The sequence below is a fragment of the Prosopis cineraria genome, unplaced genomic scaffold (genome assembly GCF_029017545.1).
Source record: "Prosopis cineraria cultivar Desert tree isolate PC_DT_omini unplaced genomic scaffold, ASM2901754v1 PC3, whole genome shotgun sequence".
Lineage (NCBI taxonomy): Eukaryota > Viridiplantae > Streptophyta > Magnoliopsida > Fabales > Fabaceae > Prosopis > Prosopis cineraria.
The window spans coordinates 11,369,068-11,513,246 of NW_026555334.1; the positions used below are offsets into that span (position 1 = coordinate 11,369,068).

The 144,179-nt window shown below is 32.1% G+C and overlaps 11 protein-coding genes, 1 non-coding gene and 1 pseudogene across 15 annotated transcripts in view; 7 read left to right on the forward strand and 6 right to left on the reverse strand.

Annotated features, from left to right (window-relative positions):
• LOC129306518 (syntaxin-124-like) overlaps window positions 1-225 on the forward strand; it is a 1,940-nt gene extending 1,715 nt beyond the window's left edge. The window contains exon 2 of the mRNA XM_054947156.1: window positions 1-225. This exon is cut by the window's left edge and continues 745 nt beyond it. The gene's annotated coding sequence lies outside the window, so the exon portion shown is untranslated.
• A 665-nt stretch (window positions 226-890) lies between these two features.
• LOC129306519 (vacuolar protein sorting-associated protein 28 homolog 2) lies at window positions 891-2,711 on the reverse strand. 2 transcript variants are annotated; one of them, XM_054947157.1, is made up of 2 exons: window positions 2,571-2,711; window positions 891-1,916 (listed from the first exon to the last, which is right to left on the reverse strand). In XM_054947157.1, exon 2 carries the CDS (start codon window positions 1,801-1,803, stop codon window positions 1,174-1,176), a length of 630 nt encoding a protein of 209 aa, XP_054803132.1. In that variant the 5' UTR covers window positions 1,804-1,916; window positions 2,571-2,711; the 3' UTR covers window positions 891-1,173. The 2 variants fall into 2 exon arrangements, with proteins under 2 accessions (XP_054803132.1, XP_054803133.1); XM_054947158.1 differs by lacking the exon at window positions 2,571-2,711 and adding an exon at window positions 2,123-2,554.
• A 12,364-nt stretch (window positions 2,712-15,075) lies between these two features.
• Window positions 15,076-16,878, reverse strand: LOC129307107 (uncharacterized). Its single transcript, XM_054947975.1, has 2 exons — window positions 16,195-16,878; window positions 15,076-15,867 (listed from the first exon to the last, which is right to left on the reverse strand). Exons 1-2 carry the CDS (start codon window positions 16,745-16,747, stop codon window positions 15,497-15,499), a joined length of 924 nt encoding a protein of 307 aa, XP_054803950.1. The 5' UTR covers window positions 16,748-16,878; the 3' UTR covers window positions 15,076-15,496.
• Window positions 16,879-37,313: 20,435 nt separating this feature from the next.
• On the forward strand, window positions 37,314-38,649 carry LOC129306598 (glycosyltransferase family protein 64 C3). Its single transcript, XM_054947273.1, has one exon. It carries the CDS (start codon window positions 37,479-37,481, stop codon window positions 38,496-38,498), a length of 1,020 nt encoding a protein of 339 aa, XP_054803248.1. The 5' UTR covers window positions 37,314-37,478; the 3' UTR covers window positions 38,499-38,649.
• Window positions 38,650-39,983: 1,334 nt separating this feature from the next.
• LOC129305286 (uncharacterized) lies at window positions 39,984-43,472 on the reverse strand. The gene is made up of 5 exons (XM_054945309.1): window positions 43,169-43,472; window positions 42,205-42,502; window positions 41,984-42,106; window positions 41,362-41,652; window positions 39,984-40,569 (listed from the first exon to the last, which is right to left on the reverse strand). Exons 2-5 carry the CDS (start codon window positions 42,466-42,468, stop codon window positions 40,363-40,365), a joined length of 885 nt encoding a protein of 294 aa, XP_054801284.1. The 5' UTR covers window positions 42,469-42,502; window positions 43,169-43,472; the 3' UTR covers window positions 39,984-40,362.
• A 971-nt stretch (window positions 43,473-44,443) lies between these two features.
• LOC129305395 (disease resistance protein At4g27190-like) lies at window positions 44,444-47,380 on the forward strand. Its single transcript, XM_054945431.1, has one exon. The coding sequence runs from the start codon at window positions 44,444-44,446 to the stop codon at window positions 47,378-47,380; it is 2,937 nt and encodes a 978-aa protein (XP_054801406.1).
• A 287-nt stretch (window positions 47,381-47,667) lies between these two features.
• Window positions 47,668-51,323, reverse strand: LOC129305285 (uncharacterized). Its single transcript, XM_054945308.1, has 6 exons — window positions 50,867-51,323; window positions 49,874-50,053; window positions 49,128-49,209; window positions 48,864-48,971; window positions 48,586-48,744; window positions 47,668-48,176 (listed from the first exon to the last, which is right to left on the reverse strand). The coding sequence occupies exons 1-6, from the start codon at window positions 51,116-51,118 to the stop codon at window positions 47,980-47,982; spliced, it is 978 nt and encodes a 325-aa protein (XP_054801283.1). The 5' UTR covers window positions 51,119-51,323; the 3' UTR covers window positions 47,668-47,979.
• Window positions 51,324-52,810: 1,487 nt separating this feature from the next.
• LOC129304973 (uncharacterized) lies at window positions 52,811-56,416 on the reverse strand. The gene is made up of 6 exons (XM_054944843.1): window positions 55,902-56,416; window positions 55,242-55,421; window positions 54,802-54,883; window positions 54,603-54,710; window positions 54,320-54,478; window positions 52,811-53,460 (listed from the first exon to the last, which is right to left on the reverse strand). Exons 1-6 carry the CDS (start codon window positions 56,151-56,153, stop codon window positions 53,264-53,266), a joined length of 978 nt encoding a protein of 325 aa, XP_054800818.1. The 5' UTR covers window positions 56,154-56,416; the 3' UTR covers window positions 52,811-53,263.
• Window positions 56,417-73,652: 17,236 nt separating this feature from the next.
• On the forward strand, window positions 73,653-89,008 carry LOC129304447 (endonuclease 4-like; annotated as a pseudogene).
• Window positions 89,009-103,402: 14,394 nt separating this feature from the next.
• On the forward strand, window positions 103,403-107,363 carry LOC129307138 (endonuclease 4-like). Of its 2 annotated transcripts, none has more exons than XM_054948019.1 (9): window positions 103,403-103,761; window positions 103,981-104,155; window positions 104,249-104,338; window positions 104,452-104,507; window positions 105,029-105,112; window positions 105,355-105,447; window positions 106,035-106,102; window positions 106,529-106,602; window positions 107,045-107,363. In XM_054948019.1, exons 1-9 carry the CDS (start codon window positions 103,648-103,650, stop codon window positions 107,191-107,193), a joined length of 903 nt encoding a protein of 300 aa, XP_054803994.1. In that variant the 5' UTR covers window positions 103,403-103,647; the 3' UTR covers window positions 107,194-107,363. The 2 variants fall into 2 exon arrangements, with proteins under 2 accessions (XP_054803994.1, XP_054803993.1); XM_054948018.1 differs by having other exon boundaries at window positions 103,405-103,761; window positions 104,249-104,359.
• Window positions 107,364-109,780: 2,417 nt separating this feature from the next.
• Window positions 109,781-113,814, forward strand: LOC129306647 (endonuclease 1-like). The gene is made up of 9 exons (XM_054947336.1): window positions 109,781-110,232; window positions 111,956-112,136; window positions 112,217-112,324; window positions 112,408-112,463; window positions 112,556-112,639; window positions 112,860-112,955; window positions 113,071-113,135; window positions 113,241-113,314; window positions 113,455-113,814. The coding sequence occupies exons 1-9, from the start codon at window positions 110,116-110,118 to the stop codon at window positions 113,577-113,579; spliced, it is 906 nt and encodes a 301-aa protein (XP_054803311.1). The 5' UTR covers window positions 109,781-110,115; the 3' UTR covers window positions 113,580-113,814.
• On the reverse strand, window positions 110,527-110,627 carry LOC129307532 (U6 spliceosomal RNA). The gene has a single exon (XR_008592424.1). It is a non-coding gene; the product is annotated as a U6 spliceosomal RNA (small nuclear RNA).
• A 3,396-nt stretch (window positions 113,815-117,210) lies between the features above and the next one.
• On the forward strand, window positions 117,211-120,460 carry LOC129305061 (endonuclease 1-like). 2 transcript variants are annotated; one of them, XM_054944975.1, is made up of 9 exons: window positions 117,211-117,535; window positions 118,482-118,662; window positions 118,742-118,849; window positions 118,943-118,998; window positions 119,103-119,186; window positions 119,327-119,422; window positions 119,812-119,876; window positions 119,967-120,058; window positions 120,169-120,460. In XM_054944975.1, the coding sequence occupies exons 1-9, from the start codon at window positions 117,419-117,421 to the stop codon at window positions 120,291-120,293; spliced, it is 924 nt and encodes a 307-aa protein (XP_054800950.1). In that variant the 5' UTR covers window positions 117,211-117,418; the 3' UTR covers window positions 120,294-120,460. The 2 variants fall into 2 exon arrangements, with proteins under 2 accessions (XP_054800950.1, XP_054800949.1); XM_054944974.1 differs by adding an exon at window positions 117,635-117,714 and having other exon boundaries at window positions 117,219-117,535; window positions 119,967-120,460.
• Window positions 120,461-144,179: the final 23,719 nt, after the last annotated feature.

Here is a 144,179-nt window from a genome sequence, read left to right on the forward strand (position 1 = left end):
ATAGAAGAGAGCTAGTCTGCAATTTAGATTCCCATTCAATTGCAATAGCAAGGGAACCGCAAGGAACAAGAAATTGGCAATCTTGTAACAATAGCTTCACATGTTCTTGAGATATAACCACATTTGAACCAGCTTTCTTTCTTTTCATTTCCTCTGTTTTCATCTGCTGTTCTTACCCTTTTCACCTATACAGTGATTATGTTATAAATATTTGATATTCAACAATATCATCAGGCTTTTGCTCTTTTTCACACGTTAGTGCAGTGATGTCAGGTTTTCAACATTAGACTGTAGTCTAACATCACCATCTCAACACTAAATCTGCTAAAGCCACGTACAATAAACATCAGTTCGACTGTAATTCCTCTTCCCACAACATATCCTTTCACTCATGCTTCGATCATAGCTGCTAGCTAGAATACTAAGCCATTGAGAACATTAAAGAGACCGCAAACTCAGATATCAACCATTGATCATCATCTAGAAGTTGGGTGTTCATTGCAGGTTATTGCTAATAAATAATCACGGCCTTCATTAGTAACTTAGTTCAGCGAGGTAGGGAAAGAGGAAGGGTACATTATCCAGGATTCTCTGCACGTCAATTAAGATAATGTCATAATAAAAATAAATGTAATTCGAGGAACAACCAAAAGATTTTCTAACACCCGAATCGATTACTTTCTTTTAGGCAAGTTTAGTGCATCTTGACAAAACGATCAGACTAATCATTACAATGATCAAAAAGTTCTGATGATTTGCACGGGTCTTGTGCGCATAGAGATATCCATGATCTCAATCATTTGGGCATGTGAGGGTGTTAAAGTTAAAACCCTTCTAGAATATATATATATATATATATATATATCAAATAAATGAATGAAACAAACAGCTGTTCTCCAACCCTTCGCAAAAGTACTTGGAAACTCAAACCAAACGGTACAAGGACGAAGGAGAAGTTTAGAGCTCGTTCATACTATGAGAGCAAGCATTAATGATCAGCATAGTGCCACATAATGGCAATATTCAGCCTTTAGAATGTATAAGCTATCACCAAATAGCCGATTGCTCTCCAATAAACAAAAACAAGAATAGTAATAAACCCAAAAAAAAAAATTATAAGCCCACCAGAACAAAAGGAAATTTCAACATTATTTACAAGCATCCCCCACTCAATCATGTACCAGCATTGGGTAGAGCTGCCATAAAGGAATTGTAAGAAGACTCAAGATCAAAGTGAAGCTGCCGAGCTTGCTGCTCTGTCAACTCATCTGCTGCTCCCATCTTAGCTAACCTTGCAATCCATTCTTTCATCTTGGTCTTCCCTTCAAAGTCCGATGGCAAAATGCTCAACTTATTCAGTGAACCGTAAAGGTCTGAGAGTAAAGGATGGACCTGATCCACAGCCACCATGTTAAGCTTCAAGGAATCCATGGCTGTTATAAAATTTTGCACACACTCTGCAACAATGGCAGCAGAGGTAGACGCAGAGGAAGCAGCAGCCGCCCGGTACTCAACGGTTGCAGGGACTCCGGATACCACAAGGCGGTTGATAGCCGCCGGGCAATCCATCTTGTATGTGTCGGCAAATCTCTCAATGTTTGGCACGGTATCCTTGAGGGTAGATGCCAAAGTTTTGAAATGGGCTATTAGCTTCTGGCATTCTACTTCATATTCCTGAGATGAGATTACATCTCGAACATAGGCCTTCTCAAGCTTCTCAGTCGCCTTGATAATGGCATAGAGCTCCGCAAAGTTCTCGTACATTTCTCTCTCGCGCTTGTCGCTCCAAAGCTTGACCTCCATTCTCTTTTACAGTGCAAAGAGGAAGAGATCGGTATAGGTGATACAGGGCTTTTGTGATAGTGGAGAATTGGAGAAGAGGACGGGACACGCGCAAAGAGGAGGGTCCTTCTTTACTGCAGAAAAATCACAAATTGAGACAAAATATAGTGAGAAATCTGCTTCCAAGATTACAAGCACAGATGGCATCTAAGATCAATACATCTCAAAAATGAAAAAGAATGTCGTAGCAATAGATTTAAACAGAGCTGCCGCTCCAAAATCACAACCGTAAATAAATAAAACAAGAACACAACGCCAGAAAAACTCAGAATATTATGACCTTCATCCACAGTTTCAGGATCAACTCGAAATGGTGAAAATAATAAACCAGACACAACCTTCAGCTTCCATGGGCACCTATAGTTATTGAAATAGAAAGCAAAGAAGAAAAAGTCAAAAGCATGCTATAAATTTCTGGGTCTGTTCCATTTTCCCCGAAAATTCTCCACAACCTAAACGAACAAGGGGGTCAATGAATAACATTCAGGAACCAACATGAGACATCCAGATTCAATCACCAAAATCAGAAGAAACCCATTGAAATCCAAAAAGTTTTGAATTCCAAATCTCTATTACTAATCGAAACAAACATTTGCAGAGATTGGGGTAACCGCACTCAAGCATCGGAATCGTAAATAAAGATATTTACAAAGAGGAATAGAAATAGAGTCGGAACAGAGAGAGAGAGAGAGAGAGAGAGAGAGAGAGAGAGAGAACGAGGGGCTTACAGGAACCGAAACGCGTTAAAGAGAACAGTGAGCTCCGTGGTTGTAAAGAAGAGAATTGCAAACGTGACAACCCGCGGTACAGTCTCAGAGAGAGAGAGAGATGGGTTGCGTGTGGGCTCGCACATATTATTATTGCTGCTTACGGCATCGGCGTGTAGCAGTTGGAAAGGAGCACTCTTCCTTTTGAGACAATGTCATTCAGGACCCAGCATGAGCAATAAACTAATAATGAGACTCAAAGAACGAAAATTCATGAAATGCCACAGAAAGACCTAGGGCAGCGTCTTTGGACCTAATGCTCGCATGCATTTAATGGTAATACTCTCTCGAAGCTGAACATGAAGGTTTAAATTTAATCACGCTGACTTGTGAGCAGTGGCCGAACTAAGATCTTGATTCAATAGGGGCAATGGTGAAGTTAAGATTTTTAGTAAGAAAAATTTTTTTATCTCTTTTAAATATATTATTTTTTTTATTTTTTAATTTCACTTTGCAAGTACAAAAAACTAATAAAAAAATTCATTAAATTTACTATTGAGTCTTGAATTTTTATTTTTTATTGCTTTTTTTATTAGTTTCTAACTAGTATTTGGGATAAGGATGATATAGTTCTGGTTTAATCAAATTAAATTTTTTTCCTATTTTTGAAGGTTTAATAAATAATATTGATATTTAGATATAATAAAATTACATATTAATATTCATTAGGCTTTGAGTTAAAAAATTAAATTTTAGATCTAGACTATAAAAATAATATTGAAATGGGTTTAAAGTTTAAAATATTAAAATAAGAGAGTGCAAAATATATATAAAAAAAAAGGAGAGTACAAACTACAAAATATTAAAACTAACACTCCATGCATCTTATTTTTCTCAAGTTGAGGGGTGCATATGCCTCTCTCATTTACAATTAGCTCTGCTCATGTTTGTGATTCTAATCACCTTTTGAAATCTCTGATTTATCATATATAAAATGGCATTTGTCATTTAGAGAAGATTGATATATCATCTTGACAAATCAAAACTCGATTGGTTGTGCAGACATTCTAGCTAGAAAAGAATATTTTGATGCGCAATACCTTTTGTTAGTTAAGGAAGCTCCCTCCTTTTGTAATGATATCCTTATTAGGAAAATGAACTCGAGCTCTAATATTTAAATAATTGTAGCGGATTAATTAAGCTTAGGCTTGCCCTTGTATTAAAAAAAAAACAAAAGTAATACTTCCTATTAGCCTAACATAGATCTATAGAAGAAAGGGGTGGCCTGCTAAGAATTTAAAATAAAAATAACATAAAACTGTGTGTGTAAAAGAAAAAAAAAATTCCATCACTATGTCCACGGATCTGGTTTTCATAAGTTGTCGTTCCTTTCGTGTCATTATTTATCTTTTTTTGTCCTGAAATGACATTTTCCATTTCGAAGCCACGACGCTGCATCAAGCTTCATGCTTTCTTATCTTCGGGCTTCCTCGCCTTAGCCTAGTTCTTGTCTATTTAGTGGGCCTGTTGTTCAACACTGATCTTCATCAAATTAGGTCCGAGAAAATTGGCTTTGGACCTAAAGCTTGAGGCCCGAACCAACTGGACTGAGGCTGAGTTATATGGATCAACATGTTATGAATTCTGATCAGTGAAAAATTGGATCCGTCAGCCTCTAACAATTTGAGTTTGACACCAATAGGATTGGGTTTAAAAAGAGAGGCTAATCTTTCATGATGAGCAATATTTGATTTCTCGTTGAAAAATAGACCCACGTTTAGTGTCAAATAGCACCTCAAATTTGATTGTCTCTAGTGGTGGATCTAGGCCCTGAAGCTAGGGGGTGCAAGATAATTTAATTAAAAAATAACATTTTTTAAAATAATAATTTAATAATTAAAAATAATAGTTACAGTAATTATTATAACATAAATAGATTGATTATCAACTTTTTAAAAAATTATATTAAAAATGTTGGTGGATAAATATGCTCTTCATATTTTATGTAAATCATTAAATTATTTTATATCTAATAAGCTTTTGAGCCTACATATTTTTTATTTAGTCCAGAAGATGCAAAAATATTAAGAATAAAGAATGCAAAGTTGCAAAATCTACATACCTATTCTCCACAAATTGAACATCATATTTGAATAATAAAACTAGGTGTATTAGAGATTTGGAGTCTCAAAGATAACTATAAGATCCTTGAGCTCTCTCACCTCATCTCACCGAATATGAATATGTAAAGAGATTGGTGTAAAAGGTGTTTTTGATTAATGAAAAATATAAGACAAAGTTACAATTATTACAACTTGTGAATTAGAAATAAATCTAAATCTAAATATGGAATATAAGGTAAAACAATTCAGAAAAGATGAATCTGAGAAGGTTTTTTGGTATAAGTTATTGTTGAATCTGATATTGATGATGATGCATTGTTGTTAGTTTGAGCCCATTTTATAATAGTTTGTCTGAGACCATTATGTCTGAAGAACTTGGAGCCCATTCACAAATATCCATTATCACTTAGCACAGCTTCGTGAGATTTGTGACACATTAGATAACGCTCTCGTGTCCACCCAATAGTTCCCATAAATAGTTGCTCTAAGTCTTAAGGGTCATGTTGAGTATGTGTGTGGCACGACTCTTTTTGAGAATGGATCGAGCCTTATTTTTAATTGGACTTGTCTTTTTAATTTTTCTTCCTCTTTATGATTTTGGGTTGACATTTCATTTTAGACCCAAATAATACCTACTTATAATATTTTTCAAAGTAAGGGGGTGCATTTGTCCCTCTCAATACAATATGGCTCCGCCATTAATTGACTCCGACAAGATGATACCCATGGATAGAAAAGATTTCCTTTGACAAATGTAAATGAAAATTGCATGAGAAATTTTTGTTCCCAACTCAAGCATAATTACTTTAAAAAATTTTACAAAAAAATATTTCATCCATTGAATAAATGTTCAATATTATATATATATGTTACAATCGCAACAATGTATAAATTCTTTTTTTATTACTTATGAGTATCCTATGAGGTTGCTCTTATTAATTCATAATTAATTTCAAAATTGAGGTAATTAGGGACTAACCTAAATGGATTATTAAGTTTGTAAAATTTTCATAAATGGAATTCTAAATTTTTAAAACTTAAAATCCTATAAAATTATTTCTTAATCTAAAAGAAAAATATGTATATAGGAGCATGGAAATCATATTAGGAAGATAACAGATCAATTTAAGATTAAAAGAGCCAAAACAACATTTATAGTACAATACCCTGTGGCATAATGCAAATATGCTGTGGTATAAGGCATAGCAAGCACACTTTAGCAAAATTTAGAAATATGTCATAGCATAGCATTGTACGCTACAATGTAAAATGCAGAACCCATGACATGACAATATGTTGTCATGGCAAATTTTTTGGCCAAACTTCTAATGCACCCTAAATCTTCATCTGATGTCCAGTTAAGGTGATTTAGGTGTTCACAAAAAACTCTTTTAAAAATTTAACTAATGACACTGGTTTCACTTTTAAATTATAACCTAATCACAAATTGGACTTCCAAATGCAAACCAAGACATTTTCACCCTATAACCATAACATGGGTGTCCAAAATTCACATCAAATGCTAAAAGCAAAACTCAACACCTATACCATACTCAATAAGCTTTGGACAATCAATGTAACATACCACAATAATTAGATATTGCATATTTCAAAAATTTAACTCTCAATCCCAAACTCATTAAAAGTAAAGAGAGAGGTATTTTAACATTAAAACTCACAATCTTCAATTACAATCATCTTAATCTCAAAAGTCATACTTGCACTAACATTTTAGATCCTGTCCAAACTTCTCAAATCACAACACACCATTTTAAGGTCTAAAATATAACAAATCAACATAAACAATTAAATAGTACAAAAAATATCAAAATATGCATTTTGTTAATTAATATTATAAAATTGGTTACACATATATAAACCAAAATAAAGAGGCCTATGTTAGAAAATGAGGTTCTTAACGTTAAATCTAATAGCTAAAGTTAAATCTAATAAATTTATTGGCTATCTGTAACTACTCCCAAACCTAATTATACTTAAATTTACATAATTACTTTTCATTAGTCTAATTAATCAAGAGGATAATTTTTTAGATGTTATATATCCTCTTATTAGAGGCAATCCCATTCGAGGTATAATTGGATACTAAATATGAATAAATTTTTAATAAAGATTCAAATCTTAATTCATTACGCATAAGGAACTAGATTTTTTTGACAAAAGATCAAACTATTATTTTATAATAAAAAGATAACATTAGAAGGCTCAAGCTAAACCTATAGAGATAGATTTACAGTGGGCCAGGATAAACAAACACAAGACTAAAAATAAACACACGGGAATAATAGGAAACTTAACAAATATCTATTATATTAAAAACAAACAAACAAACATACATACATCCAGAAAAGCCATAGGTTTAGATGAATATAACACACACACACACACATCATATATTATAATTACAATGTATATGTACAAGTGTATATAGGAGATTTATCTCTTGACTTTATAAAATATATTTTTAATCCTCTAACATCATCATTCTCATTATCAGAAAATGTCAACACTAATTTTAAATATTAATAAAATATTCTCAAATGTTAAAATATTAGGCTTAAATTTAAATTATAAAAATAATTGAATTAAAATATCATCATTTAAATTTTTTTTTCCAACATATGAAATTGTAATATTAACATTTTTGGTAAAAAAAATTATTAGTTTAAAATTAGAGACTACAAAAATAATTTATAAAATGAAGAGACCAAATTAAATTTTTTGTAAAATTAAAGAATGAATATAACAATTTTTCTAATACTATAATATACTTTTTAATATTTGATCAAAAAAATAATTGATGTAGAAGGGGAAAGGAGAAGGGAGAAGAGAATATATAAAAGAGAGAAAGGAATTAGTGGAGAGCATAGAAAGAAAAGAAAAACTCAAAAGAGAGACAAGATAACAGTTATTTTTATTCAATCAAATGCGTGTCTACAAAATAAATAAGTTAAGCCGCTATTTATATACCTCAACCTTAAACCTAAAATTAAATGCAAGAAATTCTTAAAATCCTAAAATTAAATGAAAAGATAATAATAATTTAAATATTATGATAATTAAAATAAAATATTTTTAATTAATAAAATATCCTAATAAAACATCTTCAATCTTTCAATTTTCTTAAATCTTCAATATTTTTAATTACTTCTTTTTTAACCTTCCCATCATTTCTCCCTGGCTTGAAGAACTCTTTTTCGGAGAGAAAAATTGTAGATGTGCTCTAGAAGTACAATGGGATCAAGAGACTCCAGGTCGTTGCTATATTTGGGAACCCCTTCCAATGAATCAAATGCTAATAAATGGCATCAAGTGAACAACAAACAATCTGAGCATGTAGAATCACAAAGTGTAAGTCTATAAATCCTTTCCAACAAATGAAATAATATTAGAATGGACCATGTGGGTCAAGAACAAGCTGTTCTTTTAGAGCTACAATAACCCTATCATTATGTGGTGTAGCAGACCAATAAGGTAAAACAGGAGCAAGATCAAATTGCATACCATCATCAATTGTTTCAAAAGGAATAACCATCATAGGTGGAATTTATATATGCAATTGCTTTGTCGTATTATTAACTTCTACTTGTTTCTCAGCATCATCTATCTTTAGAGTGGGTATAAAATCTTCAATACAGTTTGAAACCTCCCTCATGTTTAGATCGTCACATACCTTGATCTCAAAATCATTAATGTTATTATTTTATAGTGCTATTTGTAATGTTCGTCTTGACATTACTAGGACAATACTCATACATGCCATTGTGATAACTAGGATTAGATAAAATCTCAATCGAAAGTTATCATAACCCAAGGGTTTAAAAGATAATTAGTTTAAAATAATGAAATTCTAAAAAATCCTTTTTGAATATTGTTGTTTAAGCTCAAACCATAGTTAAAAATCAATTAATAACAAATACAGAAGCAGGAAAATCAAATCACATCAAATTAGGTTAAAACAAGCCACTTTTCAAAAATTCTAGCCCGTCCGTCACGCGCAAGCTGTGCTCACTATGACGGATGGCACAGAGGGATGAGTCTCTCAAAGGTGACTTGTGCCGTGGCATACACCTACTGTCATGATAATAGGTTGCTGTCATGACAGCCCTCTGAATTTTTAGGGCATGCCGTTTCGCCATCTAATGTCCAATTTAGGCTATTCAAATGTCCATATGAGGCTTTTGAACCCTCTAGCTAATGGCTTAGGTTTCACACTCAAATAATCATTTGTTTAAAAGATGAATATCCGAATACAAAATGGTTTGTTTATATCTCAAAACATGCACAAGGGTGTTCAACTTACAATACCTAATGCCATTAGCCCCAAAAACATATTGACCACCTTAAATGGACCACACACAATATGACAGTTCATTCATATCACACAAATAAGCAATCTCACTCAAAATGAGCATCAAATCTCCATTTCACAATAACATAAACGGATGGATAAATTCTAACACATATGTCAATTGGTTATTTTGATACATAAATCTCTTCAAATTCTTCACTTGTAATTGTAACTTGGCCAATCATGCACATTTAATCAACAATATCAATCTTGAACCAAGATACGCACACTTATCACAAATTCATACAAGTGATATCCCAAAATAATGTCATATTCCTAAGTCGGTATTATATAATGACAATATTCATTACAAACCCAAAAGAGAAAGGGAAAGAGCTATACTACAATGTTCTCCACTCTTCAATTGCCTCTTTCTTTCCCTTGCCCCTACCAGAGCCCTCACCTGTAAAATATAACTATGGGGTGAGATAAACATCTCAATAATCAATATAGTTCATTAAATGCTTATTATCACAAATAACCATGATAAACTATCAAAACTATGGTAACATCAAGTATATTAGATTTATGAGATAAATGCATCTTTTCACAATAATTCCACACAATTACACACTAGCACAATCATCTAACCACTGAACCTTTAATGCTCCCTGACATAAAACCATAAGTTCTCCTGGATCAACCACTTGTTGACCTGAACACACTTTTGATGGTAGAAATATCTGGCCAAAGGTGATCTAACCCACTTACAGACTATAATTTTTTCCTCTTCACACACTTGTGATAGAGACATTATTGACTCCTGTAACACCCTCAAATTTACAAACCGATTTTTCGCAAATTATTAATTCAACAAATCTTTTTTTTTACTTTCTTTTTTTTTCATTGAACCCTTATCATACCCTTATCATGGTAGAAAAATTTCTACCATGGTACATCCAAGACAATATACCACAAGTCTTAAAATATCTCAAAAAAGCAATTAGAACCATGAGGGACAAACAGGATCCTCATGGCATGATATTTAAATCAGGTCATGAATCAAGAGGGACAAACATAATCCTCTTGGTCAAATAAATACTTTTAATAAAAAGGATTAAAGTTTACATGCTTCACAAAGAAGATATGTCCTAAGTTGGCACAAGATACATTGTATAATCCAAAATAAGAGGCAACATAAAAGATGGTGTCTCATACACCATAATTACATTTCTGGTGCTTTCTCGGCCGGACTCGCTCCTGTAAAAATATTAACCACGGGGAATGAGACTTAAAAGTCCCAGTAACCAAAAATTAATATGTAATGATGCATGCGGATGTAACTAATCATGCGATTGCTAAGTAGGCACACAAAACATTTAACTGAACAATATTTTCAAACAAATCGAACAAGTATTTAATTGCATGACTGCACCTTATATTCTCCTTTCACCATGCTCGGACGCCAAATCACCCGGCCAAAGGTGAGTTGGACCAAGCGACACGCCACTCATTGGGTCTAATGAGGGCTTACCACGTGGTAATAATTAACCGAACAGAAATTCCCATTAACACCATACATTAAATACCCTGACAAGTCATGCATCATTCAAATATCCAAACAGAAATATATCCGAACAATAATATCTCATCATGATAAACAAAAATAAATTTTTTAACCCACTTGGCAATAATTTCAAACAAGTATATACAGTATTTATTTTCAATAATTCATAATTTTTTCAAACAATAAAACAACACATAATCATTCACAAACACACCCATCACAACACATTAATAATGGTTACCTTGTGTTTTGAATAACAAGTTCCCCTTCACAACTCCTTTTTCACCACTATCTTTGTCAATATAATCTACATAATTATTTCACAATACTATATATTAATTTTACATTAAAATAAATAACTCTAATTTAAATAGTTAGAAAGTCTTAGATCTATAATTCATATTAACACTAATTTAAGATTTATGCCTCATTTAACTTCCTAAATTCTTTTCTAAAATTCTCGTACCCTAATAAACTATTTTTTTAATCCTCAAATCACTTCTAATATCACAATTTCATCCTTCTATATTCTAAAAATTCGTCCAAAATAAATTAAATTTTAAAATTATCCTGAAACCTCAAATTACCTTTCTATAACCTAAAAAATACCTATTCATACTTAAATAAATATCTAATAATCAGAGGTTCATCCCTACATCTCAGATTCCACATAAATTCAACCATATAGATCTAGATTTTAACTCAAAAATTCTTAAACATGAGTTTCAACCTCAAGAAAATATTCTATAATATTTATTATATCCCTAAGAGTTTTAACCTATATTTTTACTCCATCATATCATCAGATTAACTATCCTATAGAAAAATCTTAATCAGAATATTTACTCTATCCTACAAAATAATCATATCACTAGAAAGCTAATATTATTTAGAAAATAACTCTAAAATTAATTTTGTAATTAAATAAATTTTTAAATGCTAATCTAAGCAGGAAAGTTAGAACATACCTGAAGAAAAAAAAATAATCCCCCATTGCGAGCAAACACCGAGCAACGTGAGAGGAAGAGAGAAAAATAATATAAAAATAGAATTGTGGTCCCAAAATTATATTAAAAAAAACTATAAGTTTGAATTTAATTATTCAAACCTTTGGGCCAAAAGTTGCAATTTCCTCTAAATTGCATCTTAGCCTCTCATGCTTCCTAATGCACACACCCCCTCCTTTTTATACATGAAGGCACCTCTTCTCTTCCCTCATCTAACCAATGTGAGACTTAGAAACAACAACCTTCTCCCCCCCTTTTTTTGTTCCTTCTACATTCTCTTTTTTTTTAACACACACATAAAAAAATTATTTATGTATTATATCTTAACTAAATATTGCTTATGTGGTTTTAAATTTAAATTTTTAAATTTATAATTAAATACCTAACCATAATATTATTTCTAAATAACCTCAAATAATATAAATTCCTATTATTATCATTTTTTCCTCAAAACCTAAATTCCATAATTTCTTTATTATATAAAAATCAGGATGTTGCAACTCCTAACCGCATCCTAACAGGTATTAAGGAGTTGCTAAACCACCTGAATATCCTATAATGCCAGTCCGACTATATAAATTTTTCACTTACATATCCCCACATATCTCAGGTGAACTCTCACCCTCTATGATCATGCTTTTTCACACTTATCACTGCTTATTCACATTTCCATCACATTTACTTTCATATCATGTGTGTGTGTTTTGTGCATCCATTGGAATCAATGACTTTTCAAATTTCATTTCACAAACCAATGTTCATGTTAAAATTATTTTTCAATATCAAATCATACATAAAATTCTTAAACAATAATTTTATCAATTTGTATTTACTTTTACACAGTTATAATAGTTAATAAACACAATAAATTATATAGTTACTTCAACCCTTTGTCACACAAAAGGGTTACCGTGACTCAACGTTAGCTCCACATGTTTTGTACCCATGATATAGCTCGAGCAACGCTCAATCTATGCAATCAAGTGACAATTATCAATTATCACTCCGGTAACCTCAAATTCACTAGGTTCTAAGTGCCTATAACACCTAAATTCCTTACCTAACAACATCAACCATTTTTAAACACTCTAATCATCTTATTAAACATTCTAACACACCAAAATCACTAGCCAATTTCTCACATTGTCTCAACACTTTCAGATTATGCTTAGGGTTCGTTCAAACCCTCAATAAAAATTTTCAATCACCATAAAACTCATAAACTTAGGGTTAGAAGTTTGATTTAATTCTTCAAGACCTTAAATAAACCATTAGGTTTGGTTTAAACATAAGAGAACCAAAATAAAAACCCCCATTGCCCTAAATATCTAGATTTTCCCATAATAAAGGAGAGGGAAAAGAAAGGAAGGCTTATCCAATATATATAAAGCTCAAAAGGTCTTTAAAATCATGTTGGAAGCAAGCTCTAGCAGCTATGAGTCTCTCTTCATCATTGCTCTCGAGTTCCTTCTTTCTCTCTTCTATGTTTTAACTTTAATTTACGATTTGATAAGTGCAGATTTTGCACATGCACCACGGTGCATTGAAACACTCGCCACGGCACATGGCACAAAAAGCCACACTAAAATTTAAACTCCCTTCCATGCAATGGCCCGCTTGAACATTGCCCTAGCCTTCTTCTAAGATTGTCCAAGAATTCAAAAATTATATTAGTTTTCTAGAAACCTCGTTAATCAATAATTTATTTAAATTAACCAAATTATCCTTAAAAATACTAATAATTACTAATTAAAAAATTTAACATGTTACACTATTGATATAGGCAAAAGGTCTTTGTTGGGCGTATCATCCCCTTTAAAAGTCAAAATATCAAGGTTTTGTTTGGTTTTAACATACTATCAATAGGATTAGAAGTTTCTTCCTTGTTATATGAATTCTCTTTCTCAACTGGATGGCAATGCTCTTCTTTTAATGTTGATCGAAGGGAGCTTTAGAGTTCATCAATTTTATCTCTCACAAGTTCAAGACATGAATATATGAAATTCAAGTTTGATTGGTGAACTAAATCATACTTATTTTGACATTGATGATGATTGACATAATCACAATGGCATAAATCAACATACTTATATTGAGAATGACAATTATACTGATAATAATCAATATAATCATATTGATCATCAATATAATCATATCAATGATTAATAAGGCTATAACATCACAATTGAAGGTGATTTTTTTTTGTGATTGTAGACAATGGAAGGTGAGATTTTTTTTTTCAATTAGGAGGCTCTAATCCTATTTGAAAAAAGGTTCCTAAATTGCCCTTATCTAAAAGGTGAAGACTCTATTTAATAAGTCTAACTCTCTGAGAACTCAAAAGTCTCTCAAGATCAAATATGCTAAATAAGTAACAACTTAAGTGAAGTCTTCAAAGTGACCTTCGGGGGCTTAGAAACCCTCAGAGAAAATGATAGAAACTTGGACTAGCTTAAGGTAAATTTTGACTTGGGCATAGAGTAGTTGGATGTGGCCTAAGATTATAAGAAAGATGATTAAAAGCTATCAATTTTTTTGGGTTAAATCAAAGGAAAAAAAATCCAATGCGTGAAGGAATGCAAGGAAAATATGAAATCAAAACAAGAAAGGAAGAAAACAAAAAATGAAAAATAAAATAATATAAAAAAGAAGGAAATATGATAGAATAACTTGAAGTGAAGGAAAGTGAAAACAAACAATAATAATAGGAAAAATGAATTAGGAAAAGAGACAAGTAGCAAGGGACCCAAAATTTAGGATCGAAGAACGTATCGAGTAACTTAAGGAGCTTTAACTTAATACTATGATATACTTTTTAATATTTGATCAATAAAATAATTGATGCAAAATGGGGAAGGAGAAGGGGAAAGAGAATATAGAAAAGAGAGAAAGGGATCAGTAGAGAAAATAGAGATAAGAGAAAAACTCAAAAGAGAGATAAAATAATAATAATTCTTATTCAATCAAATATCCATTTATAAAACAAATGAGTTAAGGCGCTATTTATAAGTTTCAATTTTAATCTTGGAATTAAGTGTAAGAAAGTCTTGAAATCCTAAAATTAAATGAAAAGATAATAATAATTTAAATATTATGACAATTAAAATAAAATATTCTTGATTTATAAAATATCTTAATAAAATATATTCGATCTTTCAATCTTCTTAAATTTTTAATATCTTTAATTACTTCTTTTTTTCTTCTTCCCATCAATCATATACTTTATAATAAAATATTTTTTGGCCTGATTTTAATAAAATATTTTAAAATAAAAACATTATACACATATCAGCTTGTCATATGATTAGGTAATGACAATGTAAACAAAATTGTTAACAAAAGACTGCATGAGAACCTACATGGGTTTCTTAATTCACAATTGTTTTTTCCCTACAGGTATCCTTCTAATTCATATAAATTGCATTGCAGATTAGATATTTTTCGCCCTTTAGCCTACATATAATCAGTGTACTTAGTGGAATAATTAACAAGACTTCTTGCTCAATCATCACAGGACAGATATATACAAAAACTAAGAATTTCTTGATCGATGATTGGACGTTGCATCAAGTCAACTGACCAAACTTCCAAATAAGTGTAAAAGATAACAAAAATTAAAAAAAGAAAAGAAATGAAAGACATCATATCTACAAAACTGCATGCTTATCCATTACAACTTACAAGATGTCCAATTTAAACATTTAAACATCGATGCACTGTCGTCCAGTCCAGTACGATTTTTTCTTTTTACAAAAACTTTAATAAAATATATCCAACTTCATTTTTGTTTCATGAAAAATCAAGAGACTTATAACGTTAGTATTTATCTATCATCTAATCTTCAAAACCTGGCCCAAAAACTTGCATGCATTTTTTTTTTTTGAGGAAAAAATAAGATATGTTTTAGTTGTTGCTATAAATATCTTCCAACTATATAATTGTTAATGGCTGCCACGGTTAATCGTCTCCATGAATTGATTCCAAGACTCTTGCCTTTGCAACCTCATTTCTTCATTAAACTTCTGTATGAATGCCTCCACGCGCCGGTTCAGCTCGTCCTGAGTCAGCGACAGTTCTTTCCTCAGCTTCATCGTTGACGACGACGTAGCTGGCTGATTTGTGCGGTCCTTGAAGTTCTCCGAGCCCTTCACAGCCGTCGCCTCCCGTGGGCCCACGCTTCCCCGATGTTCCCACGTGTCACTCTTCTTCATGTGCCTGCTTAACGGCATGGCCCTACCTTCCGTTATCGCCTTCCACGTGTTCTCCAGCGTCTCGTGCCGTTTTGGCTTCGCCACCCTCAACGACCTTCCACCTATCATGATAAACGAAAAAAAATTAATTAAATGAAATTATTTTTAAAAAAATTTGCAAAACGAGTTTATTCGTTGCCCTTTAGGGAACAGTGACACAAGACGCGATTGTTGAATTTTGTTTTGGAACTCAAAAATTGACTCAAATTCGCAAAATGACAACATTACAATCGTCGTTTCCTTACTGTACAGCGTTCGATCGTGCTGCCGACGCTTCATTTTTTTCAGAAAGTTTTGGAGGTGCCAAGAGGATTTTAGTCTAATGGTTGAAGTCAACTTCTAAAAATATATTGAATTATTAGAGAGAGAATCTAGAGAGAGATTGATACCGTCAGGACTGGTTTTCGGTGGTTTCCGGTGGCCAAATCTAGCGGAAACGAGAGGCTTCTCTGGCGATAAAAGATGATCTAACCGAATCTCCGGCGAGTCCACCCTATTCAGCGGTGTCCTCGTGGACTCCATTCCGTCGTCGACTCCTTTCTCGTCTCCTTCATCGACTACTTCTGAACCGTTCACCATGACGGCCTTCACTTCCATAACTTGTGGCTCCTCTCTCGGCTCATACACGACCGGCGGTTCTGAAATCGTCACCAACGGTAGAGACTTCACCTCGTAATTAGCAGGAACAACGGGAGCATTGGGAGGAGGAGAGGGCTCATCGGCATCGGCGGTGGTGTGATGGAATCTGGAGGAGGCGACGATACAAATGATGATGCCGTTGACGATGATGTAAAGGTAGGGAGGCTTGAAGCACAAAAGGCAGAAGCTCCACATGACAGGCACGTGCTGTAAAATGATTGGAACAGAGACTGCAAGTCCCAAAGCGGTGAAGAGAACGCCAGTGGAGATGACAAGTACTTTAAAAGACAGAATCCAGGCCATTTGTTTCCGGTGACTGAAACAGAAAATCCAGTGTTTAGGGGCAGCTTAATTCAGAGATGAAGTGCGTCGCACAAGAGTGAAGGTGATGGTGTATACAGTACATATCATAAGGTTGGAGCGTGGTGGAGGAAAAGGTGCAAGTTCGAATATTTATAGACGGCGCGCGCGTGATGCGATTCATGGTGAGATCTCAACCGTCGGATACGGAATCTGAGAAGGAAAATTTTGGAAGAATGAAGTGGGACCCACTCCCCTCCGAACTTCTTTCCGAGGGCATTCATGGTGGCCGACCAATATTGTGCAATTTTTTTTTTTTTTTTTGGAACAGCAAATAGTAGTGAACGTTAAACGCTCGGTATGGATGGAAGTGAGGAAGTGATGATGTGGAATTACTAAAGCAGGACATGGTGGAGCCAGCCCTGAAAAATTGGAAATCAAGCTTTCACAAAGTGGTGGATCCCTTGGCATGCCGGTAAGGATTTTTTTTTTTTTTTTTTGTTTTTGGGGTGAAAAACAAGAATGGTAATTAAGAAAAAAGTTCAAATACAGTAAAAAAGAAATGATCATGTCTTTTTCCTTGAATTTCTTTTACAAAAACTCTTTCAATCTTATTTATAAATTATTTTTACTAATTTCATCTATATTAATACAATAAAATTTAATAAAATTACAAACATTACCATCAAAAACTAAATGAACTATATAATATTATTTTTTTTGTTTATCTTTCTTTTACTTCTTAAAAATAGTTTAGATATTTCATTTGAAATAAAACATCACTATGAATCTAATGACTTATAAAATAAATCATTTTATAAAATAAATTATTTTATTCTTCTAGAATGTGACTAATATAGTGGATCGAAGGGAGTACCATTTAAACATGCAATGATGAAGTTTTAATCGGCAATTAAGTATTTAGTGTGAACAGTTTTTTCAAGATAAGAAAAAAGGTGGAAAATAATTAAGGTAATAATAACCCTTTGGTTGGGAATAAAAGAAATCATTGATTTGATAAATTTCTAGCATTAATTGTGAATGGGATAATAGATTGGAAGAATGTCAATTAGACCTTAAAAGATTGAATTAATGATAATAAAGTTTTTGACAAAATTATCTAAAAATAAATTAAAAATATTAATTTAGAAAAATATAAATTTAAGAATTTCAATTATATATAAGGAATTTAAATTTCAAATGTAACTCTTGAACTATAATTATGATTCCTGTTTGTATATGCCTAAATCAACATTTGCAATTTTTTTTATTGTCAAGATCTCATCGTTATTATATTATAATTCAATTTTTTAGTATTTAACCACCAATCTTCCTGCTAGATTTAGATGATAAAGGCAAAAAAAAAAACAAAGAAGGAATATTGCCAAATTAGGCATAACATGAAAAGCGATGAATCAATATTGTTCTTGGAATTCAACTCGGCTTGAATTTAAAGATCCAAAAAAAAAAAAACAGAGAAAATCCGATGTAATGGAAATTGCGTGATGGTTGATTCTGATGCAGATGCAACAACGGTCGCATGGGTGGCGGAGAGAGAGAGGGAGTGGGGGTGAAACGCGGGAACTTGAGACGGGGATGATGATCAACAACGGAACACGTGGCTATCAGGGATCGGGTCAAACCCTTAACGGATAAACCGACCACCCGGAGGCCGTTTGAAACTTGGTGGGCAAGTCAAGTGTACTTGCCTTCCACACACTGCTAATTCTCTATTTTTAATGCTACCATTCACTTTTAGGGTCCTTGCCAAACTTCACTTTACTTCCCCATGCTTCAGGCTTACTATTTTGTATCAATAAAATCTTCATAATTATTCCTAATTATGATCATAATATATATATATATATATATATATGCATGCACGTACGCACATATACTTGCTAAACAAAATTGTGACACAGTAGTGAATTATGTTAACCTGTGAGATAGGTTGAAGATATGCTCTAGACTCTCTCTGTCTATGTATAATTAATCACACGCACAATAAAATTTTAGAATATATATGAAACAAGCTGACAACCATGGTTCAAATGTTAAGTCAAGCGAGGAACATATAACAATTGATCGTATAAAAGCTTAACTTCCAGTAGTGTTTTTTTTTTTTTAATTCATTTGATGTGGTGGTGTTTTGTGGTTCAATTTCAGTACTATTTGGATTGATTTGTGTTGATTTTATAGTATTCAATTAAGTATATTTTTAAATGTTGCAAGTTAGTTAGAACGTAATATATATCCATGTTGCTAATATATGTGCGCAATAAAAAATATATTAAAAGTGTATGCATGGTACTTGTGTCATAATAATATTATAATTAACGTTAACAAATTATAATAATAAATCATGAAAATAGAACTATTTTCCATATAAAAATTCCGTATTTTTGTATATTTTAAAAAATTATTTCCACGCCATATTCAAATGTAATAATTTCTACCCTGAAGTATTCTGCTTATTAATTTTATCATTTTTACGAGGCCAAGAAAGCCTAGACTTTCCAGAGAGGCGGGGACCATAATTAAATTCCCTATAAAAGAAGTCAGATAACAAGACCATTGACTCATTAATGATGCATATCCCGTCCACGTGGGCGTATAATATTGTGGTATCTGCATCTGCATGGGTTCTGTATGTATGTGTGTGCATGCACATGCATGCATGTAACCATATTATATGTATGCCAGTGCGTGAGATATTTAATACTTTTTTCTTTATATACTGCTCTTATTCGATAATGTTGCTTTATTGTGATCAAAAAATGAGTTTAATAAAGATAAAGTTTGAAAATGTTAATTTTTAGTTTTAATTTAAAATGATGGGGCTTAGGAGGGAGTATCACCGTGACATCACATAATATCCATATCCTAAAGAATCTCAAATCATGTGTCACAGTTGAAATATCATGGTAGCATAACCACCACATCTCAAGTGTCAATATAATTTTTCTTATGATTTAACATTATAAAATATTTTTAATTATAAGTTAATTTTTTTAATATTCATATCCTCTACATGTTTATTCTTAATTAATAGAGTGTTTTAATTAAAAATCTTAATAATTACAATTAATTATTTTCTTAAAAAAAATTTTAAGTATATTTGAAAGACAAAACTATCTTATATTGTTTAACATGATATTTTGAAAAAAAAATATTTTCTCCATTAAAAAATGTAAGACATTTTTTGAGGATTTGAATGTTTAAAAATGTAAGATATTTTTAATCTTTTGAGATATAATAATTTCTTTTTTTAAAAAAAATACCCTATTGATAATGACTTTATATTTATTGTGAAATGTTTAATAGGGGTAAATATGAAAAGATATAGTTAGTTAAAAAAATAGATAATTACTTTATTAGAGGGTAATATTCGATTTAAAAAAGCCTTATATTTTTGAACGGAAGGAATATCTTATAATAATAAAAATAGTCAACAAGTCAGTAACACATATACTCCCTCTATTAAAAAATATAAGACATTTTTAAGGAGTTAAATTTAAAAAATATAAGACATTTTTAATCTTTTGATATAGAATTATTGTCTTTTTTAAAGTATTTATATTAATGAATGACTTTATATTTATTGTATGATGTTTAATACGGATAAATATAAAAAGATAGGGTTAGTTTAAAAGTAGATAATTACTTTATTGGGGAGGGAGATTCAATAAAAAATGTCTTATATTTTTAAATAGAAAAAGTACTCCCTCCGTCTCAAATTATAAGATACTTTTAGATAAAATCTTACATATTAATAAATCTCATTCAATACACTTAACAATCTTATCTTTTTTATATAAAAATATAAACTTTTTAAAATGCCTATAATTTAATATATTAAAAAAAGAATTGACAGAAATTAATTATAAAGAGAGAAAGAGTAAATTTAAAATTAATGTATTTAATAAAATTTTAATATACTCACAGTATTTTATATTTTGAGATGAATTTTTTTTAAAGTATTTTATAATTTGAGATGGAGGTAGTGTTTATTTTTATTTAGTTTTTTTTGGAGGGAGGGGGGGAGAGACCTAGTGTCGTTCTCAAAGTTTACGAAATAAGCGGAGATGCTACATTAACATCACACAAAGTTTAAGAAATAAATTAAATTATTCATTAGTTGCGAGAAGTGTATAGTTATCAAATCCCTTTTCACACAAGAAAAAATCGTTATCAAATATTTTATTATATGATATTTTTTGATCAATCTTTATTATATGATATTTACATCGACAAATTGAAATTTGACTTCAAACTTAAATAAGTTTTAAGTTAGTATACAATGATCTGATTAACACCCAAATAAATGTAATCCAATCTTTATATCTGTTTGCAGAATATTGATATAATTGACACAAAGATTTAAGTTTAATGTTGTATAAAATTTTTAGAGTTGAGTCATAATGTTCCATTAACTTTAAAATTTGGCCTTCATTTATTTTAATTTATAAATTTATGTAAATAATATTTAATTTAATATGCCATGTTATACTGACGAAATATGAAACGTAATTCTGGTAAAAAAAAATGTGAAACGTGTACCGGAGCATGTTTGTCGGGGAAATAGCATATTTATTATTAATGATGAAAAATTATTTATATAAATTTAAAAGCTCAAAAAGATGCATGTTCATTTGGCAGGGAAAAAAAAAAGCAGGGTCAATGTTTTGAAGATTCAACAAATTATTCATCTCAGGCCAAAAAACAAAAAAAATAAAACCATGACCATAAGTAAATTTTAAAAAAGAATTATATATAAAATTTAGCCAAAACAGAAATCATGAATTAGGTTAACTAATGGTTGCAGTTAAGTTCGCATATTCTACGTTATCCTTCCACTCGTTGTTGACTAATCCGTGGACTCTTAAGGCCACTTGCAAAGCAAACAAAAGTCCAAAACTGACCCTAATCGCACTTCTTTTTCTTGAATATTATAATTCTCATTCCCCAACTAATCCCAATAAATGTTCCACCGCCAAGTAATATTTTCCCATGACACTGTTCCAGTATTCATTGCAGTGACATTTTTAAAAAATATTATATTAAAAAATACAAAACATTTAAAACCTTTTAAAATATAATTAATAAAATTTTTAAAAGTACTCTTGGCTAGAAAGGGAGGGAAGGGAAGGGGCTCCCCTCCCCTCCCCTCCTTTGGTTAGGAGGAGTGGAGGAGAAATTTTTAAAATTTTTTCTCCTCTTCCCTCCAAAGTCTTCACTTCAAATTGGGGGAGAGCTCCCCTCCCCTCCCCCTTGAACCAAACACACTTTTAATGTTATAAATATTAAAAGTTATGTGGATGTTCATTTTTCTCACCTTTTCATCTTATCTCAAACCCTCACTATTTGATGAAGTATTAATTGCTCTTTATTTTTCATTATCACTTGTGCGATGTAAGATTATGCTTATAAATAGGATATGTTATTTGCATTGTAAAAAATGAAAAAGATTATAAGAGGGGTTATCTTTATTTTTATTACCTCTATTCTTTGTCCTCCTCATCTTCTCATTTTCATTCTCTATATATTTTTATTTATAATACATTATTAGCCTGAGTTTCGAATGAATTTGTATAAGGCATAGACTTCAAAGGTTTCTTATTGATCATTGAAGGTTCTTATTTATCATATGAAGGTACGATATTTTGATTCTATTATTAAGTTCTATTATTGTATATTTCATGCCGTTATATTTAAATATTCAAGATTTATTCATCTATATTCATCTATAGTATGATTGTGATTATCAATTTAATAATTACTTATGATTTTGATGGAAATGTATTGAATATATGATGATCGACAAAGCCATATTATATTTATCTCAGGATTAAATGCCAAAGCCATATAGATTTTGACTTTGGAGAAGATCATTATGAGATTTATTGATAATTTATCTATTTGATAGCTATAAATAATATAGCCTTGAAAGCTAATGGTTTAAATATTTCATACTATTAGAGGCTTTGATAGATTCAAAAAATATTTTTCTTGTGATCTTGATAACTAATATTTAATAAAATTGATATAATATTAACGAATGTGAAAGATAAGCTAATTTAGCTTGCTTATGGGCAATAACCATATATGTTGTATACAAAGTGACTATTGAAAATCAATAATTATTAATCATATATATTGGAATTGGAAAAGATGGATTGTCATGGTTGTTAAGATAATGATACTTTTATTTAATCATTGAAATAAAACTTGTGACTAAATATTATAGTATATTGTTACAAATACCATAGTCCTGAAGACTAAAGGTCCATATCAATTTTTAATAGTGGTTTTATTGTAAAAGGCCATTTTATAGTTTTAATAGATGGCATGATAAGAAAAAATTCATGACATTTTAATGATATGAGCATAGTTAAAAGTATTATAGCTTTAAAGGTTAATTATTCAAACATCAAAAAATATGAAAGCATGGACAAATCTTTGTGAGAGATAAGGATTATGAAACATGGCATTATAAAAATTAAAAGGCTGACAATATTTTGTCTGGACTATTAAAACGATATTGCCTTGCCATAATTGTTGAAAAATAATATATTTATGGGCATTGAAATAAAATTATGAGGGAATGTTACAACATGGTTAGAAGCCACATAGACAAATATGCATAAGCAATTCATTAAAAGTAAATATCCAAATTGATAGTGATGCCAAAAAGGCAATGAAATACTAATAAATGTAGAAAGTAATTATAAAATTATCAAGGTCACATATTGTGATATAAGAAACTGCATGGACAAGTTTTTGTTAGGAAAAGGAAAGATAATGACAAGCCTAGAATATTATATGTGTTTAAACTTAAAAGGATAAATGATGTTCAAGCTTAGAAGACTATGTCTGAAAACCTATATGGTATCCAATTGTTATTAGTGTTTAAATTTATTGCTATTAATTTCTCAAGTAATTATTATAAATATTTGATATGATTTAATCTTGATGTAATATTAAAGAAAATATCAAGAATCATTGCAATATGTGAACTTGTATTTATACTTCCACTTTACTATATTGAACATGGCATAATCTGTAAATTAATTTGTATTCAAATATACCAATTTTTGAATAAATTAGTTCTTGTAAAAATAAAATGTATGTCTCTCATTATGTGGTTGGAAAATGATAAGTAATGAAAGATATGGCTATAGATATTAGAAATTGATTTGCTAAGGACTTGGATACAATAGCTCAATCCAATTAAAACACATAGTTTTGTGTGAGTTGAGAAGCACTTGGGTTTTTTAATGAAAGACAGGCTATTGGTATGCTATTTATAAGTTATTGTCTACAAAATGCAATGATAGAAAAATATGTTTATCTAACTCCCATTTGAGGGGAAGATTGTAAGGACACAAGTGAGATAATATGTGAGTAAGCACCACTCATATACTTGATCTCAAAGTTCAATAGGTTCTAGATGCATATTGATATTATAAACCAATTATATGTCATGGAAAATGAAAAGTTTACATTAAATTTTTTTTATAGTAAACTAGAAGTTTATTAATCCACTATAGATTGTTATCATAACTTGTTTAATCATTCCAATACATATATAATGAAAATGATTATTGAGGATGTGTATTGACATCATTGAAGAATTAGAAGATTCTTTGTGAATAAAAAATATGTTATATAATTTAAGATTATTTAAGATTTTATATGTGCTACTTATTCTCAAAGAAAATATGAGGTGTTCATTAGTTATGATTGGGAATGGATCTATTCTTGCTTGGAAATATAACAAATTCAAATATATGAGCCTAATCAGATAGCATGTGAATAGTGAAAATATTCAATAAATTTGATATATGTGCCTATAAGATATTTTTACAACCTGAAGTTTGACAAGATTATGTCATAAATCATCATGTAAAAGCATACAATTTTTAGACTATGTGATACAAACAATTTTAGTTGGGAATGCTAATGAATTTATACTTCATACTTTGAAAAAGTCTATTTAAAAAATGATCTGGCAAAATCATTCATCAAAGCCTCATCTACAAAAAGCTAGATCAATGCTTATGAGAATAAAATTTTCATTTAATTTTACAAATTACAGCATAATATGCATTAAGCTAATAAGGTAGTGTAAATTCTCCTTTTTGAAATTGGCTTTTGGGCAGGAGCCAATTATATGCCATCTTAGAATTTTTGACTATGCAATGCTTATTATTATTGTTTCACCATGTTTCACATAGATGGTTATTTATGAAAAGTTGGGATAAATGTTAGATAAGAACCTCTTCCCCCTTGCTTGTTTTTAAATGAAACAAAGAAATCCTTCTAAAGGAAACAAATGAATTTAGGAGATTTATGCTGCACGATTTGCTAGTTGTTATCATTTGACAAAGTCTTCCCAAACATGAAGGGAAGAAAATGAGTAGCTGAAAAAGAAAATATATGGAATGTATTATCATTCTATTTTATTTAGATCCTCACATATAAAAATATGAACCAAGAGTTCATCAAATGTTACATTTCTAAAATATCACAAAAGCATCAACCAGATACTATTATTAACTTGTATGAGAATTACTAAATTTCTCATTCCAGCTAAAAATGCTTCAATTAGAATAAATAAAAATGAGATATGCTCGAAGGATGAGAGATTAACCGATTTGTAATACAAAATCTTGGTAAAGGAGCATGTAATTAAGATGATCATATTAAGAAGGCATATACTCTAAAAGAGGGTCAAGACATAACTGATTCTAAAAATTTCAGAAGAAGTTTAAGTACCTAAAAGTAATAAAAAGAGATCTCAATAAGTTATATCACACTTAAAAAATGAAATTGAAAAGAAAAAATTATTGACAATAATTTTGATGATAATATCACGTGATTAAATGAGGATCTTGTATACAAATTTGTCATCAAAAGTAGACAAATAATGATTGGCTAAAGAGAAAAGGGCAAAGTAAGAGACACAATATGAATAGAATTATATTAATTTTCAACATGCGAAAATCATGGACATATAGTCCAAATACTTGAAATGTAAATGTTATTATGGGATAAATGAACATTTATGTAAAAATAAAGATTTTCACAAAATTTTAATATAATAATGATCAAGTATATTTATCTTGTGGTGGATTTTTGTATATATTATTAGTTTGGCAGTATATGAAATTAAAATATGATGTGTCTATTGAATATTATTACAGCATTTTACATGATAATCTTTAAAGGAGTTAAAATGCTAGAAGCATAAAAAATTCCCAAGACAATTATTCAAAAAAAAAAAAACACACACACACACACATTTATGTTCTTAAGCTTATATGAATTTAAAATTCAAGTAAGTGTGTGTGTGTCCTAGCAAACATGTTTTTTAAAAAAATGATAGGCTTTGATCAAAAGAACTTGAGAATAAAATTTTGATATTTACTTTACATTCAACTTGTTGATTTAGTACTTAATACCAAGGGTTATAAGATCATTATGCTATGTTTATCTTATCTACGAGACTATACATTGGTCTTGATGTCTTGAAGTACCATACATTTATTAATATTTATATATCTGGCTAATATTATATATGATACAATTTTGTTTTCAAATTTAAAGTTCCTGTAAACTAATAGATATTGAAAAAGAAATATGATAATATGATAAAAGCATTATATCCTGAAAATATATTTTTAAGATATGACAATGCATCTAGTATGGTTTGACCAGCAGTAAGATCTAATTGAAAAGAAATTACAAAAGTTGCATTTGAGAAATTAATATATATCTTAAAATACAATAATTTAAAAGTGATATTGTCATAAGGGGGGAAAAATATGTCCTGTACTCTTTTTTCTTTAAACAAGATTTTGTCCCATTGAATTTTCCTGTTAAAGTTTTTAATGAGGTAATATTAGATAACATATAAATGAATGATGTACTTTTTTTTTCTGCTAAATTTTTGTCCCATAGGATTTTTATTTTAGGTGAAGTTTTTAATGAGGCACATTCTTATATAATAGATATCTAAGGAGGAATGCTATGAATATTAAAAGTCATGTGGATGACCATCTCTCTCGCCCTTTCATTTTCTCTCATGAAACCCCTACCATTCAATAAATATTGATTACTCTTTATTTTCTATTATCACTTGTGCAAACTTTGATGTAATATAGTGCCCATAAATAAGGCATGTTATATGTATTGTAAAGAATGTAAAAAAATACAAAAGAGATTATCCTCATTTCTACTGCCTCTATTCTTTCTCTTCCTCCTCCTCATCTTTTTCATTCTCTCTATATTTTATTTATAACAAATGAGAGGTAATTAGCAGTTTTTTAATTGGAATAATATTAAATGAGAATAAAAATAAAAATAGTATGTAATTTAAAAATAATTAATTAATTCATTGTGAGTGTAATTCAAAAAAAAAATATTTTATAAGATAGAACAAATAAAATTATTTATTTATTTTCAAGCTAAATCATGTAGCTTTGGGTTATAGATAGATAATTTTTCTAAACTTTACCAAACTTTAATAGTAAATTTAGGGCTAAAAACTTAATAATAAATTCTAATCAATATCGTGATACTTGATTTCAGGAAGCTCCAGAAGCTACCAAATAAATTAACCCTGTATAAAATGTTATTGGCTCACTTCTGTTTCTTATCACAAAGGAAATTATCATATATTTCATTTTTTTTATAAGCAAAACTAGAAAGCACAAGAAGCATTACATTTTTTTTTAAATTATCTCTCATAAAATCAAATTTTATTTCCATGAAACTATAGCTCGATTTCTTTATAGTTCAAAGATTGATTACAAAGATATTTTAGTTCTAATTCTGTTAATCTCAAATATAATTATTGTATTAAAAATCAATAAAAATTAGATCAATTAGTAAGGAATTGACTTATAAGGTTGTGAGATCAAATACTTCTTTGATGTAAGGACCTTGTTATTGAACGATCAATGACTCAATAAGTGCTTTTTAAATCTAAAAGCTAGTGTCTCAGGACTTAACTTGCATAAATTTTTATTTTACAAAAAAATATAATTATTGTATTTAGCCAGTTTTTTAAACTTTGATTAAAATTTGCTTGCACTTAAACATGGAGGGAGTATTTTAATTCAGTACTGTGGAAATTAATACTTCATGTTAATGTTAATAATTGATATTAATAATTTAATCTAAAGATGCGTGTATATGTGTGTATGTGGGTGTTCGGCGACCGTGTTACCGTTCCATACGTTACCAACCTCACGTTAATTATTAATCCCTATCTCAATTTAAAAAATATGGGTCCCACCTTTTACCAGATTTCCTACAGGACTAGGGTTCTCTGACCTCTAATCCGGTTCTTTGTTCCTTGCCTTCAAGTTTCTCTAATCTGAACGGCTGGAGCCGCATTGACAAGATGAACCCTAGGTGGGATCGAGCGCGTGCTTCAGTCACGCTTGTATGCAATTTAACAATTTCTTAAAAATAGTTTCTTGACTCCTGGTCCTTATATACAGGATATAGCCATTTGCCCGCCTTTTAATTCCATTTGTGAATTATGAATTATAATTTTTTTATGAAATATGTAAATAAAATACTAGGTCATTTCTTTTCATATTAAATTAAAAATAATTTTATATTACAAAAATTATTTTCATTATTTTCCCTTACTATTCAATTCTACCAAGTACTGCCTTAATTCGGACAATTCAATGCTCCCAACTGTGAGTTGTTTGCCTTTGTCCCCAGAAAAAAACTGAGTTGTTTGCCGACACTCATACATGGGCTGTAACTTTACGCTCGGACATACACGTAGATATGAATAAATATTAATCTAGTTGATAAAAATTTAACTAATAAGATTATAAAATTAAATCCCACTTTTAATATGAAGACCTTATTGATAAATGATTTATAAATACTTTTTAAATATTTTTTTAAATTTAAAGACATGTTTTGGCTCTAATGAATTTTGGGATTCAATTCACCTAAATTTTCTCTTATAAAATATCACACACATGTATGTGCATATAATATATATATATATATATATATATATAAGAATGGTAATGAGGTAGAGTGGAAGAAACTCGATTTCCTCTAAACAATATTTAAGAATTTGTATCTTCGTAGATTAAAAAAAATGTTGTGAGAGTTAGAGATTTGATCGATAATACTTGAATATATTCATATTATCATATTTAAAAAACTTGTATAAAAATTCTAAATTTTACTAATGTATGTGTATATATTTCGGACAACATAGTAACAAGCAACTTATTCTGCTAATATAATATCTATGGTACCGAGTTTAATAGAGGACTATAGAGAAAATTGATAGCCAAGAAATTAATGCAAGGTGTGGGAAGTTTCCTTGAGCTTGCTCGCTGATGAATATTTATTTTTATTGGAGACTACTAAGATGGTGACATCATCAATCACATCCTTGACATTACTTTTTGTAAGGATATGGATTTGGATATAACGTGTGGGAGGAAAGTGGGAGTGAGAAAAGATTAGTCAATTTTAAAGAGATTAAGAAAGCTAAAGTTCATTTCCTTTTCCGTTTTCTTAATGAACCGACCATTTTATCTCTTTACCTCGACCTCCCAGGAAGACCTCAACCCTGTCTGTTTTCACCATATTATATATATATATATATATAGACATACTTATAACAAAATATTTTCTTTATTTTTTGGAGCAGATTAAAGCACTGCGTGGTGGATATTCCTTGCCCAGAAGCTACTTAAATTACGGTTTGATGTGCCCAAAAACCAACTATTTGGATTTGGATTAGGATTAGTTTGTCTTAATCACTGTTCATTGCATGTCAATTTCTTGCGTATCACCCAGAAACCTCAAAAGCTAAAAGCGTCTTTTTTCCTTGAATTTTTTTTATTATATCTAAAGATCTTTGACCATGATACCACCAAACCCAACTATTTACAAATAGTAATCTATATGTGTGTGTGTGTATATATATATATCAGATTCTTTGAACTTTACATGAAACTCACCCAATTCACGTCAAATAATCTTTATTATTATTTTGTTTTTGAGGATAGGCACCGCTGCCTCTAGGCTCTTGCTCTTTGCTACCTTGCTGAAATTTAGGAGCTTCCTTGGTTATTTTTTTAGTGCATGAAGGTATTTTTTTTATTAGAAATAGTCCTATTTAAAATAAGGTTGGGTATTAAATGTGAGCATTTTTGGAGATGATCCAAACTTTAGTTTATCATGTCATGAAAATTAATCTATTCTATTAAACCTAATTTCGTTGATTTCTTTTTTGTAGAAAAACAAAATATCTGAATAATAATAATTTTATTTAATAAGCCACTATGGGCTGATCAGTACAAAACCGAATTGTGGGACCTGTTTCTTATATCTTCGCAATCTGGACTAAACCACGCCTTTTACAGACAAGCCCTCACAAGAGACCAGGAAAACGAAATCAAAGAAAACAAAGGAAACACAGCCCAATATCCAAACGTATATCTATATCTAGCTTTCAACACTGCCCCTTCAAGTTGAACTCAGAAGATATTGAAGGTGTCCAACGTGGATAACAGGCGTTCATGAGGCTTTCTACCAAGTGCCTTGGTTAAGATATTTTCTTGTTGGTCCCCTGACATAACATGCTTTAAACTGATCAAATCATTTTGAAGCTTTTTCCTTATAAAATGACAATCAATCTCAATATATTTTGTTCTTTTATGGTAAACTGCATTTGAAGTAATTTTGGATTGCAACTTTGCTATTATAGTGAATATAAATAGGAGTTAAACAAAAAATATGTAAATCCTCTAGTAAACTAGTAAGCCAAATATCTCAGACACAAGATTTTCCAAGGCTTTGTGCTCTGCTTCAATAGAGGACCTTGAGATTGTATTTTGTTTCTTTGATTTTCAAGAAATTATGGCTCCATCTAGCTTAACTAAATACCCTGTAATAAATCTGCAAGATTCTAAGCATGAGGCCCAGTCTGAGTCACAGAACCCTTCTAGCTTCATGCATGTTTCCTGAAGAAGGAAAGAAAAGACCCCTTCCAGGATCCCTTTTTAGATATTTATTGTGTTTAAGGCTATCTTGAGGAGTGAGACTACTCATAAATTGGCTTAACAACTGAAACTATGTAACTGATATCAAGCACAAGTTGCAGTTAAATATAACAATTTCCTATTAGATGCCTATATCTAGTAGAGTCTTTTATCAATTCATCTTTCTTCCCCTCTTTAGGTTTACTGTGAAGCTTTTAAACTTGGATTGGAACACTCCTTGGTTTTGAGGCCCCTAAATTAGTAGTAGTTATCAAATCTAAAGCGTATTCTCGTTGGTTAAGTGTTAATCCTTTTGTGGACTTAGCAACCTCAATGCCAAGAAAAACTTTTAATAAACTCAAATCCTTCATTTTAAAACTTGCATGCAAAAAATATTTAGTTTTATTTACTCCTATTATACTATTTTTAGCTATAACCAAATCATCCACGTATGCTAGAACAATAATAAATTATCTTTATCATGTTTGGTAAATAAGAAATAATCCTATTTTCTTTGAATAAAATCCAGCAATTAATGCTTCACACAATTTTAAATTCCATTGCCTAGCTATGTGTTTTTAAACCATATAGGGATTTAGTTAATTTGCACACCCTTTTTATCCCCTTGCTTACTAAATCCTAAAGGAATTCTCATATTTACTTCTTCATCTAAATCTCCTTGCAAGAAAGTGTTATCAATATCTATTTGAAATATATCCTAATTATTATGTGCAGCAATAGCTAAAACAGATCGCACAGTAGTCATCTTTACAATAGGGGAAAAAGTTTTTAAGCAATCTATGCCCTCTATTTGATTGAATTCTTTAACAACTAATCTGGCTTTTAGTTTATTTAGAGTCCCATTAGCATTAAACTTTTTTTTAAAAATCCATTACAGCCTATAGCTTTCTTACTTGGAGGTAAATCCACTATTTTCCATGTTTTATTTCTTTCTAAAGCAATAATTTCATCATGCATTGCTTTAATCCATCATTTATCTTTTACTACCTTGTCAAAGGTGTCGGGTTTACTTATGTCATCTGTGGATGTGATAAAGTTCTTATATGATTTAGAAATGCTAGCATAGTTAATACTGTGCTGCATGGGATACAAGATCTTTTTATTAGCTTTGCCGTCTACTTTATTTAAAGATCCAAGTTAGGACAATCATGATCTCTAAACCAATTGGGAGGGTTTCTTTGCCTAGCAGGTATAGTATTATCTAAATAAGTGTTTTTGTCACTACCTAATTCAAAGTCATTGTTTAACTTGCTATTGTTATCATGTGCTTCAGATATAGGCTCATTAGCAGTATGTGAGGGAGGATCAGAAGTAGCAACAAATTTAGGATTATCATTGAAAATAAATGGATCTTGAGAACATACATGAGCTTGGTCATTGACAATAGAGAGCAGATCTGAAAGAGGAAATTCATTTTCAAGAAAAACAACATTCCTATGTATAGATATATTGTTATGCTTAAAATCATAGAGGATGTATCCCTTTTGGATATTTGGATATCCTAAAAAAACACATTCCACAAACCTAGCTTTAAATTCATCTAGTTTCCTTGAAACCTTAGCATATGCTAAACACCCAAACACCTTGAGGTTGGACAAATCAAGTTGCTTCTTGTATAATATTTCATATGAGAATCTATAGTTCAAAATTTTAGATGGAATCCTATTAATCAAATGAATTATGCCTTAACAGCTTTGCCCTAGAATTTAATTGGCAAATTAGCTTGAAAAATTAAGCCACCAAAAACCTCCAGGATATGCCTATTTTTCTTTTTACAACCTCATTTTGTTGTGGGTTATTACTATGGATGTGCTTAACCTTAAACCAAATTGATTTGTTATGAAGCAAAAAAATTATTTTAGATGGTAAAAAGTTTCATGTTTATTACGCAGCAAGTAAATCCAAGTAATTCAAGAAAAATCATCAACTATAGTAAGAAAGAATTTACAACCTTAATGAGTGGGATCCTTATATGGACCCCAAACATCAACATAAAGTAAATCAAAATAGGAAATAGTTCTTATATGATTAGAAGGAAAGGATAAACATATCTGTTTTGCTTTAAAACAAATATTACAACTAGAAGAGTTAACAAAAGACAATTTGTTTTGTAGAGGAATTACATGTTTAAGAATAAAATCAGATAGGTATCCTAATCTTAAATGCCAAATATGGTCATTAGAAACAAGATTACTAGCATGAACATTAGATGATGAAGTAAGGCTTTCATCTATCAAGTATAGAGCATATTCTAATTTATCAATCATTTTGGTTCTGCCACTGAAGAGGTCCTGCAATATAGAAGCATCAGGAAAAAAAATGCTACAGAACATTGATGATCTTTTGTTAGATGTGAAATGGATATTAAGTCATAACATGTTCCGGGAGCATATAAAACGTTATTCGAGACAATGTTATCAAAAAGTTTCATACTACCAGCATAAGTAACACTTTTACCTTTTCACCATTGGAAATTTTTATTTTAAGCGGGGTGCCACAATATTCCTGATACTTAATCCTAAAGGATGCTTAAACACAGCCCAATAGACAATCGGCCAGCCCAATATCCAAACCTATATATATATATATATCTCCCTCTCTCTCTATATATATATTTGTCATTTTTTAGCCTCTCTCTTTGAATAAAATAACAGAGATAAGCCGTACGTAACTTTTATAAATAAGCTAAACCCACCCAAGAGTAAGGTTCTCATCAATATCATGATCAATACACATAGGGATGTTTATAAGTTCGGTTTGGTTTGGTTTTGGATAAAAACCAGACCGAACCGAACCAATCGGTTTGAGCATTAGTGAAATTTGATCGGTTTCAACTGAAATCAGTTTGGTTTGGTTAAAGTTTGAATCAAGCTTTAATAAATTTATTTTTTTCTTTTTTCCTGTCTTTATAATAGTTGGACTTTTTTTATTTTGAATTGATTTATACATTATTAGCTCTTTTATTGTATGGAAGGTTCTTACTTATCTTGTGCTTTATTTCAACCACAATCATAATATATTTATGGAAATTAGAAAGTTTTTGAACTTTGATTAATTACATATTATATGCATACATGTTCATCTTTTTCTTTTTCTTTTTTGCTTGGCCTCAAATGTATCAAAGATAAAAAAAATATGTTTACATCATATTAATTTTATTCATCTCTTCATTTCATTGACCTTGAATGTACTATATCTTCATAATCTCATCAATCTTCTTCTATCGTCCAATATATATATATATATATATATAAAATGTAAATTAATTTTATGATTGCAAGCAACAAAAATTAAAATAATGATGATCAACTAATCATCTTCATAATTATATTAAATACATTATTTGAATCTTTATAGAGAAAATTCATCATCTAATAGCAAGTAGCAAACATACAAATATCTAAAGGCTAAATATCTAAAATTTCAAATATCACACTATTTAATATTAATACTTACACCAATAGTTCCATAAATATATATATTCAAAACACAATATCCAATATCCATCTCTCAATATCATAATATCCGCTTAAATTATATCAATTACCTATTATCTAAAAAAAGAACTTATATATTTAATTAGATACATATTATATAAATAAATATTACTTTTAATCAAACTTGGTTCAAGTTTGGTTCGGTTTTCATATCCCAAAACTGAAACCAAACCGAACCAATTGGTTTATGTGTCATAAAAACCAAAGCAGACTTGATTAATGATCGGTTTTGATCGGTTCATTTTAGTTCGGATCAGTTTGGTTTGGTCCGTTCGGTTTGGATTAGTTTTCAACACCCCTAAATACACATAAACAAATATAGAAAGTGACATTACTCTCCATCTATAATATTTGTCATTGTTAACAAACTTACTGTTTATAAAAAAAATTAGTTGAAATTTTATTTTCTAAAAATGTACACATTGAATTTTCTTATTAATACGTGCATATTCTTTAAATATAGAGCAATAAAAATTAAGAAAAGCAAGGGTATAAATGGGGACAAATATATAAAATTTATCCAATATTTTATATTTTGGATCAATAAGTGCGTCTGAAAAATAAGTTATATTGTGGTCCAGAGTAATTATTTATTCATTTTATGAGAAAAACTGGCATTATTTATTATTCATGACAAAATCACTTATCCCAAATTCAATACAATAGACGACTTACATTTGGTTATAATATAAACACACCATCGATAGGTCATTTCTCAAGCAATATATAAACACAACATCATAAGTTGTTTCTCAGAGCTTTTCATCATCAGGCCAAAAGGATAATTTGCATTATTTGCGAACCCAGATCTAGCCCTGAGTATATTGGTTAAGAGTCTCTCATGAAAGACCTACCACATTGAAAAATTCAACTTTTTCTGGAAGTGGCCGTTAAGCAGTCTTAATGCTGAATCTGCCGTCACAACACAAGCTTGCCTCCACTAGAATTTGTAATTCCCATAACCATTAAGAGGTTGGATCTGAAGTAGAGAGTTAATGACCCATTGAGGTAAGATATGTTGCCGAGATTGAAAGTTCCATTCACCATTCGGCAATATGTGTCTATCCACCACTTCAGATGGGCTAATTTTGTAGTTAATTGTAGGGTAAAGGTAAATTTTTATTTTTAAACTATTCTCCACCTTGCTATTAAATACTCACAAACGTCCACTATTATTTAATGTTAGGGTAAAAAGTGTTATGTTTTAATTACATTAAAAGAAAAAATGTCATATCAAATAGTTTAAGGTGCTAAACATTGCGTAGAGAATACTTTAAGGCTAAAAATGTACATTTATTCCTAATTCTATCCTCATAGTGCGACAGATGGAGTTCCAAGGCCAAAACTTGGTATTTCTACCACTTGCGAGTTTTTTCCCCACACCCTTAGAGAATTTTTCCCGACGGTGGTAATAGTTTGCCATGTCATAGATGAACATCGTTTCTTACTGACAATTGGCCACTCTTCTACACCACAGCCATGCTTCTGCCTTAAACATTTTACCCAAAGCGCCTCCTTCTTAGTTACAATACCCCCAAAATGATTTTGTTGATGAAGTCTTTTATTCCCAAACCATCCACATTCTTTGGTTTCTTCACCGTTTCCCAGAAGATTTAGTGCATCTTTTTTGTAGACTCATCCTGATTTGAGTCATGAACACCTACTTATCTAAATGCTAACTTTCTTTCCCTATGTAAAAGAAATGAGTGTAATCTTTTATGCATAATATGTACTATCTTAAATTCACAAACTCACGCTGCGCAAACCATGAAAATATTTTATTTATTTTTATACGAGAGAAGGCTAAGCCCAAAATTAAAATGGAGGGGAGGGGATTGAGATCCCAAACACTCTCTGTCCACAAGGTCCCTTAACTGCATCCAATAAAGAAGACTGGAGTCCCTCCTTAGCCAACACAACAGCTACACAATTTAGCTCCCTTGGTACCTGTACGATCGGCACCTCCCATTTGAAATTAATCATCGAAAGAATCTGCGGATGGAGTAAACTTCCATTGCTATCCATTGTATCAGTGTTTAAACCATGAAAATATTTTAATCTAAAGCATTTCTTTGATACCACATGGTAAATAGCGAACAGCTCCTAAAAGATGAAAAACTGACATAGTAAAAATACAGAAAGAACGTTAATCTTGTAACCTAATAGCATATGCAAGCTCACACGAATTCGCGGGTTTAATCTCGCTTTTAACTTTATACCATTAATGTCTGCTTTTCATTAATTAAAAAAAAAAAAATACAGAGAGAACACATTCACTTTTCATCACTAGCTATTCTCAGAGCTATGCTATTTTTGTTGGATCGCACCGTATCATTCGTTTCTCTATAGTAGTTTCTGATTAGAAGTCGATTCTACTTCCCCACTGTACTGTGAAACATGATATGCATACTGCTAAAAATAGAAAAGACAACCGTCTCTAACCAGAAATGAATTGAAAGGTAAGAATGCGAGACACCGATATTGCTGAATTGAGAGCTGAAATACATACAGTGAACTTAAAGCCCTCTCATCTCCTATGATTAAAGCAGTGACACATCAACATAAAAAATGAAAAGACAACCATGCCAACAATTACAGATTCTCATCTGAAAGAGACCCAACTGCACAATGCATATAGTTGGTTTGCTTTGCTTATACATTACTCAGTAGAGTTTCTACCTCCACTATGAATAAAGAAACATACACGTGGGAATTGGGAAATGCAGTTAGTGTGCACTGATCCACATGAAAAATTGTATTTATAGCTGAGAAAGCAAAAGACAGTCATTATAAATTCTACTAATTACAGACTTACAGTATTATACAATACCTAAATAGTTAAATCTGTAGTCCTAGACTACAGATAAGACTACAGATTTATCATTCCCACAGGCCACTGCACATATTATATCCAAAATCCGCTGCACATTAATTATATTAACATTTCTACTCTTCCTCATCACCTTATTATTTTATAATTAATGAAAACTTTAACCTCAATTTTCTGTAGAATAACGCGGCTGCCATTTCCATTTCCAATATGACATAGCACTTCGATCATGCGTTGATACCAAACTTGCTATTCCATTAACTGATCATGCGTCGAAGGTGGGCTAAGATAATTGCATACCTTCATAAATTTGCAGACCCTCCATCTTGACCCCCCTATATATCTCCGGCATGATGAATTCGCGGGCAATATCCGTGATTGTGGTCGTCTTCTTATTTGATCTCGCTCCGCTGCTTGTGCATTCGGGTCGGACAAACCCAACGGACTTGTGTGACCCCAGAACGAAGCGGGATCCACGGACCCTGCGGTCCGATCAGATCACGGTCCTAATCAACGGCTACTCCGAGTCCCGCATTCCTCTTCTCCAATCAATTTCAGCCACATACTCTGCATCGCCGCTGGTATCCTCCGTGCTAGTCCTCTGGGGAAACCCCTCAACCCCAGACCACATTCTAACCCACCTGGCCAACAATCTCTCAATCTCCTCCCTCGGATCAGCTTCAATCTCCCTAATCCACCAGCCATCTAGCTCCCTCAACGCTCGATTCCTCCCTCGATCTTCCATCGGGACCCACGCCGTCCTAATCTGCGACGACGACGTATTGGTGGATCACAAGTCATTCGAGTTTGCCTTCCGCGTCTGGGCATCCAACCCCAACCGTCTCGTCGGACTGTTCGCCAGATCACACGATCTGGATCTGTCGAGGAAAGAGTGGATCTACACAGTACACCCGGACAAGTACTCGATCATACTGACAAAGTTCATGATACTGAGAACCGAGTATCTGTACAGTTACAGCTGCGAAGGTGGGGCTCCAATGGCGGAGATGAGGAGGACGGTTGATGAGATGCGTAACTGTGAGGATATCTTGATGAACTTCGTGGTGGCCGATCGGACGAATGTGGGGCCCATATTGGTGGGGGCAGAGAGGATTAGAGATTATGGGGATGCAAGGAATGATGAAGGTGTTGGAGAGAAGAAGGAGAAGGAGAAGGAGAAGGGAGTGAAAGATGTGGGATTGAGTAGCAGAAGAGGTGAACATAGAAAGAGAAGAGGAAGGTGTATCGGAGAGTTTCACAGGGTACTGGGGAAAATGCCTTTGCGGTTTAGTTTTGGCAAGTTAGTTAATTCAGTTAGTGAACAAGGATTGTGCCAAAAGGGGGGAAAATTGGTGCATTGTGATCAATAATTTTTTTTACCCTTTAATAATGTTATTCAAAACTAGTTTACAAGCAATTGTGCTTTCATTGTATTTATTGAATCAGTAAAATCATTTATATCAGTATAATATTTTTACATTGTAGAAACTAGAATGAACCGTACTTGTACAGTTTTGTGCATCAGTTGTCTTTTGCCTTCTCTGTGAGCCCCATATTATTTTCAAAACATAATTTATATATGAAATTGTTTATCAATAATAAAAGATTCAACATCTATGGTGTGGTTAGATAAAAATTAAACGATATAACTTTTATCCCTACATTAAAGGTAAAAAATATATCAAGTTATATATCAAGTCATGCTCCGAAAAACTTTAAATTATTCTGTCATGTAAAGTAAGAAGTTTTTTGTTTGGGTCCGGATATAGAATTATAATTGATTGAAGTTTTGTAATTACTATTTTATCTTTTTATTAATCTTCATGCCGGTGGTTGTACATTGGGGTTTTTGGTCAAGTTGAACATGAATAAGATGGACTTAAAATGTAAAGACAATCAAACTAACGTGCTCACGAAAAAAATGAAGTAACAACAACAATATCCATTGTTGGAAAGAATTAGACCAAACAAACTGGTCTAGGGGTCAAACTGATGGTGTTTGGCAATTTATGGTGCCTCCGAGGGTGAAAGAACATCCTGTATGGAGGTTTTGTGCCAGTTCTTTAGCGGTAAACAAGAGAGTCTTCATGAGGGGATGTGCTTCTATGCCCCATATGTTAAATGATGGCTGAATCTTTCGACCTCGATTAGGGAAGGGAGAATACTAGGAGAGAAAAGAAAGAAAAAAGAACATTTTTCTTCTCTAACATAAATTTTTTCCTTTAATTTTTTTCCCTCCAAGGGGAAATTAGAAGCAAAAATGGTGAGTTTTCCCCTATTTTTCTCACCTCTTTATTTTCTTTTCATTCCAAACCGTCTTGAATACTGCCCTTGGGTGTTAAATGTGCTAGATTAACCTGGGGGTGGAAAGAATGGTGCAGCAAAGAATAGCGAGGTTGCTTGTGGAAAATCAGTCAGTTCCTTCTTAGAAGCTTCAGCCGTGCAATACTCCCTCTGCTTTTATTTACAAGAGAAATTATCACTTTTAATTTTTTTTATATAAACAAAATTACATTTTACAACAAACATTTATTACAAATTTTTTAAATTATCCTTCATAATTTTACCATCCTCAATCATAAAAAATAATTGATGAAGACTTGATTAAAACAATTATTGAAAAATACTTTAGTCCAATTTTTTTATTTTTAAATATAATTAATATAATTAACTAATTTTTTAAACTGATATAATTTTTTTTTATAAATAAAAATGGAAGTATAACTGCATGAGGCTGCTAAATGTAGAGTGTTGTAGAATGCCAAGACACGTTACATCATATTAATAATATATCGATATCCTAACAGCTACCTAAAGATATTTGATTAATTCCATTCACCACCACGAAAAATAGCTAATTTCAATATTCAAATATTGATGCTTTCAATGTCATGAACACCAACTTATCTACATCCTAGCTTTTTAAAAAAATAATTATAATCTGGCACATCATATCTTAAATTCATAATTGATACAGCTTAAAACCACCACCATATTTCATCCAAAAATCCCTCTGATCCATATGGGAAAGAACAAACAGCTCATATTACCCACAAAAAAAAAAAAAAAAAAAGGAGCAAACAGCTCCGTATAGATGAGGTCCCCAAGTAAAAATGCGGAAAGAACACATGCACTTTTCATCACTATGCTCATAGCTCTACTTCGCTTAGAAGGACAAGGCTGTTTTGTTGTTGTATTCTCAGAGCTCTGCTATTTTTCTTTAACCATACTTTATCATTCGTTTTTCTTTAGTTTATAAGTCGATTCTACTTCTCCACTGTATGGTGAAACATGATACGCATACTGCTGAAGAACAGAGAACACAACCATCTCTAAACATATCAACACATTCTGAATGGCCTCTTCAAGGTGCTCCACATCTAACCAGAAATGATGAGATCGAATGACACCCAGTGCCACCAAAATCTCCAGCACCACTCCCTGCGTATGGTCAGAGGTCGTAATCAAATGTTAAACACAGCCAAAATGATGGTGATTCCATATTAACCCACAATGATTTCATTGTAAACAGCAAAAGGAAAGTTGCTATGATGCTGAAGAAGTGCTAGAAAGAAGGTAAAGCGATCAAAGCAAAAAAAAAAAAACAGGAGACACCCATATTGGTGAACTAGAATCTGAAATACGGCAAACATTTATGTCATGTCATCTCCCCATGATCAAAGTTGCGACATACAGTAAAAATATAGCCATGTCAACAATAACAGATTCACATCTAAAAGAGACCCAACTGCTGAACTGCACAATGCATATTGTTAAGCGGTAGTGTTGATAGAAAATACAATGTGGAGCCAAAATTGTCACATTCAGTAAGCTTGCTTTTTCATTAGTTAACAGAGTTTCTTTCTCCACTAGGAATAAAGCAAGATGAGTGTGGGAAATGTAGCTAGCGGATACTGATCTACATGAAACATTGTATTTGTGGCTCAAATATAAAATAAAGTCACTAAACTCCACTAATAACAGACATAATAAAATATATAAACAGTTAAAGCTACAGTCACATACTAGTCTTCATGCAGGTAACATTCCCGCCACTCATTATAACCGAAGTCCACTGAAAGGGGATGGTCCTTTTGGTTTTTCTTTTCTGTAGCACCATGTCTACAAGTCTGATCTCTCATTCAATCACACACAGACACGCACACCTTCTTCACATCTCTAGGTGATTTTTGAACTCAGTTTGCATGTAAAAAATAAAGGATAACAAATTACCTGCCAAAAGCTAAAGAAAACAATTCCTTTGATGCACATGAATTTTGCTAGTGGCTTGTGTGGCTTCAGTTCCTTCGCAAACACATGGTAAAAGATAACAAGAGAATACAAGGCCAATGAAACAGAAATGTTGAGAATGATGGTAAATGTCCAACTCAACCAGCTTGGATACAACCCAAGTAATTGCAATGTTATCATCAAAATGGAACAAACTGGGCGGATGACTACAAACTGCCATGTCCAATATTTTAGAAGCTTCAGAGTGTTGTGGTTCAGCCGAACAGTGCGAGGCTGCAGAAAGTCAATATTATATAGTAAATTCTATGACATCAGTTATTAATTATTACACAGAAACGATATATTTCTACTACACAGAACTCTGATGGATTGAAAATGCTTTTCATCATAAAAAGGTACTAGCATTGATATACAGCTTCATGATTTAAGTGTCAATAATGCATAAATTTAAGTAAATATTCTATGTAAATGCATCAATGGATGAAGGGTACTCACCTGTAATAAAAAATTCAAAAAAAAAAAAAAAGAAGATTCACATCATAACACAATGATTTTTTCTTGTTCAAAAAATTCACAACTATATGTGCATAAATACAAAATGTACCTGAAAAAGTGTCATTGGGAATGAGTGGTGAATTTCCCTCCCCTTAATTTCATCAGGCACAATATTTCTGCTCATCGATATGTTCAAGTAACTATACATCAGAGCCATAAATTTAGCAATCACCTGATGAAAAAACCACATAAAGTGTTCTGATAAGCCAACAACAGTAGCATTTCTGAAATTCACAAAGCCATATATTTTAATCAGGAAATGGTGCTCACCAAAGCTTCATAGCATTCCTTGACTGAGTCCAAAAACAAAAAAAATGCTTTGCTTCCCTGGACATCCAATAGGCCTACAAATGAGTCAACGGCATATATGGGAGCCATTAGGATAATAATGATGATGGCTTTTTGTTCCTTAGGGTTCTTCCAGTAGAAGAGATGTTGTGATAATAACTGCACTGTGAAATGCATGGAAGCCATTACACAAAATGCAGACCCCATCACAGTTAGTTGTTCAGGACTCAACGAACTTAGATCCATTGCTTGGATAAAAGATGAAATGGGATGATAGAATCTGCAAAAGATCAATTGCAAAGTTCAATTTATTGCATGAGTTCTAAAATATTTAGAAAGTCTCACAGACCATGTCCTTAAGAGGCCCGGAAGCTGCTCTAGTTTCAAATCTGGTAGCTTACATCTTAAATAGAAAAACACATTTAAGGCGGATACTATCTCCTTATGAGATTTATGTAATAGAATATATTCAACTACCGGAGTTCCTCATATTCACCCAATCTTATAAAATTCAGCTATGCAGAGCTTCAAAAATAACAAAGTAGAAAATAAGTTTGTGCCAGCACTGCTGTTACTTGAGAGAATTGATATCGTCTGGGGAAAAATTGGCCCTTTTCATCTCAGAGACTGAAGGAGGATAATGCATGATATGACAGAATCGGAAAAAATAAATAGAGGGGGACACGATATTGGAATTGGCTTTGAGTATCAACACAGGTTTTACAATTTGCTTTCAATTTTGAAATCATTAACTTAATAACTCATATGTTAGGTTAATTCTTCGTATAAATTAATTTTATCGAGTTTCAGTTAAACATCACAAATGAGTCGGACAGTGCTGATCTATGAAAAGAAGAAGAAACGATTTTCAATTTCAGAAGAAAGATAAACCAGCATGATCTATGAAACAATGAAGGCGATTCAAAAGCAAGTTGAGCGAACTCACCCTCTGAAGTCTGACCCTGCTGATCGAACAACTTTCACAGTGCTCTGTGCTCTTCAGTATGACGCACCCAAGGGCTATGTATGTTTTTGCCTTTTTGGTCGATACTTTTGCATTTTTTAATAAGAAAATAATTGCTTCCGGGGTGAGTATTTTAACAAAATCAGGTAAAAATCAATTTATTTATTAAATATTTATTTATAATTTAAGCGTAATGTTTATTATTCACCAACAGTGCTTTCTTCCACATGTCCATCGCAATTTTGATTGTTTAAGCCAGAAAGGTGGATCCATTCCATACTTTTTTCCCAATCCATTTTTCCCCCCATAATCACATCCGTCTGTTTAATTTAATGATTATATATTTATTATCATTGTTATTATGATTTAAATACTGTTAAAAATAAGATCATAATACTTTTTATAATAGTAATTAAATAAATAATATATATAGTTTGATGATACAATTAGCAATTTTATATCATTAAACTAAATAAATAATCAAATAAATATAATAGATTACGTATGGAAAAAATATCAACAGAAAGTACAGATAGTTCAAATACAGCAATTTTATAATAACTGTTTGCAATTTTATATAAAATCATAATAAATAATCAATTTATCGAAAGTAGCCAAAAGTTAGTTTAATTTCTTTAGGTTGCATGCCCCGCTCCACCAAATTTTTATGTCTTTAAAATGTTCCAAGCTATTTGACTCTTCATATAATCTAGCCAAAAAAAAAAAAGATTCTTCGTATAAATTTAGTATTTTTCCTAAAAATTGATTTTTTTTTTTGGAAACATTAAGTGTTAATATTTTACTGAAATTATATAAATGATTTCTATTTTTAAATGATGAAAGTTTCTCTATATTCAAAACTTGTACAAACTTTCTATTGCCTCCTTTTATATTTTTTACGGTGGGTATAAGCTGTAATTGGAAGTCAACGATTAGAAAAGTCTGTTTGGACAACTGGGCTCACCTAGATAACTGGATAAACAAAGCTAGCAGAACTTTTCAGAATCGAAGAATATCTTCCCAGTGATAAATTCAACCCATTTCCTGCAATCGTTTTGCAATTTTCTTCATCATCTGTTTCTCAAGCATGTTTAAGGCTGAACTTTCTGAGTTCTGACTCTTTTGTTCATCTCGTACTCTTATTGATCTTTCCAAAATCTAGGAGATGATTTAACACAAACATGATTACTTAACTCTTGCTATACACTGGTCCTATGGTTTCTTGTTTCTTGTTTCTTGAATTGTCTGCAACTGACCATGGACGTCGTTGGATCTATGGTAAGCATCCTGAGCTGCTTGTGCTCTCGGAACTCACTGCAACAATCACTTGAAAGACAGTGTAAGCATCTGAGAAAACCAAAAAAGAATTTGAACAAGCTAAAAGAGTTAGTGGAACAGCTAGATGCTCGCAGATCAGATGTGAACACTAAACTCAATCAAATGTGGCTGGAAAAAGGGATGAACCCAAGAGAAGAGGTGAAGCTGTGGATGAAAAGTGTTGATCGAGTTAGAATCCAAGTGAGCAGCCTCACGGAGAATAACAATGGATGTTCCTTCAACTTTCTTTGTTCACGAATAAAATTCGGAGGAGTAGTGGAAGAGAAGATCAGTGAGGTCCAAGAGCTTCTTGACAAGGGTCAGTTCTTGGATGAATCAGTGGTGGCTGAAAACTTGCCCAAGGTAGGGTACACTCTTCCTGCATCACCATTGATGGAGTGTGCCACAACCATGCAAAGTTTAATGAGGATATTGGAATGCTTATCACAAGAGAGTGCGAAAAGGATTGGAGTTTATGGAATGGGAGGAGTAGGCAAGACAACTATCATGACAGAAATCAACAATCGTCTGTTAGAAGGGAGGGATTTTGATCTTGTCATATGGGTTTCTGCACCAAAAGAGCCAAGCCTAGTGAAACTACAGAAGGGTATTGGAGAGAAGTTGGAATTAGATCTTTCAATGATAGATGATGATGTTACTAGAGCAGCCAAGCTATTTGAGGCTCTAAACAGAAGGAGGAGATACACACTGATTCTGGACGATTTATGGGAGCCATTCTCTCTTGAAACAGCTGGAATACCGATACCAACAGTTGAGAATGGCTGCAAGTTGGTGATCACTACGCGGTTGTTGAGTGTTTGTCGGGGTATGGAGACAGATGAGGATGTAGAAGTGAAGGCCCTTCAAGATGATGAGGCATGGGATCTCTTAAGGTATAAAGTTGGAATGGTAGTGTCAAATTCTCCAGAAGTAGAGATGATTGCAAAGGAAGTGACAAAAGAGTGTGGAGGTTTGCCTCTTGCCATTGTTACAGTAGGACGAGCCTTGAGAAATGCTGCTGATGTATCAGAGTGGGAGTGTGCATTAGCTGAGTTAAGAGCCTCAACAGCAAATATTGAAAGGATGGAAGAAACAGTGTTTGCACACTTGAGATTTAGCTATGCCAAGCTAAAGGATGATACAAGCAGATCTTGTTTCCTCTTTTGTGCTTTATATCCTGAAAGCCATCAGATTGATACCAATGAGCTGATGGAGTATTGGATGTGGGAAGGTTTATTGGGTTATGTTGGAGGAATCTCTGCAATCAAGAGGAGGGGAAAAATCATATTGAATGAATTAAAACATGCATGCTTGTTAGAGGGTGTGACTCAAAATGCAGTGGAATTCGTCAGAATGCATGATTTGATAAGAGACATGGCCATTACAATCATGAGAACGAACCCTCACTGCATAAGTAAAGCTGGAACTAGAATGACAAAACATCAATGGATGGAGGAATGGACAGAAGATGTTCAAAGGGTCTCGCTGATGAGAAATGACTTGAAATGTATTCCCTTCAATTACAACCTCATGTTCCCTAGACTTACTTCCTTATTGTTTCAATTCAACTCATTTTCTGAAAATATATCCCATGAATTCTTTGAAAATATGCAATTTCTGAAAGTTCTGGACCTCTCCTACACTGGGATTGATTTCTTGCCTAATTCAGTATCTAATTTAGACAACTTATCTGCTTTGTTATTGAGCAACTGCTGGAATTTATCAACAGTTCCTTCTTTAGCAAAACTGAACAAGCTGATGGTCCTTGATCTCTCTTGCTCTCCAAGAATGAAAGAACTTCCAAATGGGATGCAAAATTTGGGAAACTTGAGACGCTTGAATATTTCCAAGACAGGAATTGAAATCTTCCCATTTGGATTGATATCCAAATTCACACTTTTGGAAGACTTACTGATAGGTGGTTGTGGTATCTTGTGGGGATCAATGACAGTCAAAGCCATTAGCGGTGGAGCTACCATTGAAGAAGTCATTTCCTTAAATCTATCTTCCCTTGAACTAGACTTGTGGAATGCAGATGTGTTTGATCAATATGCCAAATCTGTTCACTGGGTTCAGCTGGATAAGTTCAGGATAACGGTTGGGCAGCCTCAAGCACAGTTTTATGAAGAGAGAAGCTTGGCCTTTAGTGGAAGATTTGTTCTAAGAGGAAACCCAGTTTCTCTACCACCAAACACCTTGGAGCTGCATTTGGATGACTCTGCTGATATCAAGCATCTAAGCATGTGCTTAGTGAATGTGGCACAGCTGAAATCCTGTAAAATCAGGTGGTGTGATAACATTGAAGGAATAATTGACTCAGAGGAAGAGGAAAACACTTTATCCATGTTAGAAAGGATGGAACTTTTAGTTCTGGGAAACTTGAAGATGATATGTAGGGATGAAGTGAGACCTGGCACTCTTACAAGCTTGAAGATCATTACTGTGGAATATTGTCCAAAACTGAAGACTCTATTCTCAGGGCAGCTTTTGCTTCAACTGAGGAATCTGGAAGAAATTAGTGTCCGCAGTTGTACTGGTATGGAGTACATAATGAAAGGAGAAGAGAGAGATTTCATGGGAGGTAATGGTTCCAGAATTGAGTTTCCAAAGTTGAAGAGGATGAAACTGAAGTTCATGCCCCTTTTGGAGAGTATATATGATGGAACCATTTTTTGCCCTTCTTTAAGAAGTCTTGAAGTAGCATCCTGTGAAGCTCTGAAGAGGCTTCCTCTTGATCTGTCAACAACACCTGCTCTTGAAGAAATCAAAGCAACCAGAACATGGTGGAACTCATTGGCGTGGGATCAACCTAACTCAAAAGATATCCTGCAACCTTACTTTGTAGAAATTAGATTGACAAGTACGAGTGACAGATAAGTAGACCTGATGATCATGAGTGATTTTAGTAATTTTGTTGCCTTCACTTCAAAACTGATATTGATCTTTCCAAGCATAATTTGTTACCTTTATGAGGTTCAAACTTGCAAGCGTTCTTTTTGGCCCCCTAGGGGTGGGGGGGGGGGTTGAACAGATGTCTTGACTGCATAGTTCGTAAACAATTGTGCATTCAAGAGTAATGTTGGTTATGAAGAAAACGGGAAACTAAATATAGATAAAAATATCCTCTGAATTTCTCCGTCTTTGGAGTTCTTGAATCATTGATATGAGATAATTTTTTTTCATTTTTATTTTTTAATCAGTAACATCACTCCATTCTTTCTAAAATATACACAACTCCATCAACTTCTCAACATAAACCATCTCAGAGAGAATCTATTTCATGGATATAGCAGCTATATTTGCTGTATCATACAGAATAAATTCATTATGGGTACTTTATTTTTAAGAAACAACCTTGCAGCATCCATGAGCATCACGACAACTTAAGTGCACAGCACTAGTCTCCTCGGCCACAGACACAGAAAGAAGTCCAAATTCTAAAGGTCTGTCACAATGTCAAAGCACTTGGGTTAGGTTCACGGAAAAAGCAGAATCTTCCCAATATGTTTGCTGCTCTCCATTAGCTGATGAGCCTCTGCCGCTTCAGATAGAGGAAATGACTTGTACACCACAGGCTTTACCCTGCCTGCTGCAATTGCTGGCCACACATTCTTCTCCACCTCGCTCACAATCACAGCTTTATTTTCAAGGCTTCTGCTTCGCAAGCCAGCACCTGCATAGAAATTGACCATGAGATATAACCTGGGTTTATCTGTAAACTCAGACAGAGTGCATGGTTTATAAAGCAAAAGAAGCATAGTGAAATAAGAGAACAAATGTAAGGGATTTAAGTTACGGCCATGAATGAATTAAATCACCCACATTAGTCTGGTTCCCTCACAAAGAATATATCTCTCGGTTGTAAAGATGTACGCTGAAGTTAAATTATCATTATCATTTTTGCAGTTGAGCAAGTTAGCTATATCAGCTATTGGTGTTACTTCTATGTACTTCAACAGGCAATGATATGGATTGAAGGAAAGTAATCTTGAACCCAACTAAATAGCAAAGAAAGAACCTGTATTATGAAGTGAACCTTGAAAATAACCAAAGAAAGAAATAAACCTTAATTGGAGCAATACCTTGAACTGTAAGACGCTTAGCAAACACAGAGGCAAGATTTACTTCAGTGGATGTACCCCCCTGAAAGCCAATAATAAATAGCCTCCCATCAAAGCTCAAGCTCTCGAGGTTCTGGCTATAATAGGATGCTCCCATACAATCAAGAATAACATTGACACCTGTACATCAATTACACAATGTTTCTTCATGATTCATGCAAACATTAGAGTAATCATACATCAATAGGTACTTCACATATTGATTATCTCTACTCAAGTGTTCATGCTAGAGATGATACCTTGACCACCTGTTTCTTCCTTTACCCTCACAACAAAGTCCTCTGTTTTGTAATTGATGCATACATCAGCACCAAGATCCTTGCAGAAAGCTAATTTCTCTTCGCTGCCTGCAAATCCATATCCAAAAAGATGAGTGCTTGCCAAACACTACTCAGAAATTTCAATCAAAGAGGTGCATGGTTAGCTCCACAAAATAGGCCAGTTTATTGGACCTATTGAGCACAGTTAATTTCCAAGACAAAGTTGTATAAAAACTACTGAACCTGCTGTGACAAATACTCTTACTCCATGATATTTAGCTATCTGAATGGCAAATGTACCAATTCCACTAGAGCCCCCGTGTACCTGAGAATTGATGGATTCAAGTTAACATAAACTATCATCAAGTCACAACTAGAGACTCCAGGAAGGTCATACAGCACCACCAAAGGAAAAAAATCAGGCCATTTCAAGTTATGAATGGATGTTATCCAATATTTTATTTACTCTCTCCGGTCCTTTATATTAGTCGCTGTGCACAAAAAGGCAAACCATTAATTAGTTTTTTTTCCCCCCAAAACCACCTGTAGTTACAACTACCCAAGTTTTAAAAAAAAAAATTATGCTTTTAAATAGGGTAAATATGGTTCATTTTTAGACCATCTTAATGATTTAATTATCTCTCTTTGGTTTTAGTAAAGTAGCTAGAAGTGCCCTATATTTAGGACCCCAGAGAGTATATCATTGTGATTCTCAAAACTAATTCAATCATGTTTTGAATTCCCTAAACAAAGGTTAAGGTCAATATAGCATCGAGTTGCTAAGTTCTATGCATCCTATCAACCCAAACAAGAGTTGATTAAACAGAAGAATGCAAAAAAGTACCAGTGCCTACACGGCTTCCTTTAAATTGACAGTCACAAGATACGCTACATGCACTTAATTGGTTCAAAACAATACAGGTATTCAACATTAACTTAAAAAAAATAACCTGATTCTTCATAGATAAATTATTAGACTCAAAATTTACCAAGAATGTTTCTCCTTTGGATAGTCGGCTCATCATAAAAACAGTAGACCACACAGTACATGCAACCTCAGGAAAAGCAGCTGCATCCTTCAGAGAAACTGCAGGTGGAACGGGAAGAATTTGTCCAGCAGGAACGGCAACTTTCTCAGCATATCCCCCTCCACCAAGAAGAGCACATACCTATAAACCACATCTTATATATATATATATATTGATGAAATTTTAATTAATTCGCTTACTACACGACCAACAGGTTTCAACCACTACAGTAAAATAGAACCTTGAGGTTAATGCCGATCATAGGAACATGAACGATCTCAATGCTCATAAATTCAATTATCACTGAGGTCAGACGTATTGTTTTACTGAATAAGCGTCATAGTTCAATAGCAACAAGTAGGTACGGTACAGAGACTTTAAGAAGTACCACTTCCGGTTCAAGATATAAGCAATTTTTAAGAAAAATCTACATATCAATAAATACTTATTTCCATCAAAATATATATTGTTTTCCTTTTTATCCCTAATCCCAATTACCAATCCACTCCATGATTGGTGAAATATAAATTTAGACATAAATTTTGGGTTAATAAATATAAGGGGTAAAATGGACAAAAAAAATTTACAGGTGTTAGATTGTTTATATTTTGAACTAAGCTTAATGGAAGGAAAAATACTTATATTTTGGATCAGAGAAAATAATTTTCAACTACGACCTGAGCATGCTAGAGCATAGAAAATAAATAAAGCTTCCTATATAAAGGCATATGCTCCTTGTTTCCAACTAAGAAAGTTCCATAATTCACAGAAAACGTAAAGTTATCAGAAGACGCAAAAGAAGAACTTCACATTTTCAAGACACCCAACAACTAGGAACCCGCAATGCAATGTTCCCTTGATATCATTCCGATCATTTCCTCGGAAACGTAGATTAAAAATATATCACTACCCCACAACACAAACCCAAAACTCGGAAGAATTGATGTTGAGTACCTGGTCGCCGATTTTCCACCTGGAAACATTTTTCCCGACGGCTTCGATAGTTCCAGAACACTCCAATCCTGGGTAAGGGCTCGCACCTTTGGGGGGAGGGTACGAACCTTTCCTCTGGAGGGTATCGGCTCGATTCAGCGCGGTTGCAGCTATTCTGATGAGTACCTCGTCGTCTTTGATCTGTGGGTCTTCCACTTCTTGAATCTTCAACACTTCTGGACCTCCCGGAGTAGTTATCACTATGGCCTTCATTTTCGGAAACTGAATTAGCTTTGTCTCTGTCGCTGGCAAGTGGGAAGCCCCTCGCAGAGCAGAACTAACTTGTATCCATCGAATACTTGAGAGTTGAACACATCATGGGGGAAGCAATACGGTGTCGTTTCCTGGTGAATGCTGATTGCGGTGCGCCACCGCCTGTATGGCTGTATCCCTGATCCTCAGCTGAACAAGGAATAAGGAGTTTGATTGCCGAACGACAATGGATTAAAGGAAATAAAAACTAAGTATAAAATTTTTATTTTATGGCAAGACTAAAACTTTTACCCAGCCCATTCAAAGTAGAAAGATTTTAATATATTAATAATATCAATTTTAAAAATTTATTATAAAATAAATAATTTATAAATGATATATATATATATATTGATTTAATTAAAAATAAATATCTTAAATATATAATACTAAGGATATAAGTTTTTTTTTATTTTATGAATCATAATTTTTAACTTTATAAATTAAATTACTTTTAATTTTATCATTTTATTTTTTTTATTTTAATTTATTTTTATTGTCATTTTTTAATTCATTTAATTTAATTCTTTTTAATAATCAGACGGTTTGTAAGAATATATTTGGTTTTCACCTTTTTTTTTTTAATATTTGGTTTCACTTTGACAAAGCCTGTATGTCAAAATTTCATTTTGCAGTCAATTTAATAAAAATTAATTATATTTTATGCTTTTAGTTTTCTATAATTGTAACATTTACATCTGTTTAGAACAATGCCCACGCTAGTTTTAGACTTAGTGAATATATTTTGTTTTGGCCAAAATATATATATATTTGGTAAAAATTATTGTTACTTTCAAGAAAAAGAAATCAGTTCAAAATTAAAAAAAGACACTATCGTGTTGTAGATGACGTGATGATAAGGGAAATAAAAAATGATTAGTTCATGTAGGGACCATAAGCTCAATATATGCCAAACAAACATTTATGCCTAACAAACATTTTAAAATATTAAAGGACTTTTTTTTATAAAAAAAAATGTGGTTTGAATACGGAGTACTCCAAGGGGCCGTTGAACCTGCCCATGTCATGCCAACAGCCTTCCTTTAATAATATAATACAATTATTTAGGCTATATTTAGTTATTAAAAAATAAAATAAATTAAATTAAAAAATTAAAATAAAAATGAACTAAATCACCATTCTTCCATGATAAGTATAATAAAATTTATTAATATATACTATAAATATAAAAATTATCACACACTTTAAAAATTTTATAAATTATAATTTTCAACCCTTGAGCTAAATTACTCTTTCTCCCTTAAAATGTGTTCACATATCCCTTTTAATTATATCATTTTTTACTTTAATTTTTTTAATTCATTCCATTATATTTTTTTAATAAGCAAATGATACCTTAATGATTTACTTTTAAAATGGAGATAGTCCACCATTATCACTTCTTAAATCAAAATTCAAAAGTAAGTTTTCCAATAAAATATGACGAGTTCAGCTTTCATATCACAGATAACATTAAAGTAAGTGACTTCTAAACCTTTCTGAATTGAAATATTTCTCTACAGACATCTAGTCATTAGGATCTTGAATGGACAAAGAACTACTAATGTAGTCATTTGGTGAAATATTTTGTTCCAAAAGTTTACTTACAGAAACTCACCTATCAAATGAAAGGATAAACTAGATTCCAGTGCATTGTACAAAAGATATCAATATTATTTATGCCATATTTGAGCAACATGAAGAGATTAAGTCATAAGCACTACATATGACACAGCGAGAAAAGTCTCACGTATTTCCCCAGTCGAGCTGTTCACAGTGCAGACTATAGATATGCCTTTAGAGAGGAAAAATAAGTTCATTTCTTCTTGCAGTTTGATACAAAACAGAGAGAACCATGTTACCACTTAATGCAGAAAGTGGTAAACTAGAATGTTTCATTCACCATACACCATAGACCCCTTGATTCACGAGCTTTTGCATGGAAAAGCCCAATCCATACCAGCTAACCCTTCATGTCAATCAACTCGTTCACAAATCAGGCTCGACCATGCTACTACAACAGGCCATGACATTGGTCAGGATAAAGGCATTAATGCAGATCATCATACCCTTCTCCTCTTAAATATAGGGATTAATAATATTAGTTCATGGTCGAAGCAATATCTTTCCAATGTGCTTGCTGGCTTCCATGAGTCGATGAGCTTCTGATGCTTCAGATAATGGGAAGTACTTATAGACAACAGGCTTCACCTTCCCTGAAGCGATGGCCGGCCACACATTTTTCTCCACCGCTCTTATAATCTCTGCTTTGTTTTCTGAACTTCTGAATCGCAAACGAGCAGCTGTGTTCAAAATCATCAAGTAAAAAATCGACCATTACTTTAATAAATGAGATATAGTATTTAAGTGGATCAGGTCCCATGCATCGCATGAAATTCAATAAGCAGACCACACTATTTGTCAACTTGTTACAGATTGCATAAAGAGATGCACGCATGTTATATGCATCAAACAGAAATCAAATTGTTGTTTTAAGCCTGAAGTTACCCATGACATTTTTATCCGTGACTTTGGTTTTGCCTAAAAAGCAGTTGGTTCTTGTAAAGCTGAGGCGATACTCACAGATTCATTTTAGAATTGAACTTACAGTGATCTATGCAGGCCTAAAGGATTTGATATCCTGATAAATACAAACAGCAGAACTACAACAAATGCATCCTATCGCAGCATTATACAGCAACAACAAGCCTTATCCTACTAGGCGGGGTTGACTATATAAATTATATAACGTCATTGTGCTCTATCATTTATTATGCTTTTAGAAATATTGTTAATTAAAAGGTCTCGCTTAACAACTTTCAAAAGTGTTTTCTTTGGCCTTTTTCTAACCTTCTTGACAGGGCTTAAAGTCATCTGTTCCACTCTTCTCACAGGTACCTCCCGTGATCTTTTTTGAACATGTCCAAACCACCTCGAATGATTTTCTACCATTTTTCCTTCAATAGACGTGACGCCTACCTTTTCCCATATTTACTCATTTCAAATTTTGTCTTTACGTGTATATCTATACATTTATCTCAACATTCTCATCTCTACTACTCCAACTTTATGCTCTTGCTATCCCGTTAAAGCCCAACATTCACTACCATATAATATTTCTGGTCTTATAGCAGTTCGATTAAACAATATATGGGAACATACCTTGTATTGTGAGGCGCCTTGTGAGCAAACTATTCAGATTTACCTCTCCTACAGCACCACCCATTATGCTGATGAGGAAAAGCCTTCCATCAACGTTTAAACTGTCAAGGTTTCGCTGCAGGTAGGATGCTCCCATGTGATCCAGAATGACATCAACACCTGCAATTGTTAATTCGGTATTCAGTCTTCTCCGTACCAAGACATGCAAAGAAAAAGATACAAGGTGTGGCAAATGCAAATGCTTCAATTGTTTAATACAGAAAAATGCAAAAAATTGATATGCCTTTCCCTCCAGTTTCTTCCTTTACTCGAGCAACAAAGTCTTGTGTCTTGTAATTGATAGCAATATCTGCTCCAAGATTTTTACAAGCAGCTAGTTTTTCCTCACTTCCTGGAATTCAATATTAAGATGCAAGAAAAAGTGGAATCATGACGTGTGCCATGAGATATAACACAAAACAGAAGCGGTGTCTGACTCTAACCTGCTGTAGTAAAAACTTTTACTCCTTGGAATTTAGCCATTTGGATAGCAAATGTACCAATTCCACTGGAACCTCCATGAACCTAACCATTTCAGTCAATGGATCAAGCTCAGCTAACAACTAGAAATTGGTTTATTGAGCAAGACCAAATTTCAATATAATCCACAAAGCCATGTTTTGAACAAAATCCAAGCATGCTATCAGATGATTACTATTCCTTAAATTATTTAAAGGTAGACTTGGCGCAAATGACAGCACTATGGAGGTTTAACTATGTATAAGCAACACATGCTGATATTTGATCATAAGAATTTAACCTTACATGCTGGAAATCAGAAACACTCATAGTATTTATAACATTGCACATTTATTCCCAGTTTTCCAATGCAGTATGATACAATCATTCATTCAAAAACTATTTTGAGCTGGGGCATAGTTACCAAGAATGTCTCGCCTGGTGATAGTCGGCTTGTCATAAAAACAGTTGACCAAACAGTGCATGCCACCTCAGGTAGACTAGCAGAATCCTCCAGAGAGACACCAGGTGGGACAGGAAGAACTTGCTCTGCTGGAACAGCTACCTTCTCCGCATAACCTCCCCAATGGAGTAAAGCACATACCTGCAGAAAACAAAGCAGAATCGTAGGTCCTTAGCACATATATTTACACCAGAATCCTGCATGCAAAGCTAAATTTCAGTCGTCCACATCAAGAAGCTCAGACACATTGTGGTCTTTCAAGTACATTATTTACGTTAGTAAATCTGGTTTAGCTTAGCAAATATGAAAACAAGGGAATTGCTTATGTATCAATCGGGAATTAATTGAGTGCAACTCCTCATTACCATGAACAACCCAAAAATGACATTTTATCTTTGAACCCACTTAACAAGTCCCTGTTTATGTTAGAAGATCCTACTCTATTTTAGAAGTATCATGCTCCGTAAGTTAATGTCGAGTTGCAGTAGCTTGCTTGATCTGAAGTCAGAACCAAGAAGTAATTAACAACACTCAAGACAGCACTAACAGAACTTTCATCGTTCAAGAAAACAACAAAGCAAATAAACCAAATCAAGTCCAAAGTGAAAAATCAAAATCCACCTGGTCACCAATTTTCCAGCGGGTAACGTTTTTGCCGAGGGCTTCAATGGTGCCGGAGCATTCCATACCCAGATAGGGCGTGTCACCGCTTGGAGGCTCATATAAGCCTTTCCGGTGGAAAATATCGGCGCGATTCAAAGCAGAGGCAGCGACCCTTATAAGGACCTCATTGTCCTTAATTAATGGGTCTGGGACATCCCGCACCTGAAGCACTTCTGGGTCACCAGGAGCAGTAATCACCACCGCTTTCATTGATTGAGTCGCACCAAATGAAACGACACCACCAAAAGTGGAATCCTTCCGCCTGCCACACACCCTCTCTTTCCCTCCCCCTCACCTTACTGAAGGGAAAATTGTCAGAAGGGAACAATCAAGGGGGTGATCTCATCCCGTGCTAATTTATGTTGAGGCGTTTGTCCAATCTCCTCCTGGCAATTCAACTTACTCCCTCCCATTACATATAAGATATTTTTAATTAAATTTAACATACTTATAAAAGTTCACTTCCTCCAGTCCGATCGCCTTTTAAAAAACAAGTTTGGTCTACAACATTAATCGCTGATTGATGAGGATTTCGTATTTTAAAATAAAATTTTCAAAATACCCATGCTCCTTTTACATTTTTAACTCTCTCTTCGATACAGTTTGGCTTGGTGTCTCTCTCTATTTTAAATAGGCTTGTTCTTTCATCATACTCCCTCTATCATTGTTGTTCATGCAAGTGTCGCTAATCTAGTTGTGGTCTAAAATATCACTGGATTCTCGCCATTTAAGTCTGATAGAAAATGGTTTTGAGGGTGTATCATTGTATCAACTATTGAGGTGTATAGTCAACGATTCTCTTAACGAGGAAGCAGATTTATGCTCGTTCGACTTCTCCAAAAAAGTAACCTTTTTGAATTAAAAGATTTTAAGAGCACCTTGTTTGAATGATTCTTCACTTGCACCTTTAGACTTTGATGAGTTTGTGCATGAGAAGAAAGTCCACTTGTTTGATTTGAATGAAAAGGCAATCGAGGATGGTGAAGAAGTGAGCAGCGGTAACAACAATGGCAACATGATTTTAAGGTTCAAGAAATCAAGTAAAAGAAGAAGAAGAAGAGTGTCCATCCATTCAACTTGAATAAGTTTCCATTTCTAAAGGAAGACTATGTATATCTGATTGAGGAGGAGAAAGATCATCAGCAATTTGTGTATGACACTTTGCCTTTTTAGAGCTGGGAATACAGGTCTAGCTTATTGGGTAGGCCCGTTTAAGCCGATTTAATTGGAGTACCAGACTTGTAATTAGGACTCTTCAAATGTAATTTAGGCTTAAACGGGCTAACCTTAAAGGGTCGAGGGCCAACCTGTTTAAGCTTGCATAACTTTTTTTATATTAAATTTTTTTTATTTAAATGATTAACATTTGATAGACACTTGGATTTGAAAAAAGTTTAAGCATGATTTATTTGTACATACAAGAGAGAAAAAACATTAAAAAAAAACTAACTCTAAATCCCCTAACTTAACTCTCCAAACTACCTTTCACCGATTTTGTCCCTCTATGATTTATCTCTTGTTCATGTGAGTTGTGCTCATCTCTCATCATTCCTCTTCAGTGATAGCATCTTTCAAATTTTAATAGTGCTTCTTTATCTGCGACCATACTTCATTATGCTCTTTCGTTTGTGAAAGTGCTTCGCCAAACTCAAAGACTTAAACGATAGCATCTCTCAATTCCTCCTCTTGCTCCAATAGAACTATGGTCTGATTTTCTTTTGCTTGTTCTTTCCCTATTCTCAATTTTGCTCTCAGTCAAACTTGTGTCTATGATTTATCTCATTTAGTCATTATGATGCTATCACTTTGTTTGTGTTTATGCTTTATTTAGTTGTTTTATTTTGATTGCTGTCATTTTATTTATTGATATGGTTGTACTCTTAATTTATATATTGGTATAAGATTTTTGAGTTGTGTAATGAAATGGAGTATTAATATTTAATTTGATAAAAAATTTAATAAAAAATAAAAAATAATAGCTCTTAAAGCCCACAAGGTCGACCCTGAGCCCGCCATCTCAAGGGCGGGGCCCTGTAATTTGGTACCTTAAAAGGAAAACTGGTTTTTTAAGCCCAACCCTTTTAGGCCTGAGCCCATCAAGGGTTGGCCCGTTTTTCCAACTCTAGCATTTTATGCTTTGATTAATCTCAAATTTTTACACCTTCTGTGTAATTTTGGTTAGTCTAAAATTTAAGCTTATTCTGATCAATGATGGAGGTTAAGCTTATTATGATGAATGATATTTTAGTTTATTTTGGTTAGGTTAATGTTCCATGTTGATAATCTTTTATTTTGGTTAGTTTGATGGATAATTGTATTGATATTTTAACTACTTCTGTTTTGCGTGCATCTCCATCCTATTAGTCTAATAGATGATGATATCTAAATTAATGAGAGATATGTTGTGATCTGGATATGAATATGTTATAGCGAAGTTGGCACTTCAATCTATGTCCATAATTGCATGTGTGTGTTCACATCAAAGTGAAAGTGGAAGAGGCTTATGGTGCCTTAATAAATTGTGTTTTTCATGTTTCTGAATTGCAAACAACCTTTATGAGTGGATGACCCCAAACATAAAAACTGGTCCTCCGAGTGTATTGTTCTTTTTACTCAAACTATTTTACAATTCTTTTGGGATTGTGAGGGGGTTTAAGATAGAGAGTGCAAGTTAGGCAGTTATCTTAGGGTTTTTGTTTTTTATCAGGCACTTTAAGTGAAAACTATTATCTACTCAAAAAGAACAATTCTTCATGCACAAATTTGCCTTCTTGATCCTTTAAAACTCTTCAATTCTCCATTTGAAATCCACAGGGTGTTAATATTGTTTGTAACATCTCAAAAAAATTAACTCAAAATTAATTAAGTTAATAAAAAATAAATGAATAATTTTAAAAGAGTATTTAAAAATAAATAATTTTAATTAAGAGATTATTGTTGGATTTAATTAAGAATAAATTCAAATCTTAAGTTATGATTTTTTTAGATAATAGAAATAATAATAATATCATTATTAAAAAAGAAAAGGAATATAATAAATTAAAAAAATGAATGAAGGGTGGGGTATGGAAATTTCCGAGCGTGCGTGTGTTTGGTATATATAATAATAATAATAATAATAAATAATAATAATAATAATGTGGGACCCACATTACCTTATTTTACGCACCCCCTTCTCTTTCTTTTCATTTCTCTTCGCTTTTCCAATTGCCTTCGCGCGCGCGACAGAGACGCCAAAAAAAAAAACGAAAGAAAGAAAGAAAGAAAGAACAGAGCATGTGCGAGTCCCCGGTGGTGCGAACTGATTTAAAAGATCAAATTTTATAATAAAATATTTTAAATGAAATTTTAAGCATTTTAAAATTAGATAAATATTCTAAATATTTTTTTATCATATTTTTTTTAAATTGCAGATTTTGAGATTTTGAAAAACCTAAAGTTTGAAAAAAAATTTGATAAATAAATATTGTTATTGAGGTTGTTAGTAGTATAATACATATCTTAAAGTATTGTTTTGTTAATAGAATTAAAATTTGAGGCTTTTGAGTTTATTTCTAAATCTCTATAAATAGACTTTTGGTTAAATCTGAAAGTATAAATTGATTTATTAATATTTAGATGATTATTTGATATAAGAAATAAATTATTACGGCTATGGAATAATGATTCTAAACTTGAGAATAAGTTTTCAATTTTTGAATATTTTTAAATGTAAATTTTTGAAATAAAAAGGAAAATGTTAACATTAAAAATTATTTAAATGATAATTTTAGCCAAAATTCAATAAAATTACTGTAAAGGAGCCTATTGAACTAGGTAGATGGGTTCAAATATATGAAATTGAATTTTAAAACTAAAAATAAAAATAAAATAAAGACCTAAGTATTAGAATATGAGTGAAAATTGTGTTAATAATATTATTGACACATTATGATATAATTAATTATAGATTAATTATTATTTGGCACCAATCAAGTTTTGAAAAGCTTTGAAAGTGTTGTAACTTAAGGGCTAACTTTTAACCTCTCAAAAGTTGAGGTAACCGAGAGAAATTTATTTTATACATTTGTATGTTAATTAATTATTTATATTTGAGAAACAAATGAATGTGTGTGTGTGTACAAATCTTGAATTGTTATTTGTAATGCATGTTGTGACTTTGTTAAGATCTTCTATATCTGTGAACAAGTTAATTGTGACATGATTTGAATAATGAGATTGAGGATTAATGTTGATGTGCATACTTTTGATTATAAATTGTGGATTATGCATAGTGATGAATTGTATATAAATATGTTGAGTTTTTCATATGATGCTAATGTGATTTATGTGGTAACATGAAAATTGATGCATGAGACATGATTGAGATATGATGATTCTTGATGCTTGTTGAGAAAGAAAGTTGATGAGCATATGGGATAATTGTGAATTACATATATGAAAGTTATTGAAATGTATTCTCTCATAAGCATGATTATAGGGCGGGAGTTCGCTTTAATGAAGGAGCTAGTAGTTGTGTAAAATTCATATGATACTTGGCTATTAACCGATAATCCTAGGAGTTAAAACTGCTACTTACCTTGTAGGGTATTGTAGCATTGTTCCTATTAAGGGACTTAACCCTATTAGCCTACCTCGAGTTTTAGGTAAAGCTAGTCTTGGGTATGACATCCATAACGTGTGATTTAGAAAAAATCGTGTTCATAAGCGACTAAGGTAACCCTAGCCCGGTAGCCCCTCATGATATAATTAAGGCCTTGAGTATTCTTACCACATAGATGATCCCTTCCCATTGTTGGCCTACAGATTTCATGTTAGAGGAAATAATAGGAGATATAAGAAAGAAATTGATCATTCATATTATTATTATCATGCCATTTGAGTGATTGATAGCTATGTTTGAGAATATGATTATAATTGTGAAAATGAGAACATGCGGTAAATATATGAATAATGTATATGTGGCTATTTGTGTAAATTTTGTACAAATATTCAGTATTTGTGGGCAATTATGCCAATTTTGTATTTGACTTTATTCTTGCAATTATTCACATGAGTTAAATATTAATGTGGTTAGTATGATCTTGATCTGATTGTTTACATAATCACCTTCATAATTAATTATCATGTATTTGTATAACTTAGATGTACCTTAGTTATTAAGTGGTTGTACTCATCCCTTTCTTTTAACATATTACAAGAGCTAGCTCATTTGGCAATAATAAAGGAAAGAAGCATTAGGCCAAGTTATAATAATCACTTTTATAAGCCTTTCTCTTCATATTTTGATATGTTTATTTAGTTATGATATTGCCAACTAGGATAATATATTCTTGATCTACTTGCATTATGGGTTTTGTGTTAGGTGAAAATGTATTTTGGGCCCTTGAGAATGTGGTTTGATGCTTGTATTTTTTTAATGGGCCAAAATATTTGTACAAGTAGAAATAGTTATTATATACATAATTTCAAAACTTGAATATTGTTATGACCTCCCCTTGTGTTTTGTTGTCCAAGGGTGAGTGGTTGATATTAATCATATATGAATAAAAAGGGAAATTCATGCATATGATGAACTATTAATAAATAGATGATATATATAGAGTATGATGATTAGGTGATAATTATTGTGATAAATGTAATTGAGACATTGGCCCTGTACTTTTGATTATGGAAGGGTTTGAGTAGCCAAGTGTTATGTTGGTGAAGATATATATTATTTGGAGTAGGGCACAAAGAGAAAATGAGCGAAAATTTTCCATCTATCTTGAGATGTATTTTTTTAATCATGCTTCCGCACATATTTAATCGAAAGATGTGAACCCTTGAAATATTTTAAAGACTTAGAATCTCATTATTTTAAATAGTTTGTGAAAATACATGTTAAGGATTTGTTTAGGTTAACCTCTTATATGACAATCCTTTTAGATTAGTTCTTAATTAACCATAGTTAGTGTGATGAACTAAATCCTAATTTAGGACACCTTTTACATTGTTACCATTATCGCTTTAATTCAATCAATTAGTTTCTTCATTTATCTTCTTTGTTTAACAATTGATTCATCCTCCATATCTCTCTTGCACACAAACACACACATTGGAAATAATTTTTTGTTAATAAAGGACCACTTCCTACATTTAAGGTGTTTAAACCACATACTCATAAAAGTTGTTTGCGATTTTAATAAAGGCTATTTGCAATTTTAAACAAAGCCATTACTTGCTGAAATGCTTCATTGTCAATAGCACCTATTAAAAAAAATATTGACTATTAATATTATGTATTGCAATTTACATGAAATCTTGTAACACAAAATATTAATGACCAAAGCATAGAGGGTTCACAAAAATATCCATCCCTTGATCTCAATCATCCATCCACTTCTTCTACGTGCTCTAACACTTCTTCGACTAGGTAAGGATCACACTTAAATTGATTAGGCAATTCACCTTTTCTTTCCGTCACATCCTTCTTCAAATGGCTTTACTTATACTTATTGAACCTTTTTCCTTCATAATGTTGATCATAGTAGCTTGTACTATTAGGAAGATCTTATTCATTGCTTGAACATGTAAACTTCAAATAACTTCTCTATAGCCTTGACAAAGGTCATCTATAATTTTAGGTGCTTATTAGTGTTGTAGTGCTTGAATTTCTCTAAAGTACCTAAGATCTAAAATTTTTAAATAAGGGGAGTTTAGGGGTTGAGAAATCAAGCAAATATCAAACCTACCATCACTTGTTGTCACACAAAAATCCTCATCATTATCATAAATGTGACAAGGAGCATTATCTTGCTGAACAAAAATGGTTTCATTTGCATGATTTGCTAGCTATTTGACTTTGATTTTTGGTAGTACTTTGTCAATTAAGAAAGATTTCATGACTTCTTTTATAATTAAAGTGATTGGTTTTGTTTCCATTATGCCTCTACTCCTATTCACACTCCGTCTCCTTACTGCCTCTTTTCTAACAAATGGAAACAAACTAATCTTCTAAAGAAAATTTCATTTTCTTGTGCATCAAATCTAGGTCTAATCATAGCAAATAAGAACATAACCTTACCAACATAATTCTTATTTTTACTTGTTTAATGTGGCAACTATTAGATGTAATAACACAACCCCCAGCCCCTTACGTTGGTGAATGCGGTGCTGACACGTGTCCCCTCACAACTCATGTGTGACTTTCATTATGGTAGTGCATAGGTTATTCCTTATCCCACCAAAAAGGTCTTTTTGAACCTTCCAGGAATCGAGCCCCCAACCTCTCCTACCTTAGTAGTTGTAGCCAACCTTAGTACTATTGGGTCACTTTGACTCAATGGTATCAGACTTTTATGTAACAGTCCTCACCTCATGTAACATCTCGAGTTTTAATTCCTTGATTAATTAAATTTAATTAGAGTAATTAAGTAAATTGAAGTGATGTGTGGCCAGAGAGGTCTAATAATCTTGTTTGATGCTATTTCAACCTTAGTTATGGGTTCGGTATTGAGGCAGGCCACTCGGGCATCGAAAGGAGAAGAAAAAGAAGAGTTAAAGTTGTTGTGCCATACACCGCAGTGCGTAGATCATCTGCTGCGGCGTATAGCCATCTCTGAGCGAGGGAAGACCTCTCTATGCCATGCGCTATGGCGTGTTGTGCGTCCGCCGCGGTGTATGACCATTTTTTACACTTTATCAAACGTGAAAATGAGACAGAAAAAGAATAGGAGAAAGGAGAGAAAGGAGAGATGCGCCAAAGCTTTTCTAGGGTTTTCTTAGGGATCACTTTGAGAGTATTTTAAAGGCTATAAACACCCAAGGTAAGTATCATACTCATTAATCTTCCCTTTTCTCCTACATTTATAAGTTTATGGTTAGGGTTTGATAGTGGAAGTGATATTTCGATCCATATAGGTTATGGGTCCGAATTTGTTGACTCAAATGGAGTTAATGGGAGTAGATTAAAGTATTTAAATTTAGGTATGATGAGTTTTGGTATTTTGGATTGTTGGGCACCATAAATACCCAAAAAAAATCCCATTTATTATGGTAGTTGAAAGTTTATGATGCCATTAATGAGAATTTAATGGCTCATTAATGATATTAGGAGCTAAAGGTAACTATTAAACCTAATGGTTAGGCTCCACCTCTTGTAAAATGAAGGTTGGACAAATTAGAAGTAGAGATTGAGGGTTTAATTATTTGAGTTTGGGTTGTTGATGGAATTCAAATTGTTTGCTTGTAGCTTTAGCTCTTCGTCACCTATTGGAGTGGAAATTCAAGCTTGAAAGCTAGTTAATTGAGGGATAAACCTTTGACCTCTCAAAGATTTGAGGTAACTGGGAGAAAACTCTACTTTGGGTACTTGTATGTTAATTGATTGTTTGAATGCTAATGGTGGATATTACATGCATGAGATTGATTTTTATGTAACACTATACATTAGTTTTCATTGAGTGTATGAACATTTGATTAAGCACAATGCTATTTTGGCTTGAAATGCAAAATGCAAAGTCAAAAGGATTTTATTATGAAAATGCTTATATTTTGAAAATGAATGCAATAATGAGTAGAGATAATTGTGTGTTAGTCACGAAATGAATTTGAGAAAAATATGAGAATACATACTTAGGTAGCGCAAGGTGGTGAGCCCAACGTGATTGTTATAATAGTGAGTATATGAAAGTGAAAAGTGAGAACAAGTGAGTAATGATTAAGGCATGATAAATGGCAGGAGTTCACCTAGGGATTTGGGACTAGAAAAATCCATATGATAATTAGGCTGCCCTCCGGTGCACAGGGGCTATAGCCTTGTCCCATTATTTGTCGAGGGACTGTCTCATAGTTTGTCGAGAGACTAAACCCGAGCTATCTCTATCGGTTCAATGAGGAGAATAGCCTAGGGTATAAGACATCCCCGGGATTCGAGAATGGGTGAAGCCGTAGTCCGAGAGTAAGTCCTATGATTTTTGAACAAGTCACACCTCATAATTAGTAAGCTTGGGTAGTCCAGTCACATGAATGAAGCCCTAATCTATGTTATAGCTCACGGTTTCAGTCTAAGAAAATAAGGAGGATATAAGGTTGGTTGATCATTGTCTAAGTAAATACATGACGTGTCACACGTGCTAAGTGTTGGCAAGTCGCAAGAGTATGGGTCTTGTCTCATATCTAAGAATATGGAGACAATACACCTGGCTATGTGAGTAATGAAGCTATAGAGTGATAAATGATAAAATGTGTTATATAGGGAAATGTTTTATGAATTTGATTTCGTTGTGCATGTAATTGTTTTATAATTAATATATAACTGCATAGAGTAGGTTTAACCTTAGTTATTGAGTGGCTAAACTCACCTCTCTTATTTAATACTTTTTAGGCTTTAGCTTTGGTGTTGAGAAGGAAAAGACTAAAGGAGGTGGGGAATAATACATTCCTTCTTGTATGCCTCTAGTGTTGATGTAGTTATGTAATAGCACATGTTTTTCCAATTCTAGGATGCATATTACCCATACTTGCACTACTTTGGTTTAGAAATGTTAAAATCATATTTTGGGCCCTTAACCTCTGTGTATTTTTGTCATATATATATTTATAGGGCCAAAATACTAGTACAAGTGTAGAAGTGAAGTTTAAGCATGCTTTGAATTTAATACAATGCTATTTTACTTCCCCTTTGTTTTTGGTAAATTAGGGTTAAAGAGTGAATTTCAATTATATTGATGTTTCAAGGCTTGTGACGTGTTGTACTGGTAGTCCTAAATCTATTGAACATGATCCAGGTGTCAGGAAAAGTTTTTGGCACACTGTTAAAGGTTTTGGACACCCATTTTGTATAAAAGTGTTGAAAAGTGGTTAAATTGTGTTTGGGTGTCCAACTTCCTAATGTGATGTGTTTTGAAAGTAAAACTCATGCCATTAGTTAGTACAGAAAAAAGCTTTTTGTAGACACCTATATCATATCATTCGGACGTCGGATGGAGATTCAGGAAGAGCCAAAAGTTCCCCGATTCTGCTGTCGAATTGACAGCAGAACCAGTGAAAATTCATGCAACACGCCGTGGCACATGGCGCCTGAGCCACGGCACACTGCTCTGTTTTTCAGCACATAATTTATTCTTCACCGTTTTTGACTTCTTTTACTCCGCTGAGGTATCCCATGCTTCCCAAACTTAATTTCTACTTTGATATGGAAGATTTTTGTTGATGTTATCTTATTTCTATTTAGAAAATTTGGGATTCCTTATTTTTGAATTAAAAGCTTGATAATCACTCTTCGAAGATAATCCCTTAATTACTATGAGCTTGATTTATTAAATATGTTTAGTGGAGTGAGATATTACACCCCACCCCACCAGGGGTCTTTTGGATTAGGCCAACCCACAAGTGAATGATGGTATCGGACTTAGCCTTAACTTCCTTAAGGTGGTAGAGGCTAGAGGTTCAGGTCTGGAAAGCCTCCAAAAGACCTCTTTGGTGGGGTGAGGAATAACACAAGTATTACCTTGGGGAAAGCTGACTTTCATTGTAGTGATGTGGGTTGACTCAATCTGAAAGACCCTCGGTGGGGTGGGGTGAGGACTGTTACATTAGATAAGGAGGCGTAGCAGAAGATTAAAAATATAAAATCCCTATCATTTTTCATCAATATGGATTATATTGTGTATAAATTGAAAAGTTAGATCATTTGATATACTTTATTGTTCTAGCATAGATAAGCACCACCTTAATCGAGCAAGCATATTTTGCTTCTTTAAAAGTGGTTTGATTACACTTATGTGGCACCATAGAGCTCCTTTTTTTAAGTCTGATCAGTGATATCTTGTTAACCCTAGCGTACTTGCTAAAGACTTATAAGTAGTTCATCATTGTACAGAAATTGTCATGAGTTGTTGCATGTTCACACTAAGTCCATTTCTTCTGCACATGTTTGTCTTTCTATGAGTTGCATCCTTTGTTTTCTTAACTTGATGCCAAATGTATTGAATGATTCTCACTGAAACTGAATATGCTAAAGTTATCTCTCTTGATGTGATACTGTACAACTTATCTTGACAACTTGAGTTTAACAAAATCTTATAAATGGCTACACGTTCTTCATTTGATAAAAATCTTCTTCTTTTACATAATGGTTGCCTTGGTGATTCAATTGTATTGTCTTTCATAGCTATCTCTGTTTGAAAAGTTTATTGATGTTAGATTTCAAAGTAGACAATATAATATAATTAACTTCTTTAGGAAAAAAAAAAGGCTTAAAGGAGGTTGGATTACATTTCAAATTAAGCAAGTTTCTAAGAGATGAAAAAAATGCAAGGTAGAAACTCTAGCCTAGAATGAATTATCATACATTTTGAAGATAATATCAGCATGTTGGTAGCTATCATTCTCCACCTTAGTAGCTTATAATTATGTTTACAAAAGCAAGCAAAATATCTTATTAATGATTGAAACAATTTGCTATAATTGTTGATAATATAATCCTATTGAATTTCATGTAATTTTTCATGATGTAGTAATATTTGATAGGGTTATTCAGAACATGTATTTTTTATTTTGAGTGAATGATATGAAGTTGTCACACCTTATACTTCCAACAGAAAAAAATAAAACATTTAGAAATTTATTAATGTATTTTAATTCTAATCTTAAGGCAAATTACAATGCTTAGAACATGGAGGTTAATGCCACTTAGGGAGAAGGTAAAATTATTGGCTAGTTTATTTTCTATAGCAGTTTTTTCTTCGGCCCTAAGGTTTAAGAAAAACTGGTAAGGTAAAATTAAGACCTTATGTAATTGACATGTAGCAATCATGCAACTTCTTTTTGTTAATTTTTTTTATAGTTTCATTTCAAAAGAAAGCCACATAGCTCTGGGGGGGTTTTGTTACTAGTGTATTGTCTTATGCTTTTTGTTTTTGTTTTCGTTTTTATTACTTGGAATCTGTTATCACTTTGATTAGCATTGTTTATTTTTATTATAGGGATATAGTGTTCTAGGAAATCATCTTGGATATGGAAGCCACACTCAGGATCTAAATGTAAATACTAAAGACTTAAATTTTACCTGAGGATACTCTAGGCTTCATAAAGATAGATGTCCTTACTATTTATTTCTTTATTCATTGCAATATGTTGATCTTCTCTTTGATTGTTGTCCATGTAGACATTCTCACATATGGGAGGAGAATTTAAGTTTAAGAAAATGTTGCTATTGTCACCACTGTCTTTCTTATTGGTTGGAACATTTAAATCAAAGGAGAAAGAGCACTTTTCCATGGTAGAAGACTAAAAACCTGCTGGTAGTGGTGGTCCCTTTTTGTACATTTTTTTTTTTTTGTGTTTGCCTTTCGACTTCCTTTTAAAAAGATGTAACTTTCTAAAATTTATCATCGCTAATAAATGTAAGGAAAATTGAGAGTAGCTTTTTCATGGTAAAGAGAGTAACTTTTCTGTAAAGTATGAGAGAGAAATACATGAAAAATAATATTATATTAATTGGGTCACTTTTTGCCTTTTGATTTGAGGGTTAGTTTTGAAAATTTACTTACAATTATTCTTTACACTTTTATTGTATTGGTATCAATGAGGTTGATAGAAATGACTTATGTTCGTAAAAAAAATCAACTGTGGTGTCATGAGGCGTGCCAGAGATGTGGGGTCTTAAAAGAATGGAAGAACTTGAATTTTATTCAAATACAGCGAACATGGGCTCCCTTACCACAATTCACCCGGATGTGAGAATGAAAAGTAAAGAAAATTAATGTAGATGTAATGAAGCATAGATACATTAATTAAAGAAAAAGGTGGCGGGCTATGCCGGACGTACAATAGAAAAAATAAAGACTAAACCTACATGATAAAAGAAAAGGTAAAATAAAGTAGTAGACATAGAGTCTGAGACTGGTGGTTTGTTGATGCTCATGCCCATTGTTGAGAGAGAGCTCATCTATTTATAGATAATCCTGGATTAGTGCCTAAGCCCTATGATCACTACTTTTCTTGAATTTAGGAATCACTTCCTTTGTCGTGATCACTCATTATGGGTGATGGTCATGGTTTAATGGCTAAGGCTTTATAAATATTCTATTTTTTATAATTATTTTAAATTCAATTAAGTTGAGTTAGGCCCGAGCCTCTAAATTTACAATTTGGGTGCAAACAATGCCCCTTGCATACAAATTAGCTAGAGCCTTTGTAGGCTAATTTTGTATGGATATTTTCATTAGCCTCATTTCCAAGCGTTGCATGAGTAGTATATCTTAGAGGACTGGCTCGTTCCCGTTCTGATTGATGGTTGATCTAGTACTTTACTTGAAGGATACTCTTGTGGTTAAGAATTAAGGGCCATGTGGTCTAGCTTAAGATCAAGTTTCTTAAGGTTTGATACCTCAAGAGCTGATTTTGGAATTGGCCCTTTAAGTCTTTAGACTTTAAGGACCGGTTTTGTAAAATCTAGCTACTGTAAGGCCCCTGTGGAAAGAGATCTTATGGAAAGGGCCTTTGTAAAGCTTGCTTTTCTGACTTTGGCCCTTGCGGCCCTAGCCCTTTTAATGTTGGCTCTTATAGTTTTGGCCCTTATGGTGCTGGCCCTTGTCGCTCCATTGGCCCTTGTGGTTTCAGCCCTTGTGATACTAGCCCCGATAACTTTGGCCCTTGTGGCTCTAGCCTCGATAGCTCTGGCTTTGATGGTGTTGGCCCTAATGGCTTTGGCCCTTGTGGCTCTAACCCCTCTGGTGCTAGCCCCAATGGCTCTGGCCCTTATGGCTTCGACCCCTTTGGTGCTATATAACATCTCAATTTTAATCTCCTGATTAATTAAACCTAATTAAGATAATTAAATAAGTTGATGTGATATGTGGCCAGGGAGGTTTAATAAGCATATTTGATCATATTTTAGCCTAAATTATGGGTCCAGTATCAAGTTGGGCCACCTAGGCATCAGAAAGAGAAGAAAAATGAAAAGTGATATTATTGTGCCACACGCCATGGTGTGGAGATCATCTACTGTAATGCACATACATATTTGATGTGAGAGAGAACCTCTCTGTGCCATGTACCATGGCGCATTGTGTGTCCGCCGCACACATGGTCATTTTCTGCAGATATCAGTCGCGAAAATGAAACAGAAAAAGAGAGAAGAGAAAAGAAGAAATGAAAGATGCACCAAGCTTTGCTAGGGTTCACTTGTGGATGACATTAGGAGTATTTTGGAGGCTATAAACCCCCAAAGTAAGTACCACACTCATTAATCTCCCTATTTCTTCCACATTTATGAGTTTATGGTTAAGGCTTAGCAGTAAAAGTGGATTTTTGATCCATAAGGATTATGGGTCTGAATTTATTGACTCAAATAAAGTCAATAGGAGTAGATTAGAATATATAAACCTAGTATAATGAATTTTTGGTGTCTTAGGTTGTTAGGCACCATTAATATCTGAAAATTTCATTAATTATGAGTGACTGAAAGATTGTGATGCCATTAATGGAAATTTAATGATTCACTAATGTTATTGGGGACTAAAGGTAATTAATAAACTTGAGGGATAGGCTCAAACTCTTATGGAGTGAATATTGGACAATTTAAAAGTAGAGATTGAGGGTTTAATGCTTGAGTTGGTAATATTGATGAAATTCAACTTAGTTGATTGTAGTTTTGGCTCTTGGTTACCCATTTGGCTTGGAAATTCAAGCTTGAAAGCTATAACATTGAGGGGTAAATCTTTGACCTCTCAAAGGTTTGAGTTAACTGAGGGAATCATACTTTGAATAGTTATATATTAATTGATTGTTAAATATGAATTGTGAATGTTACATGTATGGGATTGATTTTTAATGTGAAATCATGTATTAGTTTCAATGAATGTATGAAAATTTGAATATGCATAATCCTATTTTTGGCTTGAAATGCAAAATGTGAAGTAAAGAGGGTTTTTGAACTATGAACATATTTATGCTTTTGAAAAATGAATGTGATGTTATGTAGAGGTAATTATGTGTTAATGAGAAGTGGATTTTGAGATAAGTGAGAATAATGTTGAGAAAATAATGAGAATACATACTTGGGTAGCGCACGGTCATGAGCCCAATGTGATTGTTGTGATAATGAGTAAATGAAAATAAAAATGTGAAAACAAGTGAGTATTGATTATGGCATGATCAGTGGTAGGAGTTTGTCTAGGGATTGAGAGTAGAGAAAAATTCATATGGTATTTAGGTTGCCTTTTAGTGTACGAGGATATAGCCGTGTCCCACAATTTGTCGAGAGATTGTCCCATAATTTGTCGAGGGACTAGAACCTAGCTATCTCCACCAATTCAAAGAAAAGAATAGCCTAGACTATGAGACACCCCAGAGATTCGAGAATGAGGAAAGCCGTAGTTTAAGAGTGAGTCATGTGATCTTTGGTTGGGTCACACCTCACGATTGGTGAGCTTGGATAGTCCAGTCACAGGGACGTAGCCCTATTCAATGTTATAACTCACAATTTCAGTATGAGGAAATAAAGAGGGTATAAGGTTGGTTAATTATTGCCTAAATAAATATATGACGTGTCACACGTGTTGAATTGTGGCAAGTTGCGTGAATAAGGAGTCATGATCACATATCTGAGAATATGGTGACAATGTGCCTAATATATGAGACAAAGATGTTATAGAATGAGCAAATGATGAGTTATAATGTGTGTAAACATGTTTAGTGTACTTGGTTTTATATGCATGTGATTGTTTTATAATTGATAGTATAGGGTAGGTTTTACTTTGGTTATTGAGTGGCTAGACTCACTCCTTTCATTTAACACTTTTTAGGCTTTAGCTTTAGTGTTAAGAGGGAGAAGACTCAAGAGGCTAGGAATTAATATATTCCTATTGTATGCTTGTAGTTTATATTTATTTTTGTAATAATATATGTTTTCCAATTCTAGGTTGCATGCCATTACACTTGCACTATTTTATTGTTGGAAATGTCTGATTTGTATTTTAGGCCCTAGGTATTTGTATATGTTGAGATATATACGTTTATAGGGCCAAAATGCTAGTGCAAGTGTAAAAATGATGAATTGAACATGTTTTGATTGGATGGGGTGTGATGCAATGCCAATTTGTCTCCCCTTCTATTTTTAGTAAAAAGTGGTTGAGGAGTGAATTTCTATTTTATTATGGTTTAAGCGTGGGTGACATGTTATACTGGTAGTCTTAAGTCCAATGAACATGGTCCAAGTTTTTTGGTACACGTTAAGAATTTTGGACACCCATTTTGAGTGAAATTTGTGAAAAAGTGGTTAAAATACATTTGGGTGTCCAACTTCCTAGTGTGACTTGTTTTGAAAGTGAAACCTATGCTATTAGGTAGTTCATATAAAGAGCTTTCCGTAAACACCTAAATCACATTATTCAGACATTGGACGGAGAATCAGGACGTATCAAAAATTCCTTGATTCTGCTGTCAAATGATAGTAGAATCAGCTGAATTTTCATGCAATATGCTGTGGAGTATGGTGCCTAAGCCATGGCACGTGGCACAGAGAGCAACATGCTACAGCGCGTTGACCTGCATCACAGCACAAGTTTTGTTTTACAATTATTTTCAAATACTTTCACTCCTCTGAGATATCCATGCTTTTGAAACTTATTTTTACTCTAATATAAAGGATTTTGATTGATTTAACTCATTTTTATTTAAAAAATTTGGGATCCCTTGAATTTGAATTAAAACTTGATAATCACCTCTTTAAATTAAGTCTTTGATTTTCATGAGCTATATTGATTAATTGTGTTTAGTGGAGTGAGAAATTACATGCTGGCCCCAATGGTGCTGGCCTCGATGGCTTTGGCCCTTATGGCTCTGGCCCCTCTGATACTGGCCCTGATAGTTTCGGCCCTTGTGGCTCCAGCCTCTCTGGTGCTGGCCCTAATGGCTTTGGTCTTTATGGCCAAATGAACCTGCTATTGAATTAGACATACCATTTATACTTTGAGCGATGTTATAGCGGTGCTCGCTGAAGGACACTTTGGGAGACTGCCCCTCAAGTCCATCTATTCTCTAAAGGTGCAAGCCAATTAAAGCTTGCTCTTGCGACAGTCTAGACAGTATAGCAAAAATGTTCCTTAGCCCATCTTCAAAGTTTGCAACAGAGCTTTTTGCCTCTTGTTAGCTCGTACTTCATATTCTGCGTGCGCAGCCACGTTCTCTGAGTTGTAAGACTCAGGTCTATTCTTTACAACAATATATTGATCCTTATGTGTCTTGAGCATTTCTTTCACACGGGTCCCACTAGGCATGCCAAAAATTGTTCGTAAAAAACAATCAAGCGTGGTGTCCCAAGGTGTGCTAGGGACGTGGGGTCTCAAAAGAATGGAAGAACCTGAATTCTATTCAAACACAGGGAACCTGGGCTCTCTTACCACATTTCACCCAGATGTGAGAATGAGAAGTAAAGAAAATTAATGTAGATGCAATGAAGTAGAGATACATTAATTAAAAAAAGAGGTGGTGGGCTATGCTGGCCGTACAAAGAAAAATAAAGACTAAAACTACATGATAAAAGGAAAAGTAAAATAAAGTAGTATACATGAAGTCTAAGACTGGTAGTTTGTTGATGCTTATGCCCATTGTTGAGAGAGAACTCATCTATTTATAGATGATTATGACTCGGTGTCTAAGTCCCATGATCATCACTTTCCTTAAATTCAGGAAGCACTTTTTCTATCATGGTCACTCATCATGGGTGATGGTCTTAACTTAATGGCTAAGGCTTCATAAATATTTTATTTTTTATAATTATTTTAAAACTAATTAAGTTGAGTTGGACCCGGGCATTCAAATTCATAATTTATGTGCAAATAACTCATAAATAAAATTGAAGGGAGTATTATTTAATTGAAGTTACACCACCTTATAATACTTTTAAATTTTATTTCTAATAATGTCAATTAATGTATGGTGATGGTGGTTGAAGTATACAATTAATATCTTTTTTTAAGACAATAATAAAATTATCTAATTATTTAAAAATATCATAACACCTTGTATATTCAAAAATAAAATAAATTTATAAAAAAAATACCTTATATATAAAAATAAAAAAAGTATATCTTCTATTAACAAAATTTTTATATTTCGAACGAAATTTAATAGCTAAATTTTGTAAGGACCAACTTTTGGTGGTGTAGTCCTTTTACTTCGATAAATAAAGTCTGCTCCCATCTGATGTTAATTCTGGTAATGGTTGGTGCCTCCACGAGGAACATGCTAAGGAGTGAGGGGCCATCATGCTTAAAATCAAAGATATTGTTTGGTTGTCTATTACCTCGTTCCCGGGCTTTTGTCTCCTTTCCATTATTCGCTGGGACCATTCCAGCGAAAGTAGGTTTCCACTTCATCTCATATTTTCAGGCACTGTTTCAAACTTTCATCCCTCAAAACTGACAATGTTAATCATGCAACATTTAAAGAGATTATTGTTTATTATAGAATTTTCACTTATAAACAGGTTTTCATTTTTCATGAATTAATAAACAGGTTTTCATTTTATATTAATTAATTTTCTGATAAAATCCTTCATCATCATCATCATCATTATTCTCCCCTCTCAAAAGTCAAAACAGACTCCACGTGACAATATTTATTTCCATTAATTAATATTCATTCAGATTATTAAAATTGAGATGGGTTGCCCGGATTTGATTTGATTTAGTTTTTTTTTTAACCCCACATGCTTATCTCCCCCATGAATATCAAATATTCAAATGTGAAGCATCTCCATTGTTTCTCAATAACCCCCTTTTAATAGCTTTTCCCGAGAGATTATGTATATATATGCGTTTGACCGTTCGATCTTTAATGGACAAAAGTAAATGTGAGAGGACAGTTAAAATTATTTTTTCTTAAAATAAAATCAAGTTTGTCGTCAGGCAAATAATCAATCAAGATGGAGCAAATAGGCTGGCGCCTCTATTGTCTCACTGTCTAGTGTTACCACTGATATCTACCATCCTTCATGCAGACTAATCCAGCTATTATATGGAACTGGTTTTATTAACAATAGTCTCACAAGTATTTTGAAAATATTTTTATTCTTTATTTAAAGTCGCTACACAACGAAACGCAGATAAGCTGAGCCAATTACTCTTCCTTCGAGAATACCTTGACATTGATGCATCAAATGAAAGCCAGTGGCCAGTGCCCTGTCACTCTGTCAGTAATGACTTTTCTTGACCAACGAGCGCCACGAGTTATCTGATTTTTGTGTTTTTAACTTCAAGTAATAAATAGGTCCATTACTAGTGGCAAGAATTTTTTTTGTTTTTTGGGCCAGATCTGCGGCCAGAATATGCCCTTCCGATAAGGGCATGGCTTGGAATAATATAAATTACACCAAGCCAAGGTCACACACAATCATCAGTTATTTTTATTTCATTGTAGACATGGCCAAGCCACAACTATGGTGGAATGGCAGATTGTTCATGCTTCTGCTGTTAATACCAGCGGTTATAGGTTGGGGAAATGAAGGCCACTATGCACTTTGTAAACTAGCAGAGGTGATCTTAACTTACTTAACCTTCAATTTATTTTTATTTTTTAAAAAGGTTGTGAGATTTTTGAAGTTTTTTCATTAATCATCCTGGTGTTTCCAGAGTTTTGGTCTTTTGGATGCTAAAAAAGACATCTTTCTGGTGTTTTGAAGGCTTACCCTAGTAAAGATGCTCTGTTTGCTGTGAAAAAATTGCTTCCTGATTCTGCTGAAGGTGATCTTGCTTTAGTTTGCACTTGGGCTGATGAAATTAAACGTCAATCCGACTATCGCTGGAGTGTTGCTTTACATTTTGCTGACACTCCAGATTACCAGTGTGACTATGAATACTGCAGTTAAGATCTAATCTTACAGTTCTGTGTTGCTGTTTATTTTTGTGACTCGTTTAGACTGATTTAATGGCGATGAGCTTCTCAAATAACCAAGGGTATCGTAATTCTTATAGGAGACTGCCATGATTTTTCTGGGAATAAAGATAGATGTGTCATTGGAGCAATATACAACTATACAATGCAGCTCCGATCAGCTTATGGAGCCAATAATTCTGTTTTAAAATGTAAGCACCTGTTTTGTGACAATGAATTTTTTAACTCTGCTCATTCAGTGATGTAAAACACAAACACTCACGCTCACACTGATTTGAACAGAATAGGATAAGGGAGAAGAAACAGAAACAGAGAGTGGGAGGTGGAGGGAAAGTGAGAACAGAGAAGGTGAAAAGAGAGAGAAGTAACTGAAATATGAGAGGGAGAACAGAAGAGAGATGCAGAACTGAAGAGAGAGAGGGAGCTTTTAGAAAATCATAATGCTTCAAACATTCATTCCCCTTCCTGAATACACAAGTCATGCTATTTATAAGCATGAGGTTTCCTTCCTAACAAGGAAACATCCACTTGCTGCCTAGTTTCCTTCACAAGAAGGAAACTTACAAAAGTTAATAAACTAATGAAAAGTAATAAGAATCCACTTGCTGCTTGGTTTCCTTCACAAGAAGGAAACTTACAAAAGTTAAATGAAAAACAACAAAACTAATAAACTAATGAAAGGCAATAAGAAGTAATAAATTATTTCCTCCTAAAGTAATATTTGCCATATTTTCTATCAATTCCCCCTTGCTGCAAAGAACTCTCCTCCGGAGAGGTAGAGAGTTGATAAGCTTCTAGCAAGGCAGGATTAAGTTGTTGGAATTCATCTTCTGAAATCCAGGTGGCATCTTCATCAGATCGACCTCTCCAACGAACCAAATAACGACGGATGGGCCCCTCAGAGGTAAAGACTATTTGATCATCCATAATGGTCTCGATTTGATCAACTAATGGTGAGACAGCAAACAATGATGGAATTGGCACTTGTGAAGGCTGAGTACCTGCAAAATCATCAGAAAGCAAAGGGGAGGCTCAAAAGTTCCCCGGTAAGGCATAAGATCCTCTACATTAAAAACTGGACTAATGGCCATATCAGAAGGTAATTCTAAAAGATAAGCATTAGGTCCTAATTTCTTTGTTATGCGAAAAGGTCCCGAAGCTCAAGCATGCAACTTTTTAAAAGCGTGTTTAGGGTAACGTTCTGGATGAATGCGAGCCATAACATAATCACCTATTTCGAAGCTTTGAAATCGGCGATGAGTATTAGCAGACAATTTATATTGATCATTACTCGTTGCTAATTTGCGCCTAATTTCAGCATGTAATTCATCAAGGCGATTGGCGAAAGATTCTGCAGATTCAGAGATGTGAAATGTCAATGGGATTGGCAGGAGGTCAATAGGCTGTTTAGGATTAAAACCTTAAACAATCTGAAAGGGACTCATACCTGTAGACCTATTCACTGAATTATTATATGCAAACTCTACAGTGGGTAGAACCAAATCCCAATTCTTTGGCCGATCTCCAACTAAACTCTGAAGCAAATTACCCAAACTGCGATTAGTGACTTCAGTTTGCCCATCAGTTTGAGGGTGAAAAGCAGAAGAGAACTTCAATTGGGTACAAAAAGTTTCCATAGGGTCTTCCAAAAGTAGCTAACAAACTTGACATCTCTATCAGATACGATAGTGGTAGGTAACCCATGTAGACGTACAATCTCCTTGAAGAACAACTTTGCTAGATGTGAAGCATCCGTAGTTTTGCTATAAGGAATAAAGTGAGCCATCTTTGAAAACCTATCCACAACAACTAATACAGAGTCATGACCTCTAGTTGTGCGAGGAAATCCTAAGACAAAATCCATACTCAAGTCTTTCCAAGGTGCCTCGGGAATCGGCAAAGGAGTATACCAACCGGTATTCTGTCGCCTGGCTTTAGAAGTTTGACAATTTCGACATTGAGACACTATGCGAGCCACATCACGCTTGAGTGAAGGCCAGTAGAACCTATCTTCGACTAATGCCATTGTCTTATCAACCCCGAAATGACCAGCTAAACCTCCAGCGTGTAACTCCCATATAAGAAAATCTCGCATAGAAGTACGTGGGATGCACAGCTTGCTCCCACGAAAGAGATTACTGTAACATCTTAAAAATTTTAAGACTCAAATTTATTTAAAAAAATAAATAAAAATAAAATAAAATATCTATAATTAAATTAAAATTTAGAATAATTTAATAGAGGCTCAGAGTTTGAATTTTACTAAGCAAAAGTTTGGTTTTATCTGATTTTTAACTATGGAAAAAATTACCAAAGTTGACCCGGGTTTTTGTGCAATAATAAAAAATGTTGGGCCCTTTCTTGTAATTTTCCCCAAACTTTTTGACCAGCAATTTAAAGACCAAAATTGATGCAGAAATGCAGAAATTGAATTGGAAAGGAAAGGAAAGGAAATGTATGAGAGGGAGAAAGGAAGAAGAGAAGAGAAAGGGAGGGAGTTAGGCTTGGATCTAGGAGTCTTTGCGACCGTTGCGAGCTCGGCTACACGATAGGTAAACTCCCTACTTCAATCCTCTTCTCTTTCTCTTGATTTTCTTCAATTTTTGGAAGAGAAAATTTTTGGATTTTGATCCAAAGGCTTTATTCTTGTAAGCTTTTGTTTCTTTGGATTTTAGGGAGCATGTTTTGAGTTTCTATATAGTGATCTAATGTTTTGAGTGAATAATTGGATGAAAAGAGGTGTTTTGGGCACAAAATAAACCTTGAGAAATTGGGTTTTTGCTCCTCAATGGTTTAAGCCTATTGATTTAGTTATAATTTTGCTATTTGAGCCCAATAAGATTTAAATTAAGGTTTGGTTTTCATTATAAGGGCTAATGGTGAAAGTTGGTGGCACTAAGTAAAAGTTTTTAATTGATTAAAAAATTATATAAATTGAAAATTAGCCTAGTGATGGCTAATAAATGGTTTTGGTGGTTAAGTGATACTATGTGAATGGTTGGTTTAATATATGGACCATTAGGGTGGATTATGACTCATTGACCTAAGTTGTGTGGTATGAGTTATAGTCTTCATTAATGCTATTTGTCATGATAAGTGATGTGGATCACTTATATGTTGTAGAAAATTGTTGGTGGAACTTATTGAGAAGTAAGGAACAAGCCGAGCCCTATTTTGTACAAGGGGAACCCTTTTAGTACCAAAGGGTTGAGGTAACAGGGGAATTTATATTTCTTATTACTTTATTTTAGCTATTTTTGAATAAATATTACTAGTTATCATGCATTACATGTTTTAAAAGATTAAATGTGCTTTATAAGGGGTTATGGGGTACTACTTTGATTATAGTGCAAATATGTTTTCTAATTGTTTAATAACAATGTTTTTATGGAAATGAGATTTATAAATATTATACTACTTTAGAGTGTTGAATGGTCAATACTCAGGAAAGGTAGACAAGAGTAAAAGGCATGATCTCGGTGGGAGTTCACCAATAAGAAGGTGTGGATTTTTGATATTCTATGGCACACTGTCAGTACTCAGTGTTGTCTTACGTATTGTGGGCTCAGTGCACTAAAGTGGTTAGTGTATTGAGTGTTCGACACCTCTCAGTGGGGGAGGGAATCCGACATATGAAGTGTGAGGTTGAGTGCCTAGGCCAAGGTAGCCCTCACATGGAGAGTAAGTCGGGCTGGCTCTGGGAGGGAGTTAGCTTTGACTGCTCAGGATTCACGTCGAAGGGGCATAGGCGGTTCGGTGGATTAGATCATGCCTTAGATTATGTTTTGTGCCTGTGGAGGTACAAGTAGGTATAAGGTTTACCTGCGAGTTAAAGAGTGCCAGGGGGCATTCTGTTGGTCATGAAAGGCCATACCGGCTAGGTCATGCATTCATGCATTTTAAATGGTTAAATTATATACTATGTTGAATTTATTATTCGTTTATTTGATTATGGCTTACTTTGTAATAATCAATGTAAATTTCACTGTTACTGAGACTGTGGTTGTCTCACCCCTTTCTTTTCAATATTCTAGGTCCAGGCGAAGGATCCAGTGGTGGACGGGGAAAGGAGCAAAGCTAGGGGTTTGCTTGTGATTTGTAAAGAACTGCAACCCCTTTCTTTTGAGCAAATATATTGTAATGTATTTAAGATTAGGGTGCCAGTAGGATATGATTATGTGTGTGTGTGTGAATATGTGTGGATTGTGTGCTTGTGTATGAATTTTTGTCTGTTTGCAGACTTGTGGCTAGGAAACTTGGTTATGGTGTGTGGTTTTGATGGATTTACTTAGTAGACCAAGTTTCTATTACAAGCAGATCTTTATTTTGATATATATGTGATTTTATAAGCAAATGCAAAGTGGTTGCATTGCAAATGGTGTGCTATGGGCAAACATACAGCTTGGATAGAGAGAGTGGGTGCGTGGGCCCCACAAGGAGCTCTGAGCCAAGTGAAAATGTTTAGCATATGTATTTATATAAATACATGGTATTTGGATTGATTTGTGACCACTCTTGTATGATTTGTGCATTTTGGGGGTTTAGGGTCCATTTTGGGAAATGGCACCGGGTGGTCAAATTTTGATGTATGGGGGTTTTTCATCATTTGAATGTTCTATCAGGTGTTTTTAATCTTATTTGACGTGTTCAAAGTGTTTCCACAGGTTTGTGACCATTAGGATGAGATTTGGACAATTTTGAAAATGGTTTTTACCAAAAAGCTGTACTTTTGCATCCGGGTGTCCAAATCTTAATCCGACCGTTGGATTTCTCTAAAATTTAGGTCACAAGTAAAACCTTTTATAAGCTTCGTGTGGGCTTTGGAATCATATCGATCGGATATCGGACGGAGAAACGACACCTCTGGAATTTGGTCTGGAGGTGCTGTCATGACAGCATTAAATTGCTGTCATGACAGCTACAGTATTGATTTTATAACCTGCACAAAATTCAATCCGTCCGTTGGATCTTTTCAAAATTTAGTATACTAATAGTATTCTTTAAAAGTGACACGTGGGCTTTGGAATCACTCCGATCGGAGGTCAGATGATGAAATGGTGCACTCCAGAAGTTGGTCCGGAAGTGCTGTCATGACAGCTTTTTAGCTGTCATGACAGCAAAAATAATCAAATTTTTAACATGTCTAATTTTAAATCCGACCGTTGGATTTTTTTGAAATTTGAATACTTATAGTACCCTTTGAATGTGACGTGTGAGCTTTAAAATCACTTCGATCAGAGGTCGGATGGCGGAACGACGCCTCCCAGAAGTTGACTCGGGAGGGCTGTCATGACAGCAATTTAAATGCTGTCATGACAGTATCTTTTTATTTCTCTTTCGTCTAACTTGCTTCCGTGCGCTATAGTTAGAACCTATAATTTTTTTTAAGGTTTTAAATGTTTACTTTGTAATCATATATTTGCTTAGTGATTTAAATGGTTTGTTTCCTAAGTTGGTTTTAGGATTAACTCCTTAACCACACTTAGTTTATTTGAATTGTGTGATTTTTGGATAACACTTGGGGCAAGTGTTACAATTACCGTCTTTAAGGATGAAATCAACATGCTCATGACGATTACTACTGCGAACTTCTTGGTATAGTATCCCAAAATCTGAACATGAAGCATAGTCATCCTTCAAGTTTTCAAAACTAACAACACTAACGCTCATAGTGTGCAACAAGTTGATCCGACAGCTCAGGGCATCAGCCACTATATTTTCTGTTCCTGAACGATGCTTGACCACAAAAGTGAATCCCTGAATATACTCAACCCATTTAGCATGTTTAGCATTTAAGTGCCGCTGAGAGTTGATAAACCTAAGCGCCTGATGATAAGAGTATAGAACAAATTGTTGTGGAAAAAGGTAGTACTTCCAATGCTCAAGGGATCTCACAATCGCATAAAATTCCTTATCATAAGTAGAGTACTTTTGTTTGGCATCATTAAGCTTTTCGCTAAAGAAAGCCACAGGGTGACCTTCTTGGCTTAGTACACCTCCGATTCCTGTCCCAGACGCATCATAAGCAACTTCAAAACACTTTGTAAAATCAGGTAAAGACAAGACTGGAGCTTGAGAAAGCTTCTTCTTAATATCTTGGAAAGCCATGGAAGCTGTAGATGTCCACTAAAACTTGTCTTGTTTTAAGCAATCGGTGATAGGAGCCATAATGCTATTGAAGTTTCTAATGAAGCGTCTATAGAAAGAAGCAAGACCATGAAAACTCCGTACTTTGTGGAGAGATTGTGGCTTAGGCCATTCTTGAATGGCTTGGACTTTTTCAGGGTCAGCTGCTAAACCCCTTTCAGAAACTATGAAACCTAAGAAGATGACTTGATTTTGAAGAAATGAACACTTAGGCAAGTTAACATAAAACTGTTCTTGACGCAAGGTGAGAAAAATTAACTCGAGATGTCCTAAGTGTTCTTCTCTTGACTTGCTAAAAACTAGTTTGTCATTAAAGTATACCACCAAAAACTTTCCTAAGTAAGAGCGAAGGAGGTGAGTCATTACTCTCATGAATGTACTTGGGGCATTTGATAACCCAAAAGGCATGACAAGCCATTCAAATAACCCATCTTGTGTTTTAAAAGTAGTCTTCCACTCATCTCCAGGCTTAATCCTGATCTGATGATAACCACTTCTGAGGTCAATTTTTGAAAACCAACTAGATCCAGACACTAAATCAAGCATGTCATCAAGTCTAGGAATGGGAAACCTATACTTGGTGGTGATCTTGTTGATGGCTTTGCTGTCTACACACATTCTCCAAGAGCCGTCTTTCTTTGGGGTTAAAAGAGCAGTTACTGCACAAGGACTCATACTATGCTAGATATAACCCTTTTCCAACAATCCACTGACTTGTCGGTTAAACTCTGCCCTATCTTTAGGGTTCATCCTGTAGTGCGGTAGATTAGGGAGTTGTGAACCTAGAATGAAATCAATTGCATGTTGGATCTCTCTCATTGGTGGTAATTCAGATGAAAGCTCATCGGGAGTGATATCCCGAAATTATTGTAAGAGCTGTTGCACTTCCGCTGGCATTTTTGAAGTAGTAGCAATTCGTCACGAGATCTTGGATACCAAAATAAACACAATCGTACTCTCTCTGCTTTCTTGTACAAACTGTTTTTCTGTTAGAAGATGCAAATTGTGGGTTTTGGATTTTGTGCTCTTTAATTTACTTGAGCCCTTACCTTCGTTGTCAGGCTTAGCAAGACGTAACAGGATCGTCTTGCCTCCATGCTTAAATGTATAGGTATTCTCACGACCATGATTGATAACATTGTGGTCATAAAGCCACGGTTGACCAAGTAAAATGTGAGCAACATCCATTGGAAGAACATCACAAATAATCTCTTCTTTATAGTCACCCAAGTGAAGAGGAACGCGACATTGTTGGGTAACTGGTAAAGAAGTTTTGTTGACCCATGCAACACGAAAAGGTTCTGGGTGAGGTTCTGTCTTGAGATTGAGTCGAGCTACTCCTTGACTAGAAATAACATTTCTAGAACTCCCTCCATCAATCACTAATTTGCAAGCTTTATCTCCACACTTCACAAAAGTATGGAAAATACTTGTTCCCTTCCATGAATCACTAGGCAGAGGGACAGATAGAATGCATCGCATAACTCCAACTCGACGTGTCTCACACCCATGTTCATCAATGATGATGTCCTCATCGACATCTGAAGGATACTCAACTGGATCTATGACAACGTCAGCATTTGCATTGTCTTCCTCACCCTCATATTGTGAGTCAATAACTAGAGTATGATGTGGGCATTTTGACGCAATATGACCCTTTGAGTGACAGTGAAAACACTCGACAAAAGAATTGTTATGGCGAGAAGCAGGAACTATAGCCTCACTAGGCTGCTTAGAAGTATTACCCCTTAACCCAATTGCTTGAGTAGGTGTAAAAGACGAGCTAGGTCTAGATGTAAGTGCTCCTGTTTGTTGTTCAGACAGACTGGAAGTTTGTGCTTGTCTAAACTGATTGCTCTGCACATCGATACGCTTTGCAGACGAGTACTGTGACAGAGACTCTACTTCCAAAGTCTTATGATAAGCTTCTTCAAGAGACTCTGGAAAGTTTAACTTGAGCTCCTTTTGTATATATGGCTTGAGACCATTAACAAACTTGGTAATGGTGCGCCATTCCTCTTCATCCACGTCACATCTAATCATAAGGTCATCGAATTGAGAAATATACTCGGAAGCTATAGAGATTTGCCTCAAATTAAGGTATTTGTCATATAGTTGACTCTTATAATGAGTCGGCACATATTTTTCTTTCAGCTTGGCCTTCATTTCATCCCACGTCTCAATCGGTGGATAACCTTGTCGCTCAATGTTCCTTTGGACATTTTGCCAGTATTTCCTAACAGATCCCACGAGCTTCATCTTTGTAAACTGAACTCGCTGAATATCTCTCATGTCATACCATTCAAAATAATCTTCCATGCTGGCTAACCAATCTAGGAATGCACTAGGATTCAATCGTCCATCAAACTCAGGAGCTTCAACTTTAACCTTTTTGGTGATGTTATCAATATGTGTCCTTCTAAGGCCTTCTCTACCATTCCTATGGACTAACTGGTATGGTCTATGATGTTGATCTTCAGGCCCTTGCCTATCCCAAGTATCATCTATGTCATCAGAATGATGATTGGTAAACTCATGAGGAAATGTTCTACTGTGTCTTTCACCCATAGCTCTAGAGGAATGACCAATCCTAAGGAAATTACCTCTAAGTTGATTGTGGACTGGGAATTGTTCATTTTTAAGACTTGACTCTCCTCTAATGATAGGTCTTTCGAGTATCCCTTCAGTTGTTTTCCCTGTATCTTGTCTGTATGTCAACTGAATTGCACCCATTATCTCTTTAAATTTATTATCCATGAATTCTTTAATTTCATCTAGCCACTGGTCCACATATGTCCTTTGAGTCCTTTCAGATTCCTCAAGATGATTTTGGGTGATTTGGGAGTTATTAGCCATGACAGATTTTAGGGCAGTAATTTCTTGGTCTAATAAAGCTTGCTTATCATATAAATCACGAATGGTCATACAATGACAAAGATGGTATGGTAAAGTGCAAGTTTGGAGTGGATTTAATAACCTAAGGAAGAAAGGCCCCCAAGTTGCCCTCATCTAAATAGGTGAAGTCCTTTTTTTAACAACACTAACCCTTTGAGAATTCAAAAATTCCACAGGGATCGTATGCTAAATAGGTAACAATTCGAGTGAAGTCTTCACAGAAATCTCCGAAGGTTCAAAAACCTTTCAGAAAAACCGTTAGAAACTTCAACTAACCTAGGGTAATTTTTGGACACAGGTGTAGGGCAGGATTGTGTGTGAGGTAGGTGTTTTGGGTTATACGAACACTGCTATCAAAAGTCACAAATTAACAACATAATGATCAATGTAAATTTTCCTTTTTATATATATATATATATTTTCAAAATATTAAAACATGATTAAAAAAATAAAAATAAAATAAAATTTGCAATGCTCAAAGAAACCAAAGTACCACACAACAAAGATTTCAGAACTAGCTACGAATGAAACACCTTCCTTTAAGAACCAAATAAGCCAGTTAAATGAGAGAGTCGTCAGCCTTACCAGCGTTGCTTTAGGAGCCCAAAACAAAAAGTTTTACCCCCAACTAAGTTTTAGATGATGACTTGTGCCCCTTAGCTCCTTCAAAGTTGAACAAATTCTGCGAAAACACACAGAAAACACTGAAATCACGTTCTGGAGGTGAATGTATGGACGGCGCGTGTGACGGCGCGTGAGGCGCATGAAGACCACGTGCAGATGCTCCACCGGCACGTGACGGCGCGTGTGGCTTCGGGCGGAGGTGGTTTTTCTGGTTCTAATCGATTTTCCCTTCTGAGCACGATGGTAGCGTCTGTTTTTGGATCTGACATCGGGAAATGTGATTCTAGGTGCTGGCAGCGTGAACAGAGTATGCTGAGCTCCCTGAGAGTTTTCCTTCGATCTCCGACTACGGAAACAGCCTAGGAACGTTCAGAACCAGGCTTTGATACCAAGTTGATGTAAAACACAAACACTCACGCTCACACTGATTTGAACAGAATAGGATAAGGGAGAAGAAACAGAAACAGAGAGTGGGAGGTGGAGGGAAAGTGAGAACAGAGAAGGTGAAAAGAGAGAGAAGTAACTGAAATATGAGAGGGAGAACAGAAGAGAGATGCAGAACTGAAGAGAGAGAGGGAGCTTTTAGAAAATCATAATGCTTCAAACATTCATTCCCCTTCCTGAATACACAAGTCATGCTATTTATAAGCATGAGGTTTCCTTCCTAACAAGGAAACATCCACTTGCTGCCTAGTTTCCTTCACAAGAAGAAAACTTACAAAAGTTAATAAACTAATGAAAAGTAATAAGAATCCACTTGCTGCTTGGTTTCCTTCACAAGAAGGAAACTTACAAAAGTTAAATGAAAAACAACAAAACTAATAAACTAATGAAAGGCAATAAGAAGTAATAAATTATTTCCTCCTAAAGTAATATTTGCCATATTTTCTATCATTCAGTCATCAGATAGTTTCTTTACATGCAATGTTCTTTCTTTCTCAATTGCAGACAATTTGACTGAGGCACTTATGTTTTTGTCACATTTTGTTGGGGATGCTTAACAGGTTTGTCCTCTTTGTCACTTTCTTCTGCAAAAAATTCAAATATGGTTTTATTGGAACTCTAATGAACAACATGTTACATATATACTTGTTTTGAAGACTATGAGACAATATATCAAAGTCCCACACCTAATGGTTTAAACCAAAATAAAAAATATATAAAATTGAGGTAGAAATGAAGACTGTGTGACAAGGACCATAAATCATGGCCTTGAATCCTACCATTATGGAAGGAGGGTTAATGGTCACAGGGTTCAATTTCTTTTGGCTGGATTCTTGCTGATTTCCCAGCTCAGTGTACAAATCACTGTAACACATATTGTTAACAATGAAATTTATTTTCATTTGCTTATTCTTGTCACCCAAAGTTCTGCTATAAAGGATATCCTATTTCACATTTTCTGTTGCAGCCCTTACATCTTGGTTTCATTGGAGACTTAGGTGGGAACAGAATAAAACTTCGTTGGTACGAAAACGAAACAAATCTTCATCAAGTAAGTGGTTAGTTTATTGTCTTGATATATATGGGTCAGAATGAGCTGGAAAATAGTTGCGGTTCTAATGTCCTGTAGGTCAAGTAATAGTAGTGAAAGATTCATAATTCATCTTCTTTTGAACTTGTGTGTCAATTACATTGCCATCAAGATCTCTCCTTCTCCTTCTTTTGCTTTTTTTATTTGTTGGTTATAACTTATAAGGATTGAACAGTCTGTTTCCTTATTAATGTTACAGAAATTCAGTAAATTTGGTTTTGATCCAGGTATGGGATGACATGATTATTGGTTCTGCTATGAAAAGGTTCTATAACTCTGATCTTTCAACCATGATACAAGCCATTCAAAGGAAAATGACAGTAAGTTTTATGCTCTATAGTTTTGTGCATTTTTTATGAAACAGCTTAAGAAACATGATAATGCCCTATCAAAGGCTGCAAGATATTTGGGATTAATCTTTTCATTGTTCTAATTCTATTAACCCATTTTATCTAAATGACTTGCTTGTATGCACTTCTATCTTAAATCAAAATTCACGTTTCTGGCCTTTTGCCATTGTAATATCAAAATCATCCAGTTTATATCCTTCCGCGGCCAATAAAAATTAGTTCATTTGCACTTTGTTCTTCGTTTGCTTTTGCTTTTTTGATTTGTTGTTGCTGCAATTTGTTCTTCTGCAGAATGTAGCATTCAATTTTCATTTTTAGAGTATCTTGTCATGAAGGTTGTTTCAAAGTGAAGTTTATGCTTTATCACCATGATGATGCTTATGCTTTGACTTGTACGTGCTTATGAATAACAAGACAGATTTTTATTTACTCACTTTGTGCAGGGTGTTTGGTCCAATGATGTAGCGACTTGGAAACAATGTGCGAATAACATCACTGCTTGTACCGAAGGGTATATATAATTTCCCTCTCTTTTTCATAACTCTCAAGTATTGATCAAACTATCTGCTGCATTTTCTTTATTTTTTTTAAAGAGTTGAAAGCTACATGGACCAAAAAAAGGGAGTTCTTTACTGCTATCTGCTATATATATATAATCTTTAAAGAGATGGAAGATGTTTAGTTCTTTAGATTAGAAAGCTGATGTCAGATATTTTTCATCTCGTAACATAGTTGCTAACTATCAATCAGGTTTGCTTCTGAAAGCATTAGTTTAGCATGCAAGTTTGCTTACACAAACGTCACAGCAGGAGGCACTTTGGAAGGTATTTACACTTTCTCACTTATCAATTTTACATCAAAAGCAGTATCAGATTCTTCAGTTAGCCAGGAAAATCTTCCTCAGTGGTGGATTGTGCTTGTTTTCTTAACAGCTTTGTGGGTTTAATCTCTTGCAAAATGTATCAAAATACTTGAAGTTTAATTTCTTTCGATGGTTGATTTGATGTGCCATAAGAACCTTTGATAAAACTGCAACAGGAAAATGTAAATTTTCGTTCCTAAACTATTTTTTAATTATTGATTCAATTATTGAACTTTGTCTCAATACAATTCAATCCCCATACTTTTTTAACTCAAAACAACTTAGAACTTATAGTTTTTTTATTCAGTGTAACTCAATTCTTATAATTCTTTAGTTTAATAAATTATTTTGAGTTGTATTGAGTTAAAGTTTTGAGATTAAATTAATAATGGAGAGAAAGTTAAGGTAGTATTCCAACATTAAAAGTTAATTTACTTGATTATAGAGACTCAAGTCCATGAAAAGCCCCATGTTGGAATTTGAAACCTCCAACATGGGAGTCAAAGTCCCATGCGTTGTTGCAATTATGTTTTAAACATTCTTCGTTTTGAAGTGTTTTGTTAAACTAGGTTTTCTTAAGTTGTCGTCTTATCTCTTGATAAGCTCTCACGTAAAAGGTCTGACATGGTATTGTACAATTGATAATGCAGATGAGTATTTCCTTTCTCGGCTTCCTATAGTGGAGAAAAGATTGGCTCAAGGTGGTGTGCGTTTGGCTGCAACCCTTAACAGCACCTTTGTGCCTCAGGCCACAATTGCTCGAGCTTGAACAAAACTACGCCTATTGGCGTTTCTTAGTGTATCATTGTTTAAGTTATTAATAAATATTAGAGTCCTTAAGTTTAGTTGTGTGGGCATAAAATTGGTTCTGTCACTTTATGTGGGTTTAATGTATTTAGAAATTTAGAAATATGTGTTTTCAGTGTGATTTAGTAAACGTTGCTACAGACTTGAACTTGAGACTCTACGTTTAAGAGGCTATATCTTTTTTATCACGACTTTCGAGTGTTTAGTGTAGTATACGTGTTTTAAGTATTTTTCTTTTCCTATTATTTTTCTGAATTAACTTATTCTTCAACTCCATGAACCTCGATAAATCTAATTATTTCAGTCATTGATCAATAATTGGTTTTAATCCTATTTTAGTGTCTCATTTAAAAAAACTCAAAATAACCACTTAAATACGAGAACCAAGCAAATAGTGCCACTGCAGACCTCCAAAGCTACACCACTGGTTCATTTGATTGAATAAAACTCAAGAATACATTTGTGTATATTAAAAAAAAAAATACTCGAGAATACATTAATTTCTATCATGAAGATACAATAAACCAAACAACTATCCATTGCGTCTAAATAAATTTTCACAAACAATTGAGATTTATTTAAATGAATTTTCTAAAATATAATTTTAATAAGTTGTATTCTGTTAAATTAATTAATATTGTTTTGAAGATTTTTTAATTATACTAATTTTTTAAAGGAAATAAATATATAAAAATGAGTACTGAGTAGTCATTAGTGAATACTAAATAGTGATGGGGTAATCCGCGCAAATCTTCCCCTGAAAGACATGAAATTTCTTTACCAAAAAAAGAAATAAATATAGAAAGAAAATGAGTATCTTATTTACAGGATAGGATATGAAGAAAAAATTTGATTCTACTTATAGGATACTTGTCAATTTTTAATACTTTTCTTTATATTTTTATCTTCATTAAATATTTTGAATAAAGATAGCAATAATGAGAGGCGATTTAAGAACATTTATTAAGATAAGAAAAATGACAATTAAGTCCTAAAGGGAGTAATTAAATCTAGTCAGATCTTAAGTAATTATAAAAGACCAATCAGGTCCCAAAGTCCTTAATGGTATTTTGATATCACGGAAAAAGACCGAAAAACCCTTCTTCAAGTAATTCTAAAACATTCATTCTGTTCTCTACCCTATCTACGAGTTTTCTTCTCTACCCTAGCGATGAGCACTTTCGATTGACCAATCGAAGGAAAGCTCTTTATCCCTTCTCTGCCCTAACCAGCACTAGCAACGTACACCGCTTCTCATCTCTGTCTCCTCTCATCTTCTCATCTTTGTACACCACTCTCTGTCTTCTCTCTGCCACAATTAGTGTGTAAGTTTGGCTAAACATTGCTTCTCATCTTTGTCGTTTGTTAGCAATCAATTGGAGGTAAGTCTTCTTCCACCTTAATTGTGGTTATTTTTTCCCTATGTTACCTCTTGGATACTTATACTAGGAAATCTGTGAGTTTCAACTTCTACGAGTTGGTTCATTAAGAATACACAATCTTCGAGTTGGTTCATTAAGAACACACAATCTTCTTCCACCTTAATCATGGTTATTTTTTACCTATGTCATACACACGCGCGCATGCGCACAAGCACACGCGCACGCACAAGGATAATCATTATCTTCTTCACTAAATTAGTAGTATCTCTTCAATTATGGCTGTTGTTGAGAATGTTGGGGCCATAATCGACTCCTCTAGTGAGAAAGAGAGAGAGAGAGAAATTTCTAAGATAATCATTGTCTTCTTCACTAAATTAGTAATATCTCTTCAATTATGGCTATTGTTGAGAATGTTAGGGCTATAATCAACTCCTCTAGTGACAATTTGATGGAGGAGAAATGATTTGTTGAGAAAGAAATAGTAGTATAATGTAGTCTTAATCTTTTTAAAAGTTTTCCTTTTAGCTGAATGACATGACGTCATCATAATAATATTAAGAACTGGCACAGCTAACACCATTATTAAGAGCATGTTTGGTTTCATGTTGAGATCTACCTAAACCATGAAAAATGAAAATTGAGATTTATGGAAGCTAATTCCAATATTAAGAGTATGTTTGGTTTCATGTTGAGAACTGCCAAAACCATAAAAAACATGGTTCCAGTGGTTTCCAACATGAAACCAGACTTGGCCTAATTGGTTCTTGTCACACCCAATTTGGAATTTCTCAAGGAGAAAAATAAATTAAAAAATAAATATTTAAAGTAGTTACCAGAATTTTAAAGGGTAATTTTAAAAACTTTTTTAATGCATGGTCTACATATAGAGAAAAGGGTAAGGGGAAGGTGTTAGATATTCCACATCACTCATTTATGTGAATGGTTGACTTAAGTTAACCATATAAATTTAAATGGCCTTAAAAAATATATTAATTATCCTCAATAAAAAATAAGATAAAAAAATAAGAAAATTAAAAAGAAAAAATTTTATTTATTTATAAGTTAAATTTGACCTATGATGAAACCTTAGGGCCTACATACTCTTTTGAGGGATCAAAGCTTACGTAGTTCAAAATAAAAATACATGTCTCTTAGCTAGAAATTTTTTAGAAAAAATATTAATTATGAATTTTTTTATAAAATAATTTTAATGTTGGTTTGTAGTTTTTATTTATGAAAATATTTTATTTATTTATTTGTGACAAAATCTTGAGAGATAAATTTGTAAAAAAAATATTTTTATAAGATTTAAGAAATCTTCATACGTTCACCTTTCAAAAAATATTTTATTTTATTTTATTTATTTTTAGGAAAATATTTTTATTTAAGGATAAAATGTTTTAAAATTTACTCGTGATAATTTATTGATATGTAGGATAAGTTATTTGATTTACAAATCTGCAAAGACTTTGAAAGTCTCACACAACTGATGATTTCAAAACTTTATACATGTGATAATTTATCATCATATAAGATAAATTAATTAACTTATAAACTTGCATGGACTTGAAAGTCTCCAACAATCAAAAAAATATAAATCATTTTATAAATATACATGTTGATAATTTATCCACATGTATACCAAATTAATTAATTTAAAATTTTATGAGGACTCTAAAAGGCTCTCATAACAAACAAATTAGGTAAAATCATACAATGAGGAATCAATAAATAGATATTTGAGATCTAAGTTTTGAATTGCTTTTCTCAAAATTTCTCATAATGATTCTCGCATGATATATAGCTCCAAATTCAATTATGATGCCAAGCTTTCCCATATATTACAATCAAATGCTATTATAAAAATAAAAAGTTTTTCTTAGCCAAGCATTATATCAAGATTAAAAAGTGGTAGACGTCAGTAGACGTGGACATAAACAATGGACTCAAAATCAAGGAGTTAACATTCAAAGCCTATAAGATCATGCATGTAGAGTAAGCAAGAAGACAAAAAGAGGATCTAAAATCAAATCTTAAATTGAAAGACAAGAAGCCAAATCAAATAATAATTATATGAATGATCAAGTTTCATTTAAAAAATAAATTAAGGAAAATAGAGGGTGGAAGAATAAAACTCTCAAGTGATCGTATGATTTTTATTCAACCCACTAATGTGCAAGTATTTATAAAGTTTAAGAGAGATGAGCTTCCCTCTAGTTGTCTCTATCAATCAAATCTCTTATTCCACTATTTTCTATCGTGTTATTTTCCTTTCATAATTTTTTCTTGAGTCTCTCTCCCTATTTCCTTGAGTCTCTCTTTAAATGTTCTATGCTTCATCTTTGCTTTCCTTTATATAAATTCATACATCTAGAGTTTCTCTAATATCTCAATCTTATAGTGATCAATATTAGTATTTTATATATTCTTATATTATTATTATTATTTAGAGATTGGATATTAATTGTTATCTTTCCTATTATTATATCTTGATTATTATAATATTTTGAAATCTTCAAATCTTAATATTAGATTATATTAAAATCTCCAAATAATATTAGATTATATTATCTTGAAATCTTCAAATCATAATATCATTATATTCTGATTATTCAAAATACTATATTGTGATCTAGCTTGATTATATATTTTCTTTATCTTTATATCCAATACCTTTTAACTTTTTTTATATTGTCCTGTTGTAAAATATTTTTTTTATTTTCATTCTTATTATTTTCTATTTTTTTTATTTTATTATGAATATTACTTTATTTATTTATTAGGGCCTAAACAAAATATGATGTTCACAATTCTCATGTGAAGCTTTTCCAAATATTGGATCCTTGGATCCAAGTAGATTGGTTAATGGTGTTATAGTAATTACATCTGTTGGGAACATATGTGAGGCAGTGTTAAAGAATTAAGTTAATCGCTTTCAAGAGCCTTAGATTATTGCAGTCCAAGAGCTCCTTTGTTTCACCTATGGAAGAGAGATTCAATTTTCTTGCACATAAAATGAGATACATAACATCTATTGTTTTTTTTTTTGTTATTAGCTATCTTCTTTTTGTTGTTTTTTCCAGCTTAAGGCATGAGAGTTTTTTTATTTAACAATATCACTTTTTGGTTTCATATTTTCATCAATTGCATTCTATTCCATATAACAAACAACCTGTATAGTTTTTGTTTAGGATTATTCTCTGGTTTTGTTTTGAAGATGGGAACATTATTTATCATCACTTTGCTTTGTAGCTCATCTTTATCTCTAGGAGTTTTTCTTTTTATTTTTACAACTCTTTTAGAATATTTTAACTACAAAAGGGTAGAAGCATTGGTGGTGTGTTTTTCTTCAATGCCAATTTTTGTTTGCTTTATTTTTTGCTACAACCTTACATTGCAGTAAAACCCTTTTGAATATTTTAATTATAAGGACTGGCAGTAATTATATATTATCATGGTGTTTCCTGCATATTTAAGAGACTCATCATAGGCACTATTGAAATCCACTAGAAAATTTTTTTACCAATGTGAAATCTCTCAGTTTTATGCATCAAAATTTTTATTCTCCAATTACTACAAAATCTATTTTAAAGTTATTTGAGTAATTTTTTTAAAAAAAACTTGATAGAAATTTTCATGTATTGTACCAAATAGTGCCAGTTCTATTATGATACTATGTTGATATCTATTTTCATGTTCAGTCTGGTGGTGCAAAATTCTTGTATTTGTTTTATAGCATCACTAGATAGTTTCATTGATAAAATATGTGTAATGTCTTCCAATTTTATGCAGAGTAGCTAGTGAATTGTTCCTAAATATTATCATGTGGGTGAATTTTCATCTAGGGTGCTTCTGTTTGATTGGGTTTAAAGGCTTTGAATGAATAAAGGATTGCAAGGCTTTACATTTACTTTTCATTAAAATGCTTCTACTTTTATTAATAATTAAAATAATTCCTAATTTATCAACTATTAATATCTTTTATAACCTCTTTTCATCCTCCATCAACCTGTTTGCCTCAATCAATCCTCTTCTTTTATTGTTCATAATTTCACTATTATAACAAGGTTTATTCTTCAAGAATGGTGTTTTCAACCCCAGTATCTTGTCATTTTGATTTGCTCAACTTGATTGATCTCTTCACAGTCATGCTTCACATATCCTAAGGGATTTGAAAGATTATTACACATTTGAAATGGCTCTCTACCTTGACTTCACATTTTTGTTTTTCTTTAAGAACATGTTTTAACTTCTGTTTATGAATCTCTCTCTTTTTATAATTTTTTTTGAGTTATCAGTTTAAATCCATATTCCTCAAGTCGTGGTTCATTTATTTTATATAGCTTTGAAAAAAAATATGAAACATAACCTTATGTTTATTTAATATTTAAGACTGTCTTATCTAAGCTATATACTAATCTTATAGAGTTTTGTATAGAGAAAAATTTTGAAATAGAATCTTCTTTATCCCAATAAATACATTTTGTTATAATAACACAATGGCTCATCATACTTGCTTTGGTAATTCCAGTTTCGGTTCCATGACTTCATAATTCTATATCTTATAATACAAATGTTCAATTATCTTGTTTTAAGACTTAGCTATAAATCTTAGGATGCCTTTTATGTACAGCAAAAATGTCAAGGATGTAAGCAATGATTAGATATAGGTTCTTATCGAAATATGATATTGTTACAACATGCTCTTGTTTCCAAGATACCACTTGTCAGTTTTTTTTTTTAAATTGTGCCATCCCAATTAGTTTAGGTACATAATTCATAGAAATAGGGCTTGCTACAAACATTTCAATGTCACATGATTTTACATATTTTTAACAACCAACCACTTTCCAATATCTTGTTATTGTAAATTGTTGTGAGTTAATCCTTTCTATGTCTTTATAATTCTAAAATGGTGATAGTTAATATAATTTATAACTTTCTTAGCTGAAATTATGGAGAACAAGAAAGCTACAATAAAAAAAAAGTCTGAATATGACAAGTTCAAGAAAAATTTAAAAAAAAAATGGAAGAAAATAAAGTGATCTTATGGAAGCTAATGATTCAATGAGAGAAAATTATCAAATGATGAACAAAAAAGACATAGAAACATGGCACTAGATGGAGGAGGAAAAGAATTCATCATCTTGTTCAGCAGTATGACTTACTTGTATTTATTTTAAATTAATGAGTTTTTTTAATATGATTGTTATGCATTGTATGGTATTATATTTTTTCCTCTTGATATGTGGGTTCCATTTAATACGCGTTGCTCTCTTAACTAATTTAAGGAAGTTACGGAATATATATGCAAATATAAGAGCTTATGTATCAAGGTCAAGAAAATGGGGTTCCAATCTCTCTTAGATTTTAAATTCAGTAAACCATGGAATGAGTTATGTGAACAAGTAATGACTGCTTTTGACACACCAACTTCAATGCTTGGAATTCAAGGGAAGAAATTAAGTATTGATGGGAAAGATGTGCACACTATCTTAGGTGTGCTTTATGGTGGGAAAGCTATTTTTTTATACAATGATAACAAAGCATCTAAAGTATTAAAGAAGAATTATCTTGGTAAACCCTTCATTGAATTGAAGAATATGATAATATTCGACAAGATGAAAAAAGTTTGAGATAGTATTTTTATTATTCACTCTGAGAACATTTCTCTATCCCACAACGAGTACAACAGTTAGTATGAGGAGCATTAAAACTTTGAGTGACGAGAAAAATGTTCAAGAATATAATTGGTCATCTTTTGTGTTGTCTGAGCTTGTTAGAGAAATTTCATTTTACAAGACAGCAGTAAAGAGTGGACGGAGGAAGAAGAATGTAAGAGGATGCTTGTTTTTCTTACTAGTATAAACTATTTCCAATACTTCTATATTTTGTTCCAATTTATTCGCTATCTGTTGGATTATGATTACATTTCTTATGCAAATATTTTATATGCACCATTTTTCATTAGGCCAAACACCATTAGTAGATGGTGAAAGGCTTGTGATGCATTTGTGGAACCAAGATATGCTGCAAAAATGGGTCAAGTTAGACAAAGAAAGCATCCATGTCATTCTTTATAGAGGTTAAACTAATGAAGCATCTAAAGTTTTAGCACCACTTATAGTTGTAACTCACTCGATATATATATATATATATATATATGTCCATAATTTATTTTATATATATTGATTTTTATATGCTTATAAACTTAGTATTGAAACTTGGTTAAGGTGTGAGGGAAATATATGAAGACTTTTTGCAATATGCCAACATTTTTGCAAGTAAAGTGCTAAAGCTGCAATAAAGTCTTAACCGGCTTTAAATATCTAACAGTAAAGCTATTGTGAGGGTTGATAAACCAAATGCAGAAGAAGTGGAAGACGATGAATGTGGAGATGGAGATGAAGCTGAAGATGAAGATAAAGATGGAGATAGAGGTGGAGATGAAGTTGAAGATGTACATGACAATGGCAATGGAGATGAAGATGACAGTGGACATGGAGATGGAGATAGAGATTTAGCTAGAGTTGGATCTGAAACAGATGAAGATGAAGGCTTTGATAATAAGGAAGAAATCGCAAAACTTATGCCTAAATAAGAAAGTGAAGAAAGAGAAGATGGCAAGAAGAGGATAATAGATGAAAGTTTGATGATTCGAAGGTTTGAAAGGAAAAGGATTAAGGTTAATTGGTCACCTTTTCTGAAAGAACTAATACAAGGGAGACTTATTAAGGAACAATAAGTATATGAATATTACACCAGGTAGACTAATGAAGTACAGGGTGATGAGTAAGTAATATGATATTACTTTTTTGATAATTATGGTGTGTTATGTTTAATATAATAACAATTTTTTTATAGGTATGTGGTTGAGATGTATGACTATTACCTAACTAGGGCAAAATGTCAAAGTCTTGATCCCAAAAAATGGATTTGTACAGTGCTATGTCTAAAAGTTTTAATTAATTAATTGTTTAATTAGATAGTACATTGAGTATTTGGATATGGTCTTTGTAGGTCATGAGTATGGTTACAAAAGTGATGGTTGGTGAGTAACTTCATAAAGGGTTAATGTAGAGGTACATGTTTGACTCAAAATTTATGGCCACTCTAAGGGATAAAAAATTAAGATGGTTTGTTTTTTAGAATGCAAAATGCTCATGCCTGATAAACTTGGATATAACATTGCAAACTGTGATTTCCTCTTCTTGTCCATACTTGTGTTCAATCATTAGTTTTGTTATTGTGCTGATCTGAAGAACAAAAGATTTTCATCATTAATTCGTTAGCTAGGAGGTTATATAAAGAGAAGAAGATGATGGCTAGATTTATGGTATGATTTTTTTTTTTGTGCTTTTGCATAACTACTTTAATTTACTTAATTTTTTAGATGGGAACGATTATCTAACATTGAGAATTGCTTGTAAAGCAATAGCATAATATAGTTGTTACAAGCATGTGACCCCCAAACATGTGGAGATCATTTTCAAATGGAGATGATATTTGAAGAACTACCTAAATAAAGTAATGTGTAAGTAACTATAGAAACAACTACCTTTTTATGTATTCATTTCAAATAGACATTTTGCCTTACCTTAACTACTCATATTTGCAGAGATAACTGTGAGATATATGTCATAAAGTACTATGCAAAATGGGACAGTAGAAAAAGGAAAGGAGGACTCACAATAGAAAACTTTTCAAATGTATGTATATGTGATCTATAATATTTCTAATTTTTTTTCTAATTATCAATGTCAAACTTAAAATTTTCTCATTTTTTTAAGAACAACTGAAATAGTTTAGGGTGGATGTGGTATGGTGGCTAGTTAATCACATGAAAAATAAAGTGAGAAACAAAATTTTTGCCTCTGTTTCAGCAACTAACCGATCAAAAAGGGTAGCGAAGAAGTCTAAATGAACTTTAATGATATGTGTATCATGCAATTATAATGTTTGATGGCTTGTGCATTTGTCCTTCCCAACTGTAACTATGAACTCTATTGTTGATATCTAATATTGAAATGTATTTGTAATGTTCAAACTTAAATTCTCAACTTCTCAACTTCCTTTCAAAGATTTTGTAACTTCTTTTTACAATTTTAAGAGCAAAATCAATCAGGTTATATATTGTGCCAATCACTCAAGTTGCCAAGCAACTTTGGTACCTAATTTTGTAACTATCTTGAAAAAGTTATAATTCTAGGATATGGCTTCAGTAATTTCTAATTGAAATACCAAATTTTAAGACTTTCATATGAATAATTTACAACTCCTCAAAATTTTAAGTGAAAAAATTATTGAATTCTTGAAAAAGTTATTATTCTAGTACATGGCTCCAATAATTTGTAACTAAGATATCAAATTTTAAGACTTTTGTGTGAATAATTCAAACTCCTTTTTAAAATTTTAAGTGGAAAAAACTATTGAATTCTTGAAAAAGTTATAATTCTAAGACATGACTACATTAATTTGTAACTAAAATATCAAACCTTAAGACTTTCGTATAAATAATTGGTGACTCCTTCTCAAAATTTTGAGTGAAAAATTATTGAATTCTTGAAAAAATTATAATTTTAGGATATGGCTCCAGTAATTTACAATTAAGATACCAAATCTTAAAACTTTCGTACTAATAATTTGGAACTCTTTCTTGAAATTTTGAGTACAAAAACTATTAAATTCTTAAAAAAGTTATAACTATAGGACATGGTTTTAATAATTTGCAACTAAAATACCAAATTTTAATACTTTTGTATGAATAATTTGCAACTAAGATACTAAATTTTGCAACTGGTTTACGAATAATTTGCAACTCTTTCTCCAAATTTTGATTGGAAAAACTATTAAATTTTTGAAAAAATTATTCTAAGACATGGCTCCAGTAATTTACAACTAAGATACCAACTTTTAAGACTTTCATATGAATAATTTACAACTTTTTCTTAAAATTTTGAGTGAAAAAACTATTGAATTCTTGAAAAAGTTATAATTCTATGACATGGCTCTAGTAATTTGTAACTCAAATACCAAATTTTAAGACTTTTGTACGAATAATTTACAATTGCTTCTCAAAATTTTGAATAAAAAACTATTGAATTTTTGAAAAGTTATAATTATAAGACATGGCTCCTATAATTTGCAGCTGAGATATCAAATTTTAAGACTTCGATATGAATAATTTGCAACTCCTTCTCCAAATTTTGAGTGAAAAAATTATTAAATTCTTAAAAAAATTATAATTTTAGGATATGACTCCAATAATTTGCAACTAAAATACTTAATTTTACAACTGCCTTATGAATAATTTGCAATTACTTATCAAAATTTTAAGTGAAAAAATTATTGAATTTTTAAACTTGCAAAGCTACCAAGTTATTATTCTAGGATATTGCTCCAATAATTTGCAACTAATATACCTAATTTTGCAATTATATTATGAATAATTTGCAACCTCTGTTTAAAATTTTAAGAGAACACACTTTTAGTAATCACAAAAGATCTAAACTACAAATATAAGCTACATGTATTAATTTATCTAATGTATCTACACATATTAGTTGTCCACATACATAAAGGCATCAAGTTGAATTTACAAAAGATCGGTTACTATGTACTAAAAAAAATCCCCTAAAACTATCAATATATATATATATACACCTACATATGTCAACCAAATCTGAGTTGATCTAATCTCATGTTATAAAAATATCAACTTAGATTTACAAAAGAGGGGTTGCTATATGCCAAAAAAATCCCCTAAAACTACCCATATATATATGTCACCCAAATCTAAGTTCATGTGGTAACCTACTTACAGTAACATTAACTTGGATTTGAATTTCTACATCTCTTTTGTGTATGACCTGATTCATGGCAACGAGAATAGTAGTAAACCTTCTTCTACTGATATTGAGACTTGATCCTCACACGACGAAGCCTACCAACTAGTTAAGATGTTCTAGGAGGCAGCAAAAAGGTTTGGTTCATGAGCTCAGATAATGTCAATGCATTTAGCTTTGGCATGTCATGGGTCTCAACATGATGCATAGTGCTATTGTATTTTTTCTCATGTAAGCTATGAAGATAGCATTCTTTAACATAATTATACGCATTACTATGTACTTCTTTAATGGATGCACAAGTATGTGGATAAGGAATGCCAAACATTTGCCAAACTTTACATGTATATTCCCTTAGTATCGAATTCATACATACATCTCCACGTGGTGTTTGAACCAATACAATATAGGAGCCACACAGCTAAACTATCATAATTTTTGCCCTCAAAATATTTTCTTCAACTTTGCTTCAACATTTAAACCAACTATATTTTTCCACTCAACTTATCCTAGACCATTGAACTATCATTGCTATCTTACGTGCAAAAAAATTCTTGCCCAACTTGTCTCTCTACTCGTTTATGAGAACACATATATTATGCTTCCTCTCCTTAAGAATCCATGCGTTGAATGATTCAGCCAAATTAGTTATTATCTTATCCTATCTTCGAAATAGGAACAACAATAATACCCACTGATCAATATCACCTTAATTTTCAACCCATCTTGCTAATTGTAGAGAGAATATCTTCAAATTTTTCATGGCCATACAAAATTCATGCCCATGCCTTTCATAGGCAATATGAGCAAGCCTTTAGTGCCTTTTCCTTGCTGTTCCTTCCTATTCTCCTACAGACTTTGTTAAAATTTGAGCTAAAATTCTCCTTTACATGTTGATAGCAATATGCATTCTATCACTACCAAATATGGCTCTGACAGCACCAACAATAACATTATTTCTATCAGAAACAATAATTACCTATAGTGAACCAATGATATCTTTAATATTTTATAGAAATCAAGTCTAATCATCATGAGTTTCACTACTAACTATTGTAAAGGTTAATAGAAACAACTCATTAGCCTTATTATATGTTGAAGCTGCCAGTAAGGTACTCCAGTAAGGACCATTAAGGAAACATCCATCCACATATAAAATAGGTATAGCCCCAAGCAAGAATCTTTTGATGGAACAACCATACGTAATAAATAATCATTCAAATCTATTGTTCTCAGAAGTTACCCATTTTGCTATAGTATCAGCATCAGTCTCTATTAGTCTATTACACAACCAAAGAACAAGCATATATGATTGGTCAGGAAGCCAATTTATTTCCATTAATACCCTTTCTTTTACTCTTAAGGCTTGATGATAAGTTAAACTTATGTCATAGTCTTTATATATGTTAGCTTTGATTTTATTAGGTCTTCTTTTCACACAAGACCTTACTACGTCATCAATAATAGACGATATCTGTATGCACCTTGTATTGTAAGAAACTTCAAGGTCTTCTTAGGCAGAATGTAAGTGTTCATTCTTGAAAGTTGTTACACAAAGCAAAGGCATTGACTTCTTTAATGAATATGTTGTCATCTTCCATTGACATCCTTTTACCTTGCATCCTTCAATTATTTTATTTGTATTGTTCTTCACAAATTTATATTTAAACCTGTGTGAAATACTATACTTGTAAATTGCTTGTCTATAATCATCCGCACTCATAAAAATCTACTCAGGTCCTACTAGTAAATCCTTCTATTTTATTCCATTTAGCTCAGGCATTAATGTTAGAATACTTTGCATTGCACACGATAGCACTTTAAGATCTTGTTTAGCATGTGAATTTTAATTGAACATCCTGCTCTGCATTTCTATTCAAATCATATATTATTCATTCATAATCATGTTAGCACAATAGTTAAATTTAAGTAACTATTAAAAAAATGTACCCATCAATTGGATCTTTTGTTACCTCTATGCTTTGTTGTATCTTTCTAATAATGTACCTATGAGCAAAATTATCATTCAATTTCATTAATTGATTTATTCCTTCATCATCTTTAAGGTCTAAAAATACATTACATTCAAACTTTACTGTATACTTCAACTCTATTCCATTTAAATCACAATTCAAGCATGATGAAGTCAATCTAACTAGTTTTTCAAGAGACATTTCTTCTTCGATCATTCTTCCACTACAACTCCCTCCATCATAATACATTGTCCCATGTATATCTTTTGCAATATCTTCACCAAAATGAAAATAAAAAAATATTTCCTTTAAACAACTACTTTCTATAATACCCAATAACATCAACCTATAACAAACAAAATAAAATGTCATATTATATGACTCTGAAACAAGTTACTTTTGGCATTATCAATTTTTGCGTTAGTGAGACAGTGACAACGTTCCATCTTAAAATGTGAATACTCGATGATAAATTCTTACACTTTCAATTGTAAAATATCGAATCTTCATGCCAAATTTTTAGAAATATGAAATTAAGAAAAAAATTATATTCAGTTGCAAAAAACCATTCTATATTTTTGTTCACGATTGTCATTTTGCAATAGAATCAAAGCTTACTTGAGTCAATCTTTTAATTCAGACTACAAGGATTTGCCAAAAAAAAAAATATCTAAATACACTAGCCAAAAAAATTGATATACACAGAAAATAAAAGCTTACTTGAGTTAATAATTATGAAAAGTGCATCTCGTCCATACGCAACTCTATTCTTGGTTGGATATTCTTCAACATGTCTCTCCTCCACTTATATGTAGGTCTCATTAATGGTGAGAAGGAATTTGCTGGAGAGGAAGATGCTAAAGCTAATATGATGAGTGTTAATATTATATTTAATCATAGGCATATTTTAGTCATTTCCACTATAACTTAGATTTATGAAAAAAAGCATGAGACTTGATTGACTTTTTACAATTATTTAGAATTTGACTAGATTTAATTATTCTTTTTGGACTTAATTGTCATTCTTTTAAAAATAAAAATAAAAATTTATTAAATTTTAAAATAAAATTAATAATATTTAAAAAATTTTTTAATTCTAATACACCATCCTCAAAGTGTGTGACTTGGAAAAACAGGATTAGGTGGAGCATCTCAGATTCCCGGCTCCGTTTTCCCAATTGACTGCAATCATGATCAAATTTTAAGACGCTACTCTCGATCAAGCTTTATCCACAGGTCTTCTCTTTCTTCCTTCCACAATCCATCCAGCGTCTAGCAGAAACCCTTGATTGTATTTTTCTGTTCCGGACTACATGGTGTTGTTTGAGCTAGGTCATTATTTTATTTTCTTTTACTTTTGAAAAGGAGTGCTTTTCCCAGATTACCGTTCCTTTGTATGATATGGGAGGGCCACTACAATTGTGGAATGGGAGACTGGTCACGCTTCTGCTGTTGATGCCAGGAGTTCTGGGTTGGGGAGATGAAGGCCACTATGCGATTTGTAAAATAGCGGAGGTGAGTTTAATCGTCAATTTTTTCAGTCTATAGTTGTGAAATTTTACGTTTTTGTCAATCATTTTTTGGTTCTAGATATTCTAAATTTGATTGATAAGGGACTGAGATACACTGAAGATATGGACTCAAGATATTGTTAAGTGCTGTTTTTTAAGATAAATCTCTAAGAGTTAATTGATTTTGGGATACTAAAAAGAGAAATCTTCCGGTGTTTTGAAGGAGTATCTTAGTGAAGATGCTCTATTTGCAGTGAAACAGTTGCTTCCTCATTCTGCTGAAGGTGATTTTGCTGCAGTTTGCTCTTGGGCTGATAAGATTCGGTTCCATTACCACTGGAGTAGTCCTTTACATTATGTTGACACTCCAGATTTCAAATGTAACTATAAATACTGCAGTAAGTTATGGCCTTTAATTCTTGATCTGGTTTGGAAGTTTTGAGTGTACTTCGTTATCAAGAGCTCCTCAAGTTGTGTTATAATTCTTGTAGGAGACTGCCATGATTCTTATGGACATAAAGATAGATGTGTGACCGGAGCGATATACAACTATACAATGCAACTCAAATCAGCTTATGCAGGCAATAATTCTGATTTAAGATGTAAGCCCTTGTGGAGGTGGGTTCTTAACTTGCTCGCTCAGTAATCAAATAGTTTTCTTACATGTACTGTTTTTTTCCTTTCTCGTTTACAGACAATTTGACTGAGGCACTTATGTTCTTGTCACATTTTGTTGGGGATGTCCATCAGGTTTGATTTTCTTAGCGCTTGTGACTGCCGTGCACTTCAAGTCACTTTCAAAATGCAATCAATTCAAAAATCGATTACTGGGACTCCAATGAACAGCATTAGATACCTGTTTTAAAATCTCCATATGCTATCTTACAAGACTTTTTCTACAGTTGGGCTTGTCCCTCTGTTGTCTGCATCTTGGCATCATCAGATTGGAATCTGATGTAGTCTAAATTATTTGATAAGAAAAACCCCTTGGTTGGCACGTCATACTTTACTGTTTGAGTTTACCTATTTGGTAGATGAGTTAAAAAATGATAGCTGCCAACCCTACAAAATAGATTATATGTGAAACGGAAGAAAATTTATGAGTAACATAGTTCAATTTCTTTTGGATGGACTATTGTTAATTTCCTACGTTCAGTGTACAAATTCTTACGAATTGTTAAAAATATAATTTACTTTGATTGTCTTATCCTTGTCTTTCAAACTCCTGCTTTAAAGGATACATTGTTTCTGTTTCCCATTTTCTGCCACAGCCCTTGCATGTTGGTTTCACCGGGGACCTTGGTGGGAACACTATAATAGTTCGTTGGTACCGCAGGAAAACAAATCTTCATCATGTGAGTGCTAGGTTATTATCTTGCTATGTTGGCAAAATGAGCTGGAAAAAAGTTGTGTATCTAAGGTTTTGTAGGTCAAGCATCGGTAGTGAAAGATTCATCTGCTTTTGATATATGTCAATTACTTTGCCATCAAGCTCTCTTCTGTTTCTTTTGCCTTTTTGATCTGTAGGTTATCAGGATTGAGTGGTCTATTTTCTTCTTAATGTGCTGCTTATTCAGTAAATCTGATTTTGGTCCAGGTATGGGATACCATGATTATTGATTCTGCTCTAAAACAATTCTATAGCTCAGACCTTTCAACTATGATACAAGCCATCCAAACTAACATTACAGTAAGTTTATGCTCTATGTTTGTGTGCATTTATTACAACAGCTTAAGAACGTGATAATGATCTATTAAAGACTGCATGATATTGACGATCCTTTTCACTATGCATGTTTCTGGCTTTTTTGCCATTGTAATCTCAAAATCTTTTCTTTTTTTTTTTTATCATTCAGCAAAAAAAAAAAAAGGAACAAAAAAAGAGTCCAGCTGCTCTCTTTTCTTTTGCAGAATGCAGCCTTTAATTATCATTTTCAAACTTCCTCTATCTTTGCAGACATTTGTTCCAACTACTAACTAGAAGTCTATAGAATATTGATGGAGGACAAGGAGGAAGGAGGGGGGAGAAGAGAGAAGGATTTTGCCTACGAGGAAGCAAGATAAAGCCATAATAATAATTCACTAAAATACTAAATAGATCCCTCCTAATATCCTAAAATACTAAATATCCTTCCTAATATCTCATTATTTATTTCCCATCAAGTATCTTCTTATGAAGGCTTTTTGAAAGTGAATTTCATGCTTTATTACCATGATAATATTTTGCTTTGACTTGACAGCCAGAGACTGACTACTATTTTTTCTCACTTTCTGAAGCAAACTTGGTCCAATGATTTATCAAGCTGGGAAGACTGTGCAAATAACTACACTACTTGTCCAGATCGGTATATACACTATATAATTTCCATTCAACTTTTCTTGTCTTTTTTGCACATCTGAATGCTTATCGCTTCACACCCTCGGGAACAGTATTATACTGGTTATGTTTTGTATTGCCAACCTACTGACAATACTTTCACATGCACTTTATCTTGCCAATTAGTATGCATAGATATTATGTACGCATTCAATAGATTTTATTTCCTTAACTATCTGCTGCATTTTCTTTACTTGAGCAGTTGAAAGCCATAATCTACCCTTTATTTGTGATATTGACAAAATTATGGGATATATTTATTTCTGTACATCATTCTAATTTTAATGGATGACCCTGAAGAGATGGAAAGAAGATCTTTGTTTTTGTATAGATTCAGAAGCTTATGTAAGATATCTTTTTTCACTCTATGACTTGGTTACTAATTATCATTCAGGTATGCTTCTGAGAGTGTGAGTTTAGCATGCAAATTTGCTTACAGGAATGCAACGCCAGGAAGCACTTTGGAAGGTATTTCCACTTTCTTACCTATCAAACAACGCCAGATTCTTGAGCTAGAAAGTTTTTTCCCATGTGGGATGTGCTTGTTTTCTCATCTTCTTTGTGAGTTTAATCTCATGGGTATGTTAAGGGAGTTTTCTTAAGACACACGCATTCCTAACTCTCTTCCTTTGCAAAATATAGCAGTATACTTTAAAGTATATCATTAGTAATTGATTTGGCTTACAAGAAGAACCTTGGATAGACCACCTCAAAAGTTAACTCACCAGATTAGAGAGGCTCAAGTTCATGTATAAACCCCATGTTGAAATTTTGTAGCTTAATAAATGGGAATCTAGTCCCTTACCTTACAATTGTGTTTAAACATTCTGCTGGCTTTGTCTCTTTTGGGTAAACTGAGTCTACTTAAGAAAAGTTCCAATCTCTTGATAAACTTTATTTGATTGCATAGATGAGTACTTCCTTTCTCGGCTTCCTATAGTGGAGAAAAGACTGGCTCAGAGTGGCCTGCGGTTGGCTGCAACCCTAAACCGCATATTTGCTTCTCAGACCAGAATTGTTCAAAGCTTAAAGATACACGGGGACATTGGCGTTTCTTAGTGTATTATTCCCCACAATGATGTGTACTTTATGTAAATTAAAGGCAGCAACAAATCTTATCTCACTAAATGAGATCGGTTACATAAATTGTGTAACATCATTGTCTTCTGTATTATTCATCATGAAATCATGTAAATCAGATACCAATGGTATCAGATGTTTCTGATTTATCTTCTTTGCTTTCCAATTGCCAACCTTTAGGCACAAAGCTTGAACTTTTATTGCTGACATGCAAATTCAAGAGAGTGGATGAAAAAGTGGATATAATTGCAGTGGTTATACCCGAATATGCTCATCTTGCTTGTGCTTTAGGTAAACCGTGTTTGAAACTTGCACTCAACGAAGACGTGGTTTCATTGTTCAACAGCTCGCTGAAATATTGGGAGTTTGAAACTGATTCAAACTGGTTTGTTCCGCCCGTAAAGTCATTAGTTTTTTTTTTTTGGGTAAAAAAAAAAAAGGCTCAACTTTAATAGATTTCTTAACGCATAGATTGATTTCTAAGGAGGCCTTGTTGGTACGACAATATTTTCCTTTTAAGTTGATTTATTTCCCTCAAGTGTTGATTTTTTTTCCCTTTTCGGTGGTTTTGGAATTTGACAAGTGAGTTTCAAATTGAAAGGGAATTTTTCAAGCTAATGTTGAAGTGAATTCTCTTTCTTACTATTTTTAATAAAAATAAACTCGGATAATTTGTTTGATATTTTAAGTTATTATTTTATACTACAAAATGATCATAAAAAAGGGTTGCCTCCTATAATTTACTCAAAAACTGATGGCTGAATTTAGTGATTTCGCTAATATGAAAGACTCATCATATGGTATACTTTTCCCTTAATCTTAAGTTATAAAAAAAATATCAATCAAGAATTATTAAAAAAAATTTATATCAGTCAAAAATTACTTTTTGTTAAATCTCAAATGGATAGATATTTGTTAATTCAGTTAGTTTTTTATTAAAAAGTGTTTATTCAGATTTTAATAACAATTTATTTGGGCTTATTTTTCATTTAGGTTTTGACAATAAATAATTCTTGGCTAATATAAATTTCCTCTAGTAGTCTTTGATTGTTATTTTCCATAAATTATAATATATTTTTTGATAAAATCACACAAATTAGTAAAATTCATTAGATATACTTTATAACTTTATTTTTTTAAAATAAAAATTTAAAATTTAAAAAATATCCTTTATTTAATAATTCACTTGTGAAAGAATATTAGGAGAGAATATAATGAAAAAATAATATTAAAAAAATTATTAATAAAATTTTATTTTTATCAAATTATTTTATATTTTAGGACGTTAAATTTTCTCCAAAAAAATTTTATAATTTGAGATAAATGAAGTATAACTGTGCAACATTTTGTTTTGAAATGAATATTGAATAACATTTAAATGTTGGAGTTTTGACACAACATTAACGGCCCAGATAGTTTAACTCGGATATATTTATTAAAACTGGTTGTTTTTTTTCCCTCATTCATGACCTTTTTACCCTAGAAAGATTCGTTTTATACAAACTAATCTGAAAATTATATACTTAAATAAACCACTCGTCAACCAATCAATTCCAACTAATGGATATTACTCCTTCCATTTCTATATATAAAATATTTTTTAAAGGTTTATCTTATCTTTAAATGTAAAAAGTGTCATAATAATTTTATGTAATTAGAGAATTTTATCCTTGTCTCAGGAAGGGAAAAAGATATTACTTGTGCGCTTTACTCACCACAATGATATTAATTGTGACATGTATTAGGGGAAAAACTATAAAAAAATGCTGTGATTTTGAGTTTTCAACCAATTAACAAAATTGTGTTAAGTACGTAAAATTTAATTAAAAATACTTTATATATAAGAACGAAATGAGTAGTATATTATTGAGAAGGTGGCCAAATATATATATAGGCTAACTTACATGTAACTTTTCTAAATTTTGAACCATTTAAATAAACTCCTTAATCTCTAAAACTTAATAATAAAGTTCTTTGAACTTTTAGATTTATGCAAATAACTCATAGTCATTAATTATATACACTTTTAAATTTTATTTTTATATGCATTTAAGCTTTCAAATTTTGACTGATATACAGATAACCCCCCTAAACTTCAAATTATATGTAAATAATTAATATATAAAATTAATCACATAGTTATCTGTATAAATATATAAGTTGATGGCGGTTTATTGTGAAGTTTAAAAATTAACGAGGTTATGTTTATATGGTTCAAAATTTACAGGAGTAAGGTATATCCTAGTTAAAAAAATTGTCACATGATGAATAATTAGTATTGTGCATTTTTAAATTTTGTTTTTATTTCTTAAAGTTGGTGATCATGTTCATTTGTGGCTGCTCATTGCTTCCAAGAATACTTGCTGAAACTTGAAGAGATAAAACAAACAGAATAACGCGTCTTGGTTAACCTCTTTGTGTATATATAATGTGATTTAATCATATTTGCAAATAGGTTTGGATAGGTTGGTGTGATTGGGGACCGATAGGATTTTGATTGAAGATATACAATAGGTGAGTTGAACATGAATAAACCTTTCTTCAAAACCTAGCGTCAACTTTTGTATGAGATAATATATAAATTGCACATGAAGTTATCCTATATATATTATTTAGTGTTTGGAGATAGACATGTGCCTTATACGCACCAGAATATGGCCATGATGTACTTGATATTTAAAACTTGCACTCATTCCCTTGAGAACTCTTCAACGTGGTTCTTCACCGCTACTCTATGTACGTATATATTATTGTGAGTTGTGGATCAGCTTGATGATACTTTAAGCTTGTTTCATCCTTGCACTTGAATTTCTTGAAGAGAAGAAGAAGAAAATACACACACATATACACACACACAAGAAGGTGATCAGAGAGAGGGGAATAATAATATAATTAGGAGAAATGGGTAGGTGTGTGTGGGGATTATTTCTAGTGTTAGGGTTTGTAGTGTTCATGACTGTGCCTGGAGCTAGTGCTTGGAGCAAAGAGGGTCATATGATGACTTGCAAAATTGCACAGGTAGCTACCTTTTCATTCTTTTTAATTTTCCCCCTCTGCCCTCAATAAATTTCTAATTACAAGTCACTGAAACTGTTCCAAAACTCCAATCATATGGGAAATTCTTCTTTCTGTGTAGGTTTTTGTTTTTGCTTTTTTTTTGGGGGGGGGAGGTTGGGGAGGGGGGTTCTTTTCAACTGTGAACTATGAGTGTTCTTTTTCTAGGACTCTTTGTGCTCTTATTCTTTGAAATTTGAATTGTTATTTTTTCTGTTCTAATTATTTTGGTGGAGATCCTGCCAAATGATGATGAGCATCAATAAATAAGTTCTCTATTTGTGCGTATTATCCTTGTGCAAGGGTCATGATAATTTTCTCTGTATCATTTTAATTTTATCAGATGTCCCTGAAGGAACATAAGGTGTTTTACAATTAAACTTATAGCATAGCATGTTTTACAATTCCCAAATTATAGGAGTGAGACTAGTTGTTCATACGAAATTTGAAATAACCATGTTGTTATATATAGTATATATATGGTCGGTATAATTTTAAAAGATATATTAGTGACGAAGCCAAGATCCTGAGCAAAAGGTGCAGGACAATATAATTTAAAAATTAATAATTAAAAATAATATTCTAATTTTTAAAATTAATTGCATTAGGCAAAAAATATAGTAACACAAGTAAAATTATGCATATTGTTATTTGGGCAAAATATTTTGAGAATGTTAATATCAAGTTTAAATTTGGACCCCATATATTTTTTATCAAATCTAGAGAGTTCAAAATACTAAAAAATGAATATGAAGTGCAAGATTGTAAGTTTTTCCTACTATATATGTGATTTTCTCCATGTGAGGGGATACATTTGCCCCCCTCACATAGATATATGGATTGATAAGATAGGAGGATTAAGTAACACAAACCTTACAAGTAATTCCCGTTGGGTTTGTGTTCCCTTTTTAAGCAAGACTCAATATTAAAGATTTTCACGAGTCACTAACTAAAATGGAGACGGTCCAGACCAGGGTGAGTGAAAGAGTCATATTCAAGGTGCAAGTGCAACCATTTGAAATAGTGGGGGGAGAGAGAGAGCCGTTTTCACATTTTTATAAAGCAGTCTCAGTAAATATGCATTTACGAACTCATTAATTGTTCTATTGGGCTCAAATTTTGTCATCTTGTTTAGAACATCTAGCCCGTCATCTTCAACAGGTGGATATCTACTTTGTTGTCTAATATGTGAGCTATTACGTTCTTATCACAGCATATAGTTTGAGTGTTTTTCATCTTTCTCAGTTTTTTTTTTTTTTTTTGTGGGTAAAATTGTCACTTTGATGCCTTGGCTGGTTGTTTGTATTTATTTGGGGGTCTAATTGAGTCTCTCTTTTACCCTATTTTATAGATATGTTTTTCATTGTTCTAAATGACATGTGATTTTTACCCTTGCATTGAGGAAGTTTTGTACCTTAATAATTTATGGCATCTGTGGTTGTGCTATTCATTTTCGATCATATATCCTCTCCGAGATGTGAGCAAGTAATGAGAATTTTTTGCTGCATATAAATTATTAGGCTATGCTTTTCTCATCCATCCATCCCCCTATATGAACATATAAATATCCTAATAAAGCGTTACTTTTGCCATTTGCCACTATACTTGAGGGCTCTATCCCATATATTAGTAACTAAGAATTCACAATTGAGAGTTGCTAAGAGGTAATAAATGGGGATGATGACAGTCGCTGCTAGAGGCGGAGGCAGAAGAAGCTGTGAAGAATTTGTTGCCAGATTATGTGAAAGGAGATTTATCAGCTCTCTGCATTTGGCCCGATCAGATCAGGCATTGGCACAATTATCGGTGGACCAGTCCTCTTCATTTCATCGACACTCCTGACAACAAATGCTCTTTTGATTATTCCCGTATGTTCTTCTTCTTCAATTCATTAAACCCTTCTTCTTCAATCTTTTCTATTACTCATACATAATCTTTTCTATTACAGGGGATTGCCATGATTCTAATGGGTTGCAGGACATGTGTGTTGCTGGTGCCATCCAGAATTTCACTTCCCAGCTTCTGCATTATAGAGAAGGCACTGGTGATCGTCGACGTATGCTTCTCATTCCTTTTTTTCTCGTTTTGTTTCCTTCAAGGATTTCACTCATCTTTTTAATGGATTGCTTCATTCTGCAGATAATATGACTGAGGCTTTGTTGTTCTTGTCTCACTTCATGGGAGATCTTCATCAGGTTTCTCACTTGTTTCTTCTCTTCAACTCACAATTTTTGCTTTGCTTAGCTTCTTGCCAGATTTATCATCGGATTCTTTCTTCTTGTTTCAGCCAATGCATGTTGGATTCACTAGTGACGAAGGAGGAAACACTATAGAACTTCGCTGGTTCAGGCACAAATCCAATCTCCACCATGCAAGTCTCAGCTTTCACCATTTAATATTATCCTGAAAATTGAGGAAAAATCAAATAATCAAGAATCAAAACTTTTCCTTCTTATATATATATCTCTTGTATGCATGACCCGCACATCTTTTGCATTATTCGGATGGCTACCATGAGGCTACCTAATTAATTTGTGTCAGTTTAGAAGTTGTTTCTTCAAGTGACAAGATACTTTTCACGTGTGATTCAGGTGTGGGACAAAGAGATCATTGTCACTGCTTTAAAAGATTATTATGAGAATGATTTGGACCTTCTCTTGGAAGACATAGAAGGGAACTACACAGATGTAAGACGCAACCTGTCAAGCTTTAACGCGCATATAGTTTCTTAACTTGGTCTGTCCCACAACAAAATCAATCAACCATTTCAAACTCACTTATGTAGTGAATTGTTATGCACAGGGTATCTGGTCCGATGATGTTCCATCTTGGAATCACTGTGAAGACCTCTCTAACTGTGTAAACAGGTCAGCTTCCTCAGCACACATTGTCTTCCCGGACAAATCTTTAAGACCCTATCACGTTATATTTATATATATGTGGGCGCGCGCACCTTGTGTTGGAATGGACAGGTGGGCAAAAGAGAGCATACAAATAGCTTGCAAATGGGGTTACAAAGGGGTTGAGTCTGGTATGACTCTATCAGGTAAGACAATAATTCAACTTAGTTTGTCAACTTTACACACAATCTTTATGATACTAACATCAGCAAAAGCTCAACACTGATTCATCACAATTGTGAGACTGAGATGCTCATTATGTTGGTTTATGTGTATTTATATACAGATGATTACTTCAACACGAGGATGCCATTGGTGATGAAACGCATAACTCAAGGTGGGATTCGATTGGCCATGATTCTGAACCAGGTGTTCGGGGACCCTAAGGAAGGTTTTGCAGCTGCAACTTGATTAAGCACTCTAACCACCACAGATATGGACAGCAAATTAATAGCTAGTTGGCTAACCCAGTTTGCAATTAAATTATGTCATTTTCAGCTTTAGGAATTTGTTAATCATGGTTTTCATTTAGCTGGAAGAAAATTAAAAGAAAAAGAAAAATATTTTGTATTCATTGGTGTATAAGAAGTTCACAGGATGCAATTCGTTGTAATTGATCGAATAAAGCCACTGCCATTGATAAAGTTGTTTCCCGTGCATTTTGAAGTCTTTTCTGTACAAAGAGAGTGAGATATTGTCAGCGTCTAATAATAGTTACGGCCAGTGGCTCCAGAACTAAAGGTGCAAAATAATGTAATAAAAATTAATATTTTTTAAATAATAATTATGCTTGAACTAAAATTGTAATAACATAAATAGATTGATAATTATTTTTTATTTTAAAAAAAATTATATTGAACATATTGATATAGTCTTTTATTATAAATATACTCTTCATATCCAATCTAAATCATTAAAATATTATATATCTAATAAGTTTTTGAGCTCAAATATTTTTTATTTAATTTAAAGAATACAAAATATCAAGAATAGAAGTGCAAAGTTGCAAAATTTACATATCTCATTTGTAATTTTTTCTAAAGTGAGTGTATGCATTTGCATCCCCTCTGCCACTCGCTACCACAATATGCAGCAAAGCGGCAAATTGACTGGTGTACTGCAAAAAACAAATTTATTTATTAAAATACTACAAATTTAAAAATATTTATTAAAATGCTATAAATTAAAAATCGATTCAATAAAACCAAGTTTAAATTTAACCTTTTCAGTATGAGAAGAATAAAAGTTGGACTGGGTGACACTGAATTTAGTACAACTAATATAAAAAAAATTGTATTAGGTGTGACAAGAATGATTACCATTATCTCAATATTTTTAAGGCCAAACTTCTTTTCTCCCTCCCTCACTCTCCTTAATAAGATTAACTCCTCATGCCCTCTTGCAAACTGAAGCAACATTCTTTATCCCATGCATATAGCATATAGTAATATATAGATATTATATATAGTATGTAGAAAAAAAATTATATATTTACATTTTTTAATTTTTAAATAATTTAAAACTAAAAATGATAAATTATAAAATGGATATTTATATTTTAGCATGAAATTTAAATAGAATGTTTTAATTTTTTTCAGGAATTGTACAAGGTTTTTCAAAAATCAGTGCTATCACTTTTTTCTTAAAAAAATATATGATAAAATAATGAGATGCTTTTAAGAAAATAAAAATATTTATGTAATTAACATTATATATTTAACATTAATAATAATATTTTTCTATGAGATAAATAATAGGAAGAAGGACAAATAAATATCTCTAAAATAAAAAATAATAATTTAATCCTTTGAAATATGATAATACTTTTTAAGTCCTAAGGGACCTAACTATCATTAAAGATTATGATAAAATAACAAAAATACTACTTAATTTTAAAAAGTGAAGAATAATGGTGGGAGGAAGTTATAAATTCCTAAATCATTTTACTCATTTATTGAATTAGATATAAATTTTAAAACCAAAATTGTGAATGAAAAAACCTTTGATGCATTTTGCTAATTGCAAAAAAAATAGTAAGAAACAGTTGTGAATGCCTAGCTTAGTAAATGACAAAGTGCAACTTTTATCTAATAACAAATTTTAATATATTTAAGTCTTTTCATTTTCTTAAAAACATCTCATTATTTTATCATATATTTAAAAAAATGATAACATTGATTTTTGAAAAACCTTCTATAATTTCAGGAAAAAATTTTAAAACTTGCTATTTAAAATTTATGATAAAATATAAATATCCATTTTATATTTTATCAATTTCAGTTTTAAATTTAAATACATATATATAATTCGTTTCAATATATTTACAATTATATTAAAAAGAGAAATTATTTAAAAATTATAAAATGTAAATATATAATTCTTTTCTACAATATAACATTTATATATTACTACATACTATATGTATGAGATAAAGCAAGCTGCTTAAGCTTGCAAGAGGGCATGAAGAATTAGTTTTATTGATGAGAGAGGGAGGTAAAAAGAGGTTTGACTTAAGAGATAATGAGTCAATAATAATCAATCTTGTCACATCCGATATATTTTTTTTATATTAGTTGTATGAAACTCAATATCACCCACCTAACTTCTATTCTTTTCACATTGAAAAAGTCAAATATGAATTTGGTGTCATTGAACCAATTTTCAATTTATAGCATTTTATTAAATATTTTTGAATTTGTAATATTTTGGTAAATAAATTTGTTTTTTACAGTACGCTGGTTAATTTATCCAACAAAACACTTGATCATTGTAATCTTTTATATTGGTGAAAAGCTTAAGTATAATCACTTAGCTTCTTCCCACGAGGAAAGGCTGTTGAACTTAAAATATAGATGATCACCAGTTCATTTTATCAAATGCTGGTATTTGGTCTTCATTAGGAGATGGAAGCAAATATGTAACCGATAACCTTTTGGCCACAGAACTCTGCTAATTTGCTTAGAATACTAATCTCATCTTCCCCACAGCACCTATAATTGGGCAGAGCCGGTAGACAGGTGGGTCTAATCCATATAGGCATGGCTTTTATGAGTGAGGCCATTTATGCCCAGAGCTTAAAATCCTGTTATTTTTAAGTTGGCTATTTATTTAAACTTGATCTTTATTAATTGAACTCATGTTCAAGTTTGTAAGTCCTTTCTTAAATTTTTAGATGTTTTTTTCAAAAAAAAAATTTACATTAGAATGTTACATATTCTTTTTCTAAAATATAAAATACAATATTTAAAAATTCAAAATAAGTAGCATGAATTCTAATTTTAAATTTTAAATTTAATTTAAAAATTAAAAATATTTTATTTTTTATAGGTAAAACTGAATGCAAACTTAAATGGGTAGCTCGCATTTTTCAGAACTTAAACAAGTCATATTTAGAAGGCTTTTTATATGCAAATGTATCAATTTTTAAAACCCAAGCAAAGAAAAATGAATTTAAACTAGTCAAATAAACTCGGCCGATCCCGGCTCTAAGAATAAGGCTTGCAAAACTCTCAAACACACTCATAATTTAAAAATTATGTGCTTATATAAAAATAAAACATGCATAGACCAATCTATTCCAACTAATAAATTACTAAGACGGTGGCCTAATATATGTATTTCTAATTACAAAATTGTCAAATGATCATCGATGTATAGTTACTAATTTCTCAATGTAATGTTCTTCTCCACATTGATTAATTGCAAGTAATAGACGCCAACGCACGTAGTTATCTATTTCTAATCATTCCTATAATAATTTATTGTCATCCACATGGCCAAAACCTAACCTGCAGATTATTAGGACATCAAATCACTTACATACATACATACATATATATATATATATATATATATGAAGAGGATATTGATTGAAGAACAGAAGTGCACACGGATCTTAGATGATCAGCTCAACGTATAAATTAACTTCTGCAGAACCTACGAACGTCAACTTTTGTAATGAGATAATCATAAAAATTGCGCATGAACGTCTCTAGCCTACAACATATATTATTTAGTTTTGATGATGCCTTTGTACTTGGCAGAATATGCCCCTCATCAAAGTCAACATTGAGGGTAATGCTTAACAATCAAAAGCTGCACTCAATCAATTGAACTGGTCTTATTATATTTATGTATATGTATTATATATTCTGAGTTGTGAATTAGTCTGGTCCTCTCAAAGCTTGCATTTGAATCTCTTGAAGAAGAAGAAGAGATAAAAGCATATCTTACAGAGAGGAAGGGGGGGGATGGGTAGGTTTGTATGGGGAACATATCCTGTTCTGGGGTTTGTTTTGGTCATAACAGTACCTGGAGCTCTTGCCTGGAGCAAAGAAGGCCATACCATGACCTGCAGAATAGCACAGGTACATTCTCATTTCTTTTTTAAAATTTTCTCTCAATAAATCAACTACCCATGCGTGAGGCTTAAAATCATTCATTCCAATTGATTGAATCTGTTTAAGGCATGTCCAAGTCTCCACTGATTTGGGAAATTGACTCAAAGAAGATAGTACAGATCATATACGGTTTCAAAGTCTTTTCAGTATGTTCTTTCCCTTGGACTATTTGCGTACTTAATTTTTTTTTTAATTTTACTTTTATAGGCCATTTTCATTTGTATGTATGTATGCATGTATATTCTCTGCCTTCTTTTCCATTTTTAATGTATCTTAAGTTGTTTAAAAGGCTATCCTATAATTACTTCATAACATGTGACTTGTAATTTATAATTGTGAGAGGATTTGAACTCAACAAGTGACCTATAAGTCTATTCACTCAATGCTCATGTGGTACGATAATAATTTTTCAATTTAATTGAACAATTGTAAGAGATATTGTTGTAAATTTTTAGAGAGAACAACATATATGAAAAATGTTATAATCGTGAGTATTTAGATTGAGTGTTTTAAGTACACTCACTCAATGAATGTCTCAGTTATAGCCATTAGATTTCATCAATACTTAAAAATTATCAAGATATATTTCCCTCCAAATATTCAAAACAATCAACACAATGAAAACACTCTTTACTTATATTGTTCCCTCTAAAATTTGAGATTTGATCATTTTTTAGTATTATATAACAAAATTTTTTACTACTTTTTAATTAAATCAAATTATTGTTACCATGCCATTTGAAATATTCTATGAGTAAGTGTGCTCAAGCTATTTAGTGGGTGACTATTGTTTTGAATTTTTGAAGGAAAATATATTTTGATAATTTTTAAGTAATGATAAATCTAATGGCTGTAATCAATATACTTATTGAGTTTGTAGACTAACTAAGTGGGTATTAAATGGGGATGACAGTCACTGCTAGATGCAGGGGCAGATGAGGCGATGAAGAATTTGTTGCCGGATTACGTGAAAGGAGACTTGTCAGCTCTGTGCATATGGCCAGACCAGATCAGAATTTTGTACAAGTACCGTTGGACCAGCCCTCTTCATTACATCAACATTCCTGATAATAAATGCTCTTTCGTTTATTCCAGTATTTCCTTCTTCTTCTTCGGTAATTTGTATTTCTCATGATTAACCTCTCTCTGACACTGACACACAAACATGAACAGGGGATTGCCATGATTCTAATGGTGTGCAGGGCATGTGTGTTGCTGGCGCCATCATGAACTTCACTTCACAGCTTCTGCATTACGAAGAAGGCACCGATGATCCTCCACGTATATATGCTTCTTCCCTTTTTCACTCTCTGCCTCCTTTGTTTCTATGAAGATATTTCACTCTTCTTGCAAATGGATTGCTTCTCTCTGCGGATAATATGACTGAGGCCTTGTTGTTCTTGTCTCACTTCGTGGGAGACATTCACCAGGTTTCTGAATTATTATTTCCCTTCAATAACTTATCTTCAATTTTTGCTTTGTTTCTTGCCAATCATTAAGCTTCTGTTATCGTGGGATTCTTTTGTTGTTTCAGCCAATGTATGTTGGGTTCGCCGGTGACGAAGGAGGAAACGCTATAGCCCTTCGCTGGTTCAGGCACAAATCTAATCTCTACCATGTAAGTTTCATCTTTCACCATTTAAAAAGCTATTCCATGTATCATTATTCTGATGGCTGCCTTGCATGGGGCTACTTCAATCTTGTCAGTTTAGAAGTTGCTTCTTCGAGTGATAAGATATTTTTCTTGTGTGACTTCAGGTTTGGGACAAAGAGATCATTGTCACTGCTTTAAAAGATTATTATGAGGACAATTTGGAGCTTCTCTTGAAAGACATAGCAAGGAACTACACAGATGTGAGACGCAAACTGTCAAGCTTTAACACATATTCCCTCTGGCCAAAAATATAGGATACTTTCAACTACCTTCACAAGAATTAAGAAAAGTAGTTTGAATCATTAAATGGGTAAAAAATTATTAATACATTTCAAGATTACGCTTCAATTAAAATCAGTCTGTCTCAGTTACTTTTACTTTCTTTTTCATAGAATCTCTCTCTACAGTACATTTAATAAGGGCCTTTGTAGAATAGAAGAATTTAATACTATTGACTTCTTGTAAAGTATTCTACATTTTGAACCAATAGTTTCTTAACTTGGTCTTTCCCAGATTGCCAGAATAAAATTAACCAACCACTTCAAATTCACTTGTATGATGATTTGTTATCTAATATTATACTTCACAGGGTATCTGGTCAGATGATGTTCCATCTTGGAGTCACTGTGAAGACCTCTATAACTGTGTAAATAGGTGAGCTATTCCTCAACACATTGTCTGTCTCGGTCAAATATTAAAGACTCATCACGCGATAAGTATATGTGCTTGTCTTGGAATGGACAGGTGGGCAAAAGAGAGCAAACAAATAGCTTGCAAATGGGGTTACAAAGGGGTTGAATCTGGCATGACTCTTGCAGACAAGACAATTCAACTTTGTCATATTTACACACAATCTTTATTAAACTCACATCTGCAAGAGCTGAACTGTACAGATTCACCACAACTGTGAAATGTTCATGTGCATGCATGTGTATTTTATATACAGATGATTACTTCAACACGAGGATGCCCCTGGTGATGAAACGAATAGCTCAAGGTGGGATTCGATTGGCCATAATTCTGAACCAGGTTTCCGGGGGCACTATGGAAGGTTTTTCTGCTGCAGCTTAAGCGCTCTCACCACTACAGATAGGGACAGCAAAAGCCAGTTGTCTAACCCAATTTGTAATAATGTCATTTCTTGTCATTGTTAATAATTTAGTATTTCAATAATTGCAATGTTATGCTTGATGGTTGTCATATTGAAGGACAGAAAGAGATGAAGACATATGCTCTTATATTTTTCTTCAGGTAAGACATGTAGCTACCATCTAGTAAAATAAACAACATAAGGAAAAATTTAACTTCAATATTCTAAAGTAAACTGGTTATCGATAAAAGAAAATTTTATTTGTAATTAGTCTTTTTTCTAGTATTGATGGATGAAAATAACCCCCAAAATAACACAAATATGTCACACCAATTACAAATCAAAATTATTGGTTTGCTTCTACTAGCACAAACAGGATAGTGAAGGACACTTGAGAGCATGATGAACCAAGATATGCAGAATACAGAGTGATAATGCTGGCAAGAAACTCCAATTCCTACTTCTTTCTGGCCTCCTTCACTGCAATTGACATACAAATGTTTAAAACTCAAATCACATTTTACATATTTTGTTTTGTCAAACTGCCAACATCGTGTCTTGTTTTGAGACAAATAGCACAGGGAAGAAATATGCTTGTGTGACAAATTTGCAGGATGTGCTCTAGAACAATACTCTATGGATTTGTGTGTTGTCTCTGCATCCTACAGTGCTCTGTTACCAGTTCATCAAATGCTGATATATAATCTTATTTAAGAGATGGAACCTTTAACTTCTTGGCCACAGAATTCTTAAATCATGTCAAGAATACTAGATAATGAGTTGAAATGATGCCTGATAACCTAATAATATCAGATTTTGTGCGTTCACATATTCATTTTTAAGCCTCACAACTGAGATCTGTTTCTTATTAGTGCGGGGTTCATCTTAGGGCGCGTGCATCCTATGAAAATAATTCTAAGTGGTCTCTAAGTCTGGTCCACTTGGGTTGGTGCCTCTATGTTTATAGAATTACTAAACACTGCTAAGTCTGCTGATATAAGCTGCAGAAGATTATTTCTCTATACAAGTTTGAATATATCTACAAACACAGTCATCTACCTCTTTACAATAGATTTAATCTGTTTGTGTTGTTACGTAAAACTTTCATATCAAAGTTGTCATCGCTACCAGTATAATCTATTTTAACAAACTAAGGATTAGAAGGATGCAAATTCAATTGTAGAATCTCACTGTACACGTACGCGTAATAAGCTAGAGGAACAGGTTCTACTACGCGTCACTCATCTGGACAACTACACCCATCTGTCGTCTCTGCAAAACAGAAGATCGGTTTTCTTTCCCCTTTCCTGAGCTGAACAAGCTGTCACTAATGTTCATGACATATTCATAGTTATTTTATTGTTCTTTTCAAATTGTATCACAATTCCAATTCGTTATTACTTTCCATGAAACCTTGTGATGGGATCATAAGATCTGATAGTTCTAATCTGTGACTTAAAGGTGATCAAAACAGGATCTTTGATGTTGTTCATCAGAAGAAATACAGAGGCACAGAGCCACACTAAGTTTAAAGTCAATTTCCATTTCCTCCAACAGAAACAAAGGAAATTACAAAACCAGAAGTAAAGGATGAGAGAGAATATCAGCCACTACTGTAAACACGAACACTCCATTCTCTCTCTCTCTCGAAGTGAACACATCTGGAAGCGGAGGAGAAGGCCGAAGAGAAAGACTGAAGAAGAGCCACCACGATCCCCAACTTAACTTGACCCCTCTGCGGTATCAGACGGCGGCCGGAGAATCTGTGCGACAAACCACAACTGTTGATCAAATCTCTTCTCGTTGTCCTCCTCTCAGCCATCTTTAACCTTAGCTGTCTCTCACCAGCTACAACTCCAGAAAGCGAAATAGAGACTGTATAATTTTCTCTTTCGCAGTGAAAGACACAGAAATCGTTGTAGAAAGCCTCGTGGGGTGGAAAGGGGTTTAAATAGAGACTAGCCATCTAGCGGATCTTGAATTTTCGTGATAAAAAATCGTAGCTTCGTTTTGTGTTTCAAGTGCGTGACCATTTTTGTTTATAGTAGTTATTTTAGAGTCAGATCAGTGACCGTTCGTTGACGATGTTGACCTCTCCGTTGCCACCTGAGAACTGTCCACGTGTCTCGTTTTGCTGGATATAGAGCTTTTCTTTCTTTTGTTTTTTTTTTTTTGGGCCAAGCTCTGATATAGAGCCTTGAATTTTAAAGTCAAACATTGAATCTAACCCATTGAATCATCCTTGTTTGTCATTCGTGTAATAATAAAAAAAATTTTAGTGTGACATGATATGCATCATGGATGACTTATCTTGTTTTGGATCATATCATTATCAACACTACATCTACCCTTTGAGGATGTTAAAGTCACACAAGCAAATATGACATAGTAGATTATTCTCATTTAAAAAAAACAAAAAACAAGAGGATGATGTTTGATATCCAATCCAAGTAGTAGATGTTAAAATGTTAATTATCAGCAACATGAATTGATTAGCAATAAACAAAGATAGCGAGCCAGACTAGGGACTATTTTAATCTGTTAAAGGAAGAGTGTGTTATGGTCAAGTGAGCATTCATATCACTGAAAGTATAACAACAATTATTGAAAATGTTCGTGTGACTTAGAAAATAATAAAGTTAAAGCTATAAGTAAATATTTTAAAGTTGGCAATTTGAATCAGGGAGGTAATAAGACAAAAGGGTAATGACATAAGCACACACGTAATTGAACCTGACGATGACGGCCCACGCACTCTTGTGGGCTCACATGTGCCGCGCTTTCATAATTTGCATGGCATTAAAATTTAATTTGAATTTACCAATTACCACTGAAACTAATGAACTGGTGAACTGTCAGTTTTTTGATCGGTCTGGTGAAAAATTTTGGACTAGTCAATCACGTTGAATCCTATAGTTTACTCCTCCTTGCCGAGACTAAACAATTGATACATTTGTTTATAAAATGCTCTTACTTTATTTTTTATTTTATCTTAATTACAGTTTTTTTCCTATTTTTTGAAAAATATATGAATATTTACAAAGTATAAACATTTTCTTCATTTTTAAGATTTCATTTCTATCCGCTCAATTATTAGTTAAATGTTAAATTACATATCTTAGACAAAAATACCACTCCTTAAATATAAATATGGTCCAAATATCATTCAAATTATTCAAAAAATAATAACGCATGTATTTTTTAACCTTTTTAATTAATTTTTAAACCTTTTATTTAAGAAAATTAAATGCATAAATTGGAAAAATAATATAATAAATACAGCTAAAAAATTAATGAAATAAGGATTTAATATAAGAAATTACTAAATATAATTTATTTTTATTTTTATTTATTTTGGTAATTTTAACACAAAAAATTAAATTATCTATTTATTAAAAATAGATACCTTTTTCATTTCTATCATAATTCCTCCTGCTAGAAACAATTTTGTTTGAAATACAGTCAAGTATTAAATATGGATACCTCTCCGAATGAAAATTTGAATTCACATACTTAATTTATTAAAGTTTTAAATTTGGGTGAGGGAGTAGATAATTAAAGGAAAATAAATAATTTTAAAGTTTCCAACAAAATTACAAGTAAAAAATTAAATATTTAAAAATATTTTACAGAATATTCTTAAGAGTATTAAAAATTAAATCAAAATATAGGTTCTGAAAAAAAATTTTAAAAAAAAAAGACTTTGTGATTGTAACCAAATGGAATAGATGTTATTGTATTTGATTCTACTTTCATTGCAAATATCGGCCGGAACAAAATACATTACGTGTGATCAAATGTATAGGTTGGTTCAGTTTTGATCAAAATATGAATCAAACTAAATCAATCAATTTACATAAAAAAGACACTTGATCATTTTTTATTAAGATCGTTTAGTTTGGTTTTTTGATGTTTTGTTTTGATTTGATTTACACAAAGGTCATGTTTTAATTTTTTTTAATATATAAAATTTAATATTTATGCGAAGCATAATTTTTTACTTTCTTTTTCCTTTGTATTCCAACTTTAAATCACATTCTCAACTTTATAATTCATGAATGAAAATGAATATCATGTTTAAAATAAAATTATTCAAATTTCATTATCAATAAACATTAGAATATATGCATTTGTAACTAACAAGAGTACAATTTTTTGTTACAAATCGTCTTTATATCTATAATAAAAAATAACTTGTTTAAAATCAAAAAAGGAAATTCTATATCTAAAATTATCTAAAAGATCATTCTTGGCATAACACTGAGTATATGCATTTGATTCTTCAATAACCAAATTGAGAAAGGAAGGGTTAGGGATTCTATTAAAATATTTTGGGTTTGGGATGAATTTTAGTTGAAATTAAAATTTTAAAAATAAACACTAAGAGTCTAATATTAATCATAAAAAATAAATTTAAAAATATAAAAGGAATGGCTCAGGTTTAGTTAAGGTGTCAAAAGAAAAAAATGAAATTTGAACCAAACCATTCCATTTTTAAATTTACAAAACTAAATTAAACATCACTAATAATTAGTTTTATTCAATTGTTATTGAATTAGTTTGGTGCAACTGGTTTTGTTCAGTTTTGCCCATCTTTAAAACGCAAGTTCTTAGTATTGTTATTATCATCATCCTTAAAGTATTATATTTGTTGGCTTATTAAAAAGGAAAGAAAAAAAAACAATTGTTGCACACATTAAGGTTCTAGTCTTCTTGACCATCTGAAACAAGATTATTTTTTTCGATACACAGGGGGTAAAGCCCAAACAAAATTACACTGGAACTAGCTGTGAGCAAGTCAAGCCCAATTTATCCTTGTACAATACATCAAAAAAACCTTCAGGAGGCTCACTCAAAATCTGTAGTCCACATTCCTGTGATAAACTTTAATTAGCCAACCAGTCAGTACTAAAATTCCCTTTCCTATAAGTATGGGCCACGCATATTGTAATGTTTGCCATGACATTACCAAGACAATGCTCTTTCATACTGCTATGATAACCCAGATTAGATATAATCATAAGTAAAAGTTATCACAACCCAAGAGTTTAAAAGATGATGAGTTAAAATAATGAGATTTCAAGAAAAATCCTTTTTAAAATAGTGCTTGAGCTCAAACCATAATTACAAATATAGAAGCATGAAAAACAAATGGCGCTTCAGAACAAGTTGAAACAAGCCATTTTTTAAAAATTCAGTCCGTCCGCCATCGCGACGCGATGCAAGCCACATCCGTCGGGCAGATGGCAAAGAAGGATGAGTCCCTCGAAGGGTACTTGCATCATGGTGCAACTACCATGCGTACACCTACTGACATGACAAAAAATTGCTGTCATGACACCACTTTGAACTTTCAAAGCACGCCATTTCGCCATCTGACATCTACTTTGAGCGGTTCAAGTGTCTACACAAAACTCTTCGAGCTCTTTAGCTAATGGCACCAGTCTCACACTCAAATAATCATCCGTTAAAAAGATAGACACCCAAACTCAAAGTAATTTATTTTCACCTAAAAACACTTTCAAAGGTGTCCAACTCACAATACCAAATGCCATTAGTATCAGGAACACTTTGACCACCTTAAATGAACCACACACAACATAACAAGCCAATCATGTCACATAATTAAGTATTCATACTCAAAATAACCACCTAACCCCTAATTAATAACAACATAAAAGGGTGGATAAAACTTAACACACATATCAATTTGGTCATTTTGACACAAAAATCACTTCAAATATATCACTTATAATTGTATCTTGATCGAGCACACTCATTCAATTACAAGAGTATCGACCATAGGCCAAGATACACACAGATATCTCGAATTCATACAAGTGATAATAAAAGAATGTTATGTTCTTAAGTTGGCATTATAACATAACATATTCATTACAAACCCAAAAAAGAAAGGGAAGAGCTATATAACTATTGCTCTTCACTCTTCAATCGTCCCTTCCTTTCTTTTGCCCCTAGCAGAGCCCTTACTTGTAAAATATAACCACGAGATGAGATAAACATCTCAGTAACATGATAATTCACTATCATTAATTAACATGTACAATCATAAGGGAGTAAAACTATTAAGCACTAAAAATATACTTTTAGCATATTACAACATACTCTTTTCCATAAGCACAAATCATTTACCACTAGCATAATCATTTCACTATCCAAGCCTTCATATCACCTTAAGTGAAACCATAGGCTCTTGGACCAAGTGCACATTCACAATGGTTCGAGCTCACCTTCAATGGTAGGATCACCCAGCCAAAGATATCCTATCCCACTTTTAGACTATGGTCTCCTCCATCGCACATGAATAGGGGTGTTAGTACTCCAACACCGTATCACTGATGCTAAGAAGCATCACTCTCCAACACCGTATTCCACATAGATACCAAGGAGAAAATCTCCAACACCGTACCTCACTATATACTAAGGAGATACATGTTATATAAACTTTTACTACTCCTTCTTATGAGTGAACTCCCAACCCCCTAATATGATCATGCTCATTCTTGCCGTACATTTCACACTTGTGAAAAATCACTACACTTTTTATACAAGGACTCAAAATTCTTTACCATTTCAAAAGTAGTTTCTAATGCACAAGTAAATTATCTTTCACAATATGCCAAACTTTCGAAACACATGTAAACAAATATATTTACCTACTCACAAACAATTAAGCAATATAATTAATCAGTGTAATTTATTCTGTTACCTCAACCTTTTGTCACACAAAAGGGTTACTGTGGCTCAACATTACTCCACACATTCTATACACACGATAAGGCTCGAACAACACTTAATCTACATAATTAAACAATGATTATCAATTATCACTCTGGATAATTCCTAAATTCATAGGTTCTAAGTACCTATAATTAGGGGTGTTCACGGGACGGGACGGGACCGGGACACCCCCGTCCCGTGTCCCGTCCCGAGAAAAAGATCGGGACTGAATTTTGGTCCCGTGTCCCATCCCGTCCCGAAAGTCGTCCCGTCCCGTTAAGAGTCGGGACGGGACCGGGACAAGATCGGGACGTCCCGCCGTCCCGATAAATGAAATAATATCGAAAAAAGATCTGGATAATAACATTCATTAAAATTTTAAATCATATAATTTATTAAGTTTAAAATCAAAACAACACAAGTACATAAATAACAATAATTTAAAATCAATTATTGAATCATATTAATCATAACTACACATTATAATAATAAACACAAATGATCTTTATACTATAAGATTAGTAACAATAAACAAGTCAAACATAACATCAAATCATTGTTCTTCTACTTTAGTGAAGATGTACTAAGCTAATTACTCTTCTAAAAATAAGCAAAAAATACATTGTAAATAAAAGTTATTAAATAGATATATATAAGAATAAATTATATTAATATAATTAATATATTATAAAAAAGATATCGTCATGTTTACTCCATGCCATTAAATTTATCAATATAAAAAAACTTTAGTTTTAAATAAGAATTGTAAGTATTAAAATTATAATTGATATAAGTATAAATTATATTAATATAATTAATATATTTAAAATAAAAAATAATATATATAATATTCGGGACGGGACGGGACGTCCCGATGGTAATCCCGTGTCCCGTCCCATCCCGAACCTCTTTCCTGTCCCGTCCCGTAAAGTCCCGTCCCGATTATTTTCGGGCCGGGACAAGACCCGTCCCGATACGATCGGGACGATACCGGGCCAATCGGGACGGGTCCGGACTGAACACCCCTACCTATAATACTCAAATTCCTTATCTAACCACACCAACCATTTTCAAACACTCTAACCATCCTATTAAACATCTTAATAGACCAAAATCACTAGCCAATTCCCCACATTATCTCAAAACCTCTAGATTATGCCTAGGATTCGTCCAAACCCTCAATAAAAATTTTAAATCACCATAAAACTCATAAATCTAATATTAGAGGCTTGATTTAACTCTTCGAAATCTCAAATAAGCTAATGGATTTGGTCTAAACCCAAGAAAATCGAGATCAAAGCCTTTATTACCCTAAAAGTTAAAAATCTTCACATAAAGGGAAAGAAGAGGGAATGCGGGACTTATCCAATGATAATTCAAACTCTAAATGCTCCTAATTTTGTTACAAGATTGTGCCTAGCAGACACTAATTGTTTTCCGTCACCTCCTTATGATATATCTCTTTGTTTCTCTGATTCTGATCTCTTTTTTGCAAACTGATAAGTACTGATTTTACACGTACACCGCAACACATCGACACGCTTGCTACGATGCATGGCATAGAAAGTCCCACCAAAATTTAAACTCCCTTCCATATTATGGCCCACTCAAACATCAACCTAATCTTCTCCTAGTCGTCCAAGGATCCAAAACTTATATTAGTCTCCCATAAATCTCATTAATTAATAATCTATCTAAATTGATAAAAATACCCTTGTAAATATTTATAATTCCCAACTTAAAAAATTAGGATGTTACATGTACATTCCAACTAGCATCAAGTATAGTCTGGATTTGACAAAGGAATCAATTCTTCACACTGGAACATGACAAAAATTATTTCAGCATATGTAGAAATGCAATAGAGTCAAATTCAATTATAACCTTCCTCATATCCAATCTTTATAGCATGAGGAACCTAAATCATAATCCCTATAACTCCACCTCTAAAGCTGTACACCTACCTACTCTATTAACAAAACCCCTTTTCCAGTCACCATTATAATCCCTTATGTCTCTTCCACAACCAGCATCACTAGGCCATCCCTTAGCAGCACCATCAATATTGAGCTTGAATTAGCCCTCTTCAGGCGACTATTAACATCCAGAATTTCATGTCATTTCATCACAGTTTTCCTTATATTATAATTCATTTTGGCTCAATTGTATATATTTTCATTGCCTAAATTAGAAAAATATACATTTTATTTTAAGTTTGTATTCTTAGCTTTGATTTCATATTTTTAGCCTAATTTTGTGTTATTTTAACTGAAGACTTTATTAGAAGCATTTTTAAAACTTTGTGGATGTTTTTAGAAAGCTTTTGGATAAAAAAAAATTAAGCACAAAGTGAATCATTTTTGTTAGCTGTAAAAATGGTGTAAAACTGCCAAAGTCATCCCAAAGTCGGGACTTTCGTTCGCAACTTTGACTACTGTCAAAAAACACTGCATTTTATTAAGCCTGAAATTGATTAGGTGGGATATTTATATTCAGAAAGCTCGACCTAAAAGTCATTTTACTCACTTTTAGACACATTTGGAGCTTGGGTGTGCTAGAGTTTGGGCATTGAAAGTGCTTAAAGACAATTGAGTTTTAAAGACATTTAGAGCTCCTTTTCTTTGATTTTTCTATTCCTCTTCCCTTTCTTTCTTGTAATCTTGTAATGGCTGTGAATATCTTATGTATTTGTAGCTTTTTGATGTTTATCAGTAATTAAACTCTTTGCTTTGGGATTATTTTGAACCCTTATGTGGATTAACACCATGTTTCTCCTCTCTTTTTTGTGATTAATGATGTGTGTGTGTGTGTTTATTTTACTCTTTTCTTAATGCTTCTAAGTGATTGGCTACTATTTAAATGTTAGGTTCACTTAATTGATACTCAAGAGAGCTAGATTGAGTGTAAAAATTGGGTAAAATTTTGCAAGAATTTGATATTTGCATATTGAATGATGGTTTTGCTAGTAAGATAGAGATATACTTGCTAGCCTTGCATAACCATATTAGGGTTGGTGTTTAAAATTGAGTTTTATTAATTATAACAAGAAACTGAGCAATTAATTCAACTAAACACTGGTTCATGACTTGAGAGAGCTTGTTCAAGTATTTTTAAAACCCTAGATTAGCACTTATCTTTAGTAAAAACATTTATAAGAGAAGGCAATTTTGGTGTTATGAGATGCAAGGAAAATAAATAATCTTAGGTCCCAATTTGTGTTTAAAGTTTGTGAATCAATTACTTTTCTTTATTTTCTAGTGTTAGTTTAGTTTACAAAATTAACTTTTTCCTAATTATGTTTAACTCAACTTAGTTAAACTCACTTAGTCTTTTACTTGATTATTATTTTGAAATAAATCCTCGATAGAACGATATTTTACTCATCTTATATTATTTGCTACAATCCGTGTACTTACAGTGAGCAATAGTGGCCACCATCGAATATCCTCCCAATGCTTGAGACAAATATTTTCATCCACATCATAAGCCTTCTTAATCCTATTGACATATTGCAAAATACTCAGCAGAAATCTTAGAGAAATCAAAGTTAGGATCAAACATCATTTCATTCCACCAAAACCACATGAACCACACAACCACCCCAAATATCAAATGCCAATTACACACATTCTCCCTAAACTACCTCTTAAATTCTTTTAAAACTAGTCATGCAAATTTAAACAAAAAAAAATCAGAAGAATGCATATCTCCTATCAGCTGCTCCCACACAATGCACGCATAAGAACAATCCCTCAACGCATGCAAATAGGACTCCTCATCCAATCTATACCTACAACAAACAGATGACCCATTAGCATCTTTAAACCTAACAGATGTTAGTATTTTATTCGAAGTAGCCAGCCATAATAAGGTTTGAATACGCCTTAGACCTTTTCAAGACCAGATTGTCTTCCAAAAACTATTACCCTCTTGTTGATCAAACCCACTTAGTTGCTTGTACATTGTAGCAACACTAAAATCATCAGAACTACCACCTAACCAACGAATTCTATCTTCCCCTACAGACTCACAAGGAGGCAGCGTAGCTTGAATTTGGCTTACTACATTCTCAAGTAACCAATCCTTTAATTCCTCTAATCTCCATTCACCCCTCTCATCCACATAATCCCTTGCATGTTTTCATAATTCGTAAGTGTAGGAACCACCAAGCATTGGTTTACTAAAGTTGCACCATTTGATATGAAATTATTTTAAAATAATGAAAATACGAATCCTTCACCGCTAAGGAATAAATATGTGTTCTTGGATGTTTGAATAAATTGGTTCGTCGTATGGTGTTTTGATTTAAAAATATTATAAACACCCAAAGGCGACGTTTGACGGACAGGCAGAACAATGTTTTAAGAAAAGGTAAAAATTAAAAATAATAATAATAAGAGCAACTACCCAAAAAGATAAACATGTTGATGGACATTTTAAAATTTAAAAATTTTATCAATATATATATATATATATATATATATAATCATTTAAAGTAAAGTATAAAATTATAACAAATCACATCATTTTTACTTTTTATATTAAAAGTAGTCCGACCCATGTGGGGACTTAATATAACATTGCTAATATCGTAGCTTGGCATTTTTTTAACAATATGCACAGTATATACTTGAACATAATTCATATTTAGTCCCGCAGACTTTTCCTGTATGAAAGACTTGTTAAAAATAATTTTAACAGTAAAAAAATTAAAATACCATTCACTTATTATGTAGTATTACTCATTGTTAATTTCTTTATTTTACTTATTAATTTATGAATGTAAGTTACAAATTATATAAGCTAATATGTCAATAATTATATAAGACTTAATATTAATTGTTCAATCATAATGAACAATATTAATTGTCTAATTGTTAATTTCTTTGATTAATTTACTAGCATTAGTTGTATATTACTAATAGGTCTTGAAATTTACTAACATTAATATTAAATTATTAACAAGTCTTGTAATTTATAACTGATATTAATAAATTAACAAGTAAAATTAATAAATTAATAACTAATATTATTAATTATCTGACAAACAGGTATCATTTAAAGCGATATTAGTAAATTAATAAATGAAGTAAAAAAATTAATAATTAATAATTTTATATTGATAAATGAAGGGTATTTTATTTTTTTATTATTGAAATTATTTTAACTTTTTTATTGAATTAAATTGAAATTTAAAAAAAAAAAAATTGAACTCATTAGTAATTGAGTTTCTTTTGTGGCCTTACCTAAAATTTCCCCCGTGTGTGTGTGTAAATGCAATGCATTGAATAATGTTCTTGAATTGTCATCGCCTGGGCCCAGGGATCAATCATGTCGGATTATGTCGGGGTTTATTATTTTGAATATAAATTGTGGGATTATAATATTATACTCCTCCCGTCAGTATATAAATCACTTTTTTAAAATATTTTAATATATTTTATAAGTTATTTATTAATAAAATTATTTTATTTTAAATTAAAATTCTCAAATTATTTTTAAAAAATAAAAAAAATAAAAATAATATTATATAATTAATTTATTTTATTTAAAATTTTACTTATTTTTATTTTTTATATTTTTATTATATTAATATTGATGAAATTAATAAAAATAATTTATAAATATAATTAGAGAAAATAGCTTATAAGGGACAGCTACTAGAAGCTCCAATCTATCGTACAACGTGTATCTTATTGGGTCCTTTTTAGGCAACTTGCATGGTAGTGCACTTTGATTGTCGGCTGTCCACAACGTGGCTTGACTTAAAGGACACAGAATTAATTAATACTTGATTGATGATATTTTTTCACTGTAAAATATAAAATATTTTTTTAAAAGATTTGATATTAAAATATAAAAAAAATTCTGAGACAGGCCAAATATATTGTCATTCATGACGTGCCCAGCAAAAATATATCAAATCATCTGAATAAAATTATATATAATATTATTTTAATTAATTTTATTTTTATAATATAATATATATTTAATTTTTTATTTTTTTTATTTACTGTCATTAATATTAAAATTAATTTATATTTAATGTCATTTGAATGTCATATTTTTATTATTACAAACGATGTAACGTTACAAAAAAAATTCAATTACTAATGAGTTTAAAAAAAATTAAAATTTTAATTTAATTCAAAAAAAAATTTAAAATAATCTCAATGATAAAAAAAATAAAATATCCTTCACTTGTTATATAAAATATTAATTATTAATTTTTACACTTCACTTATTAATTTACCAAAATCTCTTTAAATGATATCTATTTATCAAACAATCAATAATATTAATTATTAATTTATTAATTTTACTTATTAATTTATTAATATTAATTATAAATTATAAAATTTATTGGTAATTTAAAACTAATGTTAATAAATTTCAAGATTTGTTAGTAATTTACAGATAATCTTAGTAAATTAACAAAAAAAAAATTTGCAATTCAACAACTAATACTATTCCTTATGATTGACTAATTAATATCAATTTTTATATAATTATTGACATATAAACTCATGTAATTTACAACTCATATTTATAAATTAACAAGTAAAATAAAAAAATTAACAACAAGTGATTCTGCAAAATAAATAAAGCTGTATTTTAGTCTTTTCACTGTTAAAATTATTTTAACCTTTTTTATTGAACTCAATTGAAGTTTTAAAATTTTTTGAGACTCACAAATAATTAAGTCTCTTCCATGGTTGTTAACTAAGATTCCCCCTAATTATATATTGACATGGCTTATAATTAGTTTATGCCTCAATTGTATGCTCTCCACTTTGTAAAGGGACAATAAGATAGAGATGAACACCATTTCTTGACCGCCTTTTAGATGATTATATAAATTGATATTCCATATTTGTGTGTCATCGTAGGCAGTTCAATGAACAAGTCTTACAGTGAAAGTCTGCGGGACTAAATATGAATTATGTTCAAGTATATATACTGTGCATATTGTTAAAAAATGCCAAGCTATGATATTAGCAATGTTATATTCAGTCGCCACATGGGTCGGATCACTTTTAATATAAAAAATAAAAATGATGTGATTTGTTATAATTTTATACTTTATTTTAGATGGTTATATATATTTTTAAAAGCTTTTAATTTTAAAATATCCATCAACATGTTTATCTCTTTGGGTAGTTACCCTTCATTTTTTTTTTAATTTCTACCTTTTCTTAAAACATTGCTCTTCCAGGCTGTCAAACGCCACCTTTAGGTGTTTATAATATTTTTAAATCAAAACACCACACGTGAACGAATTTATTCAAACATCCAATCATGAACATATATTTATCCCTTAACGGTGAGGTATCAAATGGTCAAGAAGACTAGAACCTTAATACGTGCAATAATTGTTTTTTTTTTCCTTTTTAACAAGCCAACGAATATAATTATTTAATGATGGTGATGACGACAACGACGACTTCTTGTTTTTTAAAGATGGGCAAAACTGAACAAAACCGACTGTACCAAACTAATTCAATAACAATTGAATAAAACTAATTATTAGTGATGTTTAGCTTATTTTTGTAAATTTAAAAAGCGAATGGTTTGGTTTAAATTTCATTTTACCCCCCTTCAAACCTGAGCCATAACTTTTAGGTTTTTAATTTTTTTTTATGATTAATATTAGACTATTAGTGTTTATTTTTAAAATTTTAATTTCAACTATAATTCATCCCAAACCCAAAATGCTTTAATAAAATCCCTAACCCTCCCTTTCTCAATTTTGTTATTAGAAAATCAAATGCATATACTTAGTGTTATGTCAAGAATAATCTTTTAAATAATTTTAGATATAGAATTTTCTTTTTTAATTTTGAACAAGTTACTTTTTATTATAAATATCAAGACGATTTGTAATAAAAGTGTACTCTAGTTATTTACAAATGCATATATTCTAGTGTTTATTAATAACAAAATTTGAATAATTTTATTTTAAACATGATATTCATTTTCATTCATGTATTATAAAGTTGAGAGTGATATGAAATTATAATACAAAAGAAAAGGAGAACAAAAAATTATGCTTAGCCTAAATATATAATTTTATATATTCAAAAAATTAAAACATGATCTCCATGTAAATGAGATCAAAACAAAACGTCAAAAAACCAAACCAAATGATCTTAATAAAAAATGATCAAGTGTTTTTTTTATGCAAACTAATTAGTTTGGTTTGATTCATGTTTTGACCAAAACCAAATCAAACCATACATTTGATCACACTTAATGCATTCTGTGCTGGATGATAGTTGCAAAGAAAGTAGAATAAATACAATAACATCCATTCTACTTGGTTACAATCACAAAGACTTTTTTTTTGTTTTCAAAACCTATATTTTGATTTAATTTTTAATATTATTAAGAATATACTGAAAAATATTTTTAAATATTTAATTTTTTTACTTGTAATTTTGTTGGAAACTTTAAAATTATTTATTCTCCTCTAATTATCTACTCCCTCACCCAAATTTAAAACTTTAATAATTAAGTATGTGAATTCAAATTTTCATTAGGAGAGGTATTTATATTTAATACTAGACTATATTTCAAATAAAATTGTCTCTGGTAGGAGGAATTATGATAGCAATGAAAAAGTATCTATTTTTAATTAAAAAATAATTTAATTTTGTGTTAAAATTAACAAAATTTAAATAAAAATAAAAACAAATTATATTGAGTAATTTCTTATATTAAATCCTTGTTCATTAAGTTTTTAGCTGTATTTATTATATTATTTTATCCAATTTATGCATTTAATTTTCTTAAATAAAAGGTTTAAAAATTAATTAAAAAGGTTAAAAAATACATGCATTATTTTTTTTGAATGATATTTAGACCATATTTATATTCAAAGATCGATATTTTTGTCTAAAATATGCAATTTAACATTTAACTAACAATTGAGTGGATAAAAATGAAATCTTAAAAATAAAAAAATGTTTATACTTTGCAAATATTCAAATTAGAAGATATTCATATATTTTTCAAAAATAAAAAAATAACCGTAATTAAGATAAAATAAAAAAATAAAGTAAGAGCATTTCATAAACAAATGTATCAATTGCTTAGGCTCAGCAAGGAGGAGTAAACTATAAGATGCAACGTGATTGACTAGTCCAAAATTTTTAACCAGACCGATCAAAAAACTGACAGTTCACCAGTTCATTAGTTTCACCGGTAATTGGTAATTTCAAATTAAATTTTAATGCCATGCAAATTATGAAAGCGCGGCACATGCGAGCCCACACGAGTGCGTGGGCCGTCATTGTCAGCTTCAATTACGTGTGTGCTTATGTCATCACCTTTTGGCGTTGTCTTATTATCAGTCTCCCTGATTCAAACTACCAACTTCAAAAAATTTACTCGTAGCTTTAACTTTGTTATTTTCAAAGTCACACGAACATTTTCAATAATTGTTGTTATACATTCAGATTTAACACTGATAAACAGTCAGTTACGTTGCCAAAAAAATCAAGTTAAAAAATTCAAACTTATTAGAAAAACAGTTTTAGATCATAACTCGGACAAAAAGAAGCTCTTCAACCCAAACCAAACCATTTTCATTCGTATAGCCTAAGCTCCAAGCCATTTTTACTGTATTCATCATACAATGAAAGTATATGAATGAATAAATGCAACTCATTTTTTTCCTATTTATTCTTTTTATGACCGATTTAATTGATACCAACGATATCTAGTATATATTTATTTTAAATTTATATATTTATCAACTCCCAATTCGTAAAACTTCAGCTGCGAAGAATTAAACCGCCGTAATCGGAATTCATACCAAAGGTAGAGAGACATTAAGATCAACAAAACTTATTTCCCGTCCTGTGTTTGGCTTCTCACCAGGGCACAGCATGATTTAAACCTTTCAATCAAGACGATCGGCGAACTTAAAAAGAACAATTTGCGAACATCAACTGGGCTCATCTATAAAACATGAACCAAAAAATCGGATTCATTAACCAAAAACTAATTGTACAAAAATCTGAACAGGAAAACCTCCCAATTTGTACAAAAAAGAGACAAAAATTTCTCATTTGATGAATTGATTTCGTTCTCTGGATCCAGTATCAACGAGCGAGATTTGAACATAAAAGAACAATTCGCGAGATTTAAACCTTTCAATCAAGACGATCGGCGAACTTAAAAGAACAATTCGCGAACATCAACTGGGCTCATCGATAAAACACGAACCAAGCAATCGGATTCATTAACCAAAACTATTTGTACAAAAATCTGAACAGGAAAACCTCCCAGTTTGTACAAAAAAGAGACAAAAATTTCTCATCTGATGAATTGATTTCGCTCTCTGGATCCAATATCAACGAGCGAGATTTGAACAAGGGCGAGCGCGGGAGAAGATGGAAGCCACAGAGTTGGCCAAGCCCACCACAATCGCGAGCTTCACCTGACCCTCAGAGGAATCGGACGGCCAGAATCCCTCCGACCAAAGATGTTTCTACCGCCGATCGTGCTTCTCTTTCGACCTTCCATCTCTATCACTTTCTTTGCTCGATCGGCCTTCGGCAAGGAGAACTAGTTCGCTGCTTCGCTTCTGAGTTCTGAATGCAGAGACCTGGTTGTGCTTCTGAACACGGCCGTGACGATAGTTTATAAAGGCCCTCTGTTACAAAAAATGCCCTTTCTTTTGCTTAAATTAGAGGTTTTGCCACTCAACGTAGTGATCTGTTCGGGGCGGCTCCGGTCTTGTGAATTTTGAAGTCTTTCGGGCTGACACTTTGACGGCCAACATTGAAAAATGAAAATCGAAAAATGCTTTCATCTTCTCTTCTTTTTTGGGTCCGGTCAATATCTTTTGGTTCCCCTCGAGACGCCGCCACGTACCAAAAAAAAAAGAAGAAGAAGAATTTTAGGTCCTGTTTGACTTGTATCATCATTTTTTATTTTTAAAAATTATTTTATAATATAATTTTTAAAATTACTCTTAAAATAAAATAAAACTTATTTGATTACGTCAATTAAAAAACAGTTTAAAATTGAAAGATAAAATGACAATGATGATTATAGACAGTAAATAATAGTAATTAATAATAAAAATTAATCAAGATAATTATAATTTTCAATAACAAAATGTAGTGTATTTTTAAAATAAAAAAATAAAATGAAACCAACTTAAAATTATTTCTATTTTTATAAAAAATGACAACAGTTTTAAAAATAATTAAATGAAAAATATTCATACAAACAAATTTTTAAATTTTGCTGTTTTTAAAAATAAAAAACAGTTTTTAAAAACAGAAAACAAACAAATTATTAATAATTGCTTTTGAATTTTTAATTTACTAAAATTTAAAAAGTACAAAAGCTGAAGAAGTGGTGCAATACAAATATATTGCTTCTTATAAATAATGTAGTCATGTTGTCAGTATTTTAATGTTGAGGATTGGTGGGCCTTTGTACGGCACTCATGTGGTTGGCTCCCACAATATCTAATACTAACATCACCCTTATCTTGTAACACTAGACTAGATTTGGAATAACATTGTTTTCCATTTATTTTTTGTTAAAAAATTTTGAAAAAATTAATCTTTTATCCTTCATTTTAATTCACTTATAACTCAATTCTTTAGTTATAACTCGCTATGAATCAATCCCTCAACTATAACTCGCCTATGACTCAGTTTTTTAACTTTTAAATCACTTACAAATTAGTTCTGAACTATTGTTAATTTGTTTTTGTATTAGCTTATATCTTACATCAATGAGTAAGAAGAGTGTATTTTAAAATAATATATAAGTATTTTTTTATTCTTCTTATTTGATAAGGAATTTTTAAAAAAAATTAAAAAATAAGGAGTGAATTATAGGTGAATCAAAAGTTGAAAGACTGAGTCGCAGCAAGTCATAGTTGAGGGAATTAGTTTTAAGTGAGTTAAAAATTGAAGATTAAGAGATTAATTTTTTTCAAAAACTTTTGTAAGTTGGGTTTCAAGATATATCAGGCAAGGATATGTTTTTGAATTAGCTCTTAAAAAGATAATTTATATATTGTATATCAATAAGGGCTTTATTGAATTTGAATTTACAATCTTTTAAATTATGATTCAAATTCATATAGACTAGATCAACTTTCATGGACCACTTTGGATTGATTTTGTATAATTTTTAATGGTAATATTTATTGAACCACAAGACAAGTTAGATTCAATCTGTATATCCTTTTGGCCCTGTCTTTTTCTAATGTGAACATGATGATAAACTTGATATAGTTCAGTGGTGGGGACTGGGGTGTCATATTGATCACGTGGGAGAATGAACTTCTAATTAATGTTTAAATCAGCTTTTGGGCGGTCTGAGTCTTGGTAGTCTCAAATCAAATTGATTGCTTGTATTGATCAAAGATTCCAAATAATTAGATATGCCTTTTTCTTCTTGAAGATGCACTCCGCGTATTCACTAATAGTAAAACAACAGATAAATGAGAAAATTGACCGTTAACCAGAAACGTTTGTGATATTAAATTTATTGTTTATGTAACTTTTTTTTCAACTTTAAAAATGATATAACGTAACTATTTTATTCATAAAAATTAAGTTTAGTGGTTAGTTAATAAGAAAATGATTTCAAAAACTATAGAAAAAGACTGCACAAATTTTCTTGATCAATTTCTATAATTATTAGATCTTTTTTTATAATTTTTTTAAATTATTTTTAATCAACTAACTATCAAAATAACTTTCATTATATTAACGGCAGGGGTCACACTGTTTTCAAAGTTGAAAGTAAAAATGTTGCCATTCACTTCTAAGCCTATACCTCAGGAATCAATTTGCTTATTTACCCCACTACATGCCAAAAGAAAAAAACAAACAATCACGAATAAAACAAAGGAAAACACATACAATTACCAGCATGAAATAGTAACAAAACACAGAGAAAGTAATTAAGTAATAACCCAATTCGTTCTGCAGACGCTAAATTTTTTCTCACTAAAAATATGAATTAAAAAGACAGTTAATTCAATGTAAGAAGAAATCACATTATTTTCATGATATTCTTTAAATTTAATATTAAAACAAGATGAATTTGAAATTCAATTTAATAAAGTCATTATAAACTTGAACTTTAGAGGCGAGTTAATGTTAATTAAATAAATAATGCTTAAATTAGTGACTTGATTAATTATTTTAATATAGGACTGATATGTAAAAAATTACTATCGAATATCAACAATATATATCTTGAACCAGAATATTAACAATACAAATGAAATAATTGAAAAAGTAAATATAATATATCATAGAATGTATAATATAATTTATAGTGTATCATTAAATAAGGAGCAAAAGTAAATAAAAATAAATAAATAAATATAATAATCAAAAAACATGTTGAAAAATTCAAATAGGTCTGCTTCGTTCAGTCCAAGCCATGGAGGGAAAGGGGACGAACAAATGCAGAAGAAACGAGGGAAAGGCACGAAACCTTGTGATGGGATCGGATCTAATAGTTCAAATCCGTAACTTAAAGGCGATCAAAACGGAATGTTTGATGCTGTTCATCCAAAGAAAAGCAGAGTCACACTAAGTTTAAAAGTCAATTTCCATTTCCTCCTACAGAAACAAAGGGAAATTACAAAAACCACAAGCAAAGGATCAGAGAGAATATCAGCTACTTTCAACACGAATTCTCTCATTCTCTCTCGCGGAAATTATAATTACAAACCGCCAGAGCATTAATGTTTAATTACAACCCTAAATTATTAAAATTTTAATAAAAAATCATAATTTCTTACTTATAGTTTAAAAAATGTGAATACTTATTGAGAAAATCTACTAAATATATTTAAAATTATTTATAAGTCAATTAAAAAATTTATAAAAGTTAGTTGAAAAATTTAATTTTTTACTATTAATATATAAAGAATTTTTGCGAGTCAGTGTGAATCGCAAGATAAGTACTTATAATTTTTTTACTTTAACATATAGATAAGTTATTTAAAAAATTTACTAAATGCACATTGGATTATTTGTAGCATTAATTGAGAATTTATGAAAGCAAATTATAAATCATAAGTCAATTAGTTGAATTTTTTCTTATCGCTTCAAAAATTAACAAAAGATAGTTGAAAATTTTTGTAAGTTAGTTGAAAATTTAATAAAGTCTGTTGTGAATCCAAGTCAATCAATAAAAAATATTTTTGTTGCAAGTAGGATGATGATTTATTTTGAAATTTCAATAATTTAAAGTTTATAATTTTCATTAATGATCTTATATGGTTCTAATTGGCATTCCCTTTCTCTCTCTCTCTCTCTATATATATATACCCTCTTCATCCCTATATATAAAGTATTTTTAATTAAATCTTGCATACTAATAAAAAATTGTTTATTCAGTTAAAATCACATTAAATTATAATAAGTTTTCAATTTTTTCTATTAATATCATCATGGTGTGGTTTCTAGAATACATAATTAATATTTCTTCTCTTTTTTTTCAAAAAACAAAATAAAAAATGTAATTACTTACAAATATCATCACACCTTTATATTTAAATACAAAACAAACTTCTAAAATACACTCGGCCCATGGTATCTAAATCGCTATGTTAACAAAAAACTAGTGTTTGGCTCAGAAGCAGGGGAATGAACCAAGAGAGGTGTGAACACACCTGGAAGTGAAGGAGATGGCCAAAGAGAATGAGTGAAGAAGAGCCATAAACTTGACCCCACTGCAATATCGGACGGCGGCGGAGAATCTGTGCCACTAACCACCACCGCTGATCACTAGCCATCCTTGACATTGACTGTCTCTCACTAGCTACAAGACTACATACAAGTAGAAAAGCTTCGTGGGGTGGAAAGGGGTTTTATAATTTTATATAGAGGCTAGCCATCTAGCCGATCTTGAATTTCTTTTGATAAAAAATTGTAGCTTTGTTTTCTGTTTCAGGCGCGTGACTTGGGTTTTGTTTTAATAGCCGTTTTCAGAGTCAGATTAGTGGCTGCTACTTGATGACGTTGACCTCCTTGCCACTTGGAACATTGCATGTGAGATGTCACCACGTGTCTCATTTTGATGTATATTATAGAGCTAGGGCTAGGAGTCTCTCTCTTCCCTTCTTTTTCCTCTACTAATCCACTTCCTCGATCCTCATCCTTAGCTTTATAATTAAAAAAATCTTTTCTTTTATAAAATATAATTCTTTGTTCTTGTTTGTGAAAACAACAGTAACAATTTAAAAAAAAAAAAACATTAGTGACACTGTATGTGTACTTGTGCATCGCATAAGGGCATATTCTAATTATTAATAAAATAATATGGATAGTAAAAATTGAGAAAGTGAAGAGAAAAGGAGGAAAAAAAAAAAAAGAAAAGAAAAAGCTTCCCTCCCACCTTAAAATGTGATGTCCAAACTTTGAATCTACCATTGGATCATCCTCGTTGTCGTTGTGTACTATGGAAAATTTGCCTGACATGATCTACTTCATGGATGACATTTTTTTTTTAATTTGGAACCATTATCAACACTACACCTACCCTTTGAACTTTGAAGATATTGAAGTCACAATGCAATATTACATATTAGATTATTTTCATTTTAAAAAAACAAGAAGGTGATGTTTGATATCCAATGCTAGGTGGTAGATGTTAATTAATTGATTAGCAATAAAAAATAAAGATAGCCAGCCAAGCTAGAAAACTATTTTAGTATGCATTTGATTTTCAGTTTATTAAAAATTTATTTAATAAAAATTAGTTAGTAAAAGTCAGATTATAATAAAATTTTTTATTATATTTTTTTTTAAAATTAATTTGGTACACTTATAAATATTTAGTTTGTAATAGTGAAAGTGTCTTTAAATGTACAATTATCAAAAAAGGATATTAATTTATAATAATTTATCATTTTTATTATACAAATGTAATATATTTGAAATATTTAAAAAATTTGATAAAGATTTTAAATAACATAAATTTTAATCTGTTAATACTAAAAATTTGATCTCTAAGAATTATATTTTTTAAATGTGTAATCTTAGAAAATTTGATAAAGATTTGTAATTTTTATTATACATTAATGCTAAAAATTAACATGATTAATTATTTAATTATAATGTAAAAAAATTGATGCCTAATTATATCATTAAAATAATAATTATTTTTAATAAATTAACTATTTTTAAAATAAAAAAAATAAGAGATTAAACTTGAAGTAGTATGGTCAAATAACATTATACTTTTTAAATTCACTTTTAAATTTTAAATAGTTACATTTCAGAAATTCACTTTCAAACTATTATTTAAATGTATTTCAGGATGTATTTTTTTTTTATAAAATATTTTACTCAACAAACTTTCAACTTTTTGAGAGTAAAATTTTACTTTCTAAATATAAAAAATAAAAAAACTAAACAAGCCCTTAATATGTTAAAGGAAGAGCGTGTTATGGTTAACTAGGCATTTATATCACTGAAAGTTTGTAACAAACAATTATTTAAACTATCGTGTGATGATGAGTTTGCAAATCATTAAAGTTTAAGTTATATAAATAAATAAAACACTGTAATAAAGTTAGTAGTTTGAATTAGGGAGAATAATATAATAATAATAAGACAAGTCCAAGGGTAATGTCGACATAAGCGCACGCGTAGTTGAAGTTGATGATGATTATTGATATATAATTAATTACTACTAGGTTTTAGTTGGGATCTTCGGGAGAGATTGGGTCAAGTGGTCAACAGTGAAGACTATAAACTAGTCCAACCGAAAAAGGATAGGAACCATTATTGATCTGTGAGAATGACGTCGTTTTAAGGGAGAATTTCATTAAAATCCCTTAAAAATGACATAATTTAAATGGACTCAAAAAAAATTTTGTAGGATTGAAATGAAATAATTTTTTAATTAAATGACCACAATGCCCTTTAATTATCATTAACATTTACATAACAAATCAATTTATAGTTTTTGCAAGTAATATTACTAGAATAATAATTTAATTTACTCTATTTATAAGTAATATTATTATACTAACAAATATATATAATTTTTACAAGTAAACGTAACTGAAATGATATGTAATGTTATGATTTTTACAAATAATATACTAAAATAATGAGCCAAAA

Bases quoted from the DNA above. Each gene is read 5' to 3' on its own strand.
- LOC129306519 (XM_054947157.1), bottom strand. From the start codon at position 1,803: ATGGAGGTCAAGCTTTGGAGCGACAAGCGCGAGAGAGAAATGTACGAG.
- LOC129307107 (XM_054947975.1), bottom strand. From the start codon at position 16,747: ATGGCCTGGATTCTGTCTTTTAAAGTACTTGTCATCTCCACTGGCGTT. The intron at 15,868-16,194 runs GTATCAATCTCT...TTATCATGATAG, and splicing joins ACCGAAAACCAGTCCTGACG to GTGGAAGGTCGTTGAGGGTG.
- LOC129306598 (XM_054947273.1), top strand. From the start codon at position 37,479: ATGATGAATTCGCGGGCAATATCCGTGATTGTGGTCGTCTTCTTATTT.
- LOC129305286 (XM_054945309.1), bottom strand. From the start codon at position 42,468: ATGGATCTAAGTTCGTTGAGTCCTGAACAACTAACTGTGATGGGGTCT. The intron at 42,107-42,204 runs GTGAGCACCATT...TTTTTTCATCAG, and splicing joins AGGAATGCTATGAAGCTTTG to GTGATTGCTAAATTTATGGC. The intron at 40,570-41,361 runs GTAATTTGTTAT...GACCATACGCAG, and splicing joins TTTTCTTTAGCTTTTGGCAG to GGAGTGGTGCTGGAGATTTT.
- LOC129305395 (XM_054945431.1), top strand. From the start codon at position 44,444: ATGGACGTCGTTGGATCTATGGTAAGCATCCTGAGCTGCTTGTGCTCT.
- LOC129305285 (XM_054945308.1), bottom strand. From the start codon at position 51,118: ATGAAGGCCATAGTGATAACTACTCCGGGAGGTCCAGAAGTGTTGAAG. The intron at 48,745-48,863 runs GTATCATCTCTA...ATTGATGTACAG, and splicing joins GGAAGAAACAGGTGGTCAAG to GTGTCAATGTTATTCTTGAT. The intron at 48,177-48,585 runs GTATTGCTCCAA...ATTTCTATGCAG, and splicing joins TAAGCGTCTTACAGTTCAAG to GTGCTGGCTTGCGAAGCAGA.
- LOC129304973 (XM_054944843.1), bottom strand. From the start codon at position 56,153: ATGAAAGCGGTGGTGATTACTGCTCCTGGTGACCCAGAAGTGCTTCAG. The intron at 54,479-54,602 runs GCATATCAATTT...TAACAATTGCAG, and splicing joins GGAAGAAACTGGAGGGAAAG to GTGTTGATGTCATTCTGGAT. The intron at 53,461-54,319 runs GTATGTTCCCAT...TTTTGAACACAG, and splicing joins AAGGCGCCTCACAATACAAG to CTGCTCGTTTGCGATTCAGA.
- LOC129307138 (XM_054948018.1), top strand. From the start codon at position 103,648: ATGGGAGGGCCACTACAATTGTGGAATGGGAGACTGGTCACGCTTCTG. The intron at 105,113-105,354 runs GTGAGTGCTAGG...ATTTTGGTCCAG, and splicing joins GGAAAACAAATCTTCATCAT to GTATGGGATACCATGATTAT. The intron at 106,103-106,528 runs GTATATACACTA...ATTATCATTCAG, and splicing joins TACACTACTTGTCCAGATCG to GTATGCTTCTGAGAGTGTGA.
- LOC129306647 (XM_054947336.1), top strand. From the start codon at position 110,116: ATGGGTAGGTGTGTGTGGGGATTATTTCTAGTGTTAGGGTTTGTAGTG. The intron at 110,233-111,955 runs GTAGCTACCTTT...GGATGATGACAG, and splicing joins TGACTTGCAAAATTGCACAG to TCGCTGCTAGAGGCGGAGGC. The intron at 112,137-112,216 runs GTATGTTCTTCT...TTTCTATTACAG, and splicing joins ATGCTCTTTTGATTATTCCC to GGGATTGCCATGATTCTAAT.
- LOC129305061 (XM_054944974.1), top strand. From the start codon at position 117,433: ATGGGGAACATATCCTGTTCTGGGGTTTGTTTTGGTCATAACAGTACC. The intron at 117,536-117,634 runs GTACATTCTCAT...AATCTGTTTAAG, and splicing joins TGACCTGCAGAATAGCACAG to GCATGTCCAAGTCTCCACTG. The intron at 119,877-119,966 runs GTGAGCTATTCC...TGGAATGGACAG, and splicing joins CTCTATAACTGTGTAAATAG to GTGGGCAAAAGAGAGCAAAC.